This window comes from Poecile atricapillus, chromosome 5, assembly GCF_030490865.1.
Source record: "Poecile atricapillus isolate bPoeAtr1 chromosome 5, bPoeAtr1.hap1, whole genome shotgun sequence".
NCBI lineage: Eukaryota > Metazoa > Chordata > Aves > Passeriformes > Paridae > Poecile > Poecile atricapillus.
Window position 1 is genome coordinate 25,801,887 of NC_081253.1, and position 144,179 is coordinate 25,946,065.

The 144,179-nt window shown below is 37.9% G+C and overlaps 5 protein-coding genes across 19 annotated transcripts in view; 3 read left to right on the forward strand and 2 right to left on the reverse strand.

Moving 5' to 3' along the window:
- The first annotated feature begins 14,971 nt into the window (after positions 1–14,971).
- ADAM23 (ADAM metallopeptidase domain 23) lies at positions 14,972–93,961 on the forward strand. 13 transcript variants are annotated; one of them, XM_058839906.1, is made up of 27 exons: positions 14,972–15,380; positions 16,424–16,650; positions 25,627–25,703; positions 37,383–37,446; positions 39,588–39,670; positions 40,334–40,397; positions 42,659–42,731; positions 43,245–43,318; positions 44,175–44,240; positions 47,143–47,214; positions 49,386–49,552; positions 51,500–51,584; positions 52,357–52,447; positions 54,037–54,085; positions 55,590–55,689; positions 58,200–58,271; positions 59,031–59,117; positions 59,271–59,351; positions 60,844–60,894; positions 61,370–61,433; positions 62,681–62,786; positions 64,222–64,341; positions 65,312–65,480; positions 67,309–67,420; positions 75,510–75,600; positions 81,720–81,813; positions 92,024–93,960. In XM_058839906.1, exons 1-26 carry the CDS (start codon positions 15,227–15,229, stop codon positions 81,766–81,768), a joined length of 2,448 nt encoding a protein of 815 aa, XP_058695889.1. In that variant the 5' UTR covers positions 14,972–15,226; the 3' UTR covers positions 81,769–81,813; positions 92,024–93,960. The 13 variants fall into 13 exon arrangements, with proteins under 13 accessions (XP_058695889.1, XP_058695890.1, XP_058695888.1 ...); XM_058839907.1 differs by lacking the exon at positions 92,024–93,960 and adding an exon at positions 87,669–88,100; XM_058839905.1 differs by lacking the exon at positions 92,024–93,960 and adding an exon at positions 83,943–85,089.
- Positions 93,962–94,238: 277 nt separating this feature from the next.
- On the forward strand, positions 94,239–103,205 carry FAM237A (family with sequence similarity 237 member A). 2 transcript variants are annotated; one of them, XM_058839970.1, is made up of 3 exons: positions 94,239–94,530; positions 98,083–98,498; positions 102,631–103,205. In XM_058839970.1, exons 2-3 carry the CDS (start codon positions 98,090–98,092, stop codon positions 102,768–102,770), a joined length of 549 nt encoding a protein of 182 aa, XP_058695953.1. In that variant the 5' UTR covers positions 94,239–94,530; positions 98,083–98,089; the 3' UTR covers positions 102,771–103,205. The 2 variants fall into 2 exon arrangements, with proteins under 2 accessions (XP_058695953.1, XP_058695952.1); XM_058839969.1 differs by lacking the exon at positions 94,239–94,530 and adding an exon at positions 94,618–94,943.
- Positions 103,206–106,548: 3,343 nt separating this feature from the next.
- Positions 106,549–124,150, reverse strand: DYTN (dystrotelin). The gene is made up of 14 exons (XM_058840343.1): positions 124,132–124,150; positions 122,042–122,116; positions 120,888–121,089; positions 118,721–118,806; positions 118,068–118,156; positions 117,315–117,386; positions 116,810–116,973; positions 115,833–115,944; positions 113,549–113,694; positions 111,801–111,970; positions 110,499–110,565; positions 108,278–108,437; positions 107,188–107,659; positions 106,549–106,652 (listed from the first exon to the last, which is right to left on the reverse strand). Exons 1-14 carry the CDS (start codon positions 124,148–124,150, stop codon positions 106,549–106,551), a joined length of 1,938 nt encoding a protein of 645 aa, XP_058696326.1.
- Positions 124,151–129,954: 5,804 nt separating this feature from the next.
- On the reverse strand, positions 129,955–137,414 carry MDH1B (malate dehydrogenase 1B). The gene is made up of 9 exons (XM_058840186.1): positions 137,287–137,414; positions 136,741–136,853; positions 135,669–135,803; positions 135,377–135,519; positions 134,208–134,710; positions 133,128–133,269; positions 131,999–132,162; positions 130,750–130,889; positions 129,955–130,022 (listed from the first exon to the last, which is right to left on the reverse strand). The coding sequence occupies exons 1-9, from the start codon at positions 137,306–137,308 to the stop codon at positions 129,966–129,968; spliced, it is 1,419 nt and encodes a 472-aa protein (XP_058696169.1). The 5' UTR covers positions 137,309–137,414; the 3' UTR covers positions 129,955–129,965.
- Positions 137,415–137,420: 6 nt separating this feature from the next.
- FASTKD2 (FAST kinase domains 2) overlaps positions 137,421–144,179 on the forward strand; it is a 10,626-nt gene continuing 3,867 nt past the window's right edge. Inside the window, exons 1-7 of one of the 2 annotated variants that reach the window (XM_058840185.1) lie at positions 137,421–137,572; positions 138,077–138,842; positions 139,245–139,348; positions 140,736–140,844; positions 142,173–142,296; positions 143,430–143,569; positions 143,856–144,028. In XM_058840185.1, the coding sequence (XP_058696168.1) occupies positions 138,183–138,842; positions 139,245–139,348; positions 140,736–140,844; positions 142,173–142,296; positions 143,430–143,569; positions 143,856–144,028 (1,310 nt within the window). In that variant the 5' untranslated portion in view covers positions 137,421–137,572; positions 138,077–138,182. Of the gene's footprint in view, positions 137,725–138,076; positions 138,843–139,244; positions 139,349–140,735; positions 140,845–142,172; positions 142,297–143,429; positions 143,570–143,855; positions 144,029–144,179 lie in introns of both variants that reach the window. The other variant, XM_058840183.1, reaches the window with a different exon arrangement.

Below are 144,179 nucleotides of genomic sequence, written 5' to 3' on the forward strand. Positions count from 1 at the left end.
CATGTGATGTCAAGGTTTTATCTATTCATGTTTGTGCATGTACTGGGCTTATTTGTCAGCTAGGAAGAATCTCATTAAAAGATGGATTTGAAACAAATTATGTTGAAGTAACAGAGATTTCGGAAAGTTTGGATGTGGATCTTAATTTTGCAGTTTGAATATGTGAATTTAATAAATACAGAAGAAACTTTAGTGCTGCTGTTATCTGTTCCAGCTGAGGGAGGGCAATAGGACATTAATCCAGTAAGTTACAGCCCAGATCATCTAAGAGCTAACTTCTGTCATCAGCAAGCTCCTGTCAGTTCCAGGGGACCTACTTCTGATCTGTATCTGAAATCTGTAACATTTTGTGCTGATTCAGAGCCAAAGCACTGCAGGTAGAGCTGAATATTCATCCGTGTGGTTGAGCTGAAATCACCTGGTGTCAACGCAAAGACCTTCAGTGCCAGAAGGAGCCTGGTCAGGTACCAAGCATGATGTGCCATTCCCCGAGGTATTCAGTCCACTATTCCTATTCTAAGAATATTTGTTCATTTTACTTAAATATATGAATTCTTTTGATACACAGTTATCAGTAGAGGAAAAGATTTACAGCTACAGAACATAGCAATTTTGCCATGAGTCTGCCTGCCTAACCCAAGAAGTTGAGTTGCGTTACAGTTTCTTACCTGCTGCTTCCAATTAAGGACCTATTTAGCTTACTTTTCTTCAGTGGCTTACATGTTGAATGGAGTAGAATCAAAGAACACTTCCTATCTCTCTGCCTCAAGCCAAAATGCTAATTCTTCCTGTGTTCTTAACTGGTGCTTTGATAGCATGTATCACAACACAGGCGACTGCACAGCCGGGCTGCCAGCCTATGTTCTCCTCCCAGCTGTGCAGCTGCTCCAGGCAAGCTAACTATAGCTTTGTTTTTATGAGTGGCATGTCAAAGCCATCTATTTATAAACCAAATTAGAAAATGCCTTGGAACTGTAATTTTTGTTTCAGGCTTCAGTTCCAGCTATCCAGGAGCTCAGCATTCCATATACATAGATTTGCCTATAAAATTTGAATTTGTCTGAAAAAAAAAAAAAAGATAATATATTAAAAAAGCCAAAACAAAAAAACCCCAACCCTGTTAAATTATAACATTTTGGAATATAGATAACAGTCAAAAACCATTAAAAAATATTTTATACTTTACCTGTAAGATGAATCATGAAGGATGTGTGGAGGCACTAATAAAATAATTATTTTTTTTCCCAAATTCCATAATTTCCAATTAGTTGTTTGTCTTGAAAGTACTTCTTAGTAAGAAACTGGTATTATGCTTGTTTTAAAGGCTAGAAAAATGAGGTAAGATAAGATGCTTAAGAGAAGTATTTTAAATGTGCTCACTAGTTTTGACCACCTTCAGTTTCAATTCAAAATGCATACTGACTAATGCTAGAAGTTTGTAATGGTCTGGATGCTGGCCCAAGTGTTTGCTTGATTTTTATGAGGATCAGGCCCTAGGTAATGTGAAATGAATATCAATAAAAATTGTTGGCATTCAACATAAATTGAGATCCTTGATCATGTGGGGTTAAGCAACCTTCCCAAATCCACAAAAGAAACACAAACCCTCAAATCCTTTCTGATTTATGGATTAATATATCAGTATTGGAGAAACTCAACTTTTCTTACTACTTTCTAGAGGCCTGGGTAAAGTTGTGGAATTTAGATCTGGATTACATAGGCTGAACTACACTAAGGCCTGTGGATATTTCAGTTTGTAAGCATCCAGCCTTTTTCTCTGCAGAGCCATTCTCTGAATGTGAGAGTAAGACAGCATGAGGAGCCAGTAGAATATAGTTACCCATGGGTAGGTGATGTTGGGAGTCTATGCAAACGGTTTTGGAAGACTTTTCTGCATTAAATAATAGACTTTTCTCACATATTAATGTCCTATAACTAAGCATTTTCTTTTAAATATAAACGGCTCTGTGCCACTTTTAGAACACTTGGATCACTTTGTTAAATTATTAACCAGTTTTTATCATCGGTAGGGGAGTTTTTATAGAAATGAGAGCAGGATCTTACTCACTGGTTATTTTTAAAATGTGGCAGTGTGAAGGCTTGTACTTGTGACAAGGCTCATGAACAGAGCTGTTGTACAAACTTAGAAGAATTACAAAAATTAGAGATAGAAAACACTCTTTTTAGGCATAAAACTCCATCCAGGTTTGGTGCTTGCAGTGTATTTGATATTCTGCTTCTGAAACCAGTGAATGTTGAGGCTGTTTAGCAGCTCTTGGTAAGTTCTTATTATATTTCAGGATACTGCCAGTAGACCGTGAATATTAAAGCAAGGGGAAAACTGGTGTTTAGATCTTAATTTACTGATAAGTGTTTTCTGCCTTGACACAAGGCATGGGTTGGCAGTAGGCTGTATGTCATCTTTCTTTTCTGCTTTTTCTATCACTTGCAATAGGGGCTGCAGGTGGAGAAGCACTGAGATCTTGTTTTTCTTGAAGGCCTGACAAGAGAAAAGTCCAGCTGTAGGGGCATAGCTAAGTGGATTACTGTCAGCTAAATATTTGGAGGTCCTTACTCCCAAATTCTCCATGATTTACCTGGAGGATAGAAATGTACCTTATCCATAAATTCCAAATCCTGGGCTAGCGGAGTGTGGTCAGACATGAAGAAGTCTCTGTAATGATGTCTGCCAGATCCTGAGCAGCTCAGCTTCCAGACAGGAAAGACATGGGCTCTTCCAGAGCTGGAGCTCCATCCTCTTTGGTAGGGAACTGAAAACAAAACAAGTCTGTTTTGCTCCAAACTGTAATGAAACATAGCACAAGGATATATCAAAATCCACCAGAAAATGGAATTACCTTTCTGCGGAGTGCAACTTGTCTGTTGTAAGTGAAAATATTTTGGTGAAGGATGGTGTAAAAATTTAGAGTTGAGAGAACGTGGGTGCCTCTTCCTCCAAGGCCCTACAGCATTACTTTTTCCAAACAAGTTTAGAAGTCCCCGTTTTACATTTCACATACCTCTTCCAATTTTCCTATTCAGCAGGTTAATCATGAGAGTATGCTGAACAAGTATGGATGTCATGAAGGTGGTTTGTGAAATCTCTGAGAACTTGCATTACATTGCCATTTTTGACTAGTCTCAGTGTGCCCAAAATTAAAATTTAAGATTCAATAACATTACTTTCAGTGTCTTATTATGCTGTGTCGTATTTCCAATTTTCCTCTTTGCACTATGCAAAAGCAGATTTTATTTTCAATGGAAAATTACTAAATTTCAAAATTGGGTATGGATATATGCTGTTTATATAGCAAAATGCTCTTCTGACATTGGCAAGGCATATTCAGCAGATGGCTGGGGAGAGTCTAATCCTCTCCCTCCTGGCACAAGGAATGCTAATTACTATGTGCCTTGAGCAAAGAGCCTTCTAGATATTCAGCTGCCTTTCCTATTGGGGCAGAAATGTCTGCTGGAGAATGTAATGGAAAGATCTCCATGTAAATTCCTTGAGGACATCTTTACTGTAAAAATTTTTTTAAAAACCCAAAACAACGAAGTAAGAAATCTCTACTATCTCCAAATGTCAGTTGGAAAAGTAACAAGCCTTGCTGGCAGCCTAATGCAGATCATAGCAAGGATTCATGCTGGGTGGAGCTTGGGTCTGGCAGGATAAGTGGGAAGAGATTACAACTGCTTCCATCAAAACAGAATCAGTTTTCAGGAGAGGCAGCAAAGGATATCTCCGTCTCCTCCTGACACAGCCATCTGAGACCTGTGAAAGATGTGGTAGGAGGGTTACCAGATGAGCATTTTGTTCTTCTAGTCTCATTATTTGCAGTTTCATTGAATTGACAGTGAAGCATCGCAGCAAAGGAGCCACAAAGAGGTCAGAAAAATCTGCTTGCCCAACATGGGAAAATCACTCAATGAAACCTGAGACATCCCACCATGAAAGTAACCCAGAGAGCTCAGGTCCTTGCTGAGCTGTACAAATAGCGAAGGCACCCCTAGTGCTGATCCAAGATCCTTGTTCGCAGCTGCCTCATTTCCAGCAGCGACGTGACAGGAAGCCAAGGGATGAGAAACATGAAAGGAGACAGTGCTTGCCCTAGCACCTGCTGAGACCTGTCTTTCCTTGCCCAGCTCCTGCCTTTACTGAGCCCTTATCCGGCCCTGCCCCACCACTCCGCATGGCAGTGAGTGTGAAAGGTGATGTGGCCCCAGCAGTGGTTCTGCTGTGGGGCAGCTCCTGCCTGATCTGGCTGGGAGCAGGGAAATTCAGAGAAGTGCTGACTGCATCTTCACTGGTGGTGAGATTTCCTCTGAAGAAGAACTTGAAGATGGCCATGGGCCAGAGGAGCTCAGTGCCTGATGCATGTACCTACCTGAGTGTGTGGTGGGGAGCCTCCTGGGCTGGTGGGAGGGAACCAATCACCCAAGGGCCTCCTTTGTCTTTTTGTATTTCCAGCAAAGGCTTTCTGACCCAGACTCTGCAGGTCTTGGGTGTGATGTTTAGCACTTTTCCCTGTGCACCCTCAGAGTCTTTTACTCAGGAACTTACTCTGCCAAACTGATTCTCACCAAATAAGCCCCCCTGCCCAAGCCTGTCCCCAGAAGGTTGCTGGCACTTGTCAACCCAGCATCTGGAGCTCCTCTGTGGCAACAGGCCAGCTGGGAGAATCACCTTGCTCACAGTTTATGTGGGCAATACTGACACAGTGTGACTGGTATGGTGGCATCAGCCAAAAAAAACCCCAAAGGAAGATTATTATTTATCTAATATCTCTGCTTTTCAGAAGTTAAAGTTGTTACCGCCTGCTATTTACCATCTTAATACTCTAACATACCAGTTGTGAAAGTTTCTGTGCTGACTCTTTTCACTTGCCCCTCAAGATCTCCTTTCTGCTCACAGCAATGCCTGGGTAAGCTCTCGGGCTCAGGGTCATCTCTCCTGGCCTGTGTCACTGCTGCTGAGAGCCCTGCAAGGTCCAGTGCCAGAACTGTACTGGAAGCAGCTGAGAGGCAAATGGGGCAGTCCAAGCTGTGGTAACAGGCTGGCAAATATGCTATCTGCACACCCCTGCTATGTGAGCACGTTATTTCCTCAGTGACCTTGCTTTATGAATAAAAAATTCTTCCCTTTTCATAACTACAGTAGCAGAGAATTTTATTAATGTTTGCCACTATTAAGAAAAGGTTACTGTGTCTTAATTTTACTGGGTTGCTTTAAAACTGATAAGATTTGATGGAAGTTGGGAGCTTGTGATCAGCTGTCAGTTCTATGTGCACGCTTCTTCAAGAAATGAATCTGTAGGGATGACTCAGGCTTGGCAACAAAAGATGTTCCCTCTGTAAAACAGTTACCTCTGAAAATGTAAGGCTGTTTCTTCATTGCTCTCTTGGAGAAGGGAGAGGATGATAAGATTGCTAGGATGATGATGAATATTTTAAATTTGAGCTCCCAGTTCAGCTGCATGACAGCTCATATCAGCCAAATAACATTTTCTACCCTGACTGGTTAAGCATATTAGTGCTTCCAGTACAGATTCTAGTTTTGGCTCTACAACTGGTTGCCTTAACACATTTGTCTGTGACCAAAAAGGGTTCCACAAACCTGCATTTAAATGTCACTGGAAGACTATTTGTATCTTATCTAAGCCCAGACTGAGGGCTGTTACCATATGCCCATATCTGTAAGGGCTGTTCTGAAAATAGAAATAACTAAATTCACTTGAAAACTAGAGAGAGGGAGGTTTCAAGTGTGCTACCTTCTAGGAGGTAACCAGTGCTCTTTTACACTGGTCTCGGTGCTGGGCTGTAGATTGGGAAAGTCAGGTTTAAAGCAATTAGGCTCAAGAAAATAAGGTCATTCTTTAGCTAGAATTAAACAGGCTGATGTTTTGAATTGAGTTATTGAGAGGCTAGACTTCCTGAAGCAGAAATAGAATTGCATGGGTTTCTTGTGATTGCTACTTAGGAAATTAATGCAAAAGAAATACTATAATTCTGATCACATTGGTTTTGATCAAGGAATTATTTTTTATTACAGTGATGCTCCTTGTCCGCATCCATTCAGCTACTATTATTTCCCTCTTAGAGTTTGTAGGTGGTATAATGTTGTGACATACTGCTGTATTGCTTAAACAGAGCCTGAATCAATGGACAGTAAAGGCTGTTTAAAAGCAGTTTTCTCTTCTACAAGAAAAGTCAATTTATCTGTAAGCAGAATGAGCAAAAAGAGAAATTTCGCGCTCAGCAGGAGCTCTTTGGTAAATGGAGGTTTCATGGATTATGCAACTATGTTGGAGAGCACCATAAATTTTTGGATGGGGCTGAAATAATGTTAAAAACCCCCTAAAACAGGCAGGAAAACGCTGTCCAGTGAGAAGGGCCTTGAAATGCCTCTGGCCAGCAGAGGTCAGACTGTCCTTTAGACTGTGTAGCTAATCTGCTTTGTACCTTTGGGCAAGTTTCCCTGCTGTTTAATGCTCCAATCCAGCAAGCTCTGCCAGCTGAAGCATATTTGTTTATTTATTTAAGAAATTATTTTGCAATCCAAGCTCCACATGCAGTATCAGCACATGAGAACTGTCATAAAAATGAAGGATAATTCAAGTTTCAACTAAGTACTTTATTTTGCAGCCCTATGGTCCAAGTTTTGTATATGTATTTGATATGGGAATACTATTTGGTCTGAAATCCAATTTTGTTAGCAGTGAGATTTTAAAAAAATTTTGGTTCTTGTTTAGACACTTGATGCTTGCAATGCTTTGATTATCAGCAAACTCTTTCTTTTCAGCTACAAGTAGGAACAGCTAATTTTCTGGAGTTGCTTGCAGTAAGCAAACATTTTCTGCTGCAAATTAATGCATTCCTGTGGTTTTCTTAATATTTATCTGAAATTCTTTAACTGTGACATTGTAGATGGTGCATCTAAACCTGAATTAGAGGTATGGACTGCTTTTGGTGACATCTGTATTCAAGCAGCAGCTGGCACCTCTACCTGTGTGTACAGACAGCTGTGCTATATGTCCCTTGTGCATATCTGCACCAAGAAATTGCTCTGGCATCATTATACATTGAAGCCTTTGGTTTCTCAAGGCAACAACCTTGTGAAAAGAAGCAACCTCCTTCTTTATTTATGGGGCTTCTGGTGTCCACAAGTGAAAAATGGGATGAAGAGATGAGAAACTGAAAGGTGCTTAATGTTGGAGGATTTCTTAGTCATAAGACATGGATGGAATTTAAGAGAGAAAAGCAAATTAATTAATTCCTCATAAGAAGCAGTTTTATAAGTAATAATAGAAAAAGTTATTTTTGAACTATGGGTTTTCAATAATAAACCTGTTCTTGGTAGTGGGGGGTATAGGAAAAGTAGCACTTTTTCAATCATGTATGCTACAAAGATACTCCATGCAGGATAAAATAATGATGCTTTCATTTCCATGGATGTCTTAAAAAGCATGCTACATTTCCATAGTAACAACAAATAATAATGTGTGTTTAAACTTGTGGTTAACTAGTGGGATAAGCAATTCCAGAAAACCATGGGGAACATATGCTTATAGAGAAATAATAAGATCTTTGAAGGGTGACTAAGTGTGAGTTCATGTGGGTGAAAGGAAAAATGAAAGCAGCGGGGTAAAGGACATAATTTCACATCCCCCAGGTGTGGGTTCTTGACATGACAATCCACATGGGAGGGCTGTGTGTGAAAGAGGGTGGGTGTGAAAGAGGACTACCCTCTTTCATGGTTGTGACGACTTCAGGTTTTTTGTGCTCTAAAGGTTTATGGCTGAGATTTTTGTCCAGAAAATTAACATGAAGCCTGAGGGGTGCATACTCCATTGGGGAAAGACTTTTTGGATCTGATCTGCATTTTTACAAAGATGACAAAGCAGAGGAAGTATGCCCCTGAATTTTGTGCTGCATTATGGCACTGGCAGCTCAAGTCTGGTAAAGCAGTAAAATATTGTTGAATTGTGATCCTTTCTGTGTTTTGGAAGATTGAAAATTTACTCGAGCTTCCTTAGGAAGCAAGAGATTAATAGCAGAAATTATGCAAAACATTCACTGGGATCTGTGCATAACTGATGCAATGTTACAAAACAACTATGTTGATGCTCTCTTTGACAGATGGGTCATGAGAATGACCAAATCTGTGACTAACCTCTAAGATTTGGGAATCCATAGGTCCAGAATGACTGGCAGGGAGAAGATGAAAGAGGATTTTCTTTGGTTGTATATAAAACTTATAAGGAAATTAGTTTAGAAGATCTTTGGTGTGGGGATCATAACACACCAATCTGTGATCCATGTCCAGTATTGCAATATTTTTGTGATAAAAAATATATTGTAGTAACTAATATATGTTGGTGACACCCTAAGGCTTTAGTGCAACAATTTGATAATACTTTGCACTGATTTTTCTTGAAAATTCAGACCATCTCTCTAGAGATATGACGGTTAAATGTTTTAGGTTCTTTAGGGGAATCAGTGCCAAAGCCTAGATACAGCATCAAATAGGAATCTTTTAGGGTAGTGTGTTTCATGTCTGATTCATCCCTATGCCTAATTAGGGAAAGAGCAGGGAAACTGGTCCAAATTTTTCTATGAAGAAAAGGCAGGATGCCTAATTGGATATAACAGTTTCTGAGTTTTTTTCCGCCTGTTTCATAGAGCTGCATTTTTTGGAAACACCGGGATTTTCCTCATGTGATGAGCTTTGCCACTTCTCAGCATTTTAACCTACCTTTTATAGCATAGTATGACAGCAGTGATGACAGCAGCAGCAGCAGCACAGGTGTTTCTCTTGAATGCAAGACTGTGTACCTGAGCAGCACCTCAGCACCTGCCAGTTATTGAAGGATGAATATTTCTATTTTGGGGTGAACATTAGAAAAGCAGCTGTAACACCTTTAAATTCTGTTTGTCCACACCCAGTGAGCCATCTTCCAAGCAATAGTAGCTATAGATAGTAAGTTCCTTTTCCCAGTGAGGTTTAGTAGCTCAAGCATGTGTTGTACTGGCATGGCCATATTCCTTCTGCTTCTCAGGCTAATGCAGCCTTTACTCTTTGGGGCCTCTCTGTGCTAAAAGATATTTTCAACTTCAGTCTCATAAAATTTTCACCTATCACTTGGGCTTACATGCTGTAAGCATTGAGAGCCTGGTCCTTGCTACTAGTAGCGGGAATGAGCTATTAGTGCTAGTGTTGCCTCAGGAACGAAAGAGGGGCACAGGAACAAATGGGTTTCTCTTGGGCATGAATAAATTTTGTCTGGGAAGGAAGAGGATTGCTTACTGATTCTAACCATAAGCTTCTGAAACATCTTCCAGTGGCAGTAGAAGGACAAACTCCCCAGTTACTCTTGAAGGAAATGTATGGAATGAACTGTGCAGTGGAATAGCCAGGAGCTGGACTTGATGATTCCAGAAATCCCTTGCAGTCCCCTTCTCCCCTGTGCAAGAGTGTCAGGGAATGAGTGATGACATCATCCCTCCCCTTTCCAAAGCTGCGCTGGAATAGCTGCAATCTAGCTTTTTTAGAGCCTACCACTCGGAAATATTTGATCAGCTGTGGTAAGTGCTTGGGATGTAAATTCCATGTATTTATTTTGAAGGATATATAATTCAAAGTACATATCTAAGTAAGATTTCCCCTGCCACCTCATCTTACTTTCTTGACACTATTTTTACATTTTACCTCACAAGAGTGAAACAAGCTAGCAAGGAGCAGGCTGCTGTCACAGCCAGAGTTAGAAGTGCTTGCTTATTAGAAGGGCAGCCTTTTTTTTCCCTGCTGGTGGCATATGTTTTACTTGCTAAGTATATCTGTACCAGAACAGTTGACAAATGTGTCCTAGGTAGCTTCATTGACCAGCATGTTTCTGCTGCTGCTCTCGCTCTCATTAATAATTTGGACAATATGGTGAAAAATTGGAGTTTTTAGTATGAGAATATTTCCACTGATGGCATAAACTCTCACTGCAGTGTCTTGTGTACAATTTCTTACATGCAACTACTTAAATGCTGCTGAGGAATCCTACTAAACAGCTTGTAAAGTCCTTTGGCTATGAAAGCTTAGTTAATTATACAGGAGGACACAGTGGATTAATTCTGAAATTAGTCTGTCACGTTTATTCAAAGTAATTTTTCCTTCATCCAGAATTAAATGATTGATTTTAAGTTTCACCTGGATGCAATTTGAACTGCAGTTAATAAACCCTCTGACCCATTTGCTATTAGCAGCACAGCTGTGTTCCCTTTCCTTCTCTGCTGAACACTGGTAAGATACATTCTTTTACCATTTTACTGCTTCCACTTGACCTTAACATTAACATTCCACAGTGTTAAGGGGAGAGGGCTGGCAAGTATATCCTAATTACTGTGCATATTCTACCCTGGAGTGCTGGAACATACAGTACTCACAAAAGAGTTCATTTGTGCAGTATCACTGGTGAGCAGAGTGATTAATGAAGATGTGCACACAGATCTCAGTAAATGAGTGACAGTTCTGAGGGAAAAGTGACTTTTTTACTGCATTTTATTCTATAGTATTACTGTGTTTAAAATAGTGTTGTGTCCAATATTGAACATAGTTGCACTATTGTACATAGATGGAAAAACTGTTTTTAGGGCTCTGATGAACTGTGAAGTAGCAGAATAAAGCTCTTCCTCTAAAGTGTATGAGGTTGAAATAAAGACAGAAGAGTGAAGGGTAATGGAAACCCAGTTCTGTTAGAGCTCCAATTTGGAAAATGATGGCTGCTTCTGAACAATCTAGTCAGTGCTCTCTTTCCTGAATCTGTTTTATGTGTTTCTTAGATTACTGCATGACTTCATGATTTCCTATCCCCTCAGTTACTGAAAGTATTTACAGAGCTAAAATATACAGAATAAATGAAAAGTACTGATTTTTCTGACTAAATGCTATGTTGCTGCTGCATTGTTACGTGGTGGGGTGTGTAGCAAGAGATGGTCATATAATTACAAAAAATTCTAACAGCAATATTCTCTTTCACTCTACTTACTGAGGAGCTCTTTAAGAAAAGCTGAACATGGAGAATTGGTGAGTATTGAAACATGAATGATTAAAACCAGTTATGCTAATGCAATGTATTGTTCATTGCAATTACCAGGTTTCTTCTCAGTATAAATTATCCATACTTACACTGCATATGATACAAAGTAAGGAAATATGGGTGGCAAGAAGTTTCAGTACAGCTTTGTCTTCACTGTTAACCCCCTGTTGAGAAATTGAGAATGGCTACCACCCTCTTTTGCATGCAGATTACAGGTTGTGTGCATTAGTTTAGTGCCAGCTAATGAGGTTCTATTGTTAAAAGTCCCCTGTGTAATTACCACTTTTTAGACTTGCAGCATGCTTGGTACCCCTCCTAGAGCCATTCGATTTCTTCTGTTACTTACAGCATTGGCTCTGCTCTTTGCTATTGCAAATAAAAAGGAAATTTCTCTTACCAGGGATCTGTCACTTTGTCCTGTGTGTACAGCACAGTGCACAGCAGGACCCTAGCTGAGCCTGCTAGTGCTGCAGTAATGTGAGTAAATCAGAATCAGACTTGACTACTGCCCTTCTCTGGGAGCAGAGTTCAGCAATAGCTGCTTCTGCCGTGCTGTTTGTGCTGCCTGCACCCCGTGGCGTTTATACTTTTCACTGGCCAGGGTCAGTCTGGAGCTGCTCACCTGGAATTACCTGTTATTACCAAAGTGTCAGACTATGCTAGTGCTTTACTCCTCTGTAATGATTACTGTTGTAAATTTGATTTGTTCTTATGGCATCCCTGCAAAGACTTTTTGATAAATCAGTCACCCATGTTTGCATCTCCTGAACTTGTCTCCTTCATATTCCATCTGCAACAGAAATATTCCTCTTTTTGTTAAAATGAAAAATAGTTTTTCTCTGTGGGGAATATCCAGGAATACCCACTTGCTTATTTGTTGCAGGACTTGTTACATGGATTCTCAAAATAAATATTAGATAAGAGACTACTGTTGAAATCTAGAAATTATCTTTATTTTCTAGTAAGATACTGTCTTACTGTGCACACTCAGAAAGGTCAGTATTATTTATGCTTTGTAAGGAACAAGTTCTTTAAATCCATAATTTACATGGAGATTTTCTCAGAAGTGATATGGTGACATTTTTTCATCAGAAAAGGCATTTGATTTTGTTGGAAGTTTGTTATCTTTATGGCTGGGTTAATAGTCTGGACCAACATCTTCCACCTGAGTATCAATATGAACAACCAAGATTATAATCAGCAGTTTTGCATCTGAAGCCTTTGTTTTTTGAATTGTGACACTATGAAATTTCATCCCATGTGCTCACTGCCCCCCACCCTGAGAAGGGAGGAAGGAATTGAAAGCTCTGGGCAATCATCTGAAGTTGTGATGTAAAGTCTATTTAACACCCTGATCGAAAGTATGTGTATACCTTGCATGGTACACATTTGCTCCCCAGCCAGTCTTGAAGCTCCAGCTGTCAGCTGTTTCCTGTGTCCTTCTGATTTAGATGTTTCAATCTCTTTCACTGGATACAGATGCTACAATAACCCATGCTTCTGGTATTTTGTTTTCAGACATCTGCAGTACAATCCATCTGGGATTATTTCACAGTGTCATTCAAAGTTGAAAGCAAGTTCAAAAAAAAAAAAAGAAAAAGCAGCTGTCATTCATGGTAGGACACTTCATCTTGAGCTGATTATGCTCTGTGAACTGCAGGTTTCTAGCAGGTTTGTGAGGCACAGCTTGAGCCACATGCCCATCAGGGCTTTGGGGAGAGTAAGCATATCTGCTTTAGATGGTTCTTCAGGTGATTATTTCTGCCGGAGGCTTGGACATGAGTTTAAAGAACTTCAGAAAAATCTTTGCCCTAGACCATCTTTGTACAAAAAGGCAGTCATTATTTTCTACCCTCCCAACCTGGGCAGAAAATTCATGACCTAATAGCTTCAGAGAGCAGATGTTTCTGGCGTTCATCGTTGCTAGACTTTTTTCTTGTGTATGGTGAAATTGCATGGTCATTCTACTCTTTTTCTCTTTGCTCTAAAATATTTTTAAAAATTTTATTTATTTTAGACCTGAATGCAGTCACATAACTGGTCCTTTGTTCTGTTTATATGTTTATGGGAAGAAACACGAGCTGCTGTTGTTTGAAATATTATTGTGATGTCTAATGATGAGGAACAGCTGGGCTGGGTGGGCTGCATGGAAAATGCCTGGAAATGTGAGATTTAAGGGAGACCATTTTATGTAGAAAACTGGTATACCTTTCTCATTAGACCTAGACAACAGTGAAATCCTATGGCACATTTTATATTTTTTTTATCCCTGGCAATAGCATGGATCTGTCTTTTCAAAGTGTTTGTCTGCTGCTACATACCTAGATTTTCAAGTTCCACAAGTAGCACCTATTTAATCAGCATGAGAATTCAGAAATAATTTTTTCAAAAATTTATAACGCTACTGTTATAAAGTAGTCTGCATGGTTATGATCTGTAAAACTGCTTATGCTTTCTAAATTAACAATGATAATGAAATCAGGCTGGAATGTAGGGAAAATTATGTGGAACAGAGCACTAGCTATCTTTCTGGAAATATATGTGGTATGCAGACTCAGATTAGAAGGCATAAACTGACAAATAAAAAGCAATATCCAGACAAAAAAAAAAAAAAAAAAAAGAGAAACATCTTTATTTCCTCAGCAGCAAGACTTGCACCAAAATAAAATGTATCTGTTCTTGGATATTAGGATATTAGAAGTCTGCTGGGCAAAATGTTTGCTAAGAAATCCATATCTAGACTTGCCTCTAAACTCAGGTTTTCTGACTCTTGAAGTCACGGAATGAATAGAAAACAGAAGATTCATCTTCTCATATCTCTTTGAAGTTATTTTTATCTTTGCAAGTATTCTTCATGTTGGTGGTTCACCTCAGGCATGCTGGACTGGAAGTATGAGAGGTACTATTCACTGCACAGAAATGAACCAGTCCTTGTGTTTGTGGTCCAAACTGTCTGCTGCTGAACACAGGGTGGATTTACACCAGGTCAGAATCTAACCATGCACCTCCCTGCAGTCCTCCTCTTGGTTTACTGTACACACATCCATTTTCTTTGTAATGTATGCACACCTTTTTTTGGTAACATTTGGTTCTCACCCCCACCCCCGTTCATTGCAGGGGTTAGCTGCAGTCAGTAAGGATGAGCGGGTCCCAGGGAGCAAAGAGAACGCCGGGGGGATGGAAGGAGCAGAGCTGTTAGCTGGAGGCGTTGGGAGGGAGGAGAGGGGGAAGCCTGAAGCTCCGCAAAACTCTTGGAGCAGGGCCTGCTCATGCATCCCTCTGCAGTAGCTGGGGACTGCCAGCTCTGAAATGGCTCAACTTGCAGAGCTGCCCGGGGCGCGAAGACCGGCCCTGCTCTCAGGAGAACAAGCTGCCCCTGCTGCTGTTCAGTGGCTCCGGAGACTTCCGAACTTTGCTCAGGGCTGATGGATTTTAAAGTAATTTCACTCTGAGTGAAAGTTCTTCGAAATAATTCCTAAACCCAGCTGGTTGCAGCTGTGGTCACGTCAGGGGCGAGGTCTGCGCGCTAAGCCGCGGGCAGCCGCGCACCCGCTCCCAGCTGCCGCTTCAGCCCGTTCGGCCCCGCTCCACCGCAGCCGCGGGCCCCCGGCCCGGGGCAGCTCTAGGGACAGCTAGGGGCGATCACCCCGTCACGGGAGGCCGCCCCTCGCTCTCGGCTGCACAGCGGGCGGCGGTCCCCGGGACAGGCGGAGCGCGTCCGAGCGGCGCGGAGGAGCCGGCGGGGCCCGCGAGCAGCACATCGGACAGCGGCCGCGGCCCCGCCCGGCCCGGCCCGGCCCGAGCGCGCCTGCGCGGGCCCGCGGGGCCGGAGGCGGGCGCGGAAGGTGCGCGCGCGCCGCCGCCCGCCCCCGCGCTGAGGTGTCGAGGCGGGGCCGGTGTGTCCCTCACGGCGGCGGCGGCGGCAGCGGCAGGAGCCGCACGGGCGGTGCCGCTGCGGGGACCCGCCCGCCCCCGCGCTGAGGTGCCGCTGTGTCCCTCACGGCGGCGGCGGCGGCAGGAGCCGCACGGGCGGTGCCGCTGCGGGGACCCGCCCGCGCCGCTCCGCCCGCGCCCCCCGGGCACAGCCCGCCGGCCGTGAGGGCTGTGCCGCGCTGCCCCCCCGCCCCGGGGCGCTATGAGCCATGAAGCCGCCCGGCAGCAGCTCCCTGCGGCAGCCTGGCTGCGGCGGCCGCCGCCGCCCCGCGCTCCTGCCGCTCCTCGGCCACCTCGTCTCGCTGCTCCTGCTCCTCCATGGCTCCTCCTGCCCCCGGGCCCGCGCGGCCGCAGCGGCCGCCGGTGGGTATGGCGGGGGCGCGGGTGCGTGTGCCTGAGGTGTCTGCGGCCCCTCGGTCGCTGTCCCCCGCGATGGACCCCGGCAACATCCATTCCCCCTCAAACCATTCCTTCCTCCCTTCCCGCTCCCAGCTTTGTGTACGTGTCTGTGTCGGCGCGTGTAACCCCGGGGCTCAGTTAACATTTCCTTGGCTTGCTTGCTTGCACAAAAGAGAGGTACGTGCGGTGCCGGTGCTGCAGTGTGTTGAGTAGGGATGCTGTGCGTGGAAAGACGCCGGTGAGGGATGCGACGCAAAAAGCTTAGGTGGGCTTTGTATGTGTCACGATGCATGTGGACGGCGATCCGATAATTTGTCTGCTTGGGGTCGGATTTTCATGTGTGCTCTGTTTATTTGCTCGTGGTTGCCTTTAGGTGGAATGCTCTGAATGCAGTCTGTCTGTGCATAATGTTATTATTGTTAGTACATTGCCGTTACATTGTAATATTGTTATGTTGTTACATCGCGTTGATTGACTATCTTGAAATTTTAATGAGGAGCAATACAGGATTTCATTTCAAAAGCTGCTGCTGAAGAGGGGTCTTGTCAAAGTTAAAAGAAGTAGAAATCAATTCCCTTTACATAATAGGAAGTTTAGCATTCAGTGCACATGGACTCTGAATTCAGTGTATGTTAACAACACGGGGAGTATTCTTAGCTTTTTGTAGATTTTTTGGTGAAAAAATTTAGCTATCCAAGATGGGCTGGGGGTAACTGCATATGCATTAGGTTGTTTTTTTTTTTCTTCTTGAAGGTTGAGAGATATTAAAATATTTATAATCTATGAGTGCATAAGAAAATGTATATGCAATTAAATAAATAATGTTCTTTCTCAAACCATTTTATGTGTGAAAAATGAATCAAATCTAGCTCAATGAGTAAGCTATCTTTTTGTTTGCTTGAGTGATTAGTAAAATGTTAGAAAACTGCAAGCAAATATGTAGCATTTTCATGGAAATAAACACATTCTGCCATGGAATTTACGGCTGGCATATCTTTCTTCCCCAGGCCTGCACTGGAATGAAACAGCAAGCGGTATAGAGGAAGTACTGGCAGAGGAAGAGAATACATTTCAACAGAGTAACAGCAGTAACAGTAAAAATAACAGCTACAGCAATGCAATCCAGAAAGAAATCACACTGCCTTCAAGACTAATCTATTACATCAACAGAGACTCTGAGACTCCTTACCATATCCTGGATACCAGGGCAAGGCACCAGCAAAAACATGACAAGGTAGGGTAAAAAAAGGCTCATCTGCAGAATTCTCAAAACAGTGACACAAACAGTGACATGGAATGTGAAACTGTTTGTTTTAATCTGTAGATATTCAAGACTTAATGGTGGTCCCTACCACAATTTTTAGGAATTAAAGGAGTACATGTAATTAAACAAGAATGTAATTTCCCTTGTGTTAACTTAATTATTTTGAATTTCAGAATGGTTCAGAAACTGAACTGTAGATAAAACAAATGAGAATTAGATGGTGTTGACTTGACTAATCAGTGTAGATTCTGGTGTCTACACTTCTGGTACACTACCATCCACAAAATGTTTCTTCCAAAATAGCTCTAGACTGCAGAAGTATCTGCATAGGGAGCTTCTTTGGAATCCTAAACTTGCAGCATGAGTTACTGAGCTTTGAGTGTGCTGTGCAGCACCTGATACATGCAGCATTAATTTCCTGCCACTGTGTGGCCAGTGAAGACCACTGTAAAGTGTCACCATTTTTTGTCAAACAGTACCTGCATTCTTCATTTTTAGTGGCAAGATCTAATATTCCATTTTGTATGGATGCACAATGTTTGGATTTTTTTTTTTCTCTGAAATTGTATAGAATTGAAAAAACTTTGGTTTTGTGGAATAACTTTGTAAAGAAATAAACCTGTCTAAAGTATATCACTTATTACCCTTTAAATTTATTTCATCCTATTTTTGTAAGTATTTATTTAAAAAATTAATTTCTTCCTACAGGTAAAAGGTAAAGTGAAGGTAAAGATGGTTTGAATATAAAGAGATTGCCGTGGTAGGGAAGAGACAGCAAAGCAAATCAGTGTGTGTGATATAACTGAAGGACTTAGCTATAATGGAGTTCCTACCTACTGCATAGAATTTCTCTTGAAATTTTAGACAGTGACTTTAATATATATGTGCTTATGGTAATATTGATTATGGGCCATTTCAGATGTGGAATTAATAAGAAGGTACTGAATAATCTTTCAAAAAGAAAGTTGAGATAGCTGCGTAGTTTTTATGTTTTAATAGGAAGAAAGGTTGCTTCTTAGCTTATTGGACATGGATACTGGTGTGTGCCTTTGGATGCATCTCAATACACCAGTATGTTATGGCTGGCACAGAAAAACTTTTTGTTTGTTGGAAACTGGAGCTACTTAAGAGAACACTACATTCAGAACTTTTACTCTTTCAAGTGAGGCCGCTCTTTTAAATACATTTAAAACACTAAGGTCTTGCTGTGTTGCTCTTGGGAAGAAAGGGGTTTCCAAGTGCTTGCAGACTTGCCTTTAGGAATAATGCTTCCTCCATGTTGCTGTATATGGGGGTTTTTTTGAAATCCATAGAGGACAATGTCCACCAATATCTACACTTACCCAGCACTGCCCACAAGAACATTGCTCTTCCTTCCTGTGCCCTACCATCTGTCTACATGTTGGAGTAAAGCTCTGCAGAAATCAGTGCTGACAGAATTGGTATTGATTTCCTTGGGCATGCTTGCTGCTGACTATTGTGTAAAGTGGATCTTCTTTCTACTCATTGTGTCCCTTTTAAGCACAGGTAATGCTAATGCTGCAGTTTTTCCCAGAGAAGGGTTCCTTAATCCTGGGCCTTCATGGAGGGTGACATTATGTTGACTTCATTCTTCTGGCATGAAATTTCTATTGTTTTATAATTATTGTTTATATTTAATTGAAGGAAAGAGTAGATTACGTCCATTGTCTTGATGGATCTTTAAATGTCTTGCTTCCAGATTGTTGTATCTGACACCTTCACCCCACCTTGCATCTTGTGCCTTTCCTTGCATGAAGTAATTTCTTTGCCCTTTCATCTACTTTACAACAGCTAAAATATTTGTTATTTTATTATTTTCTTCTGTTTAATGTTTGCTATACTCTTCTATGTAGAGCAATGATTGAGGCCTGGGGGAAGTCTGGAAGGTATAAAAGGAAAACAACCCAAACAACCCATAAATAAAACAATGCAATTGACTGTGAAAGATACCCAGGGGGTGGTTTTGACTTATGGGGAGGATTCTTTTCAGTACTGGCTTTTATTCTTCCCCAGAATTAAAAGAAATGCTATGTTGTAATAAATCCTACTTGTGATATTTTGATGTGACTTTGGTAATAAAGAGAAGTAGCCAAAATACCTTTATAGTTAGGTAAAGAAAGGCATCTGTATTTAGGGTATGGGTGTTTTTTTTATTTTAATACCATGTGAAAAAAGTTAAGGCAGCCTTATATATGGATAGAGTGTAAAATGTTGAGGAAAAAAATGTTTTTGTTCTTTTACTGTTCTTGGGACTATACATTTTAACCTGTATTTTCTTGTCAACCTTAATATGCCATTTATAGGCATATAATATGGAAACAGTCCATAACTATTGATAATATTCAGTAGACTCCTTTCTGTGGAACTTCTCTATAGTGGTCATAATAGTGTAATATGGCCAGTTTGTGGGATTAGGCCTGAATGCCTCAGAAATGCTGAGTCACTCTAAGGAGTGGGCGAGACTAAAAGAAATGGTGTGCACGTGGGAAGAAAGAGGTAAAGTTGGAGAAATATAATTATGTAAAATTATTTAAAATATTTTTTAAAAGTCATGTCCCAAAAGTAAGGGTCTGTAACATTCTTCATGAAATGTTTGTAGAAATTAAACACTAGAGAGAAAACAGTGTACCAGAGAATAAAAAAACCTATAAATAATAAGTTACCTGATTAGCACTGATTCTCTCTATTCCTGTTTGGTGAAATGTCATCATAGTGAGAAGGTGTACGTGATCAAGACCCCCTCTCATTCCTTGTTCTTGGAAAAAGCTTTTTATCACCGTTAAAGAAATGTTCACCATTGTTTTGACAAAGTGATCTATCTCCAAGGGGGACAGGGTTCTAGTAAATATTTTATTTTAGCTTTGTGCTCTTATAAAAACAGATTTTAAATACTTGATGCTCGAAATCTCTAAATTCTGTGTACCTGTTTCCTCACAGTCAAATTAAGGCTATCTGGTTTTGAGTTCTTCTGAAGTTATTTTTAGTGCAAAATGCTCAAAAATGAACATCTATTTATAAAAACACACTGAAGAAGCTCGTAGGAATCCTTAAACTTGATGAAGAGGTCTGAGTCACCTGTGTTCTGTCTTTTTAAACTTCTGCAGGTGGAGGTAGTGTTTTGAAGGTAATCTCTTTATTGAACCAGATGACTGCTTTGGTTCATTTTCATAAGCTACATACACAAGATTTTTAGGAGCTAGCAGGAAGACTGCATGGGGCACAACTTGTCACAAAAGGTTAGTAGCAAGTCCTTACAATGTCCAGCAGAAGGAAAAATCCTGGAGTGCAAGATGTTTGAACATAATAGGATTGCTGGAGAAACACATCCCAAGGCAACCTTAGCAAATTTTGAGTTGAAAATAGCTTGAACTGGATGCATATGAAGGCAGACTGTACCTGCTGGACAGTTTCTGAATCATAAGTTTTCAGGAGCTCTAAAGAAGCCATCTCTTCATGCATAGTTATAAGCTGATAGTGTAATCTTGGGGAGGAGAGAGGTGTTAGGAAAACTGTTTTGTAGATCCTAAAGAGGAAAAAATAAGGAAGAGTACTTTTGACTATGAAGATATTTCACCTTCCCCCCCCAAAAAAATGATTTATTTTTAACTGTTTTTCATGGGGTGGAACTCCAGGTGTTTCTGATCAGGTCAGCTGCTTGCCATTTACATAAAGAAAATACTGTTGCCAGGTGAATGCAGTAATCTTTGCTATGTTGCCTTACTTCAAAGGTTGTGATACAGTACTGTCTTAGTCCTCTATGTAATTTTAGTATGTGGCATATGAAAGTTGAGCAGGAAAGCATCCTTAAGATGAAGGAAAACCTCACTTTTCCATTTAAAAGGAAGCAATATTGAAGAAAAAGCAGGTATTTTTTGCCAAAGACCAAAGGTCACAATTGGTAAACTCTTAAGACATAGCATCGTGTGAATTCTTACTAAAATCCAGATGAAAATCCTGTGCACTAGTTAGTCTTCCCTTTACATGCCTGTTTTAGGCTGTGTTTTCACTTTTAATCCCTGTGTAATGAAAAGTGGTCAAAATAATGAATGAAATCCATGTGACTTAGATGTATTTTAGATTGTTGAAAAATCTTTGTTGTATTTCAGCTGGCTTTGCCTTTTTTTTTCTTCTTTCCTGATCTTTCAGTGGTGCAGCTTCAGTTTGCACTACCTGTAAGTGGAAAATTGTGTGTACTTTGTATTTTTTTCTATTCTATACTGAATTTATGTTAATGCAAATGGCTTATCTTGACTCAGTGTCTTCAGTAGATACTAATGGGAAGATTGAAATTGGTCTTCCTGTCTTTGGTTTCTGGGAGTAGGAGATTTTCCTTATGCCAACTTTGACTAGATGTAGATCTTTGTTTCTTAGCTGAAATGCGGGTCATGTTATTTCTACAACTTCTTAAATTCTTTTTTTTTTTTTTTTTTTTTAAAAATCTGGGTATTTCTGGGTCCTTTCATGATCTTCACACAATAAGTTATAGAAGGTTTAATTTCCTAAGTGTTAGTGCAACACTTGTATTTGTTATGCCTTGTTCTGAAATAGAAATGAATTAAGTTTATAGGTTTTCTAGCGTTTGTGGGAAGCTGGGTACTGCAGGAAGGTGGCCCAAGATAGGTAATGCACTACTTTATGGAGTTGTACAAAACAATTCTCAAGAGGGATATGGCCAGTGTTTCTAGAGAAGGGTATCTAAGTATTGCCATGTTGGGAGAGAATGGTGAGTTCTGGCCCCTGGGGTTTAGATGCACAACAGTAGGATTGCTTCCAGAGGCAAATCTAGGTCTTTTTTCACATGCCCACAACCCTTCTTTCAAAGAGCAGCCTTCAAGGCTTGGGGTTCAAGTGCATCGAAGTAACTCCTCTATTGTTGAAGTCCAGAGACAAATCATTAACAGGAGGTTTTCTGAAATGCTGTATGTTTTAAACATCACTTTTCAAATATTGCTGGGATATTTAGGTATTCTGTTTGAATATGAAATGCTTTTTTTCCAGGGAGTAGTGGAAAGTTGTTTTGGTGGATGTAGAATGTAACCAAATGCTAGAAGAGGAAATGGTTTCTGTATGGGGTCTGAGGATGGGCCAACAAGCTAAAAGCAGGATTATGAGCTAATACATAGTCCCATTGACTTGTGACAAAACTTAGGCTATTATTAGAGTGAAGGTCTAGAGCAAAAAACTGTTTTGATGGTGTAAAATCCATCTAAATCTGACTTACATTTCTATTTCCATAATGAGAGTGATGAAACCCCTTGCTCAGCTTCTAAACTGAGATAGAGGTAGCTTTTGACCATTATTTTAGTCAGCAGAACAGCAAAAATAGATTTCTAAAAGCAATGAGCTTGTCCTTTGGAGATTGTATCTGTATGAATATAGCAAAAGACTCATAGCTACCATCAGTCAGTTAAATAATGCTGTTACTTGTGTTTAAAGACTTGTGACAGAACTTAGTATTTTTGAAGGGATAACACATGATTGCATTGGGCATAGTTTTACTGTGAAGAAAGTAAAATGAATATAGTAGTTTATTTTTGGTGATGATAATTGTAAATTTCCTGAAAGTCTGAAAAAAGTGAATTATCGATGCCCAAATGTGATAATGAAAACAATGAAAGGATTCAAGTTGTGACAGATCAGTAGAACTGAGATTCCTGTTACTGCCATTTTTATATTGAAACATACTCTAACCTCATGACTGATTTGAAAGAAACTGGAATTCATTATACATATGGATTTTTAGCTTGGAAAAATTTTGAGAGCTACTACTTTGCAGCTAAGCGACTTTGCAACTAAGCAGCTACAGCATTCTTAGAATGTCCCTAGTATGAAGAATCTCTTATTACAATGACTACACCAGTAATTTGAGCTTCCAGAACACAGGGGAAAAAAGACTTTTTTTTCTAAAATTTGGGTATGAGGACAGGAAGAATTTGAAAGACTCAGCCCTTTCTTCAAACCATATTTTTATGGTTTACTTACATCATCAGTAAGTCTTTGCTGAAGAAAAACTTCATGTAATTTTTTATTTTTTGGCTTTGCCATTGGAATAGGCTATAGCTGTCAAAGCAGGAATCTCTGCAGAGGTTTTTAAATGATAAGCAAACATGGACAAAGGAACTTGGTCACATCTTTATGTAAATAAAGAATAGTTATGCAGGTGTGAGCATTTGCATGTGTGCAAGCCGTACAAGAAGATGATGTTTAATACTTTACCTGAGAAAATACATATTCTTCAAACTACTTGCTGGTCTACATTACATTCTTGCTTGAATTTATTTTTGTATACCAATGAGAAGAACACTGTATTTCAGATTTTACTTCAGGTATTTGTATTATACAGTAGCTGATGAGAGAATACAGTGAAATTATAAGGTGGATAACAGAATTGCAGATACTTTCGTGAAATATTTCCTCCCATCATTGTGGTACATGATGGTTGTAATGCTTAAAACACCTGGTGATAATTCACTGGTAGCTTTCTATGATAACATTGCAGGAAAATAATCAGTTTCAGGAGTAGATATTTAGTCTCGTTACCTTCAGCTGGTTTCTGGTTTACGGCTTTTGGGGGTGGTTATCTATTGTTAAATTGGCTTAAGGGAATCTCTATTTGCTGTAGCAGCAGTGTATTGCATTCACCTGAATTCAAAACAGTGCTTTAGCTAAACTGCGGGGATTTAAAATCTTTTTGTAACCAATGGTTTCAGTTGAGTTTGGTGGAGAACATGCCCTGCTGCAGGTCATCAGTGTCTGCTGCTTTGCAGCAATTGCTTTTATGTGCAGGCTGCATCTGTTAGTGACTCACACTAATAGATTGCAAGTAGTGTTTTTATACGCAGAAGTAGTTGCTTGCAGAAGCAACGATGTTGCTATATGTAATTCTACAAGAGGAAGGGGTTTTATGATATTGCAGACCAAGAATAAAAATTACTTTTAATAATTTGAAACTGCAGAAAGATAAAGAATACATGGTTCTTGGCTTAGAAACTTGAAGGGTGATACACAGGTATCATTGAACAGGCTTGATCGGGCAATAGAAAAGCTATAGCAGATCAGACTAGTCGTCCATCTAGCTGTCACTAAAATCTGTAGCTGATGCCTAGGGAGAGATTTTTCATGTCTCAGAATTATCTTAATGAAATAGTTCATGCTCTTGTAAATTTTGCAGATAGTTAACACTGAAATCTTGTTTGCGGCATATATATGAAGACACATCATTTTAGGTAAATGTTACATGTGGAAGAGATTAAAAGCAGTAGCTTTGTAGCTCTTAAGTGGAATCTTTATGGCATAAAACTAATTGCATTCCTTTTCCTGTAACAAATTTTCATGCTTTAAAAAAAAATTAATATATGTGTATTTTGAAAACATAATAAAATTTTTGTCATGAACAGGTGCTTGGAAGGCTCTTTGTGATACTTGTTCCTTGATTTCACTTAAAAAAAAAAATGGATTTGGGCTGAAAAGCCTTTTCTACTAGGCATGTATTTAACCTGACATTCACTTTACTTATTTTTTTAAATGTATATGCTAGCAGAGTCTCTCTGATCATGCCACCTGTTTGTGTTTATATTTAAACCCTCCTGCTTTGCTGATTCAGAGCAGCTGTAAACTCAGTTCTGCCAGACCAGTGTTAGCAAATTGGTGAACTGGTGATACAGCAATATCCATTTTCCAAAATATAGAACAGAGAGAAAGTTTAGTACTGGTTTGCTTCTATATGATTTTAGATATCAGCTAGGAATAATATTTTTTTAATTCATGTTTAGAGTAATTGTATTTTTTTAATGAACAAAGACAGGCTTTAGCGAAGATTGTTTAATGGCATTAAAGGTATTTAAAATTTTTTGTAAGTACATTACTTTTATTTTTAAAAAAAGAAGCTTGATGATAAAGCTCTGTGACCCTGTTGAAAGGGAAATTATAATTCTGGCAGCAAAGAATGATAAAGTAATACAGGAAATGTCACAGCTGATTTTAGTCACAATAGCAACTTTAAAAAAAATTATATTGAAGAATTTTCTGAAAGATGATGAATAACTTTGCTGAGAAAAAAGATAAAATTGGTGCTGCTTTGTGTAGTGCGAGAATGGAAGAGAAACATAAAGACCTTATCCTTTGTGGAGAAATTCCCAAAGAAGAACAGAACTGTGGGCCATAAAAACTAACCTTCATAGTATTTGAGTTATGCTGTAAACTAACTGGAACTTGATATCTTTTTTTGTGACATACCTGAAGATTAATTGTGGTGTTTTATCAAAAATAGGGATTTTTTTGTCTTTTGACAGGCTTAGTCATAATATTCCAACTTTGTAATTATTAATACTGTATCAAATTAGTGTATAATAAGTAAGCATGATTTGATTAGAACATTATCAGGAAAGATACTGTGAAATTCAGATCTAATCTTTTCAACCCTGCTGGAACAGTGTCTTTAGAAAAGGAAATTCTTGGATCATGTCTTATCTCCCAATTTTTCTAGAAAACAGATAAGTGTGTTTTAAATGTCTTTCACTACAGTTATTACAGTGTAGAGAAAAATACGGAATACAATTTGCCTGACAAGTACTGAATATCCCGACAAGTGAGACAAGCTAATGTTGATTTGTTGTATGTTGACCAGCATCAATATGCTTTATACTGGTTTAGCTACAGTGCCAAGTACAAAGCCATTAATTGTGAAGGGATTATTTTGAAGGATTTTTTCATAATGTGTAATATGAGCCTTGTCATATTTGATTTTCTTATTTGAAAGTATTACAAATGCTTTCATTATTTCAGTCTTTTAAAGGGCTAAAGTTTTCATATGCCCATGAGATTCATGAAAATAAGCATGTTTTCCATAACTTTGTTTTTCACAGTCACATTTGCTGTATATAAAACTCAGTGAATGTTTTGACAACTGTGTGTTTCTGTTTACAGGCTGTACATCTGGCCCAGGCAAGTTTCCAGATTGAGGCCTTTGGCTCTAAATTTATCCTTGACCTCACATTGAATAAGTAAGTACATGACTTGAAGTTTCTTTTGCTCCTGCTCTTATTATCTTATGGTGCAAGGTCAGGGCATGTAATATTTCAAGATCTGTTGAAAAGAGATGCTGTTATCCAAGTTTATTAATACAAAACAACTTTTAACATTTTTCATGTAAGGTATCAGTAACCCTTGCTGACACCCATAAAGTAGATATCTAGCCTTAAAATTTTATTGTTCATGGTAAAATAAATTATGATAGATGGAGAAATTCCAGTACTGGTAGTGTTTTCACAAGTGGATTTTCTTGTGCTTTTTTTTTAACTAATTGTTGAATTATCATGAGATGTTTTAGTTGCTCAAGTCAGTGTGTAGGAATATTGTAAATACTTGTATGAATGGCTCATCTTTAATGATCTGGAAGTCATGCAATTGTCACTACAGTCATGAAGTTCCTAATGAGATGGGAACTGTAATGATGTGGCTGCTCTGAAAGCTGCAGCTAGAGTCTGTTTGACTGTCTGTTTGACAATATTACATAATAGTTTGGTCTAGAAGAACTGACTTGCAATACAGGGTAGTGGTGGTTTAGTTGTTTGTGTCACACATGCTTTCATATCACTGCTGAAGGTATGGAGCTATGATTTTCTAAAAATTAGAATGACTTTTTTCTGCCATTGAAAGTTTAAGAATAAGGTAGAAGTATAAAATTCATACTAAATACTGGACAGGTAAAATATAATGCTCAAAAGTGTATTTGCCTCTTCTATAGCCCTTGAGATTGAGCGTGTTTAAAAAAAGGAGAAACAAATTTACAGAAACAATTGCATACTGATTTTAAAAAGCATTCCTCTGATCTTGAGCTTCATATGAGGTCTTTCTTTGGTCTTAAACTGTCATATAAGGGAAGTTTTGTTAGGGATAAAGATGCAAACTTATTAAATCTAATAGCTTTTAAAAGCAGCAAGTTATGGCTTTATCAAATTTGCAGAATTTCTATTAGCGTGTTTTGCTTCTTGGCTGCTGTGAAGGTGAACTGGAAACATTTTCCTTCAACCACACAATTTTGAAGTTAGATTGCTCTTCCATCTTTCAAAATGTTATGTGAAGAGTGTCTGGCAAAAGATGAATTGGTGGGAAGGCTGGGAATGTCACACAGAAGGACAAAGAAAGCTTCAAGATAACTGGGTGTTCTCTAGGCTCTGGAAAAAATATAGTGTAGTGCAAGACTGTGTGGTTTTATGAAGGTTGGACCTGTGCATAGTAATTCCAGTGGATAATCATGGCATACCTGTGAAGGGAACCAATGTTTAGTGCCCTCTAAGCTACAGGGCATTCCTCGTCTTGGTCTGCTTTCCACTGCTCCTGTCTGCAAATCCAGCGAGTAGTGAGAGTGAGCACACATTCCCAAGATGGCACTGTATGTAGGGTATTGCTGGTCACACAGACAGTGACAAAGAAAAAGCATTGCCTTTACTGGCACCACATAAACATGCTGACAGCACTTTGGTGAATAGGAAGGAAACAGGCTCATGAAGCTGATGAGAATTGAAAGTTTGCTGGTGAAAGGTACACCAGCCCTCTCCTGATTCATGGGCAGGCCAGCATTCATTGATGCAAATATTAACAAAGGCTTAAAGTTCATTCAATATTGATGCCTAGGATTGAAATCTCTTATGTGGTCACTGTCTTAGGCCTTTTCTTAGTCTTTCCAGATACAGATCTCCCTATCGTTGTTGACTGACTCTTGAATTTCCTTGCAGATCACACCTATGCAGAGTAGAGAGCAAGGTCACAAAGTAGGATGTAGGACTTAGCAGTGATCAGGTGCAGGGCTGTGCCAAACAAGCCGACTGTCTTGCAGCTTACACTAGTGACTCCTTTTTAGGCCACGTCCTCTCCATTTTCCAACACGTTCTGTCCTGATTCACCTTCTCTACCCTTGGCACATTCCCTTGAATGCTCCATAAAAATGATTGCGCATATCCACAAGTCTGGGCAAACATCCTGAGATAAGTTTGTTCCTTCCCTGGAGACAAATTATGTTGTTTACTACTTCTTATCTGTTCTAAAGTTCTGGCTGAACCTCTTCAAGACCATGCCTGAGTGTCTGCTTCTATGGCCCATTGGTCAGTGGCCTAACAGCGACAATAATGAAGACCAGAACTCTTATCTCCTGTTCATTAGGATTTGGGTTTTGTTGCATTTCTTGTCAGAGTCTCATGGTGAATGGCTATTATCCAAGTAAAATCACAAACCTATTGACATTCCCCATATCCTTGCAGTGTTACCTCTTATCCCCCTGCTGTTTGTGCTTGCTTATTTTTAACAACAAATGGTTCATAAAGTAAATATATGGATTTTTTCTAATTATGGCTGCTTTCTCAGCAATCACGAAGTGCAGAGCCTATCACTTCAAAAAGAGAGAAGCAACTTACTTGCTGTGCACCTTAGCTGAAGAAGTTCTGCTCTTGTGATATCAGGAATGTTCTTACTGCCCATATATAAGCACAGGGTGTTCAGATGCCTTACTGATATCCCCACTGTTTGCCTCTTTATATGTTAGGTTTTCTCCTAGCTTCCTTAATGGTTTTTGACTCATAAACTGGTTTTGACTCTTTATCTGGTTCTGCTCCAGAAAATTACTTCAAAAACTTGTCCTGCTTTTTCACTGGACATAATACTCTGAAACTTGTCGTAAAACTTGTAACATAAATTGTAAATTCCCATAGACAGTGATTTGAAAAAGACCCATTCTTGTATTTCAGTTATGTTTATGTGTTCAGCAAAAAGCAGTGTTTTGCTACTGTGTTGGGTTTTAGTTGGCATACTGGTACTGCTAATGTCTAGTCAGAAGCAGAGGCAGAACAATTGGGAATACCCTTGTATATTTTTGTATCAGGTGCTCTAAGGTGAGTTAATGCCACTGACACTGTACATATCCTCTGCATTTTGGTTTTGTTCCTGTGGTTTTTTTGAATGCTCTACAAGTAATTAAAACTAAAATCAATGATGGTTGTTACATACAAACAGGTTCTAGTTTTTAGTTTTCCTTACCTCTGTTGGAAAATGTGCAATTGCCTACCTTCTATGTTGCAGATGCTGTTTATATCACAGCAAATATTATAACTTGACAATTAAGTGAAGAAAACTGGATGCTCGATTTCATTAACAACTGTTGAGATTTTGTAAGAAGAGGTGACAGTCTGAAGGTTTATGGAGCATGTTACTAGAAAATTTTACTTTGTTTTCCGTCTTGCCATGATGCAATGGCACAAACAGCTTCAAAGAAATATGAGCCCCTCCAGCGTTTGAATCCAGTGTGCAGAGACAATTCATATGTAAGCTTTGTGTGGAGCTTGAATGGGTATCCAACTTTGAAGTTGCACATGGTCTAAACCAGATTAAATATAATTTGTTATTCTAAAGGTGATTTTTAAAGGTAGCTTTTTTTGACAAGAAAACTCAGGGAGAAGGAACTCAGTTTTGAATTTCTTAGCAAGGAATTCAGTTTCCTTACTCTGAAATTTTGGAACATCTTGCCCCTTGCTACACTCAAATGTTTGACCAGTTGCAGGCTCTCAGTGTGATGCCAGTTATGATGATGCATAATAATTGCAGGCATGTTGATTGTGGAAATAACTTCATGCAAAAAGTAATAGTTTTTATAATCTGTAATGGATTAAATAATGTTTTTAGTTAATACTCTTAGTACAAAAATAGAAGATTGTAGGGCAGTAGTGGGGTAATAATCCCATTTGAAAAGTTAGACTTAAAATTCAGCTATGATTGTGTCCCCAAACTCAGTAAATTTCTTATGCAATGAGTAACATGTTGCATTGCCATAAAACACAATTTTATATAAAAAGCTTTTAAAAATGTTCTCTTATTTCAGTAAGTTCACTTTTGTCCTCAAACAACAGTGTTGTAACATTGTATTTGGGTAATCAATTATCCTAGTATATCTGAGCAGTTTCTTATTTTATATTGATGCATTACTTACACAAACAGATGTTTTGAAGGTGCTAGAAAATTAGTTTTTAATGATCTCATTTCCAGCAATACGTGAAAGGCTTTTAATTTGTTGTTGTTCTGCTGAAAGAAGAGTTTTTACAGGTAGCTCTTAATGCCCTGTTTAAAGGTAGCAGGCGTTATGTTCTGGTGTAGTACTAAAACACATTGAAGAGCAGCGCTACCAAAAACAGTGAATTAAAAATGTCTGCTTGTTGCTTTTTTAGTGAGGAGGGAAGTCAGCTGTATTTTCTGGCATTTTGCAGCCATGGTCTAGTACCAGCCTCTAAATAAAGAGGTCTCCACCAGCATAGGGGGCTGAGACTATTCTGGAACCTTCACCAACTGGAACCGTGGTGGCTGAGACACATCCAAGAATAGGAAATTAGTTAACTGATATGGACAGAAACAGAAGGTAAAACCCAAAGACAAAAATTTCTCTCTCTTCCTACTGATAACTTGCCTCAAAATGTAGGACTCTTGGGGAAGGGGAGGAAAACAAAAAATCATCAAAATATTTTTTAGCTTTTCCTTCTTTTCTCTGTAGAAGTCCATTTTTCCAGGAAACTCTGTTTCCAGGAAAATGGATTTCTTTTCAATGAAGATATCATGGAAAAAATATTTGGCATCTCTGACATGAACTGAAAAAACCCAACACCACTGCATTTGACCATAACATGACTTAACAATTTGAGACATTAAAATATGATGACTATGTTGGAAAGTCAGTTTCTTTTTTGAAGTGCAGTCAACATAATAGCAAATTTTGTCTAATAGTTTAAACTTTATAATTGATGTTTTTTCTTTGCAGTGTTTTTCTGTACTTGAGAATGGTCCCAGAGGAAGTTACAATGTTAACCTAATTTAAAAAACAATAGGGCAGTAAGTGAACTATTTGAGAAACTACTTGATTCTTGGGGTTTTTTTGTAATTATTTTTTAATGAAAATGAGAAAGTTAGTCACAGTTTTTCAGAAGGAAACTTTGAGTATTTATGACATTTTCTTAAAGAAACACTTAAACTTTTAGGGTATTAAATGGCTCCTATAAGAGACATAAGCTAAAGTAAATGTGATAATAATACTGTGAAAAGTTAAACTCTAGTTGGCTTTAAAGATTTTGTTACAGATGAAATGCAAGGAGCTCAGCGTTAGGATTTTTTAGCAATGTGTGTGCCCTCCTGTAAATGCAGTCTTGAACTTCTCAGCTGTAGATAATGAGCTTTACTCCCAGAGCTGGAGGCAACCTATTAAAAATTATCATTTGTTTCAGTGGGCATTTAATGTGCAAAGTCTTAGAGGCAGATGTGAAAACCCCTCATCACCCTCAGTAAAAAGGTGCTTCCTTATATCCAAATCTTGTATCCATTTTTCAGTTTAAAGCAATTCCCCCTTGTCCTATTGTCACATGTCCTTATATAAAGTACCACTTGACAAACCACTTGCTTGAGCAGTGAAAACTTCATTCTGTGCAGTCCTGTTCCCAGATTTAGTTGTGTGGATCTCTCATCCATCTGAACAGTTTTTTAAATACCTGTCAGCTGAGATGCAACCACAGCCATTGGTTTGGTGGATTGTTAGGGTCAACAAGACTTGGGAAAAACAAAGAGACATCTGTAGTGATATGACAATGCTGTAAAATTCTATGTGTCAGGATGAAGATGTTGCCTTCTCCCTCCCATGTAACAATTTCTGGTATCAAATGCAGAAGGAAGTTTGAAAGGAGGTGCTTCTCACAAAAATAGTTAAAAGGTAAATTTTGTTACAGGTTGCTGTACATGTTAAACTGTTTACAGGAACTAAAGAATTGGAAGAACTTACAGAAAATAAATCTACTGAGAGCCATTGTAAAGAATTACACTAACTCTGGTTTATGAAATCCTAGTGTCAACAGATCACTGGGTGCTGAGAAACTCCCTGGAAGATTGCTGCATGTGTAGAAATGTTTATTGTCAGACAAGGTACCAAGCAGCTGTCTGACTCGATGTATCCTTTCATAGGTTATGTTCTTATTCCCACATGTAACCACTGTGCCCTGACAATGGTGAGGAACTGTTTTCTTTCCACTTTAGTAGGTGTTTCAGTTGATTTCTGATACAATCCAGATTTGTCAATAGTGAGATCTTTGTTGAAGTGAATTACTGGCATCTCAGACTGCTTTGTAGGCAGGCTGAAATCTTTGCATTTGGAGCTAATATAAAGCCTATGTATGCCTGGCATGTGATTACGTTCATCAAACAAGTCCCTAGGAGCCTCTGTAACTGAATTTAACTTGATTCAGTGACTGAGCTAAAGTTGCACAGTATAGTTGAACATGGAAGCATGGATTAAAGGAACCGAAATAAACTTTGAGTTTGCTGAAATGTACCTCTGGCTCTGCTGTAAGTTGTTAATCTGATTTGAAGGTGCTCAAGTCAGCTGTCTATAAGTATAACTAATCTTATTCCAGTCTTTTTTTGGTATTAGAAATAAAATAATAGTGGAAAAAACCCTACATCTGGTTGGATTTTTGCTTCATGGAAAGAGTTGTTTTAAATAGGAGTGTTAGGATTAGACACAAAGTATCAGAACGTCTAGTACATTTAGTCAGATCCATAAGAGGAGAAGAAACAAGTTTCTCTTGTATCTAAAAAACCTTCCTTTAAATGAAAGAAACTCTAGCAAATACAGTTACCATTGGATGAGACCATTCTGGCAAAGACAGGTGGCAGCCCTCAATCTTACACTACAGGTTAATAAAATTCTTACTGATAAGTTTTCCGAGCTGGTGAGGAAAGAAAAGGGATCGATTGAAAGGCAATATTGAGTAAGTTTGAGCAGTTGTTTAAATGAAATATTTGTTGTTGATTGTTCTTCTAGGAAACTTCTGTCATGGCAAATTGCACTGAAGTGTTTTCCATGACATAGAACTCATGTTCTTTAATATTGTCTAGCTGTCTGTGTTCGTATCCTTGTGCATAGCACTTTTTAAAGTGATACCGTCTTCAGCATGATGGTAAACAAAAATATGGTGGAAAATGACCAATGTACTGTTAATATTCTGAAGAATTCTTCAAATGGCTGCCTTCAGAATGCTTGCTGAAGTAGCCAATAAAATACAGCATATTCCATTCCCAGAGAGAGAGGTTCAGGACATAGCTAGAGAAAGGATCATGAATTTGTTTCCTGAAGTATCTTGAACTGACTTGGGGTTTCTTGCCCTGTGAGAGACAGACTGATACAGAAAAAAATAAGCAGCATTTTCTGCACCATTCTATATGGGTGAACCATTCTATTCATGCTCTCCTGTCAGTCTTTTTTGGAGACATATTCCCCATATGAGGATCACTTAAGTAATTTCAGTTTGTAAATTTGTGGTTAGGTCATCTTTTTTTCCTACCTCAAAGAAAAATGAAGCAAAACCAAGAAACAATAGCAGGACCATGCAAGAAGTGGTTTTTAAGTAAGTGTGTTGTTTACTTTTACAGAATCATTATGCCATTAATAGCAGAAGTGAGTGAGGACTTCCTTTGATTCCACAGTTATGAAAAAGTTAACCTATACATTTGCATCATCAATTATTTCTGCTAATTACTTGTAAACACAATTTCTTGATCCACAGTATCTTGTTGTGATTTTTTTTAAGCTCCTTCAAGACAATATAAGAAGAAGTAGTAAAGCCTTGCTCTGTTTTAAAAAATAATGACTATTAGCAGTATATTTATTCCTTGGAGACACTCCTGCCAGAGCAGCTTTGAAGACAGCAGCCAAGTAGAGACTAAGGTAAATGTATGCTAGAAATTTAAGAAATTCCTTTAAGAACAGTGAGTTCAACAAAACTTGTGAATATAATTGAAACTGCTAATATAAACAAGGCTGTAGATGGGCATTGCATTAGATGACAGTGCCTTGTTCATCTTAAAAAAATACTGCATCAAGGTCTCTTTGTTTTTCCCATCTTTATGTGCTACTAAACTATATCTGTCAAATGGACAAAAACATCTGATGGGTGTTCTGTTAAATAATTAAACAAAACTAGGTTGCTCAGACACTGGTACTGAGCTTGAAACATTTCAGAATAGTTAATAAATTATTGTCTGGTTAGTATGAAGATAATTTAAGAAGTAAGCAAGAAAGGTAATTCTTGCTGTACTCTAATTTTCTGCAGTCTGTCTATCAGGTTGCTGGAAGCTAATTTGCTTACTTGTATGTGAGATATCTTTTAGTTGTTTCGTAGCCTTTTCCTACCCAAATCAATTCTCTTCATCAGGATAGTTAGATGACAGCTGAGGTAAGCCACTTTTTACTCTGCAGCTCTCCTGCTAATGAAAACATCAGCAGTGAAGTACGTGCCAGGGAAGTGGTGTGAGTTCTTCAGAAAGCATCTGCTCCTTGCTTTAACAGCTGGCCTATCCCTTCAAAGGCAGCAGCTACAGGGAATGGCATATCCCTTTGCTGCTTATTTTGCATTTATCAGTGTAACTCAGATGGAAGAGCCAAGGAGCAAGACAGCTTAATAAGAACAGTTATCCAAGATAAACAAAACAAGGTGGAAGGAGCTGTAGAAAAGGACACAGCAGACAAATTATTTTGTCGTGAGTTCATTCAATATGTTGCAACTTGATGTGTTCATTGTAAGGGATCATACCATTGTGTCACTACCAAAATAGACTTTTGTCTGATGTGATCATGACTGACATTTGTTTCAGTTAAAGCTTGCACTGTTTCTGGTGCTTGTCATGTTGAAAATCAAATTTGCTTTGCTGGGTGCATTTCTGCCCTAAGCAAAATGGATCAAAGGTGGCAAAACACAGTCCATTGTACGTGAGATGCAGATGTATTTTCTAAAACTCAGGTCTGTCTTTCAGAGGTAAATCTAGGCATTCTGTAAGTGAAAATGAAGGAAGAAGAGTTATTTTTTGCTCTGGAGACCCCTACTTTATGCATGAGTTCTGTGCCTCATTCCTCAGGCAGTTGCACTTCTACATGAGCTCTTAATAAGTGTATTCTAGGCCTTTCTTTTTGATGCCACTTATATAAAGAACCCCATCACACCTCCTGGTGAAATTACAGTGCTCTTCTGTGTATGTCTTTTGTGTAGGAAAAAATGTTTGAAAGATACTTTAGTTAAGCTTTTTTTTTTTTTCCTTTAGTACTTTCTTGTGTCTTTTGTCACATTTGTCAGCATTAATAACAGGTAAAAGTTTCGTTGGGGAAATTTGCAGTAGAAGTTTTATGTATAGTTTTACATCTGTTGTTATTCCTGGAGTTTCAGCAAAATGTAGAACAAACTTCCTTACACTTCCTGTCTTTCACAATGATTGCAAGCAGGGTATGCTTTTGGATGTTTTGCTAGTGTAGGCAGATGCTTAAAATAAGAAAAAGTGATATAAGGTACCTGACACAAATCAGGTACTTGCCAAGGTAGAGGCATACAGTTTAAGGAGCAGCTGACTGTTTTGGTGGGGTTTTTTTTTTCAATGGAGTGTTCAAAATTCTTGCTGTCCTGAGGGAAGTGTTAAGAGAAACATGCCCTTGCATGGCCTTGATGGTTCTATGTGGCAAGCTTGAAAACATAATAATGATCAGAAACTGGTGATAAACATTCCAGCCTCACATGAAAAACAATTTCATGAAATTCAAAAGTCTTATAAACGATTTTCTACTCCAACTTCTAGGTGGTGGATACTGTGTTACATTTGCTGAAAGGGTGCTTCACAAATTAAAGTTGCATTTTGTTTATAGCATGACATTTGGGAAGTATATCACCAACAGCAGGCCTTAATTTTCTTTGGAGGAGATTCCTTCAGCAAGGAGAATTTTACTGATGTGCCTTGTGTCCTGCAGATCCCAAAGGTCCATCTTGGAGCTGGCTGGTACCAGCTCTGTTGGATGTGGGGGAAGCACCTAATAGTTTCTCAGAGAGCCATTCCTATAGCCCCCCCGCCACTACCAAAACCTTGCCACACTGACCCCATACATGTTGGAAAGTCAGTGATGAGAGAAGTGTAGAGTCTACTGGAAAGCTGTCTGCATCCCTGCTTTGTACTTCTAATATTTCTGTATATACATATAGGAGTTTTCCATCATAAGTATTCCATATTAGATATCCTGTGTGACACAGTATTTGGACACTACCCAAACTGAGGATTCCTTAGCAGTTGGAAGTAATGAGAAGCTAAAGAATGGAAAAGGTTGGCAGATGAGGGAACCAACTGGGTTACAATAGAAGCTCAACCAAAATCCAAGAATACTACACTCTGGGAAGATTCACTATTTATACAGCATTTGTATTTTCTGCAGAAAGTTTATAGCTTACTATGACACAAATAGAGAAAATTAAAATTATTTCATGCCAGTGAATTTATTTTTAAATCTGCACTTCAAAAAATATATTTTTAATAATGCCTTCACAGTGATGTTTAAGGCAAATTATTAGACTTCAGCAATTATTCAGGGCTATTAGCATTGGTTTTGCAGGCCCAGAGTGCCTTGTGTCGGTTTCATGAGAGAGGACTTCTAAGAGAACCACTGGTAACTGACTTCTGCAGGATGCTGTCTAATGAGAGCAGTGCCTGATAAATATGGCATGAAGAATTGATTTGTTGAGCCAGGAGTCCCAGAGTTAGTGTTATCAGGATTGCTAATAGCCTAATCTTAGTTTGAAATACCCATTATCAAAGGTTGTTTTTAGTCACAAATTCCCATCAGAATTATTTTGCCACACCAGACTTCCATAAAGATGGTTTTTGTTTGTAGCCATGGTATTTTTGTTTTGATATATGTGCCGGTATCAGAACCTTTAATGATTTTTAAAATTTTTCTTTTTTTTTTTTTAGTTGGAAGTGTACATTAGAGGTTTCAAAATGCTGGGAATTCTGGATGACATTAAGTAAAATGCTTATCTTGCATGTTTGGTGGGGCAGGTTAACATCTTTAATTGCTTTGCTCTCCCTGGGCATTTTGCTGGAACCCTGATTGTAACAGGGTGAGATGTGAATGGGGCACTGAGGTTATTGCAGGATGTGTACAGGCTGGCTAAGCTTAGTTAAAAAAAAAAAAGAACTATAAATTACACATTATGGAAAATTTTTATGATGCTTCAGAAATTTTCTTGCCAGAATTAGGAAGAAAATAAGAATGAGAAAGGTATCTGAAATAAAAAGTGTAAGTAAGAAAAAGGGGAGTATGGAATGTGTTTTGGGTTCTGCATTGTGTGTTTTCTTTTAAGGCACATTACTGCTTTTGGAAAAAAACCTGACTATTTGCACTTTGTGAAAGTGATTATACACTTTTGTCTTCATAACAGTGGTGTATTTATTTGTTCAGCCTAACATACACTCTATTTACACTTTTAGATAAAATGTAAGACCTATTTGAAAATGGTGATGAACTAAAATACATTTACTGTCAGCAAGGAAAGTTTTAAAGCCAAGGGGCATCTTTTTTTTTTGCATATTTAGAAGGCTGGTAATCTAATTGTAAAACTAAAATACAGGGGATTGCAGAATGGAATTCCTCCTTCTGTACTGCACTCTGACTTCCAGTGTACCATCAAACAATTTACTGAACACAAACGGCTTGTTTTGGTTTTTTTTATACTAATGTGCAAGGAAAATAAAAATAATTTGAAAATGCTAACAAAACCCTCCAAACTTATCCATAGCAATAGAAAGAGTACTCAGATTTTTCTCATCTTTATTTATCCTTTCTTTGACAGTGACTTATTATCTTCCAATTATGTGGAGATTCACTATGAAGATGGAAGCCCAAAATTTTCTAAGGTATTGTGTTCTTAAATTGTCTTCTGGACGGAAAAATGCCAATAAAATGTTTAAAAAAAAAAGTTTTGTAAAACTTAAAAACTTTGGACATGTTTTTCCACATATAGAAGGTAACTGTGATCTCATCTTGTACGGATATCTCAGTAATACAAGAGGAATTGTACAAAAAAGGAAAGCTGTGTTTTGGGGTGAGGAGTAGGCATTTGTAGGTGGTAGTAGTGAAGATTATCCATTACTGCCAGGGTAATTACATCATGTGAAATATAGGAAAGTGGAGGGGTTGAAGTCACTGTCAGATTAGTCTTCATTAATTATTTATATGTCCTCAGCACAAAGTGCAAGGAGAAAGAATAATGGTAATGTAAGACATTTAAACAAACCCAGAAGTCTTGCAGTGACTTTTGTTTGCAAGAATTATACAGTCATGAAATAGAAAAAGAAAGATTTAACTGAAAATTTGACCTCTGGAGTTACCACAAAATCAGCATATTGTTAGACATCCAATTAATTTTGTTTGTTAGACTAGTTCCCAAATTGAATTCAGTGCCATAGGCTATTGATCCAAAGCCAGATTAAAGTTCTGCAAGGTAGTTCAGCTCTAAGGGAGCCAGATCAGTCTTTTCATTTGTTTGTAGTAACAAAATGAGAACTGGAAGGTTCCTAGGAAGGTTATAAACTACATTTGCAATGGTTTTTTTTTTTGTATTTGGTAGAAATGCCAAGTATTTCTTGCAAACTTATTATGTGTGGATTATGTCTGTATTTAGAGTGGAGGCAAGCAAGCATTCTGGTTGTATTCATGTCTTCAGAAGGTCTGGACTGTTGTTTGCCCAAGTATTAGATGTCTGGTTTATTATTTTGCCCTTTCTGTAGAGAGACTCAAAATAAGATATGGCAGATTAGGGCAGAATGAAACAATCCCATTGCAATGTAGCTACTGAAATATACTGTTTTGTTTTCTTCTGCTGAAGAAGAAAAATAGTTTTGTGTTACATACAAAGGAAGTTGTTCCATTAAGACACAATATTCTGCAGAATAGGCAAAAATGCTAAATGATGCAAGAAAACAATTCCCTCTGGCATTTAGACAAGCTCATGCAATTGTCAGCTGCAGCACTAGCATTGAGCACTGCGGTTGCTGAATCATGAATCTGACTGGAAAATTATATTAGAACTTCAGATTCAGCAAATAGGGTACCTTTGCATGCTGCAGTAACTTGATCCAAACTTCCTAGGGGATGTTTTCTGAATTGCTTTATTTAGAAGCACTAATAGAGCTCCTGAGGTCATGTTAATCTGTAAAAGGCTTCATTATAGATAATAAAAAGACCCCAAAACCCCACACAATTTGTGTAGGAGGTCAAATAAGGACTGTGTCCTGTCTTTTGAAGTGTCTTGTAGTACTTTTTAGGCCTAAGTAAAAGGTTGTTTTGTTTCCTGATATGGATCTAAAGAAGTGAGATCTCAATGAGAAGTACTGTATTTTCTAGAAAGAGGTACTTAATTACAAAAATGACTGAAGAACAAACAACAATTTCTTTACTCAGATGATCATCTTTAAAGAAAAAAAATCTCGAAAAACTTTGTGTGAGAAACATAATCAAATTCAGCTGTTAAAAAGCATGTTTTATGCATTCTTACTGATGGAAGGGTAAACACAATGATTACTTTCTGCGAAGTACTTTGATTTAATTATACACAATAACATGTAAGGAATTTAAATCAGAATCTGAATAACTCATTAAGTAAGATGCAAAATGGAAATAATACTGTCATAGACAAAGTGTTTGCATTCTTGTACCTTCTCAAGTTAAAATAATTGCGTAAAGAATGGGTTTAATATGCATGTTGGAGTTTGGATGACATGACACAAGAATTAAAAAATATTTTTATGATGAATAGCAGGTTTTTCAAACAATGGCTGAGAGACAACCACACTTCAGGATTTTTAATAAAAAATTTTGAGGATACTTTTTATTTTTAGTTTACCTAAGCTTATTGCTGATACACAGTAAAGACATGTACATAATGAGGTAAATGTGTATTGTAACTGTTAGATTTTTTTTTTTTGGCACTGATTTTAAGCAACAGACACTAAATCAAGATAATTTTGTGTGTGTGATTGTTTTTAAAAATTATTAGGGGGGAGAACATTGTTACTACCATGGAAATATCAGAGGTATGAAGGATTCCAAAGTTGCTCTTTCAACTTGTAATGGACTTCAGTAAGTGCATGTTCTCATTTTTTAAACAAGGCTATAATTAATTATTATTCTTATAGCTTAATATGGGAGGAACTGAAACACTACAGGCTCAAAAATTTTTTGATGTGTTGAACTTTTTATTAGTATCATTGGAATGAGTGTTTTGATGCTGTCTCATGAAACTTTTGAATACAGTAACTGCAGGTAAATATTTCCCCAGATGACTTACTATGGTAAAGGATAAACTGGAATTATATTTCAGTAGTTTGCATGCTCAGTATTCATGTAGGATTCTGTCATAGAAAAATGGATCTTTTTGTTAGATTGTACAAGGAAAAAATGCAAGAAATTAGCATTACTGCTAAGTGCAACTCAGCTGTTGATTGTATTTTGCATGCTCAGGGGTGTCATAGGACTTCCTTTTTCCAAGGTCAAATCTTTATCCCTTTTGGTACTTTATCACTGTATTGCCATTACATTTAGTGTTAGTCCATTAAAATGTGCCAGGTATCTTAAAAATCCCCCAATCTCGGCTTTAGCTACATGTGGTAGTAATGAATATATATTTAATACTGGTCAGTTTTTCAGCCCTAAGTTTGGTTTTGTCATATCAAAATTCATATCCTGGAGTCAAACCGATTGCTTTGTAATCCTAAATATCACTTTTTATTCTCCGTGTTCTAGTGGCATGTTTGAAGATAGTAGTTATTTGTACTTGATAGAACCGATGGATCTGACCCACACTGCAGTAAGTTTCTTTTTGTCTAATTTATTTGATTCAGGAGAGTGCTCAAGAAATAGCAAATCAAAGTATTAGAATAAATCAATGGGTGATATGTCTCATGCACTCATATGAAAATGAACAGTATTTTAAAACACTTGATTTGAATTTGTTTAAGGTGGCAGATATATAGTCTTATCTATGACTTTTCTCTGCTTTTCTTTAATCTTTTTTCCTGCTTGCTGTTGGTCATTTAGGTGCTGGTTACAGAGAAATAAAACTGTTTCCCATAGCACATGGTTATGGACTATCAAAAAGTGTTCATCAATTTGCTCTAGTACTTGAACTAAAGTGTTTATAAATTCATTGAAATGATCTCTGGAACTCATTTATTCATTCCTCTCTAAATAGTTGCATCAGATTGCTCTTGGCCTGCCATGATTACACAAAAAAAGCACAGTTAAGTAGATAATTACATCTAGGCATCTTAAATTTTGTATGTCTTAAGTCAGTGATCATTGTGTAGCTTAAATGATTATGATCCAGCATATTCAAAGATAAGATTATGCTGGGTCAACATATAGGACTGCTTTTATGCAAGTATTTTGCTATTATTATTTTTGTTTGTCATGTGTACAACAGTTTCTAAAACTTTAGCTGTTAATACAGCTGACATAATTTCACAGACAATAGTAAAACCAGGTATATTTCTAACTTCTGAATGATTCAAGTATTTGAGTGATTTTCAGTGAAATGGTTTTGCAACGTTGAGACAGAGAATTCTTAAGGTTTTTATCCTGCTTGGTCTGTAGGATATATTGCAGATGCTGTGCCACAGTTCTCAAGCTTGTCTCGCTCTAGTGTGTATATGTCGAGTATGTGACAAATAACTAAAGCTGCAGAACTGACATGTTTCAGTGACTGGAAAGCTGAAATTATAGTCTGATTAAAGGTCTGCAAAATCATTGGCTAATACTATCAAAAAACTGGATCAACATTCAGAGGACTCAGTATCATTTGGACAGTCAATTATTGGGCTATAAATGAAACTTAAGAGACGTGGGAAAATATTACTTGTAAAAGAATCAGTCTCCCCAGGAACAGCAGTACATGCTGTGTGTCTGTGATGTAGCACATGTTCATAAATGTTGCAATTCTAAAAACTGACAACACAGACGCAGTAAATTCATGGAGATTGTTTATATGAGGAAGAAGAAAATTTGACTAAACTTACTTTGTTGCTTGGGTGAACAAAGGAAACCGGGCTATTTCTCTGAGGGGTATTTCAGTAAAAATTGTGAGTGGACCAAAAATTTTGGTTACAAAACTGAGATACCATTTCCCAACTCAAGGTTTCAAGTTGAACTCTAAATAAGAAAACAGATGAGATGCATAATTTTCTCAAAACTACTGAAAATAGTACAGTTACAGAGAGCTTTCAGAGGCTCATTTCTAAATTGTAGTATGTGAGATAAATATCTTGAACACAGCCTTCAGCATGTACTTTATTCAGCTTGATTAATCTTAACTACAGTAGATATTATATAAAACGCCCTCTCCTTCCCCCCAAAATCTAACAAATATATGCAGTATTGTCCTTCAGTGTGCTCTGTATTTCTTAGGGAAGTTACAGAACAGTAGCAACCTACCCTTTGAGAAGAATCACTTGTTTTGGCAGGCTCTGCAGAGGAGGTATTACGGAAGAAAGGAGTTGTTTTCTAGAGTAGATACTCAAATGTGATGATTTGGGATGTCAGACTTCTAAAGGAAATACACATTAAAATTCTTGTCCCTTTAAACTGTGGAATACACCACTAAAACAGGTGAAAGGGTCCTCTTAAGGATAGTATATCGACTGGTTTCTTGCAATTTGCTACGATTAGATAGAATTTTTTTTCATAAATAGCATTAGTTGCTTTTCATCTATGGAAGGAAGATTTCAACCAGATACAGACATTCTAGTTTGATTTACTGGGGTAAGGGATATTTATTCTCTAATGCTAAGGCTTTTGAAGGACTTTTTAAGGTAATATCAAAGACATCTGTGACAGTTTGGTTTGGTTTTTTTTGTAGATTGGTCAATTTGCTGAAGCAGAGAGGATCTATGATTTGCTCAGGATTTCAGGATTGTAAATAGATTGCTTCAAATTAGTACTATCCCAAATTAGTACTATGGTTGTTTGCATTTTATAGAAAAAATAATAAAAATTATAAATACTGAAAGAAGTGCCACATCTTTCATTTGATGTTATTAATTATAAGAAAATTTCACATATTTTTATTTTTAGGAAAGTAAAAGTAGGCCACATATCATCCAAAGAACTTATGGAACACAAGCTTCCAAGCAGTTGCAGGACCTCGGTATGTTTTTGCTTATGTTATGAGTTATTTAAATATTTGAAATAATTGTACATATAAATTGGAAAATTTAAATATTAGGTTAGCAGTGTTTCTAAAATTGCTGATTATATAGAAAATCTTGAAAAATTGATATTTATTGGCCTTTTCTTCACAATTATTGCAATGGAATATAGATTTTTCAAAAGCCAGCTGTAAGATTTTCATCCACAGACCTGTATTTAGCTTTCCTCTGAAAATCACTGGATTTAATCAGTGATATTAATGTTACTGAGGCAATGAGGTGGAAGAAAACGTATATTCTTAGCTCAGGTTATAATTTTTTCTCCTCTCTTGCATGCTTTAAGATTTCTGAATTATTTGAGGTTTTTATATATTTTACATATTTTTAAAAATAAGCTTTTGAATAGCAAGGGTGGTTCTAATTTTGGTGATCTTGATCTACTTTTGGTTTGGACAGCGTGCATAAGTAGTTTAAAATAATGCCATGAAATTTTTAAATTGTAATTTTTTCAGAGACTGACTCTAGTTCTGAATGGCCCTTTCTATCTGAACTGCAGTGGCTGAGGAGAAGGAGAAGAAAGAGAGCAGTAAGTAGAAGTGTAACCCTAAGTTAAGACCATTTATAAACCCAAACTCAGTAATTTCTGTATTTTTTAATGTCAAGAGAACATAGGCTTTAGGAAGCAAGTATTTTTAGAAGCTTAATATTGTCACATAATACAATTACCAAATGAGAAAACAAGACACTTCTTCAAAAGTAGAAAATCTGGAAGCAAGTTGGTAAACTTTAAGTGACAGCAGTGTTATGCATCAATTAAATTGAAATTCAGTAGTGGAACTTACTTTAGAATTTTTTTTTGTCTGCTTGAGAATAAAGAATAATTTTGAATGAACTCTTGCTACTTTGTAGGTATCTGACTTTATTCTCTTGGCTTATTAAGTAGCATGATTAAATCAAAAATCCAAATGAGGACACCTAGAACTGCGTTACTGGGAGAACATAAATGGGCAGTCCTCATGATCTTCACTTGTGTATGTATCAGTTAGGGGAATAATTGAGTTAAAGGAGATTATTCTGTATTTCTTCACTGGGTTGCACAATTCACGCCATATTTTTGAAGGTGCTTATGTATTTAGCAATCTCCTTCCTCATTAAATCTGTGGTGAGTAGTTTTTAATGGAAGGAGGAGGGAAGCAGTGGTGGTATCTGCACTGAAGCAAAAAGAGTAGACCCTGAACTTTCTTAGTGATGTGGCTCAGATTCTCTGAGTTACTGGAGCTATGATTCTTTACCCTACTTGTATTTCTCACCCAGTTGTTTACTGGTTTACATGCCCTAAACAATAGATATTTAATATTTATATATAATAAAAATCAACTGCAGTTATTTTTGAAAATCACTACATCTTCATGATTTCTCAAAGTATTTCTTTGATTTGTCAGTTATCTCGAGGTGTCTTTGAAGAAATGAAATATCTGGAACTCATGATAGTCAATGACCATAAAATGGTAAGTATATCAATTCAGTGGTAATCTTCCTTTTGGTGACTGATTTGTCTTCCATTTGTAGGATAATGTACAGCACTGTGCTGCATCAACTGCTTTTGGGCCCAGGATTTTATTTATCAGCAGCTATTAATATTGTGCTGTAAAACACACTATAGGCCATAATACCTAATGAAGCTTAATATTACCTAAGATTTTCTGGGGCAATTATATATTCAAAGTGAATCTGGAGCAGTTCGGTATCATATGGATAAATTAATATGCCCATAACCAACAAAGTAAAACAACAAAACATTTTTGTCCAGAACAAACACACTAAATGTTCTAAAATTACATCTTTGAAGTTATATAGAAAGAGGTCAGAATTTGTTACTTTGAGTTTAGTTTTACTAATCTAAGTTTTAATGCAGCAAAGCATGTAGACAAAACTCTGATTGTTCCTCATGGTTATTCCATATTTATAAATGAGTGATAATGGAGTGCAAGGTAAGTTATTTGTTTGATTCAGAAAGTGTTTGTCATTAAAAAAAACACAAAATGCATGGGGGAGGAAAGCCCAACTTTTCCCCCTTTTTGTCTTGTGCAATGACTGGAAAAAATCAGACTGTGACATCTGTTGTTAGCAAGACTTCTTTTTTTAAAAATCAAATTCTGCTGATACATTAGTTTTCACTTACTTTGTTTGCAAGTAAAGAGCTTTTTATGTCTCTTACCCTGCTGCAAGTTTCCCAGTGCTTCGTGGAGCTGTGGGCTCTGTTGTCAACACTGAAGGATGATATTTAAGTGCAAGAAATAGAAGATATCAGAACAGGATGCAGTAATTCATACTTGTTCCAGTGCTGCATAGATAGATAATGTACCCTTCACTGTCTAATAAATCATAGAAGTAGTCTGGGAAAACATAAACTATGTTTTATCTGTGTTAATTTAGTACTGTGGAGGGAATTTGAATGGGTGGAAAGAGTAAAAGAGAAATTTCTTGAGCTGTTTTCGTTTGTAAAGCCACCTGGTAGGAAACTTCTCGAAGAGTGTTCGGATGTCGGTTATTTAGCAGTAGGGCACAGTAACTGAAGTTATGGCCATTTTGTTGGCTTGTTTGGTGTCTATGCTTGGTGTTACTTATGAAGAGAAAATATTCCTATGTCTCTTTCCCCTGGCCTCTTGTATTTGTATTATATTTCAAACATGCTTGAAGGTGTCCACTACACTTATTACAAACACTGTTTTCTCCTCTCACACTTTATTTGTTAGAACTTTAGACCACTAAATTTTTTGCTTCATAGTTATCAGTGACTTAGAAGCAAATAATAATTTTTTTCAAAGAATAAAATGGATAGACTTAGGGTAGTGTTCACAGTTAGGAGTCACAGCCTGCCAGTCTGGGAGATCACTAAATGTACTTTCAAGGTTTTCTGCTTACCAGGAGAGGGCAGGTTTCCCCTGCAGCAAAGATTTTCGTTGGATGAAGTATCTTAAACCTCCTTGATCATTGTGTTAAATGGTTAATGCTGTGTATTTTCACATTTCCTTTCCTCTAGCAATAAAGATATCACAATACATTTAATTAGGTTGTTGCATTTTTTACTGGTTTAGGTTAATTTCTTTTAGGATCTGTATTTAACCACATTATGTGGTATATTGCTATTGATTTTAGCATTTTAATTCTTTCATGAAAACCAAGAACATTTTTCAAAGCAAATTATTTTACTTTTCCACTTCTGGAAAGGTTTAGGATTGGCTCAGACAAAAAGCTAAAGCGACCCTTTCCCCCTTCCTCATTGTCATTGTTCTCTGGGGAGCATTCTGTGGTATAATGCTCCTCTCAGTGCACATCCTAGGCACCTACTAGCACCATACCTGAGAGCAGCTACTCAATTGCTCAGAGAAGAGTGTCTTCTTCCAAGGCCTCTCACTTAAAAAAGTACTGTGTTTCATAGAGAGAATAAGTGACACTTTCATGGAACACTGTGAGGCAATGAGACTTGTTGCTTTTAATAGGTAGTTGGAATTAGTAAGTTTTTTGATAAAGGTTTTTTCTCCTGTTCTAAGCAATTTCACATTCATTTTCTATGAAATTTTGAATACTTATTTTTCCTATCTGCAAATCATAGTGTGTAATGTAATATCAGTTTATAATTTTACAGTTTCTCAAAAGTTGTATGTGTTCATGTTTAGATACCATAGCTGCATCTTTAAAAAATTTGACTTGGAACAGAAGGGGGCAGGAAGAGGAAAGACATGAAACCCTTGTAATGACATGCATTATGAATATTAGATATTATGAAGCAGAACTTGTAATACAGCTCATCTAGGTCTATAAAAATAAAAAAATTGAAATTAGAATTTAAGATATTCAGCTTAACTCTTTTCATGTTCAAACACGTATTTACTTTTATCATGTGCTCCCTCTTCCATTTTGCCTTTTCCTATAACTGCTGCTACATGCCACAAAACTATTGTGCTATTGTAGAAAAGGAGGCCTTTGCACAGGATAAGTGGTAAATGCTTCATGTCTTATAATTAAAGTGATGGAATGTGGCTACTACAGTCTGATATGTAACTCATCAGGTTAAGCAGTTTTAATGGTAAAGCATGCGCTGAATTTTGAGCTCGTGTTTATGTACATATTTACCTGTAATTTTGTCCCAGTCATTTGAACTTTGATTCTAAACATGCTATTTCTTGTGGTTAAATGCTTCTTTTACAGTTGGGAAAGGCTGCATAACATACATGGCTTCCTTTATCTTCCAGGGATTCTTGAATATGAGATATAGGCTGTGATCTGAAAAGTTTTTGAGTTTTTCCCTTACTCTTTCTTAAAATATTAATTTTACTTTCATGCTGTAAAAATAAAGAATTAATAAATATTTAAGTTCTCACTGTGTTCTACTTTCTCTTCTTTTAGTTCAAAAGGCACCGTTCTTCAACTGCATACACAAACAATTTTGCAAAGTCTGTGGTAAACCTTGTAGATGCTGTAAGTATCAATGTTTCTTCTGAAAACTGATTCACTGACTTCTACTTCAGCGCTGTATTAAAAATGTTATTATTTTCAGATACCAAATTTCAATTCTGCGTTAAAGTGCACTTCTAGTTCCTCTGCAAAAGAATAGCCGGGGGTGAATGTATAAGAAACTTCCAGATTCTGTGGCATTTTTCTTAAAGTTTGCAACTGTCAGAGTTTGCCCTTGGCAGGGGTGATTTCAGTCTCTGTCACCAGTTAAGAATGAGATTTAATCAGATTTAGATTTGTGAAAGGAATCTAACTACAATGATTGAAACTGCAAATATAGCTCCTAAGGGATACATATATCTATTGGGAGGAAAAGTGAGTGTGAGTAAAAAAATCTGCTTTATAAATCTCTATTTATAGCTTAAAAACAAACAAAATGCCACTGTAGTACATTACACATGGGTGAACTGACAGAGATACCATACTTGTACCTCTGCTAAATTTAAAACAATTTTGCATACAGCATATAAAATAAAAGTAATATTTGTAGTAAAATTAATTTGGGGTTTATTTTCCTCTTTTTGATACACATATAATGATCACACATGTTTCAGAGTTCTGTCTGTAGTGAAAACAGGTAGATTTTCTAGTAGTTTTGTATGATTACAAAGGCTACCAAATGCTGACTCTGAGTCCCTTTTCCATGTGACATTATTGATACCAGTGGAACTGTGTGATATGATTCATTGCAAAACCTTGTCAATAGTTCGTTTGGCTCAGAAGAAACAATGCAGTATTTGCTCTTACCCATAAAGTATACTGGATATGTATTGAAAATTTAGGTGTATATATTTACAATACATGAAATACTAGAAGTGTTTTGGAATATTTTTCTGTAATGATCTGAAAATGCCAATTGCCTAAAGAAAAGTTACTAGGGAAGATAAAAATGTAAATAATTGTAATATTTCTGCAATTTATATTAGACAGACCCAAAGAAAAGGTGGCATCTTTATTTTTTCCTCATCTGATAATTATTTCTTTCTCTTTCTTCTGCATTTTAACAAAAGTTATTTCATCCATCTTTTCTTTCTCTATTATGTCTGTTTTTTCCATTTTTATCTGTGTGTATGCAGAAACATCAAGCTTCATTCTTGTGTAGAATTCAGTCCCTTCATAGAGATCTTACAAAATGACATCTTACAAAATGACATCTTAGTGTCTTTTTCTTTAAGTCAAGCATGAAAAAGAGCAGGATTTTCTGCTTTGTTATTCCCTTGTGTCCATAGGGTGTGGGCTGTATTTCTTAGGGATTTATTGTTGGGAAAAGGATATTGGCTTTCAGAGGCCTTCAGGTTCTCTGCTCCCTCTTCCATTCTTTTGTTGCTGTTTGCTTCAGGAAATAGAGGTTTTTCTCTCAGCAAACAGAAGTAAAATCTTTATTGATCCACCCCATGTCATTTCAGGCAGTTTAATTTCATTGTGTTTTCTCATGTTATAAACCATTTTCTGTGTATATTCTCAGCCTATCTCCTCGAGACCGAAGCATGCTAATACTCTTTTCCTTCAAAGGTCTTGGACAAAACTGAGTTTAGTTGGTCCCTATCTCATTTACATATATATATATATATGATTGTTGTTTCCTTGTCTATTGCTACAGAAAATTTATAGAAAAATCAATATTTATCCTTAATTCCACAAAAGCAATGTGAAAATTAAGTGATCATACTATATAAATGGTAATCAAGCATTAATTAAAATTTGGATTTATTGGAAAACTGAGAAATTATTTAATCTCAACTTTAAAATTGTCCTTGGCTACTCTTTGAGGTCACTTTTCTTTTTCTCTAAGATCACCCAGTGTACCTTTACATTTCTTCTTTTCTGATTTTTGCACAGGTTTTCTGCAGAACTCAGTGGCAAAGTTATTTGCCATGAGAATTTTAAAGAAAATGGAGTGGCTCAAAAAAAAAAAAAAAAAAGAGCAATAAGGGGTTTTTTTTTCCTTATAAAACATAAAATTTAAGTTGATCAGAATATCAGCTTTTGGGAAAAGCAAGGCATTACCAGCTAACTGTTTCCCCATGTTTTCCTCCTGCTTTATCCCTCTTGTCCTTCCGCTTTATTCTTACTGGCTAACTGTGCATGTTTGACCCAGTGTTCTACTCCTGTGCCTGTCCTGTCTCTGCCCTCAGATATACAAGGAACAGCTGAACACCAGGGTGGTTCTCGTTGCTGTGGAGACTTGGACAGACAGAGATCGCATTAATATTCACCCTGACCCTCTGCAGATGCTCCACGATTTCTCCAAGTACCGGCAGCACTACATCAAGCAGCACGCTGATGCTGTGCACCTGCTCTCGTATGTACCCTTGGCAGTGGCTTAGAGTGTTATTTCCTGACTACTGCTTTTCTCTACTTGTCTCTTCTTTCTTCCTTTTTTTTTGCTTGAGACTCTCTGTATCAATCAACATCTGCCTTCCTTAGGAAGCTTGATTGATATTTAGCACCCATTTTTAATAGGTGGAGTATATACCATGGTCATGTTGACATATACCTATAATGATATTTGAATGTCTTTGCAACCTGGAGACAGTGTCACATGTGAAGTGTCTTTTGATGAGTCCTTAAGGACACTTAGCTTTGCTAATCACGTGTGTAATGTGCTGTTTTTCCAGTTACGATCAGGAGAGGGCAGAGCTGACAGGATTATATGTTGTCACAACAGTGTTCCAGTTAGTAAATTTATTCACACATGTAGCTGCAGTGATGATTTGTTAATGGAAGGTTTTCTCCATTAGAGCTGAAATGAATTGTTCTGAGACACAATGCATATTGAGAGGAAATTCCACTTACATCACTAGGCATGATTTCAGCCTTGAGCAAGGATTATTTTACTTCATGGCATTGTAAGGAAAGAGGAGGAAATTTGTGTTCTGCTGTACAGCGTAAAGATCTTAAGCTGTCTCCCAGCAGCATGACATACTGTGAGGATGGAGTAACTAAAGTCTTCAATGGGATTGTCCTGTAGTTCATCTTCTGCAGAAGAAGATAAAAATAGTGGATGAAGAATTTCCTCCAGATTTCCTTAATACAGGCATTGCAATACAATGCTGATTTTGTTCTTCATAATACAGGCACAGTGCCACTGACATGCACTCTTAATGACTTCCATGCATGTTTTGTGTCACCTGCTGAAGAGTTTGCCAGCATCAGGCTCTTCTCATGGTGAAATGTACCATATCCAACCTGAAATACAAGAAATTCCATTTAAACATAGGGAAAAAAAACCTCTTTCACTGTGAAGGTGGTCAGGTGCTGGAACAGGCTGCACAGAGAGACTATGGAGTGCTCATGCTTGGAGATTTTCCAAAGCTAATGAAACATGGCATGCTCCAGCTGAGCCTCCTTGAAGCTGGGGGGAGATGAACTAGAACATTTCCAGAAGTACCTGTCAGGCTCAGCCCTTACTACAGTCCTGTCTGTTGTAAAGCCCCTGCCTATAAGTGTTTAGTTAAGGTGCAGTCTGAAAGTTCTAATGGTTGCTAGAATGTTCTGAAAAATAAATGCATGTCTGTATGGGGTACATACAGGTCATTCAAAAAAAACCCAAACCAATATTAATTTTCAGAGATTAGGTCATTCATACATCATACAGTGTCACTGTAGGTTGTTTGTAGGCCTGTTATGATGATGAAATTAAAATAGGTGTCATTCATAGTAATTTATAGGCATTGTATTGAATAATGTAGGTCTTCCAGATGACATTATTTAACTAAATTATTTGGGGCTTATTAACAATAAATGAAAGGAGACAAGATTAAAGAGCAGTATTAAATTACTTTCTCTTTAGGTATACTTCTCAGTCTTTTCATTTGGATTTGAAACTAGAGCATAAATTGGTTTGGATTAAGATAATAATTTAAAAAGTTCTCAGTACTGGTACATGTCAGAACAGAATTCCTTCCTGACAGATCATAAATTTGAATATATTGTTAACTTTTTAAAGAAATGTTATCACTGTATTTTCTTAGGGATCTGGCACTTAAGCTTTCTGTGCTTGGTTTGTTTGTGGGTTAAGACTGATTCTGACGCTTCAAGAGAAAAAATCATATTTTTGTGAAAGCTTATATAAACCACCTCTTTCAGTGTTGGTGTTCTGTTTGTAAACTTGCAGTTGCTTTTTATGCTAGAAACAGAAGAATGTACATGAAATCTATCATAGTAGTGTGAGAGTATGGTCTTTCAGTAAGCTCTTGGTGCTCAATGTCAATGTGTTATAGTTTCTTCGTTTTTATTTGTTTGTAAGGAATGTGACATTTCATTACAAAAGGAGCAGCTTAAGTTACTTTGGAGGTGTTTGCTCTGTGGCCAGAGGAGTAGGAGTGAATGAGGTAATTTTTTTTTTCATGACTAAAGTGAAATAAAGTAGAATCTCTACATTATAATCTCAAGAGTTTGTATGTTTCAGTATTCAGGGCTTTAAAGATAACTTGCTATTAAAAAGTTAGGATTCTCACAGACAGCCTTTTTTGATCATCATCAAACTACTGCTCAGAAAGAGTTTTCTTTTTAGAAAATATTTCTCCTGTCTGCATTATTCTTTTAAAAAGAACTTAAATTTGCTCTTACTATATTTGAGAGAAATTTAGACCCAAAAATCTCAGACAGGAGTATTTGAAACACAGCAGTGAATATCTTTGTCTTACCACTGTAAGACACTTGATCTTCTGAGGTACCAATGGCATATAATTCTTCCTGAAATTTTTAAACATTGAAATTAGAAAACAAATTGTCTCCGTGATTTTTCACTGTTGTTTTTTGGTTTTTTTTTCCCTCAGTGCAGTGTAAAATTGATAATGAAATTCTCCTGTTTTTATATGGGTTAAATCCTACTACTACAGAACTGTATTGCATATATATCAAATAGACTTCATTCTTTAGTTTAACCAGTGGGGAGAGATTGCCTGAAATTAGGAGAGGAATATTTTATGTTATGTACTTTATGGAGTTTATTTTCCTTATATACACATAGAATTGTGATTGACTGCACTGAGTTATTGAAGTAGTAGGTATATGGTAAGCCAGGATGCGCCAGTGTAGTGTTCATTGCAATAACTAATGGGTTTTTGTTTTTATTATAATTGTGCTCCTCTTGGAATGCAGTATGGCCTCCCTTTGCCCATGGCCCAGGAACTAGCACAGAGTCTTGCTCAGAATCTTGGAATACAATGGGAGCCAGCTGCCAGGAAACCGAGTATGTACATGGTGTCTTTTGTCTTCCTTAGCTAAATACATAAACACTTCCTTTATTGTGTTTGAAAGAAATGCCAAAATTTCTGTAACTGTAGAACAAGAATTGCTGCTTTTGAAAATATATGTAGTGAAATTTCAGCTTCACCAAAATAAGAGCTGCCAGGTTAGCGACATTTTGCATGTCCTCAGTGATGTCCTATGTCAAGAAGTTAGATTTATTACAAAAATTCAAAGGTATATTAGTAAAAACAGCATTAATTTAATTTAGAACTCCTTTTCTCTCATAATGAAATCTGTATGTCCAACAGAACAATCGCTGACTTCTTAAAATGCAACAATACATGATTTAAAATTGAAGAAATGGTATGGAGTTGTAACCTAGTCCAGTGTGACATTTACTCAACTTGTTACCTTGCTGGTTCATGGCCAGACCAGATTTGTGTAGCCTTAACACATATAGAGTGCTGGTACAAAAACTGCTGCAAAGCCCTTTTCAAGACTAAAGAAAATTGTTTGGTTTTTCACTTGCGTTTTGTAAGCAGCTTGGCTACCTTATCTCTTTGTTTCCTCTTTGAAAACCTGAATGATAATATTGACTTTATTGTGGAATCACTTCAAAAATCTGTGAGTTAGGAAACCATGGTTAGGAATATTGTTTTGTAAAGCATTGCTTTTGAATTGTGTAAGCTTGCAAATTGCTAAAATATTTTCTATATCATTTTTTTTTGGTTACAGGTAGAACTGAGTTCAAACAATTTGGAAATCAGAATATTTTTTAACTGAAAGATAGAGGTTTCTGATGTGACAGCTTAGTGCCCTTATTTGGATGCCCTTTATAGAGATAGACTAATGAGAGACCTGGGGAGTGTAGAAATAACCATATAAATAATCCCTGAATATTTTCCATAGAGAAACTCTGGATTTCCAGTAGAAACTACAGTACATCTTTCTTTGGTAGATCACTTTTATGAGTAGTTTGCAGCTTGTTTTACCAACTATATAAGGTGCTGATCTTTTGTTTTTATGTTATGAATTTGGTCACTGTTGACTTACATGCTATAGCTGTAAGTAAACTGTAAATCCATTTTCATTCAACTACTTTTTCAAATGAATGTTTGATTGGCTGATTCACATATTACTGTTAATAATTTTATGCCAAAGGGAAAAAGCCTGGCCTGTCCAGTAACAATCCTCTTTCAGGGTATTCTGCATTTTTAGGGATGAGAAAATGTGAATATTTAAAATCTTCAATATTATGTGTACTGAACACAGCCTTGTGCTGCCTGTTTTGAGAGCATATAGAGAAGAACCTTGCCAACTATTTTTAGTTTTGTGTAATGCCTGAAGTTTTGTGTTGAGTCTTAAGAACCTGCAGATATGGTAATCTGAAAGTACCATATTTATTTAATGCATTAGTACGTCTTCAAGTGGGCTTGTTTCCTTTTTAGGGCTAGAGTTGTACAGCCAAGCAACCATCAAATCTTTGTATAATTAGTCAAGCTCCATTTTTATAGTGAGTACTTTATATTTATTGTAAGCATATTTATAACTTCTCTCCTTCTCTGTTGTATTTTGGTCTTGTCTGAGAAGAGTGTGACTGCACTGAATCCTGGGGTGGTTGCATCATGGAGGAAACAGGGTATGTCATAAATATCAGTAATTGAGGACTCTGAAATGAGTTTGTAGTTTACATTATGACAGAAATATTTATGCATTGAGTTTTATCCATGTGTTTTAGTGTTAATAAACAACAAACTAGAAACAGTTGGAACTCAATCCTTAGGTAAATAAATGGTCAGTGAAGTCTGAAGTGGAAGCACATCTATATGGGAGGAATTTCATTGCCCTCCACCCTCACACACTGCCAAAGATTTGTTTCTCTATACTGTAAGCAATTGATTAGAAAAGGATAACTTCTGAAATACAGAGGTTTGAGTCTTATAAATCACTTTCTGTCAGTATCTTTCTCACTGTGGAAGCTTTATTGCAAAAGTCACAGAGAAAATTAGTTATAAATAAGACAGAAGGAGCTTAGTTTCTTTGTACGGTATTTGGAAATTGTCTCTTCAGTAGAGTTACTTTGTGGCTTCCCACTTGTAATTGTCAGCCACTGTATGAATGCAGCACAAAATCATTGCATAAATTTGCTTCTGGAATCCAAGGTAAGGCATTGATCAGAATAAATACTGGCTTCCTTCCTATGGTGAACTCATCAAAGTACTGGTCTTGGGTGGAAGTATCAGAAGAAGAGGCTGTGGAATAAGCCTGTTTTGTAGAAAAGGTTAACAGTAAACAAAAGCCAGGAGCAGAGGATGGTCATGTAGAAGCTGAAAAAGGACTGACTGATGAAATGAGTGAATAATTAGCTGCACGTTAAAGCCTTTTCACTTAACTCCATCAGTGTCAGGAGACAATTTTTCTATAGGGAATAATTCAGTGGGGAAATAGCTTAGCAGCAGTGAGCTATCAGGAAAGGAATGGAGAACCTCCTTTATGGCATGGTTACCCGAATCTTTATTAGTGTGAATAGATCTCATTCCCAGATCTCAAAACATGACTAATAAACATATCAGACAATTTCTGAGTGAGAAATTACTAATAAACTACATTTCAGTAGTTTGGGAAATGATTGAGTTGAAGAAATATGAGAGAAATCTGTAACATCATGAACAAATGATTACTCTTTCTTCCAGTATAAGAACTAGGGAGACATGCAATGAGATTAGCAAATATGACAGAACAAAATGGGATGAAATTGTTCTTCTACCAGTCTGTATTAAGCTGTGAAACTTCTTGCTGTAGCATTTTCAGACCTGAGAGGATACTGGATTATGCATGCAATAGAAAGGGTGAATAGCAGCTACTATGATGATGTGGGTTTACCTTATTAGGAAGTTTAAAAGCTACAGTTTTATACTGTACATTCATAAAGTAGAAATATAAAAAAAGCAGAATGTTTTAAAATTTTTCTTTTGTTTTGATTTTGTTGTTTGAGAATAGGACTGAGTTGTCATATTGTTGCACACAGTGGTTGTAAGAAACTGGGATTTACAGTATTTAAAAAATATTTTGGCCCCTTTTCCCCTTTCCAATAGGTGGTGGTATTTCAAGGTGTTTACTCACCTAATTCTTTGCCATTTTAGGGTATACCATTCCAGGAAATTCTCCAAATGCAGCATTGCAGAATACAAAGAATTTTTACTTCGTGGGGGAGGTGCCTGCCTTTTTAACAGGCCAACAAAGGTAATAAATAAGTTGGTAGTCAGGACATCTGCTACACATTGTAATGAAAATGTAATAATTTCACTGACATCATCTGTTCCCAAATTAATTCAGATATCTATGTGGGTATTTTCTTGAGGTTTTAATTAGCTGTAATGTTTTAAATAGCATTTAAAAATAATATTGAGATAAATGCAACTTGTTTTCCATAGTGCTTCATAATCAAATAATGATAAATATAACTTTCGGCATAAATGCATTACTTATTAAGCTGGAATAGTGCAAAATAAATCCAGAAGTGAGGTCATAGTGTATGCTCCACCTACACTCAGTTTTTGGACTTTGTGTCTGAGATTGTTTAAAAGGGATGCCAGTTACCACATTAGGAAATAGAAATCCATGGCTGATTTCATGTAGACAGCAGTAACTTTTGGTTATTCTCAGCGTTAGCTTCACTTCATTTCAAATGTACATCTAGCAAATTCTGTCTTTCATAGCTACATTTCCTAGTACATAGTACCACCTAGTACCTAGAAACCCTAGGTTTCCTTGTGCCATTGCCTTTTTGCCTAAAGACTTACCAAGGTCATAAATTTTCTAAGACAATGTTAGTCTGACATCCCTCTAAAGCTGAGCAGTATAAAAATATTCCATGTGGCTCTTTCTGCCAAGTAAGAGCAATCCAAAGCATTAATATTCTATTTAATCATAGTGTCAAACTGCTGTCCTTGTAGAATTTAATACCACACGAGGCTATTAGGCTGTTCTGTGCTATACCCTTTGGTGGACCATCGCCTTGCACAATTAACTAAAAAAAATTTTGTTTGCTCAAGTGGTTTTGAATCTTTTCCCATGGTAGCAATCTTTGCTTATAGAATAAGAATGCAAGAATTCTTACACAAAGGAATAATCAGGGAAATAGAAAAACACAACGTCAGTTTTTAGTGATAGTTGTCAATTTGAGTCAATTTGACAGAATATAAATCTGATTTCTTTTGGGGAAAAAGGCTCCTGAGGAAACGGTTGAATTATCTTTATCTATTATCTGTGCCAGTGCTTCACAGCTTTGAAATACTTTTGGGGGAAAAATAATCATACAATGTTTAGAATGCTGTTATTTGGAGGTCAGGAGGTAAGGTAGAAAACTGTGTTTAATTCTTAGGTAAGTACAACAGAGCTGTGAAGCACTCACCATGATACCATTTTTAAAATTATATCCTGAGTTATGCTCTGACATGTATATGAACATTAGATAGCTCCTGATTGCCATAGGAAATTTGTGTGTGCTTGTGTTCTGTAATTTTCTTGTTTGATAGAGAAATGAATTTCAGTTTCAGAGTAAGAGGTCTTGCTGTTTGCACCAAAGTGTAGTAGAAACAGGAGCTTACAGAGAGGGGGAAAAAAAAAAAGAAAAATTAAGTGTTTTTTGAATCTTGTCAACATTACTGGTGAAGAAGAGCACATATGGATATTTCTTCATTATTGTTTTGCTTTGGCATCCAAAATTGTAGGTGCTGTTGATTACCTATGTGGTTTATACAACAAAGATGAAATGTATTTCTTTTTTATTAGGCATTATGATTCCCCTCTGCCCCAACCAAAAATACCAAAGAATAATTCCATACAAGTTTACATATCATTTGTGTTGTATTACATGTTGTGTTTCATACCTTGATGATTCTCCACAGCTTTATTTCCACTAAGCCCATGCAGAAAGGTTTGCTCACATCTTTCACCCTTAGATATATCTGTTCACATTTTAACTTGTTAACTTCTATCATTAAATTGGAGATTCCTGATATTCTTATATGCTTTTTAAAGCAGAATTATACTGAAAACAGACGAGCTTCTTGCAAAATTATTTCTGTGTCAAGACTGAAAAGTATCTTTAATCAAAATTATGATGTGTGAAACCACTATAGAATCTGCATTACTCTGAACTGCAGAATTTATTTGCATTTTATGTATTTGGTTCTAGGATTAGCTGTTTAATACTGTATCTGTATGTGGTTGTGTATAACTTAGTAGTAAGGCACACAGGACTTCCTTTTTGGCAGTATTTCTTTCTATTTATTGTTTTCATGCACAAATATTGCACAGGAACAGAGAGTAGATCATTGCATAAAGCAAGTGTGGGTACTTGCGCAAATCCCAAGAATGATATTTTGGACTGGTTTCTTGAAGGAATTACCAGAAAACTGGGAGTCCATGGAGCAGGAATGAAGTTCTAATGTCATCCCCTTAAATATTATTGTAGTGTCTCTCTATTTATTATGGTTTTCTGAGATCAGTACACTCCTAAAGAGGGCCAGCATTCCTGTGATTTAGCTGTATGCTTTTCATGTCTGAAAAATTCTGATGAGCAGCACTTGAAAACCACATTGCTTTTCTGTCACCAAGGAATGGCACCTACATTGTCTGGGACAGCACATTTATATAATCTAGCATTGAAGAAATGGGTTGTGTGTGACAAAGAGGTTACTTGATGCTAGTTTTATTCTTACTTTGGGTTGGGGGCTTTTTTCTTTCAGCTCTTTGAAGTCACTGAGTGTGGAAATGGATATGTAGAAGCAGGAGAAGAATGTGATTGCGGTTTCCGAATGGTAAGTAGAGGTTATGTATTACACTACAAGTCTTTCTGACAAAATTTATTAAGATAAATTGATTGGTAAGAGATGGGGGAAAGGTTATGGAAATGAATTTGTTTTGCCTGTTGTTTGGGAACAATTTTGTTAAAGGCTTGTGTTAAAACATTTTTTCAAATGACAATGAGTGCAAAGACAGCTTCCTCTGAACAGTTCCTGTTACACCAATGACAAGATACAGCTGTTTCCCAGCAGTGTTTGAGTTGCACTGGAGAAGTGCTTACCCCTTTGCTTTTCCTGAGTAGCATATCTGGAGTGGGAGACTCCTTTCTGTTACTTTGGAGACCAGTGCCTGTGTTCAGACAGAACAAGTAAACTGTTGTTTTCTTCTCTATTGCAGAAATAATCCAATAATGTTTTTGCAAAAATCTGCCCTCTAGATTTGAGTCCTCATTTTCTAGTATTTAAATATAATTGCACCTGGAATTAGGTTGAGGGGGTTTTTTCTGCATTGAATATTATTGAACTAAGTAGCATAAATTTGGAACAGGCTTCAGAAGATGTGAATCCCTGTGTTGCTATAGCATTGTATGTCACTGTTTTCCCTTTAATATTTGAGTATTGCAAAGGCTTCTTCCAGCTATTAATTTCAAATCAACAGTGCTAAACTGAATCTTTTGTCTGCTGGCACATAATAGTTTGTTGTTGGAAAGATTGCGAAGAAAAAAATGTGCTTAAAATGGAAAACTAAACTTTTTGCTTAATTTTTTTTTTCAGGAATGCTATGCAGACTGCTGTAAAAAGTGCTCTCTTTCCAATGGGGCTCATTGTAGTGATGGACCCTGCTGTAATACATCGTGTCTTGTGAGTGTTGCTGCCACAAATCAATTGTTCTTTTCAGTTGTCCTTGGCAGTCATGTGCAGCCTGTTAAAAGTTCAAAGTGTGTTTTAGGTAGAAGGAAAAGGAGCAGCTTATGTAGATGTATTTCTAATGCTGAAATGTTTATTATTTTCTAGTTTTTCCCACGAGGTTATGACTGTCGATATGCAGTGAATGAGTGTGACATTGCAGAGTTCTGCACTGGGGATTCTGGACAGGTATGTGTGCAGATATGTTGTCTGCTTGCACTGCTAATATTTGTTTGAAGTCTTTTTTTTTGTATTCATTTAACAGGAAAATTTTTATTAACAAACTGTACAGTCATATGCCCAAAATGATGATGTAATCATGAAGTGTAAACTCATGAAACAATAATCTAAGTGGACTCAAAAGTTGCCTTCCCTAGGTTTATTTGTTTTTTATAACTCTTGTGTATATTTGTGTCAAGCGTCCTTCCTTACTCTTTGCCTTGTCTATAACTTAAATAATAAGAACAGCACAATTTCAGGCCATTTCCTCTCATCATTCATTTGTTACTTGAGCAGAAGAGGCTGACGTCTGTCTCTACAAGCTCCTTTCAGGGAGTTGTAGAGGGTGAGGCCCCCCCTGAACTTCCTCTTGTCCAGGCTAAACAATCCCAGATCCCTTAATTACTCCTTGTAAGTCTTGTATAATGTGTTATGTTTTCTAAGAGTGTGCACTTGTATGAGAACTTTAAAAGTTGTGGATCTTGCACATTTGTCCTGAAAACATTTGGTTAATATACTGAAAAATAGAGGAATAAACAGCAAACAAAATGTTGCATCAATTTGAGTTCTTATAAATAGTCAACATTCTGTACATTTTCCATTTTCACAGCAATTTTGATGCTTTAGGTGACATATACTCCTTTTCAATATACTTCCTTTTCAACATTTTCAGTATTGAATGCTTATATACTTATTCTCTTTATATATATATATATATAAATATATATATATAATGTCAGTTCTATAGACAAGTAGCTATTGCCAACATTTCATTATAAATCTTTTGCTCTGTAGATGTAGCATTCTCAAGGAGAGAGAGAAGATCTTCTTTCTCAAGCAGCTCTCAGAGTATTGGCTAACACAGCCCAGTGCAGCAGCATACTCTTTCCAAATTTTTACAGGTCCATTTGAGTTGAGGAAAAGCCTTAAGAATGGTTTAAAGTAAGTCCTTATCTTAGTTGTCTGAGGCTTCTGGATGGACCTAGTGACTTTTTTGTACCAAAGAATTTCCAGTGCCAAGGGAACATAACAATTTATATCATTAAACCCCCTGAAGCTCTGGAAGCAATAGATTGGTAGGCTGTGACCAGGTGCTCCCTCACTGTTGTAGTGGAACTGAAATGCATGTGGTGGTAGTGTTGCAAAAATGTCCCCAGCATCAACTACCAAATATCCTCTTCCTGAACATTGGCTTTCGTTTTGGCCCACCTCCTTCACTTCTTCTAGGAATATGAAGAAGGATTCTAGATTTTCAGAAGAAGTTATACTTGAACCTTGGATTTCATGGCTCAAGACATTAATTTTTTTCATTTCTCTTTGTAGCTATAAAGATTATTGCACTAATTATGTTTTCAACCTCTATATGTTGTACAATTTTCTTAAAAGCAGGAAAATTCCATATATGATAATCTGATGTATTATTGCAGTACGCATGACTAAGAAGATTCTTAATTTTTTTCAGTGTCCACCAAATCTTCATAAACAAGATGGGTATGCCTGTGATTCTAATCAGGTATGCAATGTTTTAAAACCCCTGCCCATCAGCAAACAGAAATCAACACATTCTTGTTTTGCTTTAGCATTGATTTTTTAAAATCTTGTATTCCATATTTCTTCATAAATTTTATCCTTTAAACATCAGTGTTGTTTGTGCTTTATGCACTCTATGTGCATAGTAATAATTTTTATTATGAGTGAAATCCACTTGGTATCTCTGCCTTTTTTACATGTAGATATTTTACTATGCTCCATGTTAATAAGTTCTTTACAACTATGTAAAAGTATAAAGCAACTGTTTAAATGTCAGTGTGTATTGGACACAAACTGGCTTTGTGACTCTGGGCCAAAATTTGTGCTTCATTTAGCTAGTTCATGGAATCTACATCCCAACATGTGTGTGAAGAATGAAAATTAGACATTTGTTGTGGGAGGGAAAGGAGATGAAGTTGTTTTCAGTTCTGATTCCTAACATGTTGTGTTTTGTTTAGGGTCGTTGCTATAATGGTGAATGCAAGACAAGAGATAATCAGTGCAAATATATCTGGGGATCTAGTAGGTTTACTTTAACTACCTTAAATGTATTTTATTTCTCGTTCATTCCTGCCTTTACTTTGGATTTGTCGTATTTTTGGTTTTTGTTCTTGTCACTCCAAGTTAAAGTTTTCTGATCAGTAGAGTGAGTAGACTGCAGTGAAAGAATGGCTTGATTGCCAAGTGGAATTCTGCATCTGGGAGTGGTGTCAGTGAGAGTGTTCTGACGTGATGTGGCTGCAGATCTGGGTAGGGCAGCAAATGCTACTGGGGGGAGGGGGTTGAAGATTTTTTTGGGTATAGTTCAAAAACAGATGTTTTGGGTTTTTTTTCAATGACAGTCACCAGTTCCATTATCCCATCAGTGGTTCATGCCAAAGCTGCTCCAGCTTGCCTCTCCTTCCTATACCATCCTCTAAGTCTGGAAAATTAGTACATTGGTGTAAACTTAAATATGCACAGTATGGATTTAAGTCCAGAGGTGTTGAGTTAAATAGAATTGCAATTGCAGTGGCCTTGGCTTGCAGCAGAGAGGGGCTGAATGTTCTATGTAATAACTTTGAGACAATTCAGCAGAGTAGAACTAGCAGGACATCCTGTGCTCTGGCATTTAGTGTGTTCTTGTGCATTTTGTCTAATCATAACTGCCACTGAGGCTACTCTGTCTTATTATTTTATCTTCCTCAATATAATTGTTGTGCTTTTCTATTTTTTTCTTTAGATTCATTTTTAGAAAAAACAAATGAGCTTGTCAGTAAATAATTATGGGTTTAAAACCTATTAGTTCAGAATTTTACTCCTAAAAATAAGTAAAAATTATGCTTTGTTCAAGCTTGGTTTCCTGTGAACATCTGAAAAATAGGAGAAAATCAACATTGAGTTGATGTTGGAACATATGCTTATCATAAATGTCCTATATAAAATCTGAAATGCAGATCAGGAAAAATTGCAGTGAAAAACAGCTAGATTAAATCTATGTGCAACTGTTGTGAGTAAAATCAGAACACAGATAAATTTCATATGCAGAATACAATACAGTGTGGAGGCTACTTTTAGAAGTCAGAGCATATTTTGAACCTATCAGTAGGTACTTCAGTTTAGCCTGTTCTCCCTTTTAGTCACTGGGAAATACCATCTTTGTGCATACATGTGTATTTAAATTGATGTTTCATATTTAAAAAATACAGAGAATGGCTGCAATAAATTATGCAGGTTTCAAAGCTGTTATGTTGCTAGTGGTGAGCATGTTTCTTTTTTTTCATCAACAGAGTCTTCAGGATCTGACAAATTTTGTTATGAAAAGCTTAATACAGAAGGCACAACAAAAGGAAACTGTGGGAAGGATGGAGACCGATGGATTCAGTGCAGCAAACAGTAAGTTTAGTTTGGTAGAGATTATTTGCAATTTAAATAGATTGATAATGGTTTAATATTGTCTACTACTTTTTCATGCATGTTTCAGCAGCTTGTTTTGCATTATTTTGAATCTTCTTTCCCTCATTAGGTTTGCATCTTGAAAAAGCTGCACTCTGACAAATCTATGAGTGACTCAGCAACTTTTAAAGGATTCTAGATTTTCAGATGAATATACTGTGACTTCAGTTATTTCAGAGTAGCTGAGGGACAAGACAACAAAAAGTCACAAGTTCATGACATTAGAACACCTCCTCCTTGCCAGGGATAAATTAGGCTGCAAATAACACACACTCTGTTCACTGCTCTGGGACTGACACCAGATTATTCAGGTTTGTTCCAGCCTTTATTTCGACCAGAGAGGACCATTAGACATTTGGCTTCTGCAGGGAAAAGGCCTAATTCATTTCCGTGTGATCATTACTAGATGAATATTTTATTAAATATACTTTTCAGGTTAATGATGGTTAGTAGATAGACTTAAATTTCTCCTGGTTTACTTATGTTTTGTAATTTTTAATTATGTACATACAAATTTCAGTTTTGGAATAGCATTTTCCTTCTCTGACTATTTGATGCTTGTATAGTGGCTTTTTTATTATTAGTTTTCAGATAGAATCATAAGGAGTTGTTTCATGGATTTTTTAATATTTAGATGAGGATAATGTGTTCTAATGTTAATGTGTGTATGTTAAACCACTAATTTCTATAAAAGCTTTTCTTTGTTGGTAGAGAGATGCAGGCCAATGATCTGTCTGAAGGGCTATTTATGTTTTTTTTCAGTTTTAACTGGATTTCCAGCATTCATCCAGCTGCTTCTGTGACTTAGGACCATCAGTATTAGCTGATAACCTTCTATTGAAGATATAAAATACATGTTGTATGTGTTATATAAATATCTATTTAAATATATGCAGATATAAAATGACATTAAAAAAAGTAGATTCTTTACCAAAACTTGGGCACACACAACTGCACACTAAAAATTGTTGTTATGGTTCTGTTGTCCTGCAAGGGAAGTAAAATGATATGAAAGATTCAAGCTTGACATTAATGTAGGGTGTGTAAGCTGCCAGAGAGAGGGAAAAGCAATTCAGCCTAACATGTCAAAGCTTTCTACAGTTTGGCTCCTCTTACTTGTACTGGATTGTTCTTGGAGCACAGATACATTCTGTGCTCATGTGAGCATTCACTGGTGCATTGGAATAAACGAAGACTTATTTCTGCCTCTCGTCATTTAAATAAAATTTTATTTCCAGGCTTGCACTCTGAAAGTCTATCATGTGGCTTATGGGAATATATTACTGTGATCAGCAGCACCATTGCCAGACTTGCTTTTTGTAACTTTAACTCATATTATTCCAGTAATATTTTGATTTATGTTTTCATTTTACAGTGATGTTTTCTGTGGCTTTTTGCTCTGTACTAATCTTACTAGAGTTCCACGAGTTGGTCAAGTTCAAGGAGAAATTATCCCAAATTCTTTTTATCATCAAGGACGCATAGTGGACTGCAGGTAAAAGATAATGCAGTATTCCAACATGATATATCTCTGTCAAAACCATTTGAATTAAGACAGACATAAATGTAAATTTCTGTGAATTTTAGGTAATTGCAGCAAAATCATTATTCTGGGTGGTATTTCTTTTGATTAAAAAAAAACCCCCTAAACTATGAAAAGTGTAATATTCCACATTTAAAGAGTGTAAAATACGGGTTATACACCTGAATCTTCTGCTTGATCCCTCTAATAGCAGAACTTCACAGTCAGAGCTTTATGCTCAGCATTATGTTCTTCCGGGGGATGGAGAAAGTCTGTGATTTGCAAAGACCCGTATTTTAAATATAATGATTTTGAGTATTAAATACTCAGAGAAACAGCTGTAGTGAAGTGAAGGCTGAGAGAAAGGAAACTGCAGAGTTGTGGCAAGATAAGATGTTCAGCTGCAGTTCAATTAAAGAATAGGTAAATGAGTTTCAGTCTGCTGCACTACTAGGTCTGCGCACAATACTGGGGCTTGTATTTGGAAGACATTGGCAGCATTGCTGTCACCTTAAGAATGCCCTCTTACGTAGTTGGGTCCTGAGTGAACAGTGATTCTTAATTCTTGCATTATTCCACTAGTGTTTTTATTTAAATCATATGGGAAGTTAGTTTTTTAGTATTTTGTCTAGCAATAGTATTTCACACCATTTGGGGAAAAAAAAAGAAAAAAACGTGGTGTGTCAGAGATTTCAAAAACTCCAAAGCCTAAGGTGCCTTTCTTGAGTATTTAAGTCCTAATTTAGATTTATTTTTATCTTGACAACTGGAACATTGTTGTCATTGCTGTGGACAGACAGAAAAACTAGGTTTGTTCAGTCTGTCCGAATGCTTAAATGACAGAAAGGTGTGAGGCTTCTAGTGTCTACACTGACATGCTTTTAATATTTTGAGAAGATTCCAGTCATCATACTAATACTATCTAAAAACTTATTTCTTCTAGTGGTGCTCATGTTCTCTTAGATGATGATACAGATTTAGGTTATGTGGAGGATGGAGCTCCATGTGGACCTCAGATGATGTGTCTGGACAAAAAGTGCCTGCCAATTCAGTCCTTGAACATAAGCAGCTGTCCCATTGGTTCCAATGGAAAAGTCTGTTCTGGTCATGGGGTGAGTCTGTAGTGGGAATCAGCAGCTCAGCTTCCCCAGATCTCTCTGTTCTACCTGATCCTAACACCTGAGAGTCTTCCTGAGACCTTTTGATCTGAAACCACAAATGCTGGATTCGGGGGAAGACTGCCATTTTGCGATGCGTAAAACAATTTTAGAAAGAAAAGTTCTCAAATTGGTTCTGCAATTAGATCCAAAGAGTTGGGTTTGTTAGTAGCAAGAAGGACCTTGGACATTAGTTATTGTAAGGACTCCTGTAATGTACTACCCATATTTCAAGCTACTTGCCATCTTCAATTAAACTTTTTCCTGCACACTAGCACCTTTATAAAAGTTGGTCTTGTGTTCATAGATTTATAGCCCATGGCTTAAATAATTAAAATTCCAAACTGTGGGTCCTCAGCAGAGAGGGAGTTCTTGAACAGCTCCAAACAGTTCTTGAACAGCTCCAAAGTGTATCATTTTACATTCAGGCATGTTAATGTTCTGTTATTCTACCCATAAAATCATTTGTCTAAGATGTTAGGTCTGTTTTGATGAACAGCTCACTGTTTTAAATACCAATAAAACCTTCCCACTGTGGGATTCAGTGAGACTAACACTTGCCTAAAGGGCTAGACTTTGTACGAGAAAGGTCTTATTTCTTCTTGTTGTCTATACTTGAATATGAAATTGGATGTTTCAAAGTAGAGGGTTAGGTTCAAAATCAAGAAGAAAAATTTTAAAATTGGAAAGTAAAGTATCTAGGAGATTAGAAATCATCTTGGTACTTTTTGCGAGTGACATGAAGGGTGAGTAAACTATCTTACCTGCTCTGTTTTGGACTATTACCATTCCTAATTTTAAAAGAGTATTTCAGTTGATAAAACCTGTCATAAAATGTGTTTATCTTCAACTCCTAAGGTAAGATTCTCCAGTGACTGCTTCTTAAAAGCAGAGCATGATAAAAGTTGAATTAAAAAATCACATGTGCTACTTAGAATCATTTGTGGGTAGGTTGTTTCCTGGGTTTTTTCACATTATGTTCCAGCATCCGAAAATTAGCTGTTTGTCTAATGATTAACTTAATTTTTAGTTCTATAATCAAAACTTCATTCTTTGTCTGTTTCTTGTGTCGTGCTTTTTTTCCACAGTAACCTCTTCTAGCAACACCATTCCATGCTCTTTTTCATATGGAAAGTTTATAGCTATTGACTCTTAGTATAGTTTTGATGGTTGAGGTTTTGTCCACTGGATAGGTTTTTTTGTATCTAATAAATATACTGCCAATTTTAAAGTGCTAAGTCCTTTTTTAGATGTCATTCAGCTAAATGTAAACTTGGGAAGAACTGTTCCCTCTCTTTTAGAAGCCAGACAAGCATTCCTTATTGCTGCTCAGGAAAAATGCTGACAAAACCCATGAAAATATATCGACTTTGTTTTACATGGGAGCAAGCTATATGTGAGAGGTTGGAAAATGTAACGAGGTCTTAAACCTTTGCAAAGGCAAATGTTTGTATCCCATCTGGGCAACCAGGCCCAGAGTCCAGGTATCTGGCTGGTGAAGATCTAACTAGTCTAGCTAAATTACTGTTATTTTGCACAGCCTGTGCAGGTGTGTAGTGCCAGTGATGATAGAACCAGTACTGCTTCTCCTAGTGTGTGAAAGTATTAGGAGGGTTAAGGCAAACTTCCAGGTGTGTTATGTAAGTGCTATTGTTGCAATATATAAATAGGTAAGTTTTATACCATTAATTAAATGTCTAATTGCATGTTAAATAAATGCAGTGTGACATGCTAATAAAATGGTAGTTAAAAACTAACGGCTGTCACTTATTTTTCTTCCCAGGTTTGTAGTAATGAAGCCACTTGCATTTGTAATTTCTCCTGGGCTGGGACAGACTGCAGCATTGATGATCCTGTCAGGGATACTGGTGGCAAGAAGGATGAAGGACCCAAGGGTTTGTGTTTTGTTTCAGTTTTTATGTTCTTTTAAGTATTTATGATGGTTTTTTCTGTTGACATATGGTAGCAGAATTAGTATATAAAAAACAAATACTTTTGTACAGCTGTGTTTAGACCCAGAGAGTAAAATTCTGCTTCATGTAGAGGAAGTAGGCTTTTCTACTTTGAGAATTGATAAAACTTTTATTTTTCTAATATAAATTTGGGGAAGATTTCAACAGCTAATGTTTCCTTTGTCCCTTATTCTCTATTTTTTAATGATAATTTTTGTTGTGATTGGAATCTGACTTAGTGTAGCTCTTATTTTTTTATGATAATTGAATATTTATATTTTACTAGAGATTTTCAGTTTTCTTAGTCAACTAATTCAGAGACCTGTGGCATAAAAAAGGGAAAAGTGGAATGTCCCTGGTAAAATCAGATTCCTTGAAATCATTTTGCAATAAAAGAAAAAAAGATTTTTGAGAACTTAAATTATTCTTACAATCAGTGTTGCTTGTTCTTATGTACTTGGTACATATTTCAAGTACATATGAAGTGCAAATACAAAGAAGAGGTGTTGAGAAAGTAATCCAAAAGTTTTTTCAAAGAGGAAGGAAAGTATTTGAGTTTCTCTTCGACTCCTCTGCCAAAGAATATCTGGATATCTTCAGACTTGTGCTGTCCAATTTTTAATGTCTTTCCTGTCATCAAGGCACTGTTCAACATCAGACTATATTCATCCAGTCTTATGCATTTACAGACAAAGTTCCCAGTTCCAGGTTCTTTGGCTCCATTTGCAAGGCAGATAGAGAAAAGACTTGTTCAAAAATGTAGTCCTGAGGACTCAGACTCTAATTGATGACACTAAAAGTACCAAGGTTTCAAGAAAGGACAGGATTTAAGTATGTCCCTCTGGAATTGCACCACGTCTGTCTTGTGTGCCTTTTTCTGTTACACTTTAGCAGAATGGTTCCAGTAGACCTTTGCCAACAACTGTTTTGAAGAGATCATCTTGAAACAAATTACTGTTGTGATGGAGGCTCCATAGACCAGTCCAGATTTGTATATGGAATCTGTGCAGGTGCTTTCTGGACTCCCAATCCCAACGCTGTTCAGTGTAGAGCTGCCTGGTTTGTACTCTGCCTTACAAACCACTTATCATTCTGTTTCCTCTAAAAACCTTCCTGACTGTCGAATGCTGCTTAAAGAGTATTAAAAAAGAATAAATTATGAAGACCAACACTACAGAGCTGTTCAGTTCTTTGTGTGTGTGGATGAGGAGAGCAGGATTTACAGCTGTGACAATGAGAGTGCATGAATTTTACTTTGTTCATTTCCAAATCTGGTAGGTAAGAAATGATTCCCTCCTCTGTGTAAAGGTCTGTAGGATGGGTAACACCAAAGGTACACTTATCTTTGATAAATTGCTGTAAGTCAGATTTACTCATCTAGTTCAGAATGGATGTACCTTTGTGAAAATTAATACATGAACATTGAAATATTCTGCAAAAATGCCTTAAATTAATAGTATGTGCATGGACTTCTGCCAGCAGGTACAGGCAAAGTTTAGACTGCATTTTCAGTGGAGTCCTCTGCAAAATGGCAGACTGTGCTTTTGTTCAAGGTGGCTCAATGATCTCAAAAGATGGATTATTTTTCTTATGGTGTTACAGTAATTTACTAATGTTCAATCACCTAGAAGTGAATTTAGGAGACTGAACACTATGTTCTCTTTCTGTGTGCTTGTAGGTGAATTCCTTTGTGAGAAGATTTCAGAAGAGTACAGTAGTACTTTTCTTTGTTGTAATGACCCAACATACTCAAGAATAGCTTCCATTAAGTTTTTATCCCATATTATTCCCTATGGCATAAGCCAGTTTACAAGTCTAAGACAGAAACCAAAATACTTGTTTTTCCTTAGCCATAAGGTTGGAGGAAGTGAAACACTCATGATGTGAAAATTCATCTAATAGGTTTAAGATTTTTCACACTAAAACTCCAAGCATTTTTCTTGTTACAATTAGAACATGTATAGTTAGGGACTGTTGCTATTTATTTATGCATTGTTATGATAATTGACAATTGACTGCTATTCTGCTGTACTTTTCAGACTTTTCCATCATCCATCAATTGATGTTTGGCTCCATTCTCTATTTCAGGATAAAAAAATTCGTGGCCCTGTATTATGTTGCTATTAATTAATACAAGACTCTTGAATTACTCTAAACTCAGCAACCTACTGTATCCTGTACTAGCAGATGTACACAGCATTTAGCAGTTTTGGGAAGACATAGAGTTCTTGCTGTTAGGTTTTGGTTACTGCAGAAACTTTGAATTACTTTTAGAGTGCGAATTAGCACTTTTGAAGTCAGTGGGACTCCATATACACATGAGATTATTCTTTGCAGTTTAATTTGCAGAATTAGGCCTTTATTTGACTAGTGGAGTAGTGTTTATTTTAATATAGAACTTATGTCTCAAGTGTGTGTGTGTGTTTGTGTGTGTGTGTATATTTATGAAACAGGAAAAAAATTCCCCAAGTATTTTAAAACAATTCACTCAGCATGGAGTCTATAAAATCTCTGTCCCTAGGTTCCCATTTGACAGGGAATTCAGCTCCTTGCTTGTGACTAGTGACTCAATGAATCTATCAAACTTTTAATTTCTAACATAGGAGATGTACAGAATTTTTCCCTCAAAAGAGTTCCCCTAAGGATTAAAAACAAGGCCTCAATGCCTTGAGAGACTATCCAAACATATCAAAAGTTCTAGGGTGTTACCTGAAGCATGTTTCTAGGGTAGGTTTTGCTTTTAAAAGGTGTTACCTGGTTTTAGGTCATATTGATAAATGCAGTAACAAAGCAAAATATTACTAATTAGTAAAGGAATTGATTTAAAAGTTGTTTTGTTTTTTTTTTCTTGAGGTGTAATTGTTTCCAAACAATGTTTTCATTTTCTTAATTATGCTGTGGATACAGTAAGTTTCTGGTGATCAAAAAGAAAGTTTTCTTATTGGCAATTTATTTACCTTTTGGCTGTTTTAAAAAAGCACTAGGTTGAGGATGTTCCCTTTTAGAGTAAATAATAGAATCACAAGCTGAAGGGAATTTATGGGAAAACTTTTCATTGAAATATTTGCAAGCATTCAAAGAAAACTGAATAGATCTTGTTTCACAGTTTTTAAAGCTACGTTATTTGGTAAACGAAGGTTTGTGAGGAGATTTGAATTGTTTATCCAACAGTGAATTATATAATAAAGTATTCCTTTGAGGAATTATTTCATGTTTTCATTTCAGACATATATGCGATGATTTCCTGAAAAATTCTTCCCTTTTCCCTCCACACAGTGAGCATGGCCGCTAACAGGCTAATAGGTGCAGTGGCAGGGACCATACTGGCCTTGGGGGTGATTTTTGGAGGCACAGGGTGGGGAATAGAGTAAGCACTTTTCTTAGTTTGAGTTCTCTGTCTGGTGCCTTAGTGTGTGAGGTAACCGTATGCACCTGAGCCCTCTGTGTTGCCCCTTAGCTTTGTCCTGTGGTGATCGTATTTGTCGTGTGATTTGACTGTGTCTGTGTCATGTGGTTTGCTCATGCAGTGTTGAACCTTCTCCTGTCTGGGATAATGTGGGGCATAAAACAAAAAGTTTGTGAATTTTTACATTGTCACCATAAAATGAAATGTCTGAATGTTTCCATTACACCAAATTACAAAAAGAACCCAAACAACAACAAAAAACAAAACAACCCCCCCCCCCCAAAAAAAAGGAAGAAAGGAAAAGGAGAAAAAATGGAATTTATTGATTATTTTTCTAAATGGACTGAGTAATGTGAACTGTTTCATTACGTGCAGGGCTTTCAGTCTAATGATCAAGCTAGGCAGATGAAAGCTGATGATAGTCATACAGACAGGTAGTTTTACAGTAAAGCTTCTGAAGGTTCTGTTGCTAGGATTCTGTTACCTCAAGATAGCACTGTGCAGGAGAGTAGTATTCATATATAAAGAATATGTATGATAAATATTTATTGTCTTTTCATAGTTCTAGGAAATGGTAATCCTAAGTGTTATCCCAAGACCTCAATTTTAACAATGGCTATGATTTATATAAATTTGTGTTTATGTATATATGCACATATAAAAAAGGCCCATATAAGAGCTGTCTTCATTCTGCATTCACTGTGCAAACTACAGATGCTATGACTGCTATTTTGCTGCTCTGAGATTTCCAACTTCTCTGTGTTTCTAGTACTATGTGTGACATCTGGCAAGTGACAGTGGCACCTCTCTCAAGGGGGACTCATTAGCAGGAGAGTCTGTGATTTCCAATCACAGCTGAGTGCAAAGGCATTCACACACAATTCTAGTCCTTTGTGTGTCTGAGTCTGCAGCCCTAGGAACCTGTCCTTACATGAAACTGATCCAAGATTCTCAGAAGAGACCTTTGTGTTCACAGAAAACATATAGAAGGAAGAAGGTAATAGGTCACTTCCTTGAGAAAGATCAGATCTGTGTTTTACTGGTAGCTTTTACAACTGCTTGCTAAAAACTGAAGACTGTGGAAGTTGTAGAGATTTGGGGGACAAATTCTGGAGCAGAAAATTTACCTACAAGTTGAGGACTACTTGCCTTTTGCTTACATTCTGCCTTGTTCCCTTCTGTTTGTCTCTTCCCTCACCTGCTGTCTCAAACCACTCAGCTCTGACCAGTGTCCCTGACCATTTGTTCTTGCTGCTGTATCCTTTTGTACCAATGCCAGCTTTTCTTCATCTCTCCTCTGCTTTTATTGCTCACTACCTGACTCATTCTTTTTGTTTGTCTTCATTCTTTTTTCCTACATCTCATCAATATTTCTCTGTCCTCTGGTTTCTTCTATAAATGTGCATTCAAGGCAAGCCACTGCTATGTTTTGTTGGTTATAGAAAGCACGTAGGGAATGCAAATTCCCTCTCTGTTCCCTGTGCCCTTCAGGCCCTACTGGCCTTTACTGTGTGTGGCTGCAGGGGTGGGTATGATCACCACAACCTGATGCCAGGACCTGTCTTTCCTCCTCCCTCGCCACTTCACTTGCAAATTGCAAATGCTTGTTCAAAGTGCTGAAATAACTTTAATTACTTAATGCTTTATGAACTTATTTCAGGAATCATGGGGGATAAAATAGTGCAGTAGGTCTTTTTCTAGGTTTCATACCAAAATGGATACTTAGCTTTGATAACTTAAACCAGAAGATGTGGCTGGCAAGAAAATACATCAGATCACCAGCATTGCTGCAGGACAGTCTGCAGTAAACTTGCCTTTTCTAATACTGGCAGAGTTTCAAATGGTGTGTATTAGTTCTTGTAGGATCTATTTGATGACAATGAAGATTTAGGGAATACTCTAAAATCTTCTGAAGTTACAGGTGTGTTCTGCTTTAACATGTTCAGTAGGATTTGTATCAGGGTCCTGTAAGATAGCCAGGGATGGTGGGATAGCCATGCCAGAGGCAGTGTCCTTGCAGGAAAAGGGGTGCCAGGCAGTTATCTGCAGCAGCTTCCTCCTGATAAATTTGTCTGCAGGTTATAGCAGTAGTGTGGCAGAAAGAACAAACGTACCAAAGTGTTGCCTCCTGTGATAGTCTGGATGGAGAATGATCCTGCAGTATGGTGGTTATTAAAACCTTCCTCTTACTTCTGGTTTGTCAAGCATCTGAGTGCAGTGACTAGAGAGGCTTATTGAGCTGAAACATAGGGATTTTTATTTTTCTTCAGAAATGCCCCTTTACTGGTAGCAAAATTCTGGTTTATTAATAATTTATTTGGTAATGCGTAGTAAAACATAAGGCAAGGATCCTTACAGTAAGGTATAACACATGAAAATAATCTCATTTTAAGTACTTTTAAGACAAACTGTGTCCATAAAATGACTTACCAGTGATCCTCTTAGATCTCTGTATTTTGAAACTGGGATTCAACAGTGGGAGTACTCCAGTCTCTTAAATAAGTGGTTGCTGTTTAGTCATATTACCTATTCTACAAGCTTGATTTTTTTATATATTTATCCTTTTCTATTACCTGACCATAATTGTTTTGTATATTATCTTCTTCTGTTTAAAATGATTTAATTATTTTATATTTATAGTAAATAAACCAATACTGATTTACTTTATTGAAAGAGTAAACTGCTGTTTGGTGATTAGATGTGCACCATTAAATCAATACACATCCCTGGGCACTTAACAACCATGGAACAGAATGAGAAGAGGGATGTAAAAGGTGGTGATTTGGCACATCTTTATCTAATTTATCTAATTTATGACTGTTACTATCAATTAATCATTGTACCTCTCTTGTGAGAAGACGGCATTCTATGGCTAGAAAGAAATTGGCTTAAGCCTTGAAAAATGCTAATGAAATTACAGATAAATCACTTGCTGTGTTTTGAGTCTTTTGTTCTGTGAGATCATTTGATGAAATCCAGAGTAAGCCATAGATCTCAGTCAGATATGGTAGCTCATTAGGCTGCTGTTGCTAGCAAGCCTTAATTGGAACCACAATGCCTGCAGGATGGCACTTACCCTCCACCATGCTCACTCCTGTTAATTTGAGCCAGGTGTGGCTTAAAGGTAAGTCCAAATAAGATACATTCTTCCAAATCGTGCAAAATTACCTTTTGATTTGTGTTGGTAAATTTGTGCACTGTGCATCTGTAAAGCTCACTATATATTTTTCTTCAGTCCACTCATATTCCACCATACTTTTTGTGTAGGAACTGCAGGAAGCAATTTTTAAAACTTTTTTAAAAAGTTTTTCTTTTGACTAATCAGAATCTCCAGAAGCACTGAGGTGACAAACATGTAGTGGAGGCAGTAAAGTTAAGTGGCCGCAGTGAATTTTAAACCTTAGGGTAAGTGCTTATTGCAGTGCGTGGGGCTGGGCAGGAGGTTTTGTGATACCGACCTAATAGCTTAAAACTATCAGTTGTTGCAGCTGCCCTTGCTCTTTCTTTGCTCTTCTCTGGCTGCTCCTCTCTCTTCCTCGTGTTAGCTGTGTGACAGTTTTCCAAACTCAGTTTCAGAATAATTAATTAGGAAATTTCAATTGCTTTGTTAAAATGTTGGTTTCGGGAGAGTGGGATAGGAGGTAAGAATTGTTTTTGAAGGCTATTCCTGAATATGTGAATGGTTAAATAAAAAATGTGTGAGATGCTGCAGAAGAATTGTTGAGTTGCTTTCATTTTGCCTTGAATTCAGATGCAATGTTTTACATCAAAGACTGCAAGAGGAAGTTTTTGTACAGAGCAAATGTTACTCAAGCCTATTGTCAGTTTTCCTCTGTCCTGTGTAAACAGAGCACTTAAGGGTCAATTATTAATATCTTATTTAGGTGTTCTCTTGCCCTTTTCAGAAAATTGCACGAACATATTTTGTGCTGCTTCTTTTTGTTGCTCTTTTTTTCTGCTCCACCCTTCCCCATTCTGTTGTTCGGTAGCTTCTTGAGGATTATGAAGAGATGCTTTGATGTTTGGAAAGCTCAGTGGAAATAGATTTTTATTTCAACTGTCATTCTCTATTATATAATCCTTTGCTTTTGTCAAGCAATTGTAAATTTAGCATTGATGTAACTGTAGGGAGTCTGGACTCTGATGAGTAAGTGGTGGTAGATACTCTCAGCTCAAATTAAAATATCTACACCTTTCAGGAGCTCCATGAAAAAAAGAGAGGGTTTTTTGATTTTTTTTATTTCTTTCTCATTTTCTGTGGCCTTAAAACATACAGCAGTCATACTTTTCCCTCTAAGATAAGGAATTATTCACAACTATCTTAGTGTCCGCAGCTGACTGTTCATGCAGCAGGTAATGGAGTAAGTTACAATGGAATTCACTGTCTAATACCAGGTTTTTATCTATGGTAGAAGTCAGCATAGCACAATGCAGAGACCAAGAGCTTTGTTTGTTCCTGTTGTTAAAGAAAAATAAGTTAAGTTGGCCTTGTTGAAACTGTCTAGAGGCATCACCTTGTGTGCTGTCTGTATGCCCTGAATTGTTTGACTACCCTTCAGATGCTTCACATGATGTGAATGAAGTCGTTGGTTCTTATGTCTGTCTTACCCTAATCCTTTATCACAGGTCCTAGTGCCACCAATCTTATAATAGGCTCCATCGCTGGTGCCATCCTGGTAGCAGCTATTGTCCTTGGGGGGACAGGATGGGGCTTTAAGTAAGCAATGCCGCATGTCTTCTCTTCGGTGGCTCTGGCATTTCTATTTCTTGCTTATATCACTGAATTTTGAGTTCCTGCTACAAGAGTTCCCCAGACTCTAACAAACGGCTTTAAACAAGAAAAGAAATTACACATGCAGTAAACAAGTGGAGGAAATGGATTTAAAAAGAGCAAATGTTATCAGGGTGCAAAGTTGAATAACAATAAAAGAATTAGGTGAATTCATGAAAATTAAATTAACACTTAAGGAACAAAGTCTTTTTTCACCTCCATTCAGTGGCGTTGTTCTCAGAAGCTGATTACATTAGTTAAAAAGCCCCCAAAAGATACATGTCTTATTTTAAATGTAGTAGTACTTTCAAACTGCTCAACTTTTTGACAAATGAGTAATGTTGTGTAAGTGATCAGGTGGAAGGAGCAGAGTAGTTTTTCAGGAACAACTGTGCTGACATAGTTGACTCAGGAATAGCAGACCTAACTTGTTTGTGGTTACTGTTTTAATTACTATTATTATCGATACACAATTAAAAAAACAAAACAAATTCAGGTTCAGAGAGACCATTTTGAAATCTTGAGCTTTCTCCTGAAAGATGAAAGCATTTCTCTCCCAATTCTAGTTTGATGTGTTTTGTAACTATGAACTAGCAGATTAGTCATTCCACTTGGGACTGTTAAAAGAAACAGAGTCTTGTACAAAGGTACTTAATTCCTACCCTTTTTGTAGTGTCCATTCTGCCCACTTGCATGGTCTGTATTTGGTAAAAAAAGATCTCCCTTTAGAATCAGTATTTATAACCTAACAGATCATGGAAGTAATTAAGTACAAGTGATTTCTCATGGCATTTAAAGTTGTTGTTTCTTTTCAATAACACAAATCAAGGTTAAGCCATGATACAACAATAAGCCATAATTCTTCAAGGAGAATAAGTAGTAGTAATAATAATAATAATTCAAAGAACATTTTCTATGGTCTCTACTCATATTTCATGTCAAAGTTTGTGAAGAAAAAATGATTAAGGCAGTTATCAAAGTAGAATCTAGTGATAAGGTCATATTTATCTTGTTATTCACTTTCAAAGGGCACCTGAAAATGTTTTACTTCTGGTTTATACTCCTATATTTTCAAAGTTTCAGCTGGCCTTAATTAAACATGCATGTAGAAGCAAAATATTTCAAAATCTTTTTCAGGCCTGCTGAAAGCTGCAAATCAGCCTTTTCCCTTTCTCCTGGACAAGGCAATTACTCCCTCTTGCACTGCCTGTCACTGTTGGGTGTTCTCAGAAAGACTCAGCACCTGCCACATTCATTTTTCTCTCAGTGCCTGTTGGGAGGGCACCCATGGGAATTAGCCAAGCTAGATTCTGTTGGGAAAAAGTCAGCTTACCCTTTTGGATGAGTTTTTTACCCTAAGAGACATTTATCCATTACTTAGCAATTCATAGACTTTGCAGAAACAGGGTGTGCATCCCTAGATGATAGGTTTGTACTGCACAAGGTAGTTTGCTGAAAACAAAATACATGTCATGAAAATATAAAATTGTCAGTTTTTCCTCTGAGTCTTTTCAAGCCGTCTTTTGCCCTGGTCACCTTTTGCCCTTTGCCATCAGCACTGCAGCCCCTGCCTCCAGCAGCCACAGAGCTTGAGACCTTACACAAAAGAGAGGAGTAGGACAATCCCTCCCTGTCTAAAACAATACAGGATTTAATTGATTATTTCTTCTTTGTGTTTCACAATTCTCAAACTGCTGTCACAAGTCAGCTTTGCACCCTGGGGTCATTTGTTTGCCCAAAGGGAGAAGTTCATTATCCCTACAGAGGATCTGCACTGGAAATGCCTCCTGAAGCTCTTACTCTCTCAAGAGCAAGATACAACTGTTTATTCTGTAGCAGAACCTCAAATACACTGGCCTGGCCTAGCTCACAGCTTGAAGTGCATGTTTCTTCTGGGGGCCAGAGGGGAACAGAAGAGGCTTTTCAGCTTGTACACAAAGAGGGCTAGCACATGTAGACCCCTGATACCTGGCTGCAGATAGAGAGGAGGATAATAAAGGGATTTTTTTATTTTCTTTTTTTTTAAGCAAGTGATATATTTAGTCTCTGCAACTATGAGAGAAGATAGCTAATGCTTTACAAACTGGGAGATGTGATTTCTGTTTCACAGGTTATCAGATGTTCATATGAACATACGGTACTGTGGTGTCAAGTCCATATCAAACGTAAGCTGCAACTAAGCAAACTTTGTTCATGAACCGAGGTGGGGGGTGGGGGTTGGAGGGGAAGTGTAAAAGAAGGCTTGATGCAAATTCAGAGAAACAAAGTAAAGACAGCTCAACAAACAACTTCCAGTTTCAAGAATGAATCCAAGGTTACTTGTCAATCAAGTTATTGTGGGCAGAATAGGAAAGAAAATGTTAACTGACACTTCTGCAGAATATAGAATCTCATGACACATTTCAGGTGGCTTAAAGGCTGTGGTTAAAAACGTTTTTAAGAAGTAGATTTTACTCAGTTGAGCCTTGCTTAGTACTTTTAAATGTGTTGGTATTTAGACAGCAGTAAGAACGTAACTTTGGTGCAGCAAGTCTGTGCAAGGTTTCAGTATACAGTGTTTAATATAGGAAGGACATTTTTACCATTAGAGAGTATCTCCAGGGCTGACACTTTTTTCCTAGCACATATTCTAGCACTCAGTTCTGCTAAGCTACTGCAGTAATACAAGGAAATTAATGCTTTTGTTACTGACTTTAACAGCAATTTTGGTAACAAAACACTGCTAAGAGGTAATATTAGTAAGAGTGATGTGCAAATGCACATGAAAAGCTGCTGCTTGTTATAGCAGAATACCAAAGTGGCAGAGAGAGAATTGATTGTAGTCACAATTCTATTTCCAGCAATTGTTCTTCACTAAAGAGCTGCAAGGTTTTCTGTTTCTTTAACAGAAGATTAATGGAGGAACCAAAGACTTACCCAGCTATAAGAGATGCTGAGGTTGAGCACTGGTCTGTGTGGTTGTGTTTAGACCCTAAAGGTTTTCACAAGTTAAAGCAGTGGAATGCTGGTGGCAATTTCATGAGGAAGGAGGTTGTGGTCCCTTACCAGCATTTCCATCAAGCATGAATTGTGGACCAAAATCCAGTCATCACTGCACAAACAGCAGCTAGAATCAAACATGAGGTATTTTCTCATTTTTTTGCCAAACCACCAGAATAAATGGGAGATCGGTGTCTTATTTTAAGTTGCTTTTTTTAATCCCTCATTTTGTTAATTTTAATCAGTTTTGTGGCAAAACTTTATTTAAGCTCTTCTTCAGCATTTGAACCATGCTTTAGGAATGCCTATGAAAACATTAGCTACTTGAAATTATTAAAATACTGGGTTTGCATAAAATCTGCAAATACTACAATAAAGCTTTGTACTTACATGCTCACACACAGGGGCACACATTTGCCTGTAATGTACTCTATGACCACATTCCTAGTTAGTTGCACAAAAGAATGCAGCAGATTGCAGCAAGGCATTTCTTGAATACATCCAGCCCTTTTTGAAACCAGTTTTTCTTTTCTCAAATATTGTTTCTTTGTAAACATGACCATGTCAGGCAGTGATGTGCTGTAGCATGGAGTGCTTTCTTGATTAAAAATAACCTATACTTTTCTTTTTGTTAGAGACTCTTTTTCTGGTTGGATTACAGACAGAAAGGCTGACCCTCATTATTAAAAGAGGCATTAAAACTTTAAATGCAAAGAAGTTGATGTTCTAAGATCTTCCACATAAACCAACAGAAGACTAGGAAGCAGCATCATTCTCCTGGGTGTCCTTCCATAGAGGACACTTCTGCTCCCTTACCATTTAACTGAAACATAGCAGAAGGAACCTTGTACTGCTATAACTTCTAGCTATAAATGGTGGAAATATCCAGAAACTGCTACTCAACTACTCTCCTTTATTGTAATTTTCTTGGGGAAGAGGGAGACTTGTTCTATTTGACAATTTAAATTAGGCTACTAATTGTCTTCATTTTAGTATTATAATGGTTGGTAATTCAGGATGAAGTTGTTAAAGCAGGTCAGGTAATCAGAACAGAATTTCAGTTCCTACAGGGTAACACCTCCCTGCCCACCTCTGAAGTGCTATGATGGCAGCTCTTGTTAAAGCTTTGCATGTGTGTACCATTTCCTTATTGACACTGTACCTCATAGTTCCGTATTTCAGGCTCTTATTTTAGTTCTTCATGTTTCTCTCTCATACAACATTGTTAGCAGAATATCCTAAGTGAAGAAAGGCAGTGGTTTGATCAGTGTCTTGTTCCTCAAAGGCTGTATTTCTGCTGAATAAAACTAGGAAATAAGTAAAGATATGGTTTGGGCAGATCACAGAATGTATTACGAGGCTTGTACTGGAACAGTACACTAGTGAAGATAGGGTTAGAAAAGAACTGATAGGATAAAAGTCAAAAGAGCTTTGTTAGATTGTACTGGAAAGCTAGCTTAACATCTATCCTCTGTACCATGTTCTAAGACTTTTTGAAGTCCATTTCTTTAATTAAAATAAGCTCAGGTAACAATGTAATTCAGTGTCTGTTTTAAGGACTTGTCCTCTTCAAGCAAACGGGAATTTGGTACTTCCCATATAGTAGAAGGACAAGTCATCTCACCTGGATTTTTCATCTCCATTGTTGATTCAAAAGGACTAATCAGTTGTTTATCAGTAATACTTGAATTCAGGATGCTAGACAGTATTTAAAAGGAGGAGGTGGGGGGAAGCAAAGCAGACATGTCCTTTTCCCGTTTAAATTGTCAGGACAAGCAGATGCACAGCAGCCTTTAACTCACATTTAACCAAGTTCTGTAATATTCAGACTACCTATCTGGCAGTTTTGGAAGTTGGCCTGAAAATTAATTTTCTCATCTCAAATTTACCTGTAGTTTAGAGGACGAGGAATTGAGATACTGAGGTCATGTCAGCCTCATTCCAAAGGAGCTTTAGTACAGTAATCCTGGAGGGGAAAAGACTGAAAGATGAATACAATAATCTTCTTTCAGAAACTAGCAATTCTTAAGCATTCATCTTGCACAAATCCAACCACAGGCATCCAAGGAAAAAGCCAAAATCAAGGATGCCCAAGAATTACCAGCCTCTGGAAGTCCTCTCAAAAAGATGTTGCCTTTGTATTAGTCTCAAACCACCAGTTAAACCTTATGTAGAGAATGAAAATTGTAGCAATGGTAGAGGTTAACAGGGCTGCAGAAGATTGAAAATCCACGGGTTGGTCTGTAGCTCTAGGGAATATATGAATTCCTGTTCTGTATTTTTTGCATGTTGGTTTGGTGGTGGTAGTGGTGTGTATGCCCAATGGTGAAACTAAATGCATGAGCCCCTTGCTTGATGCCCCACATAAAGCCAGATACTGGGGAGGTTGCACCCAACTTTTGTTGTTGCTTCCTAATGTCTTGCTGTTTGACATAGGACATCAACATCGCAGGAGATTGGATGTCACCAGCTTGCTGCCCACTGTTAACATTCAGTTCTAATCACACACCTGACAAAGCTGTCCAGTCTCCTTCGAATGCAATGTCTCAGCTGTCTTTTGCACCTTACTAAGATTCACAGCATTTATGGTCAATGGTGTGGTAAGAGCTCACAAAGGCACACACACTTTTGTCACACTGGGTTACAGAAACTTAATTGTGGTGTAGCCACAGCTGAGCACATGCTCTGAGAACTCAAGCCTCTGGGCTGAAATGCTGCCATTCCTGGCACTTGTGACTCATTGTCTTTAGGTAGATGCGTGCATTCTTGGCCTAGTGCACACATGTTAACAGGAGCTGGGAAGCTCTACAAATTTAGAGCACCACTTGAAGTACTACAGAAGTTATTGATTTCTGTATGCCAGCATGCTCTTTAAACTGCATAAGGAAGCCAGTACTTGATATCATGCTGAAGAAAGCATGCAACCAAATTCTTTAAACAGTTACCCCTTGAAAAAGTTACCGGTTAAACTGTGTCAGTGTGAGCCTTTTACTTTACTACGACCTTAGCAATGGCTTTGTTCCTGTTATATCTAACTAATGTCTTGCATTTTTCTCTTTCCATCTCCTTGTGATGCAACCTGGAAGAAATGTCAAAAAACGAAGGTTCGATCCAACTCAACAAGGCCCTATCTGAAGAAATGCCATTCAAAAAGCTGCTTCTTGCACTACTGGATTTTGGGTATGATGTCTTTGCTGTAGCTACACAGGAACTAAATCAGTACGGAAGAACATGAGAACAGTAACCACAAACACAAAGTTGGGATGTTGGGATTTGAGTTGGTAGAACATTGTCCTCTTTGGACACAAGTTGGAAATACTTCCTCTATTCACCTTCCTCCTGTTAACATTAACTGACAAGTGGTACAAGCAAACTGCTTCAAAAATCAGGTGTTTTTTTCCTTTTCTCAAATTACAAAGGAGACACACAGACCAAGTGCAATAAGAGAACTGTTCCAAAATAATGGAATTGCAAAAGATTCTTTCCCAGCCTGCTGGCACTCTAACTTCACTTGATTTCGCATGACTTCCTTTTTCTTATCAAACTCCAGTGGCATGAAGAGCTAATTTTGAAAGGGTAACCTGCATGGCTCACATACAAACAACCAAGTTAGCAAGCTGACCCCAAGCAGAATGTGCAGCCCGATAAATACAAACCACTGGGAAGCCATTGCCAGGCTTCAATAGCTTTTCCAGCCACGCAGTGCATTCTGCTGCTGGACTTGAGGGTTCCCTGCACCTTGAGCTCACTGTCTACCTTGGACAGGAGCCTGTTGGGTATGGAAGCTAGTAAATGATGGATGGAATTCTTCCAAGAAGGAAAAAGTGTAAATATGGAAATAAGATTTTGATGCATCATTTTCACAGATTATATATAAATATATATATATATGAGAGAAAAGAATTTCCATATAAAAAGGTTCTATTCTTTATGTAAATCTATTTTTGATGTTGGGTTTGGTTTTGGGTTTTTTTTCCTCCCCATTTTTTCTGCAGCATGTTGTACAGCAGATGTTCTGGGCTTGCTCAAAAAAGGCAGATAACAGCATGCAGATGCAGGGAGTTCTGACACCAAACAGATGTGATCTAAAGTTTGTATGCTTGAAACCAAAAACAATTAAAATGTATAAATGCATATCTATGTATTGACTATAAGTCTGAATTACTTTTTTTGGCTGTTATACAGACTTTTCCATTATATAAGTATCACACTCTCAAGCAAATCACAGAAGTGCCAAGCTCTTTTTTTTTTCTTTTGAGAAAAGCTACTTTTTTTTCCTGCCTAGATTCTGTAAAATAAAAACTTAAATAAGCCTTAAAGTACTCAAAAGAAGTTAAAGCTTGGAATGAGTTATTCTTGCCTTGCCTTCTACCCATCCATTTGAAGCAGCTTGCAAAGGTGATTGACTGACCTTTTTTAACTCACTCCCTGAATCTCTTTGATGCATGTCACTTTCCAAAGTTTAATGCAAGATTAATACTTTGACCCTTGGCTACTGGTAGCCAGTTACCATCACAACATGTGCAAAATCCCGGGTAATTTCAGGTGTGTTGTCGTTACTTTTAGAGACACCTTCTGTACAAACACAGATTTTTAGACAGCAGTCCTGGGCAGCAGTCCTGTGTCCCTAGGAACCAGGCTCACCTGGCTGCAGCTGCCTTGAGAAAGGTTTGTGAAGAGATCTAGTTTATGGCTCCCTTAAAGTACAGAGCTGAACAGTCTGGCTCATCCTTTTAATCTTGACTTAAAATTTAAATAATTTGGTAAGTGAAATAACTGAAAATTTAATTGCTGTGTCTGCTGATAATTAATCAGAATTAAAGACTTTTGTAATTTTGCATCTAATTTAAAAGTTGTAGCTTAGTAACAACAGAAGCCCAGTTACACTACTTCTGGCATCTTTGTTCAGAGGACATCCATTTCCCAAGTTAGCTTTAAGAGCCGAAACATTAAAAAATGCTGCAGACATTTTCCTGTGAGTTATAAAACCTGGTTTCAGTTATTTTTCTTATTATGATAATGTTCAGTTCAGTAGTCTCAATGTATTGGTTTTGATTCATAGTTATTAAATATTTTCAATCAGCTTTAACATAATCACATTTACACTTACTACATTATAAGTTAAAGGTGCTGCACACAGGTAGTTGACATTAATAGAAATTATAAACCTTATTCTAAACGTTTTCTGCTTGGCTTTAATCAGAATCAAATAGTGACATTTCTCTATTGACAAACCAAAAATACTTGCAGCTCTATTATGGTTCTCTAAAAACGCTTTGATTGGGAACACAATGTCTAACTTTTTTCAGGTTCTGCTTCCAAAGCAAGCATAACCCACAACAGAAACACCAGTGGTATAAAAAATTACAATAAGTCAACTGGATATACATGAATTACCTGTGTAATAAACCTTGGAGAAGCATTTCACAAACAACATTGTTAGTGTGTGATGTGATGTTTTAAATCAGACCACAGTGGTCCCCAGCTACTATGTATATATGTTCAGTGCTGGAGTAACGTTTTTATTTACACCAGCAGTTTCATAGCAATTAGGATTTCTTGACTGATTTAATGCTCCAGTCCTCAGCCACTGTGTGTATGGGAAGAACACACTTTCTGCCCTGTGTGTACATGACACAAGTGACAACACAGCCCAGAGCAGGCACAGGCTGAGGTGCTGGTAGACAGTTAAAAGACTGGATTTGTGATAGGTGTTAATTTTGTACATCCCCATCACTGTGCTTTGGGAAGTGCATATCCATTTAGCGGTAACTTGTTCATAGCAAAGCATCACCAAAAGAAGACCAGGTTGATTCTGCCTCCATTTCATCCACTCTACTTTTGCTCCATTATTTACCTATTCAGCTGGACAAGAAACTGTGGTAACTGTGTAGCTCATTCCAGTCTGCTGCATGATCTCACTGATTTGAGCTGATACTCCTAAAAGAGAAGTCTGCAAGGCAAATTTACAGCTGTATAGGTGCATGTTCAGAAACAGATCACTTAAGGCTGGAGTCTAACCAATTTTTCTTTACTATGCAAAGATGGGTATTGCACAAACAGATGAGACAAATGTCTAAGGAAATGCCATAGAATACTTGAAGTTATGTTTTAAGCCTGATCAGTCATGTTTTATATTCATTACTGCTTCCACTGTTACTCTTCCTTTTAAAAATGATTTGTAATTATTTTTTAAAGTGCACAACTTGATGTTGTTATAAATCAAGTTTTTGTTTGAAGTTAATACTCATTCATATCCTGTTGGCTGCTAATGAATGGAAATTCAATAGTTCTTGTTCTGCATCTTAGCAAGATGAGTATTAAAAATGTCATGAACATGGAATGGAGTAGTTTTTAATTTTCAATTTTTTTGCTTATTTATTCTCTCAGTTTAATTTAATTTCTGTGTTCAAGGAATCATCACATTTGTAGTAGTGGAAATTGAATGGAGTTTTCTTTTATGAAAGATCTCAAACTGTGTCAAGTCTCACAGTGAGGCTCTGTCTGTGGGAGGACATTGCACGCAGCCTTTCCGCCGTGCATGGAACCAGCGCCTCGGTACCCAGGATGGGCCCAGCCTGCTTCAAGTCCCAGCTGCTGGCTACACTGAGTTCAGTGAGACCTGGAGGCTTTTCTTAGTTGAGGGTAGCCTTTTCCAGCTCAAAAATCTGAATCATATAATTACAAGAAGTCCCAATATAAGGCCCTTGAAGTATTCTTTAAATAATAACATGATAACAATCAGATACTATGGCCATCACTTTAATGGAATACTGAATGAAACTCCATTTCCCTTTTATTTTTTTGCCAGAATAACTCTAGTGAAGCCAGCCTGGGAAAATTAAATGCATGCATGTCACAGTTACCAGATAACAACTGATATTGTTTTGCTTTCTCCAGCTCCAGTCAGGGAAACAAAATACATTTTTGTGTGTCTCCCAAGGTTCTGTATGAAAGCATGTTTCTCATTTAGAACAATAGAGTGAGGGAACACTCTCAATAATGGATCCACTATTATCCACTTCTATTTCCTGTCATTTGAATATAGGATTTTATCTATAACCTCAATATAAACATGCAACATTTTGGCTATAATTAGAATAGACAGTCATTCCTTAGAATAGAAGTTAAGGCTTTTGCAGCATATGAATAGAAAAGCAATATAGAGACAGATGCATACCTGCTTTTGATTTTACAAGAAAAAATTCTTAGAACTGTTTTCAAAAACAGTTCAATTCCAGCACAAAACACTGAAGAGCGATCTTGCTGGGGCACTTACTATTGTGAACAAAACCAACACAGCGCCAAGCCACGTTGTACAAACCCAAAACTGCCTCTTTGGTTCTAAATGCACTTCCTATAGATTCCTACCTACAGGAGCTGAAAAGTTAACTTAACATGAATCATCCATCAGTAATATCATAGAGACTGTTTAAGGGCCCACAAAAAGCTTAAATTAAAAAAAAAGTGACTAAGAATTTTAGTAGTAGAGATGCTCAAACCAGTACAATTGAAAGCAAAAGGTGACAAAAGCCTTTTAACTTAAAATGACACACACTATAATTGAGTTCTGTGATTTATTGTTCGCAACTCAGCAAGCACATTGTTGTAGGTTTGTGGAATAAGTTATTTAGTGGAAACAGGTAACACAAGAGGGGACACAACCCCTAGACACAAGGGGTCCACATCAGACCAGCATCAGCAGCCACTTAATGTGTTTTTTCTGAACAACCACATACTACCAAGAGCAGCATAATTATGAATGCTCTAAGTTGTAGAAAACCCATAATCAAATGTCAGTTAACTTTTTCATATTAAAATTTTCTTCTAAAAAAGCTTGGGATAAGTCTTGGGATAGCCCTCATCTTTAGCACTAACACTGTAACTAGCACACTTTAGTGTGGCACTTTCTGAGCCAGTATAAGAATTTCCCCTATGAAAGCTGGAAGCTCAAAGCATGGAAGAACTTAACACACATTTTACATGGTCCAAGTCCAGTTGTCAGACTTGATAAGCACAACACTCCACCGCTGTATATCATATGTTATAAATACGACATACATTACATCATACATTCACAGATTTCCTCAGCCATCAGTCCAGCTACTGAAGGCTTTGAATTTGCTTTGGAGTATGAAGCAATGTTTGCATCTGCACTACGCAGAGAAGTTGAGAGGAAGACTGGTTATTGCAGCTGTATTTTAACTGGTGACAAAGGCATGAGCATAACACACACTTTACACACCAGTAACATGCTGTTATAACATCAGTTTTGCCTCTTGTGCAGAAAAAAAGTTCCCCCACTCATAACATGTGCTCCTTCACTGCAGTCTAACCTGGATACTGTGCAGCCAAAAAAACAGCACAGGCAAACTAATTTTGATTTGTGTCCTATCTCCAGCTGAGATGGTGGTCAGTTTATTCTCATGAATGAAACATGTTTAAATATCTCAAACCTAGTACTATTTTCATAAGCCTTAAGAAAAAATTTAAATGATAACTTCATGACAGCTGTGCTAAACCTAATTCCATATGAATTGCAAGAAGCATATGCTAACAACTGACAGCTCCCAGTTTGCCCACTTGACTTCTTTGAATGTGTTTTGTGCATAATGGAAATAAGAATCAATATCCTTATGCATGTTGCCCCCACTTTACATCCAAGATACAAATTTACAACTTGCCTTGAAATAGAATAAGCACGGACCTTATAAATTCAGTACAATTTTTCATAGATTGGGTCTTTGGACTGTTGAGGTTTTAACTATCTACCCACTCTTAAGAGGGGATTCCTCAACACCCATCACTCAGGGTGCTGTGGATTCACAGCACAGTGGAACATTCCTAATCAGTATATAAAAGCTTTACTGTTTCAAGAAAGAAGTATTTAGTATTGCAGAAAACTGAACAGATCTATCCCTAGCGTCTAATCCAGGTGATAGGACTTCAGCACAACAACAAACAAAGAAAAGCACAGTACTTTTAACAGCAGAGTTATTTGCTTAGAGAAACAGCCCCTCCTTCTCCCCTCCCAGCTGGCTACTGACCTGGAGACCAGCCAAGTTAGAAGTTTCTACACCTGAGGGTTAAAGAAGAAAGTGGCACCACCAGCACCAACTGATATTCCTGTGAGCCTGCAGGTTTGACAAGGTCCTAAGGACCTTTGGTGGGAGTTGTGCTGAATGGCACCTTATGCTGTCAAGCTGAAGGCAGTGCCCAGACCCTACAGGCACAACACACTGCTATTTTCCACTGGTCAGTGGTCCAAGCTGTGTGGCCACAGTGTTGGGGACACCTAAAGCTCCACCTGTCTATAGCAAAGCTTGACTTGGTGTGACTGCACTAAGATGCTTCCACTCTTCTCATCAGCTTATGTAAACAGAGATGTTTATCTCCCTAACAAGGGCCTCTTCCCAAAACATGATTTATAGCAGTCTGGTTTGCTCCAAAACACACCAATAACTGTATAATTAGAGAATAAACATACAGAATTTGCAGTAGCAATGCTCATGGTTTTGTTAAACAGTCTCAATCTGTTCTTTCAAAGGGAAGGCTCAAGTTACTTTTAAGTACAAGCACCATAGTCTAAACGTCTATACTCCATTCATATATTTATGTTGGGATTTGACATATTCTGACTGTCCATTTCCTCCCGAGACCTTTTCCCTTGTCAACGTGCCTCGTTCTGAGGGTGGCACAACAATGAAATCAGATGGAGGCAAAGTGCACAAGCAAGCCTATTTCCTTTGCAGTCAGTCACTTCTCCCCTATTTCCTTTCAGGCATATCTGAACTCTGTATTGCTATTTCAAGACTTGCTCCATTATGAAGTTACTCTTACAGATACTGTTAACAATAACATAGTTTACAGACAATAAATGCTTGACCAGGATTTCTGTGCAATGAGAAAGCAGTTCCAAGAAACGCAACCATTTTAGTGCCCTCCAGCATTCACTGAAAAGCTTCCGGAAATTAAAAATTTAAAATTCTGCTTTGTGTAATGAGGAGATCTTGAACACAAGACTGAAAATTGCCTAATTTGCAGAAAGAAAGAAAGAAACAATTCCATTACATTAGAGACTCCTGTGTGCTGTTGGATCACAGGGCTAGGCAAGTAGGTAAAAGATTCAGGTCCATTACATTTTTGCTTCAGTTTTCCTTCCTCTGATTTGGCTGGGCATTTTTCACTTCAAACACAAGATCTCTAGGACAGGACCTCAAAGGTGACCTTTAGCACCTAGGCCAGGGATCCCTGGGTTTAGGCAGAGCTAGTTGGCTGATAAGTTTTAGACAACCCCCCTCCCCAGGTATTCAAAAGAACTATAATCTTCATTAAATATGCTTTTTTTTTTTTAGCTGTGCCTAATCAGTAAAATGATAGGAAAGAAAGGACCTTGTTGAATCAAACTATAGTCTTTTCAGAAATTCCAAATTAAACTGACTACATAGAAATCCACTCTAGTAAGCCCTTTGTCACATCCCCTTTGAGAATAGGTTTCAAAGGGTACATTTGTGAAATAAAAATGGGAGTTTCAAAGGCTGAGTGGTCTGACCTGATAAAAATAAATAAAATATATATTCAACTTTTTAAGAATACCCCAATGTTCTATCTGCCTCTATCATATGGTTCCTTACTGATAATGTATGTGTTTTGTCTCATCCAAGTATTCTAAATGACAGAACTTGTACTACTTCACTCAGAAAAATCATTCAAGAAGGTAGATTTCTCAGCCAATAAATTATTCATGACAGATCTGGCATATTAAAAAAAAACCCAACTTTCTCCTCTGACAACAGCAGTAGTGTACTTATAAGGCTTCACATCTGTGTTTTGAAGAGTTGCAAGTACTTTATAAGTGCCAAAGAACCCAGCAGGAACTAGTAGCAGAACACAGAGCAAAGCAGATGGTCCAGCAAACAGTCTGAGAATGAGCAGGCAAGCAAGGAGAGACAAAGATCCCACAATTCCCTTTCACACAAAACAGTATCTATCCTCATTACAGAATCTCATGTTACCTATTTCTTGGCCCTAAATAATTTGCTATCCCACTCCAATTTCTTCTTGAAGACTATTTTCCCAATCAGCTTTGAGTGGGAATGTGCAGGCTCCCAGCATGGGGGCATGGCTGCCAGAGGAGTGTCTGTGCTGTAGGGTGAGTGTGACACTGGTAGGGCTGACACCCCTCCTTGGCAGCCAACTGACTGCCCTGAGGAAAGTGTGCTCAAACACCTTTTTGTCCCAAGAGCTGCAGGAAAGAAACAGCCTCAGAGCAAGAAAAGGTAGGAGACTCCACACTGCAACCTTGATCAGCTTCAGGAAAGAATGTGCTGTCAAAGTGCTTTTCTTTCCGAGAAGATTTGGCTGTAACTCAGAAACTGATCCCCTTGCTTTCTTAGACTTTAGTGGCAGTTTTATGAAAACATGTGTCACTGAACTGCTCATCTAACTGGGACATCCCCAGAGTGACTCCCATCTGCCTGGAGTGCTGAAGGTGAGAAGGGTTTCTCCATTGTCTGTGGGAACGTGAGGAAGCAGGAGGGCTGAGTCAAGAAGAACCAATGACTGTTCTGGAACGTGCTGATATCAGTCCAGCACCCAAATGGAAACAAATCCCTTAATTCAAAAACCAATAGTTATCTGGCTATAAATATCCAGAATACCATTAAAATGAACCCAAAAAAGCTCTCTAACTGAATGGCTAATGTGAGAGACCTTGCCCAAAAGATACGAACAATTAACCTTTAATGTATTATACTATCAGTTTGGGGTTCTTTCTTATTTTCTTGGAATGTTTTAGTCTAGAGAGAAATGTGGTGACATCCTTTACAGAGGTCATTTGCATTTATAGCGTCACATATCACCAGATTATGTTTTCAAAAATATATGTTAATTTTTTAACCAACATTGCTTAGCTTGTAAAAATAGCTGCTTCACACATCTTTTCAAAGGCTGTGTTAAATACATTTCCCAGGAGAAGTGTTACCTCTTCCACAAATTAATTTAAATAAGTGGCTTCAACGATGAAGCCAGTCACACTTCTGACACGTCACCTAAATTTGCTCTTGGGGAAATACTCCAAATACAGCCCTGGAGACAGAACTGCTCACATACAACAGCTGGTAAGCATAGAGAGAGAGAGACACACACATTATTAAAGAAAACCAAATCTATTCTAATGGGAAGCTGCAGTTCCTCAAAGCTTCTAGCAGAAGGCCACTTCTCAACATGGGCCAGAGACATGCCACAGTGTCCACAGGACTCCAACTCCTGGCACAGAAATACCCTGGTCTCCTGCCTGTCCCATGTCTTGTCTGCCAGTTCCATGGAAATGTTTCAGGTCATCAGCAATAGTGTACAGCACCAAAGAATTGTATGTTTAAGCAACTACATCTTTCCACTGCTTGGAACTGCTTAAGTGTTGCATCACGCCTAGTGACTTTCCTGCTGGCCATTTCAACAGAGAATAGACCTAGAGGGTTGTGTGGGGTCATCAAACATTTCAGGAATAGAGATTCAATCCACCAAATTAAAAAAAACAAAAACAAAACAACACCTCAAAAGTTTAAAAGAACAGGTTTAGATACTCCAAGCTCTCTACATATAATTTTAAAAATGAGTAAAATAGAGCTGCAGACTTTAGATCAAGTATTTAATTTCATTTCCAAGAAGCTCTTAGGTATGTTTGTCAGGGAGCCAATTTTAATGACACTTTCCTCTTCTGCTTAAAAAGAGAATTGGAAAAGTTAAAAATAGGAGTAAGATTCCACACTCTGCTTTTATGGATTTTGAAGAAAAATCATTCCTCTGCCAGGTACCGTGAATTTAAAGCTAACAGATCTCTGGGTTTCCCCCACTCTGAGAATCACAAGTTTTGCCTTTGCTGTCACTTAGCCAAGTTTCACACAAGGCTGGAATAATTTGGAACCCAAATCAGCAAAACACAAACTTTCAGCTAAGAATATGTCTGTAAAGCATTTTTTTCCAGTAAGCCTAAAACAGGTGTCTTTCATCATGTGAGACATTTTGAAAAGCTTAATACTGCATTCAGGTGTGGCTGCTTATGGAAGTAACAGCCAAGCTGTGCATCCCTTCACACATTGCTGTCTCTCAGTCTCAGTGCTGAATCCCTTTTTTTTTGGTGTTTGTAAATTCTTACTTAGCTCAAGCAACCATAAGCCACTGCCTATTAACTTATATGTTAATTTTAAACAACATCAGAAGGTTTGCTGGGAGCAAACACAGGAAGGAAGCAACTCTGTATATAGTTATTTACATCTTTGCTCTATTCAAAATGCAAATATCAGTGAAATGACTTCCTACTTTTCTTACTTATCCCTTACTCCTTTATCCTGATCATTTAACCTTTTATTTTATTTTTATATTTTTTCAGGTAGAAATAGCATCTTTTCTGTAGTGTTACATGACCTGAAACCTCTGTCTCATCTATGAGTAAACAATCAACTTTTCTTGATAAAAATATCCTCCTGCAAATGGCTCTGGGTAAGGCCTGCAGCTCACGTGTATTAAATTCATAAGAGATGGAGACCCATAGAAGATATGAACACTGGCTTCCAGGGGAATATATCATGTGCTGCAAAGAAAGAAAGATTATTGATAGCTTAAGAAGGGCACAGAAAGCTTTACTGAGGGAGTGTATGGAACTGAATCCAGTCCTGGTACATTTCTTCTCCGCTAGGAGGCTCTAGGATCAATCTAATTATATTCTATTTCTTGGAAAAAGGTTTTTGATAAGTGGAAATATCAGAGGAAGCAGAGTGTAGTAGGCTCAGGAAGTATTTGTGGAGCCAACTATTTTATCTGTAGCAGTATTTCCCTTGAGCAGCAACTCTCATGTCTGTGAGAGCCCCTAGTTCAATACCCTTGGGTCTGCCAGGATTATAAGTGGAATGAAACCAATGTTGTTCTTGATTAGAAACCAGATAAAGCGCGCCCCAGAAGGAGACTCAAACTCACTTCTTAACAATGAATCCACAAAGGTTGCAGGTTGACAGAAATTTATCAACTCACAAGAAACATTTTATCATCTCCTTTCCATCTGGCTCTACACTCAGCAGCATGGGGCACAGTCCTTACAGCTCCACACCACAGACACAGAAACAGCAGCAAAAAACACTTCTGTGGCATTTTAGTCTTGCTCTGCTCTGGCCCCCGCAGCCAGGCCAGCCACAATCACAAGCAGCCCCAGAGCCTCCAGGTTCCATCACAACACCCAAGTCTTACCTGCACACTTCCCTTCTCTCCTTTGCCTGGTTCAACCCCCAAATGCAGAGGCAAGGAGAAGCACACTGGCTACTCACTTGCCAAGGGGGCTGCAGATTGCACATGGGTCCAGAATCGGGTACAGAGCAGACTTTAAAAAGAAACAAATAAAACCAAAAGCTGATCCTTAAGGATTATAACAGCCCAGGAGAAGGAAGACTACTGGAATAGCCTGTATTCAATAGCGCAGAGAAGAAATATTGGGGATCCTACATATGAGAGGTTCCCCCCCAACATTGCAAGGGCCCCTTGCAAGGTATTACACTCTTTAGTTCATCCTGAAGTCCGTTTCAGCAGTTAATGACCACTATTCCTGCCATTCCTAAACTCATACTTCTAGCCAAATAAATGGAACATTTGCAAGTTGGCCAAACTCCTACAGTATAGCTATTTGCAAGGGTTCTTGTCAGTGTTCTCTCATCCCCAGAAAGTTCCTTGTGCTTTTGTTAAGTGGTAGCCTACACAAAATACACTTTCACAGGGATTGCTTATTGAGGAGAAAAAGCATCAGAAGAAAAGCAGTGCTTATTGTCATAAGCACATTGCAAGTCAAGGATTTGGAAAGGAATTTCTTCTCCATTTACATGGACTGGATGCACAGAAAGAATGCAAACTATAAAGGTATTGATGAACATCAGAGAAACCTGTATCTCAAGCCAACTTTCCAGCTGATGAGAACCACTGTGGCCCCACTGACTTCAACTAAGATAAGCCCTATGCTACTGTTGCTTTCTGGGGAAGGGATTATGATTTCATTTGAAGATATAAAAGGGAGCTGCCAGTGAAAGCCTTGGAAAAACAAGTAGTTTGCTGCCCAGCTGGTATGGACTTGTACATCTGCACTGGCTTCAGACAGGCATCAAGGTGCTACATGATTTGGCCTATAAACTACAAGAGTGAGGAAAAAAGAATGGTCTCACCTGCCTATTGTTTCAAATAGCTGGTGTTAAGCAAGTTCTGCCCAACAGTGCTTATCAGCATGGTCACAGAGCCCCAGCACTTTTAGTAGTATGTTTTCTGTACACAAGGGGATCACAGCAGGCACGGTGAGCGCAGGCAGAGCTGCCAATTACAAAGTTGTGCTCAGGCTTTTCTGTCCATGCTGGATGTAACAGGAGATAGCCTTTTCATCAATGCTTCCCTTTCACTTTCCTACTAGCTTAACTCATTTCTCCAATACATAGAGGTTTGTCAGCTGCTACACAGAAGTCACAATCCAGCTGAGAACCTCACAGAAAAGAAATGCAACAACAGTAGACCACTTTATTGTTCTTGGGAGGAAAAACATAACCAGACCAAACCCTCCCTTGGAGAATGTACAGACCTCCGAGACAGCTCTTTAGGTAAAGTTATGTAAATTGAGCTGCAGTGAGCAGCTCAGCCTAACTACTTCAACTAATGCCTTTAAGTGGAGCCCATCTGTGGCTCTTCTCTGGGTCTCTGCTTCAACTTCCAGGAGAGCCTGACCTGCAGCATGTGGGCTGAGCACCAGCCAGCAAATAGCTCTAGTCGTGCCACACAGAATCCTGCTCTGGGGTGGAGGGATCTGCAACAGCCAAGCACAAAAAGCAAGACGCCTGAGGTCTGAACCAGCTCTGGACAACATGAGTTCCAAGGGTAGGCTTGCTTTCTACTCTTCCCCTCCTGCCCCCACCCCCGGTGCAGCGTTAATAAGAGAGGGGACAGGGGGAGGACCGCAGCTTTTCCAGCTCTGTTACTCTTCCACTCCGCTGCACGCCCCTTCCCCTCGGCGAGAGCCAGCACGGCCACCAGGCTGCCCCGGGAGAGCCGGGGTCCGCAAGCAGAGGAGGACAGGCGGGGGGGAGAAGCGGAGCCGACTTGCAGCAAGGACAGCTCCGCACAGAGAAAGAGGGAGCTCCGGGTGCCAGGGAGCAGCGGCCGGGCCCAGGGGGTGGGGGCTGCTCCCGAGCCCTGACGCAAAAACTAAGCGGGGCTGCCCGCTCCGGCTTCTTAAGGAGCGCGGCGGCGGCAGCGGGCTCGGAGAGTCCTGCCCTGGCGGGAGCGCCGAGGTAAGCGCCGAGAGCCGCGGGGGGAGCGGGACGGGAGCGGAGCGGGGGGCGGGAGCGGCGGCGGAGCCGGGAGCTGCCCGGAGCCTCGGGAGCCACGCGGGACTGCCCGGGGATGCTGTGCCGGAGCCGGCACCGGCTGCCCCAGCCGCACGGCTGACGGACTATCCGTGAGAGCTCCAAGTTACACGATAATAACAAATTACCTGATTAACTTTTAAATTATTATTGTAAGGCATTATCCATGACGGGGAGTGGAGCAGGATACTAAACTGCAAGGAGAAGCAGGGGGGAGGGTGGGAAAAGTCAGCAAGGAAACGTAAATAGCACTCACGCACAAACTTCAGTGTATGTACAGAAAGACCTAAAGATTGGAGGGTGTAGGGGAGAAATTGCATGGAAGCATTCACCACATGCACAGGTAAGAAGTGTGTCATTTCCTGGGCATGCCCTCCAGCTCTCAACTATCTAAACAAATACAATCTTAAACCTTGTGGAAGACTAACATCACAGTACTGCCTGAGTTTGACCAGACCATAAGGACTAGCAGCCTTCGCTCCTGGCCCTTACTAATGCCATGCACATCGTACTTTCAAGGGCACCATTTCTCATATAAATGCTCAACCAACTCCCTGCCCAGGGCTGTCCCTTTGTTTCGACAAATCCAGAACCCTTGTCTTTAGCCAGTTTTGAAACTTATAAAGTTTAGAATAGGTGCTGGGAAGCAGAAAATGCAAGGCAACCAGTTCAGTTTTTAACCTGTACAAATTAGATGGGCTCTGTCAGTCACAGAACCATCACTTGAAGGATTTTAGTATTATTTAGTATTATTACCCTCTTTTAGTATTATTCCTTTGTTTGAACAATGTTACTGTTGGGGCTCCCCACCCACTGTCCTGTGTCTGTCTTCTCACCCTCGTGGTCATATCTGAAACTGCTAAATTGCTTTGAAAACCAGAAACTTGATAAAGTTAACTTGAAAACATCTCAGTAAACAGATATATGTGCATACTGCATGGCATGTATACATAGGTGTCTGTGCACAGTGAAAGGGCTCTGATGCACAAACAAGAATCAAGTAGTGACTCACAGGATGTTTTTGGCTTGCTTCTGAGAAAGAAATCAAAGCCTGCCTTGTGGAGTAGGGTACAGAAGAATGAGGTTTCTTGGGAATCTTGGGAGCAGCAGGAGGACATATTACTACTGCCACTGTCGTAAGTGACATCTACTAGGCAGAGCAGTGTGGGAAGAGCAAGCTGTCCCTCTTTTGTTCCTCAAATGCAATGCTCAGGTCCAGTGCTGTCAAGCCAGCCCTTCTAACAACACCCAAACTCAGACTAAAAAGTGACTGCAAGCAGATGGGGATTAAAGTCTGAATACCTCAAAAATGTTCCCAGAACCTGACCAGGTAGCCAGACAGGGGCCTAGGTAAGTATAACATTGCTAGGACTGAAATCTCTGAAGAGTCCTTTAACTCTACAATGAAATATACTCCACAAAGCAGACTGCTCTTCCCTAGTCTCACACACAGGCTGTGGCTGGACTACTTTTCATGTACAGTCCCTCTGCACATCAATATCCTGTTCTTGGCATTTTTCTTCACATAGTGAAGGAACACTTCTTCAGGATCAGTCATGGAAGAGACTTTCTGCACAAAAAAACCAGTTGCTTATCTAGCTCATTAAGAAGTAGCTTCCCCACCCCCATCAACCAAACTGAAAATGTAGAAAACCATGAATACTCAGCAGATCAGCACATACATTAAACAGAATTTTGTTCTAAATGCTGATCTCCACAAATGGGAAGTTTTCCATATGTCATGAGCTACACTAAAAACAACCCTCAAACTCATTCAGTATCAAAAATGCTAGAAGCATGTTAGAAAATGCAACAGAATTATGTACTAGAAATGAAATCTGATGTAGTCAACTGGGCCTTTCTGTCCACAAAAGGTTATCATTCTCAGAAATTCTACCCATTCATTATAGATACTACTTAGTAAATGTTACAGTTTTAACAGTCATTTCTTAGTGATCTGCAATACACATCTGCACTTTTTTTATATACATAAATATATCTCAGCACAGGAAACACATGGGCCTGTTAGAACAAGTCCAGAGAAGGGCTAAGAAAATGATGAGGAGGTGAAGCAGCTCTCCTGACAAGACAGGCTGAGAAAGTTGGAGCTGTTCTACCTGGAGGAGAACAGGTTCCAGGAGACCTTGTTGCAGCCTTCCAGTAGTTAAAGAAGGCCTATAAGAAAGATGGGGACACGCTTTTTGCAGGGCCTGTTGCAAGAGGTGAAGGGTGATGGTTTCAAACTGAAGGAGGATCAATTTAGATTAGATATAAAGAAAAAAATCTTTTACAGTGAGGGTGGTAAGACACTGGAACGGGCTGTTCAGATAGGTGGAAGATGTCCTATCCCTGAAAACAGTCAAGGTCATGTTGGGCAGGACTTTGGGCAGCCTGATGTGGTTGAAGATGTCCCTGCCAATGGCAGAAGGGTTGGACTAGAGATCTTTAAAGGTCTCTTGCAACCTGAACTTTTCTATCATTCTATATGCATGGGTACATGTTGTACAAAGCAGCTGCTATGTGATAGCTTTGCTATAACCTCTTTTCAGAACTGTTCTGCCTTTTAGCACCTAAACCACTCCTAGTCAATGGATGAAACTGAAACTTGCAATAATTAGAACCATTAAAACACATTTTCAACAAAATTTTTCCACCTGCTGTCCACTGATCCTTGTGATTCTAAGACTATTTTAAAGGGCTCATAAAATTTTGAGAAAAGCAAGACACCTAAAAGCTTAAATTATGCAAAAATGAATGGATTTTTATTGAAAAAGATTAGGCATCTGTAGAGCAAAAATGGCAAAAATCTTTCAATATTATGAACTTCCAGATGAGACAGTTCAACATTCAGATCTGAGGATGATTAAAAATTTTTACACGTTTCTGCTGCACAGAGCATTGCAACTTCTCTAGTATTTATATACATGTAAAAAGCATACACAAATCTTTAAGGAGCAGAGAAACAATATGTGAGTGCCTTGTATATCACGTAAAGTAACAGGACGTTATTCCTGCATCTAAGAGTGAGACTTTTCCAGCTTCTCTTGGTTTTCTTATATTTCAGTGACACAATGCATCTTGGAAGCAGAGGAAGAATCCACTTCCCCATGAGACTCACCTGCTCTCTCCTACTCATGGCAGTGTTCTGTGTAACACCTTTCCTCTGCCACAGTCAAATGGATCCACTGGCTCTGGGGCGGGCAGACCCCCAGTGCTGGGAATCCTCCTCTGCTGTTTTACTAGAGATGAGGAAGCCTCGCATTTCTGACTCTGTCAGTGGCTTTTGGGACTTCATGATATTTCTGAAATCCTCAGAGAACCTGAAACATGGGGCTTTGTTCTGGGACCTAGCACAGCTCTTCTGGGATATCTATGTGGACTGTGTGCTCTCCAGAACCCATGGCCTGGGGAGAAGGCAGCTGGCAGAAGCTGAGCAGAAGACAGCTACAATACATTCTCAGTTCACAGGGAGAAACCAAGGTCACTACTCCTTTAATATGCATCTAATTGGCAATAATTAGAGTCTAGTGGGAAAGGAAAGAGATTGAGGCCTATTGTGCTATGTGGTAATAATACAGAAACAGAGGACAGTGCTGTGCAAAAACACCCTACTCTTCCCTGTGAAGCATAGAGCTGTGCTTATGTTCAATGTGATCTCAGTAAAATTTGACATCCAAACAACCTGAACTCTAACAGCAGCTTTTAAGTTTCTTATTGATAGGGCAGGAAAAGCAGCAGAAAGTGTAATACAGGAGGGTTCAAAAAAAAGAAGGCAGCTCAGCAGCTGAATCACAGAATCACTATGTTGGAAGAGACCTTCAAGACCAAGTCCAACCCAGCCCTAGCACCTCAACTGGGCCATGGCACCAAGTGGCACCTCCAGTCTTTTTTTAGACACATCCAGAGATGGTGACTCCACCATCTCCTCAGGCAAACCACTCCAATACTTCATCACCCTTTCTGTAAAAAACTTTTTCCTAATATCCAACAATATATACCAATATATTCTTCCACACCAGCATTTTTACCACAGTTTTGCTATGAACAGGCTAGTTCTGAACCCCACATTCTGAAAGGAATGAATTGCACTGTGCTCTTGGGGAGAGTGACAGCCTTTTGGCAGAAGGCTAAGGGTATGCCTACTTGCTATCCAGCAGTCAGCCACTAGCTGTCTTCCATTTCCATACTGGTAACTTTACACAACATACTATGGAAGCAGACCTAGGACTTAGATGCATGCAGGCTTTCAGACACAACTACAGCTCCAGGAACAACACCACTACCTGTGATACTAAATGCTGCAATTCCTGGTCTCCAGGTTCCCAAATCCCTCCATATGCATGTCAATTACCATCCTCATTCTCAAAAGGAAGATAACAGTGTAGCTTTTCCTAAATCTCATTCCCAAAGCTTCAGTTCTGATTCTACTACCAACAGATATATCCTTGCCTGGAGAATATCCACTTTCAGGTGCTATAGTATGATGGAGAGGTAGAAGTGCTGTTGCCATCACAACAGTGTAGAGCACGGGCCCACAGTGAGAAGGCAGAACTGCCTTTACACTGCAATGGATTGAGACTCTTATCTCCACTTCCTTCAGCAGTGTGTCAGTTTTTAAGATGATGGGGGAATGTTCACAGAATAGTGAAGAGTCCTTCTGAGCAAGTACTCATTAGAGCGTGCCTAAAAAACAGATTTGAACTCTGGACTCTCACACCCCAAGGACAATATATCACTGGACCATCCCACTCTTGCCCACAAACCTAAAACATTTTTGAGTATTGAAAGCTAGAATCTAGGATAGGAAGGACTGAGAGGTCCTTACCCTATTACCTACAGGCGATATCCTGAACTTTGAGGTAGGAGTTGAGTTTGAATCAATCCCCTCAGACTGAAAAACTCATACACACATGGGGTAAATTTCTAAACCACGAGTCAAACAACCACTACCTGCATTTTAAAAGCAAGGACAGGATCCTATCCTGCTCTGCAAAGAATTTGAGTTCTGACAGGATCTTTACTGTGTTGGCATGCAGCACAGAACCCATTTCTGGTTTCCAAGTGGTCTTAGGCATCACACAGACAACAAGTTGCTCAATCCTTACCAGACTGACACACTTCTGGGTGCAAACAGAAAGCAGCTTTAAACACACAAGGCAGTACTATTGTCTAAAACTGAGATAACCCACGAGGTTAAAGCACCAGATTAATTTTTGTTTGGGATCGCAGCTTTAAATATCACTGTCTAAACTCCCAGTTAGCCTTTTGTTTACACCTGGCTCTACATATCTATATCACACTGTGATTTTCCTAAACAAAGAGCTTTTGTTCCAGTCAAGATTAAAGAGTCTGATGTATTCTGAAGTATCAAATTAAGGGGCTTATGATAAATTCTGACTACTCTTTACTCTTATACAAAGACATTTTAAGTACTAAGTTGTCACATCCTCTTTGTGATTTGTAATCAGTTAATCTGGTTTCTCTGTACAACTGATAAGCAACAGTCTGTAGCTGGCACCTTATAGCAGTGACAGCCTAATTTATTTTTTTTTTAAGAACTATCTAACTTCTCATCCAAGTCTCACAGTTTCTTAAAAAAGCCAGTTATTTTAATCTTTGTAACCTATGATCCTACTGCCTTATTTCACCAGAGAAAGTAGAAATCAATGGGTAATAGTTGCAGATAGGAATCATATAGCAAATGATGAGGAATAGAATTTCCACTTCTTATTAATAAAGAGAGGTACAAGCATGTTTTCTAAGCCCCACAAGCAGCACTAATAGCACTTAAATTACCTTGTATACTTCACATCTACATGGGCGGGTGTAAACAGCTTTCAGGATGCTTGTTCCAGAAATCCAAACACAGAGCAAATATTTTTTTGCTTTGTGCTGTTACTTTTGCAACAGTTGATAAGTTTGTTGCTTCATACTCGAATTTTTAATCTTATTCCTCTTAAATTGTTAAAATTTCAATGTTTGGGGTTTGTCTTGTTTTTTTTAACTGCAAACAGGATCATAAAGCAGGAATGAGGAGTAATCTGTAACCTGCATTCACTGTAGTTCCTTAAACATATCACTGAATTGGAAAAAGCAAGTCAGAAATCTGAATTTGGCACAGAAATACTGATAATAAGGTGTTATTATTAGAATTTAATTTCAGAACTAACAGATAACTCCTACCTGTGAAGACTGAGAATCAGGAACTTTTCTAAGGAGAAGAAAAAAAAAAAAAATCCTCCAAGCAAAAAAATCCCCAAACAAAACTACTTTGTCACATCTTAGAGGCACTTCCACATTTACCCATACTTGCTCCTCCTGGGAAACAATTCTCCCCAAGTGTGCATGAAGAAGTGGGAGAAGTAGCCCAGTTCTAGACTTACAGATTCAAACACTGTTTTCTGGACCAGTCAAGTCCCTCCAGGTTTTTGACTGCATTCACATTCTGAAGATACTCAAACTCTACACAATCCATGACAAAGACTACAAAATCAGGACAGCTGAACATGAGTAATCTAACAAACTGTCCCAATCTACCTAAAACCCTGCTTAACCCGGCAGCAATTCAACTTCCCTAGATATTCTGCAGAGAAGCATTAATCAGCTTTAAGTAGAGACAAGCATGAAGAGCTTTTCAGTTACCTGGCCAAGCTATCTTTAGTAACTCATCCCTTTCCCCTAACAAAATCAAAACAGTATGAAAAAGCAGGTTTCATAAATGCATTTCCAATCTATGACAACACTGTAGTTACATTACCATTATAATAACTCTTAACCAAAATAAGACTTTAGAACCACAAGGAAAACACAGATTTTGTACTCACAGCAATCTTTCTGAAGAGCAGCTGTACAAGAGTCTCCTCAAGAAGCCACATAGCGCATCCTCCCTAGAAACATCTGAAGACTACAAAGACAAACCTTCTGCCTCTTTTCTCCTTGCCCAGAAGTTCCTCTGCCCATTACCACTCAGTGGCCTCAGCTGTGCACACCTCCCTCACAGCTGCAGGTGGTTTGGCTCAAGACCAGCCCTTGCACCTGGCTCAGGAGAGACATAATTTGCTGTCCCAGCTCTGCAGGATGCTAGGGCGGGTAGTGGGCCAAAGGCTAGTCTACAATTGAGGTCTGGTAAATAAGCAGGTATTGTGTTAATCAGTTACTTTTTCAGAAGACAAATATGTTTAAAAGAAAGAAAATCAACCTGCTGCCTTCTAGAGATTATTGCAAAGAAAATGCCATATAGTTCCTCAAGGAAATAATAAATGTGCTTCTAGACAGTGTGAGAGATCTCACCTGCTGAGAGGTTGATAACATGCCAGTGAGTTAGCAGGATTCTGAGCAGACTTAAGCATTTTGATTCTGCTAATTACAAGTAGAAGAGTTTTATAGGAAGACTAAAAGAAAAGGTCCATACTGGGAAAAGATCAAAGTGACTTGACACTGGAAGGCAACATGCAAATGGAGGGATATGGCTACCAGAGAAAGAGGCTTGGGGGCAATGCTGATAAGCAGCAGCTAAAGGCAGAGGAAACATTAATGTGGGAAACTGAGTATTCAGCTGCTCTTTGCTGTTTGGAAACTATTTACTTATATGCATTTTCATGTCACTTTTCAGGGACATTTTCTCATATTCAGAGGTCACCAGTTCTGAAGAAGAAAGATTCATTTGAAGATTTAATAAGTATCCACATACATAAGAGTAGATCTGTATTACTTGGAAGAACCACTGGAGAGCTAGGAAAAAAGAGGAAATGACACATTTAGTCTAAGCTTTTGATTTGCAGATAATTTTAAACTATTTTTCTTTATGTTTTGCATTTTAATCCCCATTGATGTCAATTTATGTGGTGGAAGAAGGCATGTAACCTCAAGCACTAACATCTCTGATTGACTTGGACTTACGGGTTTTCTTAGTTACCTATTAATTTAGTCTCCTTACTAAAGTGCATGATTTATAAGCAGTTGCCTAATTCAATCTGTGTGTATATCAGGCTTTTTGTAATACATGTGATCTGTTCAAACTATTGTCTTTTGGGTGCTGAAACAGGAAATAACTGATCCTTCAATAAAATATAGACAAGCAGAGAAGGAAGTTGTCAAAAACCTCCCCTGGGTCCAAGACAGGACTACAGAAGAGATGGTGATGTTTGATTGTATGCAGAGCTCTACACTTGTACAGAGCAACTCCTGCTCCGAAACATCATCCTACTAAAGAAAAATAGTACATACTTCTACATGAAACATACCTTCCAAGAAAGTTTTCAGTTTTCCAGTAAAAGGGTTACCAGGTTTTACCAGCTCCTCTGCTTTCACACTTAAAACGTTTAATCACAAAAATTCTCACACATAACTTGCATTTGCTTGTTTTTTAGCTTACAAGTTCTTTGTAGAAAAATCAATCTCTTCTGACTCTTATTGATAACCCTAATAGGCAATTTGATATTAAACTAATGCAAAACAACTTATAGCAGGTAACATACGATTGCTTTTATGATAGAAATTATTTCCGTTGCCACACTGGCGGGATGAAACTATGAATTTCATCTTTACTAGGCTATTACATTTAGTTGTTCAATGAAAGTGTCTTTCCTTGAGCATGTATCAATATTTGGTGGGGTTTCTTTCTTTTTCCAAATGCCCACAGAAAAACTGGCTTCCAGGTTGTTCATCAACTTGCAGAAATAGGTTCAAGTAACAAAACGTGTAAAGAAATCTTGAAATGGTTACAGGCCTGAACAAAATAAGGCTTAATCACAGTCCCATATAGGGAAATCCTGACTTAAGGAAGCAAACAAAAAACTGTAAGAGCAAACCATTTAAATGTTCAAGAGACGAGAGAACACTAAAGCAGGATAAACACAGGACCACACAGTTTACTGAAGTCAGCAACAGACCCCCAGTTGCAGCCACAGTGTATGAGAATGCTTTGCTACTACAGCATTGTTACATTGTTACATTGTTACAACAATGCAGCAGGCGCATTGTTACAACAGATCTGCTCTCTCCTCTACTGATGTTGTTAATTAATGACATTGTTATAATATTTCTAAAAGCCTCATTGCAATTTTGTATCAATATTAGATATTATATATCTTCACTCACAGTCCCTAAGGCTACCACAACCAGCACCTGACAGATGCCTCTGGAGTAGAGCAGATGTTACCTGTTCCCATATGCTCCCAAACTCTAGAAAATGTGAGATTACATAGATTATCTGAACAGGTCCTGTTTATTGAGACACTTTCCACAGGGCTCTTTGGGCAGATACCAGTGCTTCCACTTTACATAGGTCCTACCTGCAACAAAAGGATCCCTCAGGAAACGGCTCATGGCAACTTTCTTCCTTCAGACAGAAATAGCATTATGGGCCAAGATGATATTTAATTGAATAATTTTTAACATTTAAATGAATTTTGCAATACTTTTCTGCTTCAGTAAGCTTCTTAATTAATAGGCTGTAGCAAAATTCAGCCTCTGACGCAAAGGGCAGGAAAGGATATAGAGGCAAGACTGACAAAACAGATGAATCTCTAGGACAGATCACACTATGGAGAACATTTGGAAACTGCTGATGTAAAGAGACAATCTGTGTTATTAATTGTTTTGAAATAAAAAAGGGGATGCAACTAACTACATTTAAACCTACAAGTGACAGAGTGAAAGTGATAAAAGTGTCTATATTAAAAAAAAGCAAGGGCTCTCAGTATGAGATGAAAGTAGATCTGCTATACAGGAACATTTAAAAATGTCATTGTGTTTAAAGGCAGGATATTGCCTTCTACCACTGTTCCTTATAAACTTCATGGCAGATCTTTGAGTGAGCTAGGATTGTTTTCGCAGATACTGTTCCTGGCTTACTCTTTCTCAGTCAGTGTGTCAGAAAGGATGGCATGAACATGTCTGACTGAAGTTCCTTCACTGTCAGCGGAACTGAATAACAACAAAATAAAGACCTTGTGATTTTGTCCCTTTCATCTTACAGGGATCTGTGAGCTAAACAACTGCTTCTTTGCATGGAAAACAATCCTTTAAATATTTACATACTGACAGGAAAGAAGGATTCATGGTAGTCCAGGAATATCTCTTTGTAAGATTAGAACAGGTCTGTTCAACATTGCTTCAGACATTTGTCAGTTACTACTGTGTCCAACCAAGTTTAATTCAGATGAAGTTTAAAGTTTCCAAGTTTAATTCAGAGGAACATACTAGAAGGAGATTTAAAGCCTCATCAGAAGCTGATGATCAACAATTAGGTTCCTTGGTTGTTGTGTGCATCTCTTGGTACTGGCATATTGCCAAAGCTACTAAGCTTCTATCTCACAGTATATTTATGTTATGATATGGGTATATCCACTTTTCAATTACCTCATCACTATTTGTTCTCCGGGGTCCTCCCTCCTCCCTCAATAAGTTTATTTTCTTTAATTTTCACCCTCTTTACACTTTGTTTGCTAGAGACAAATCACTTATTAGCTTCCAGTAGCATATGATTATTTCTTGCTGGAAAATTCTCAAGTGTTTGCAGGATGTGTCATTCAGACCTCCTTTGACCAAAACTAGCAGAAAGAATGAGGAATGTTCATTAATATTACTACCACAGTGTAAGGTCTTTCAAGAAGATGGCTGAGGTACTACCAACAGAAAATAAGATTTCTAGCCTCTTTAATGAATCAGGCAGTCCCTTTATCTTGATGATTATAACTCATTCTGAAAAACACAACACAAGGAAAATCTATATGGAAAATCAATGTGGAGTTCTGTGCTAAGCAGCTTTTCTTAAGCCCTATGCTTTTCATTAGCCTTTTCAAATCACATTAACCTAAACACTATTTGATTATATATGAAACAAAGCTTCAGAATATAAAATTTACCTAACTTTTCTCCCAGAACTTCCAAAAATGTTTTGTTCTCACCTGAACGAAATTGATTTTCTTTGTAATCACAGAAAAAGTTCTGTAGAAACTAGGACTGTCTTCTTTCTTGGAAAGCTGGTATCATTTCAGTGACATAACTAAAATCCTAAAAATATGAAAATTTTCTCAAACCATAACTGGTTTTGAGCATAATAACTTACTTTTTTACTATTTTTATACACTTCCTGCCAAAGAGTGATAGTAAATAACTGACTGTATATTTTTTTCTCTCTGAAGTGGTACTGAATAATTTCAATTTCTCAGGTCTTTAAAGTCATTCTTTAAGGAAAAAAAAGTTCTCATTGTTGCTGGCATCAATGAATTCAGCACCATTCCAAGGAAGTAACTTGACCAGGGGATATCAACAGCTAAAGAGAGAGAAATGGGCAATCGTCTGCACTGCTGAGGAAGTCACAGCACAGGATCTGGAGATCACCAACAGAAAAGGAACATAGCTCTCCAAAATGTTCCAGGTAAAGTCAGTAAATGCAGAAATCTGTCATGCTGTGTCATTACAGGCAACATCTAAGATACATACTTTAAACAGAGTATCTTTTAGAGACACAGCATCAATTACCATAAGTAGTTCACTGAAGTTGTAAGGTGAATGGTAGTTTCCATCATTTACAAGCTGGTGAAATTACTTGGTTGATGAGGTCAGAAAAGGACCTGCAAACATGCTCAGCTGTAGAGAAGAACTCCTGGTGCAAAGCACTTTGCTGGGCTGAAAAATAAAACAGATTTTAAGTCTTTCCAAGCTTTTGGATGCTGTTAGAGCACTAGAAAACTCTTTATAAATCTCTAAGACCAGCTTTTTCTGTCATATTCCTTATTACATACTCATTATCAAAAGTGAGGCATCCTGAGTGTTGAACAAAGCTCGGCTGTGTAACATCATTGCTTACAGAGGGGTTGTGTACTGATGGAAGTCTCCTAGGACTAGAGTTATAGTTACAGTGTAACAGAAGTGGCAAGAGCAAAAACCTCTCATGCCCTCACCAGTTTAAGTTTGGTGTGATTGACTTAATTGACTGCCAAGGGTGATTATGTCTCGGGAGTTTTGATTCATCAAGTTCCAAATCAGTCCAACATTAGAGGCTATGTTTGGAATATGCTTTACCTTACAATATAGAATAATACTACAAAGGTTAAAGCAAAATTCTGAGTTTCCTCTGAGGGTTACATGATTATGAACAATATTATGGAGTAAACAGGATGAAGGTAAGAAAACAGTGTCAAGATGACTGAAGAACTTATACCTGGTTGGATTTGGAGAGACAACGTATCCTTCAGTTTGATCATTAGCAGTTCCAATTCCTCTCTGACTTCCCTCTCATCAGGTGGTATCTGCGTTGCAGTGGGAATAAGAACTGCACTCCCCATTCCACCAAGAGAGTTTTCTGTCAGTTTAGGCAGACATGTTTGTTTCTCTTTTGCTTTGTTATGCTGTCCCATAAAAGGTTTGTCACTCTGCAGGGACGCTGACTCCAGTGGGTCATCTGAGAACATAAATTCCACTGCAGTGGGAACCTCAGGTGTCTGTAAAAGTTGCATTCTATTTACAGAGTTTGGGGGATTCAAACATTTCCATTCTGCACATGTTCTGGTAGTAGGCCTTATTTGGGCAGGATTTAATTCACCCTGCATTCTCCCTTCCAGCAGAACATGTGGATTTCTTGGCATTGTATTATGACACTGTGCAAAAGGATGCTCTGATGACTGCAACATGGTCTACAATAGACAAAACACAGAAAATATGTTGTTAAAATAATTGATATTTCAGTTTGTCAGTAGTACTAAAACAGCATTGCAGAAAATGCTACAAATATGCTGTAGGGGGGAAATATGTAAGCATTTTCTTTGAAATAAGGGTCTTTTAAGAATCTCAGAAATAATTGTAATGATAAGAATCAATACAATTGAAAACAAATAAAATATTTTCTATAAGATGATTGTATTACATCCCAGAAAAAGACAGCAACTAGGAACGACATTTTATTTCTTCAATACCAGCACTTTGACTCTTCTCTGAAGAACAGACTGCAATGAAGTATCTAACACTTCTGTTGGAAACACTTATTGGAATATTCATTACTTTCATTGCAGTAGTATTTAAATGTGCTAACATGGATATCTGTGCTAGATGCCAGATGTACACAGAGGGACAAGAAAATCCCCACTGCAAAGACCTTATCTGCTTTCCCTGAAGAGAAGAACCTAAGATGAATGAAAATACAAGCGGAAGGTACACAAAATGGTATTAAGAGTGCTGGTCTACAGGAAAAGCAGTCGTTAGTGTTCAGTAATGGCTCATAACTGTGAAAATTCTTGATATATTTATCACTATACCTTTACTTCTTCTTTCATGTGATGCAGTGTCATTTGCAGGTTTTCATGGCTTACTCTCAGTCTTTGGAGTTTTGCCTCTATTTTGCAGGTTTTTTCTTCCTGGCAGTTGTGAAGAAATTGCATTTTGTCCTTCCATTTGTTGAACTGCTTCTTCATGTACCTAGCAGAGATATAGGAGGGCGGGATTTTTGCTAGACTAGACATACATAAATATATGCAGTCACAGAAACGAGCAAACACTTCAGCACAAACTTTATCCCCTTTACTTGTTCAGGAAATCTTTGTCAGCTTTGGGATTAGGGGCCAATATTTCAAGAGCTGGACTGTATCCATGGAATTAGCAAGAGCATTAATATTCCAGATGAGGAAATATGAGAGCTGAGTAGAACTGTGGCCAGGATTGAACCTTGCATCTTGGTAAAGGTTTTACCTTTCCCAGAAAGGTGGCTGCAACAGGAGAGACAATAGCAATCCCTCTGTATAGAAGCAAACTACTTATAGCAACTCCCTGACCTGCAAAAGACTCCCATTACATGCCTGGGCAACAATAAAGTAAAAGCAGCTTCTACCCCTTTGATAGAGTTTTGTCTTGCTCATGGTATTCTCTGCAGTTTCCTCAATGAAGCCAATAGCTTCTGCACAGGCCACTTGTCCTTGAAAAAGGATCAGAAGTGCCACTGTCCCATGCACATCAGAGATTCAGAAATTACCTACTCAGAGCACAGTATGACAGAAACACTACTCATAATTCTGTTCTAGTTGTGATTTCTCTAAGAAGTCAGGGTAGAAATGGTTTTGCTTTCCTCACAGCTGAGATGCAGACAGCAATGTGTTTTGTCACTACATTCATAAACAATTGCTTCATATCACAGATCTGAAATAGTTATCTGCCTTGCTTAGTTACATTCAGAAGTTCACCTGATTCACTTTCTTTTGGTTATGCTTCAGCTTAGAGACAACAGCTCCATCAGTTTCACTTGAATTATGCAAGATCTGTCTGAATGGGGCAGCAAGTCAGACCATTTAAAATTATAATTAATATTACAGTGGTCCCTTATAATAACATTTGAGGGTTCTTCACTATAAAATGCTGTCCTCCTAAAACTAACTCAGAGCCCAGTTCTGTGAACAGGTGAATGCTGGAAGTTGGTCCACAAACAAGAATAAAGAGCTTCCCATGAGTAATATGATTCATTCACCCAGTTCTGTGATAAGCTCTGGGTCAAAGCAGCATTATAGGAGCAGGTGTCCCAAATATCCTCTCAACAATTGCTAATCTAAAAGAAAGCTGAAGATCTTTGCCATATCTCTTTATTTTCCCAAGTGAGAACAGACTTACAGTGAAATTGCAATTGTTTAACTCTAATCTTGGTGTGCCCTTCTGTGAACTTGGAACAGCAATTGTACTTGGAATGAAAGGGAACAGGAACAGAGGGGACTGAACATACCGAAGGAAATAAAGAGAGCAGATTCAGGATCTAATTCTACACTTTACTGTAATTCCATCACTTTCAATGGTCATAGGCATGGTTCTAAAGAGAGCACATTTATATACAACTACAAAAATGAAGGAGGGGAAGGTAAAAATGAAAGTAAAAGGCAAGCATTCTTGATCATACACCAACTTCCCCCCTGCCATGTCACCCAAGCAAACAAGCCTCCAACAAGATTTTTAATTTAGGAATTATTATTTTACAGTTTCAAAGATTTGACTATCAGAAGGAACTTCTGTGATAAGCTATAAACTTATAAGCTATATAAGCTGTGATATACCAATAGTTATTGTATTTATCCTATTAATCTCTATTTGATGTAGAGCATACTTTTTAGAAAGAAATTCTACTTTGATTTAAAAGCTTCATGCAAATTATGAAATCTGTTTTGATTCATTCAGAGAAAAAAATTGAAAAAGTATGATATTCTGGCATTTTTATGTGGAGGAGCATCTTTATGCCTAAAAATTACTTTTAGAAAAGTAAATTAGCAATTGTAGAAATGCTGATGAAAGCAAACCAAAATGTTTTGCTTTGCCATTGTTTTTCCAGTGATCTTAATCTAAAATTTTTGTTGCAGAGTTTTCATTATTCATACTCATTTGATAAGAGTTTTTTTTAATCTCAAAATCTCCAAAGTATGGAAAAAAATCATCTGTCTTCTAGCCCTCCAGCTGAAGCAGCACTGCCCACCAATCTTCAGGCAGTGTACAACTGCATTTACCTACCTGCTGTCACTGTGAATGCTTTTAATGGACTCACTCATTTTTAACACATCTGCTTCAAAAGAGGCTACTGCCTAAAAAAAAAAGAAGTATCTGTTCATAACTTTATCAGCAATAGCATTTCATTTTTGTATGCAAGCTTTATTCTAGAAGTGCATGGCAAATTTTGGATTTGGTCTGTTTAACAGATTTACTAGTTAACCTTTTTCATTTAGTGTATTACAATCAACTAATGCATTGAGGTATTTCTAATGGCTGGGAAAATTATTCTATAGAACAAGTTCTTTGTTCTATGACAAATTTAAGTGAATGAGAATTTGCTTGAAATTAGAACAAAATCCATACTCCCAAGAATTTCTGCAAAATGGAGTATTGTGATTTGGGAACAATCTCTCCCAAATCCCACAACTGCTTTGAGACAAGGAGAAAGAGACTGTATGTAGAAGAGAAAATAGAAACACCTGCTCTTTAGATGGAAGTAGCATTCTCTGGACCATGCAGAGAACAGTAGCCCAGAAGACAGGTCTTCCAAAGGGCAGCACAGGAGTAGCAACCAAAGGAATGACCTGACACACAGAGGCTAGCTCTGTGTTACTGCATCCCTTGGCTCCTGGGAAGAACAAGATGAGTTGATGACACAATCTGGTTAGAACACAACCCAGTGTTCCCTGTATTCTGAACCAACATCTCAGAAAACATAGAAACAAAAAATTGTTGTGTACTTATTTTTAGCTATTCTGTCCTACCCATTCTTTCAGCATTGTTTCTTTGGAGAGAAGCTGGGAATGGTTTAATGGAGACCTTCTGTGCATCAGCTATTTTAGTTGGAGTGGACACTGCTCTGGGTTTATCCTAAGAGGGCCCATTCTGTCCTCTTGCTATTTCCATGGTAACAAAAGTGGCCTGAGTCTAATAGGAATTCAGGCATTCTTCTTTGACATTTGCTTGCAGTAGGAAGACATGATGGCCTTTTTTACTGTCAGAATAGCGAGAGGACTCCAGACTCATCTAGACTTTAGTGTGCTACTCTATGACAGTTCAAAAAACCCCAAAGTAAATATTCCTACAAGTGCTTCTGAAGGTCATGGAAGTTGAGGAGCTAGTGACTAATATTGGGAAATCTTGGGAAGATAACAAATTCAAACCTCACTAAGTTTTCAGATGCCACATTTTTCACCATAAGCGAAGAATTAACAGAAAGGTGAAGTTGTCCATTAAATTTTCATTGGAATTAGAAGGCAATAAGATAATTAACTTGCTAGGTCTTCTTCCCAGCTTTAGTACTATTACGGCTTCATGTTTTACTCACCTGAGCTATTGTCTTGCCTTGCTCTGGTGTCTTCTTGTTATTCTCACTCTTCTGCATTACAGTCCTCTCAGGTATGAACCTGGCTGACTCTGGGACACAATTGTTCACTGGGAAAGACACATTTTCAGGACTTGCTAGTGATGAAGCACTGAATTCCACAGGAGGACTGTATACCAACAGGGAGGTAATGAGTAGGGAAAGGATCAGGACTCACATGCTTTTGCTACCCAGGATGACCCAAATGTAGAAAACTAATGCAGTGTAAATAGACAGACTGATGAGCTATTGATTAAGCAAAAGAAAAGTTTAGCTAGGCCTGCTGGCATATTCTGGTTGAAATAATGAAATTCCTGAAAACAAATTCCACTCTCCCAACAGAATCTCAGCAACAAGCTCTTGTTTCCACCCACTTTATTCTCAGTGCAATTTGCTGCTTCTTTTTTTTGCTTCCTTTAGCCAAGAGTTAAATATATTAGGAAATTCAGCTACAAAAAATAGCAAAGTATCCTGCTGTTCAGTCCATCATATGCTAGGAAAAGCCTAGATGTTTATTAGCCCCACAGTGACACCTGTAACAGCAACCCCAAATTCTTCTTTGTCTCATTGCTACCCAAGCAGTAGGTAAACAAACCCCCACAGAATTAGAGAAATCTCAATTGCTTCCAGAAAGATTAAAGTACATTCAAAATGATTAAATACTGTTTTGTTGCTGAATACAAGAGAGGAAATATTAACAACAAAAGATGTTTTGCATTTCACCACATTCTAAAAAACAAACACTGAAATAATATTCTCCATGAGGATCACTGTAAATATCATCCATTGGTCTTACATAAAATATTGTTTTCTAACTGAAAACCTACCAGAGTAGAACAATCCAGTTTTATAAACAGATTTTTCTCCTCCTTCACATAAAGATGAAATTAATTATTTTAGAGAGGACTGACCATTTTTTCCCTGTTTCAGCTTCACTGAAGCCTCATTTGGAGAACACATGTGAGATGCAAGACAGTTGCTAGATCTTTATACAAACAGGAAGGAATCTCACCCTTTGTATGTTGGTAGTACTAATCTCCCTTCAGTTTCTACACTTAAGTATCAACCAAAATCTCATAGCAAGGAAGGAGAAACTACTGAGAAAATTCTCAGCCTAACCTCCAATGTTCACTATTAGCCACTATGATCAGTGGAAATACAGTAATTACTTTAAATATTAACCAAAGCAAAAGACACAACTGGTCTGAAATAAGAGGAATGGTGAGATCATCTACTGGCTATTGCAGTTCCACAGGCCTGCAATTTAGTGGGACTTGAGTACAATTCTTGCCAGTGAATGCACTGTGGGTCATATGTGGTAAGAATTCAGTTAATTTCCAATGAATTTGTCACAGAGGAAGTGCTTAAAAACCCATGCAGTTGTAAAGGCAGCAAACATTTGCAATGTTTGATGCTAGACTGAATGTAAGAAACAGAGCAGAGTGAAAGAGACAACATAAGGAAGGAGGGAAGCAAGACACAAGCCTGTTATATTTTATAAGACAACTGATCATTAGGTTGTCAGCATGGTAACCATGGTTAAGCTACAGAACAACGTGCAGCAACTTCTCTTTTTAATAAAAAAATCATGACATGGTATCTCTCATAAAAAATCCCTTGCTCAAAGGACATAATCAAGCAATATTCCACAGGCTCAAGTTATCATTATTATAACTCAGAAATTATAAATTCTGAAACTGAAACTCACAAAGTCTTTTTGTGAGCAGGGAAGTGCCTCTCCTCCACTGACTCCAGAGCTGTCCTTCTCTGAGCCTCCTTCCTTCTGCAGCGCTCTTGAAACAGGTTGTTCCTGATAGTGCGGAGAAAATGCTTTGCATTGGCCTTTGCTGACATCTATTGGAATGAGGGATAATAAAGAAGGAAGTGACTTTCCAAACAGATACTGCCCAGAAACAGACATATTCCAAAGCAAAGGGCCACCTGTTCACCATCTGATGAGGCTTATGGCTACTATCTGAGCCCTAGAAGGGAAGCTGAAGTGGGTAATGCTGCAAGACCACAGTCAAGAACAGTTCCAATTCTTTTAGGCGAAATACTGCCTGGATCAAAGTCAGGCAACCTGGAAATGCCTAACACAGGATTTTGGTAGTTACAATGATTAAGCTCACAGTCTCAGTAATAATTCTGCTAACTAGTATCTAAGGACGAAATACTTTTATATTTGTATAAAGCATTTGTAGATATAGCCTTCCATGGCTCACATCCTCCTCTCACAGAATACAGTAAAATACACATTCATTTATCACGGGAATGGCAGGCTCATGTACAACAACTAAGCCCAGTAGCTGTAGTATTGGAGGATACAAACCAGTTCTGCCCCAGGTGACTGCTGTAGAACATGGGGTGAGCCCTGACGGACTGAACAGGAAAACAAAGAAAACACACCACATGCCTCCTAGTGCTTCTTAACGTGGTAGTAACATTACCACAAGGTGTCAGCAGGGTAAGGAAAAACTCTGGTGATATTTCAAACCACCACTCAGCAGCTCAATCCCTGATAAAGAATATAAAAATTTACCCAGATAAGGACAGCATCTGCTAAGAGTGGAAAGTATGGGGATAGCAACTTACTGCTGATTATTTTATGTCCCACAAAACAGATACAAAAATGGTATCTGTCATAGTGAGTAGCTTATCTTTTAAATTTTGGTATAGATTTTGGCCTGCATTGTAATACTTGGCCTATAAAGTAATATGTACAGGGTTTGTGTTAGAGTAGGGCTTAATAAAGGAAACAGAATTTCAGTGATTAAATTGCAATTCTGCAGCAACAATGTGGCTGCAATTGAGGTTGCAACATCTCCTGTCTTGCTTTATCTCTCTTGCCCTCCCTTTTGGTGCTTCCACAAACACACACTCCCATTCACTCTCCATTCACACTAATTTTAATGTCTCTACTTTGAAATCTCTTCATGAGGAGGTCAGTTAACATTTGATTTTCCTACTTTCTCACAGATGGAGTATGAGGAAGAATATTTGGAGGACTGAACTGTTATTTTTAATGCAGATATTGAGCATCCAGATATTATTTCTCACAACGTTAGCAACAGGGTTTTGTTTTCAAGAAGAGAGCAATGAATTGGCAAGAGTATAATGCTAACCCAGACAATGGGTGACTACAAGAGCAGTCTAACAGTCTTTAGTTTTAGTGCAACCAATGGCTGCTCAGGTATCTTTCACATTAATTGCAGAGGATTGGGAAGGAGACCAGGAGATACAGATTTCTAGGGAAACTTTCTTAAGTGCTTTCCAACTCATTTACTGGAACAGAAAGATGCTGTGATACAGATCCACAAAAAGCCCATCTGCTGCTGTGTGCTGCTGCTGCTGTGTGCAAGATCTGGAATCTCCTGCTCAAAGCAGAATCTGGTCTTCCAAACACAAATTCCCAGTGTTGTGCTTTGCCATTAATATGATGATAGCATAAGTTGTAACAGAATCCAGGTATGTGGTCTTAGTTGGGCACATGCTGCCTCTTTGTGCTGTATCTCTAACTTAGAGAAACAAATGAATCAGAAAGGTTTACAATAAAGTGGAAAAAACTGAAGACATTCAGAAAAGAGATAAAAAGAAAGACATTTTATGCAGGAGTTTGTATAACTTTAGGATTAATTAATTTCTGGATGAGTCTGCATTGGGATTGGGATGAAGGAATATTGGGACATTGAGGGGACTTTTATAGGTTTATCTGCTAACAAAAAGCTTGCCATAAAATTCCTGAAGGAGAAGATTTGCACTGGGATATTTCATAGCCTATTCAGTTACTTCAAAACAAAACAGTCATTCTAAAGATAGAAGCCTGCTTTTGTCTTTTTCCTGTCTCCCTGTTCCCAGACTAATAATGCTAATATGTCATGGCTGTTATGGCTAATACACACATAATTTTATAATGCATGTAGTTCAAGAATCTACTGCCTACTTGCCTACATGAAGAACCTCAAGAGGGAAATGAACCAATACAATAGGACTACCTGCACACAGTGTTCCACAACAGGATGTGATCTCTTGTGTGGTTTGCAGAGACGGCCAGTGAAATAGCAGGCTTGGCAAAGGTCAAAATTGAGACACTTTAAACAGCGATACCTGTGAGGGAAAACAAAGGGATTTATTTACCTCCCCACAAGTAAGAACTTGATGTAAGTAAACGTGATTACTGGAAACCCAGATCCCTGGGCCTAAAATGCAAAGTAACATCTTTGTTAGAATAATGACTTTCCTCAGTGTTCTCTGAATTCAAGTTGTTTTGTCCAAATGATTGTGGACTTTTCTCCTAAACCACCAATGGTTTTGATCTTATTTATTTGCTGCATTGAAATGCAGCCCATAGAAGAAACCATTGTTCTAGCACCATTTCCCATTTTTCAGAATGAAGTTACAAGTTCATATGCTTCTTATGCACCAGCTCACCTCTATTTGCTGCTCCCATGGAACTATAATAATGATAGGATAGAATTAATAAACAAAAACCTAAAAATGCAAGAAACTAAACCTGCAAGCTCACTATTAGTGAGAATATAGTATCAGTAAAATGCTTTTCTGAGCATTCTGGTCAGAAGGTAACGGATAGTGTCCTTTTTATACCACTATGCCATTTTACACCATTACTTAGATGACAAGATGCTGAGACGGAAAACTTAACCAGCTAGTTAATACAATTTCTTACAAAAAAAGAAAAAACTAAAAAATGAGATACACAGGTTTAATTTGCTTTACCTTTGGACTGCCAATTTACCTTTGACAAGATTTCATAGTCATGTCTGTGCTAGTGAGCTAAAGAGAAGTAGGAAGAAGGCTTGAGCATTAGACTGCAGTGTTTCTCTCTATCCCTCTTTTCTGGTTAAATTAGATTATGTCCAAAGTTTGTTACTTAGTAGTTCAGTTACAGCCTATAAGGTATGTAAACAATGGCAAGGACTAATTATGTGGATGCCAAAGACCACTGACACACCTGATGCCTGTAATGGGGAAAACATTGCAGACTCTGCATTTAGCTTGGTGAGAAACCATTTCTGTGGCTGATAATCTGTAACATGTAGGGAGCCACAGGAGAACAGCAGGCTCTGATCTCAGCCAAGACAGGAATTTTTCTTCAACAATAGCAGCATTCAAAACCTAGAAAAAATACATGTCTCAAGACCATACATTGAAAAAAACTGGTGTTTCATCTATAATCTCTAATAAAAGCTCTGATATTGGATTTTGCTGGCATAAATTTTCTATTCATGTAAAATATTACTGGGTTCCAAAGGTTTTGAAATAAATGCAAGAGTCCTCAGTAGTATCTTACTGAGATTTTTTTTCTATAGATACAAATCCTCCCATAGTGTAAGACTGATGATCAGCCCTGCGTCTTAAAAGTAGATACTTGGAGATGTTACGTGGTGATACACTTGAAGTTTTAATCAATCAACAACATTCCAAATAATTTCCCAGGACATCAGAATTTCACTCACCCCACGGAAACAGTCATGAATCGCAATTTCTACACAAGACAGAGTGCAACCTTCTCCCACAATGGCTGGGATCTACATCAAGAAGAAAGGCTCAGAATCACCTCAATAAAAAACAGATGTTCCCATCATGCTCTGCTGTGATAGTGACAGCACACAGATGGTGAAGTATCTATAGCAATGTCATTTCACACACTGTTCTGAAGAAAACCCGTTCACATTCATACCATCAGTATGCAGTTTCACAGTTCAGGGTGTGTCAGAATGATTTGTTTCCAACTCACTTACTGTAATGGATAAACATACTATGTTTCCACACTATAATACTGAAGGACACTGAGTTTAAATCTCAGAGGTCATTTTCAGATCCCATTTTCAGCACCAGTTCAGCTGGAAATACCTGTATGTTGAGGCAACTTGCTGCAACTACAAGCTATTCTAGTGGGTACAGATATCTGAATTTTGGAGTTGCTTTAGGAACAGTTGTATCCAGCTGTTTCCAGGACCTGTAAGCTCAGGCAACAATGAATGCAAAGAGGCAATCTCTAATGCAAGTGGTTATTTTGAGAAAAGGAACTGAATTTTATTCTTTTACCTACTTTGCATGATAGTTCCCTATGTCCACAGTGTCCTATTAACTTCCATCCCTGATAAGATAATCAAATGTAAAAAGTATCAATCATGAGGGTTTTCTTTTCTCCTAGGTTAGTACACTCCTACAAAATCTGTTATGTAACAGCACTGCAGCGACAATACCTGATTTAAGTCTGTTAGCAGGCTTCTCAGGGCACTGCGGGTAATGAAGGTCTCCTTCCCATCAGGGACAGCATAAAACTGGAAGAAAGCTGAAAACAAGGAAAAAAACCCTGGAATCCTGACAGAGCAACAATTCTCTTCAAGCTATCTTCAAACTGCTATGGTAATTGCAGACTAACAAATAAACCCCTCAAGAAAGTTGCACTTTATTATGTACCTAACAGGCTATCAGTGACTGCTGTGACCATACTTCTCCCTATAGTGAGGGAAAGAAAATAAAAGCAAGGAAGAAAGCAACAAACTCATTCTTACAACATTAGGAAAAATATTTAAATATGTTTATACAAGAAGTGCTCTATTTAAATTGTGAATTGCTAATTAAAACTATGGGTTTCTGTTCTTTTCTGCTAGGTAAATAGAAGCTCTACTTAAACTTTACTATGACCTCTTCAGAGGCTCTTTATTGCAAAGATGGCTACAGATATTGATTGAAAAGCATTATTCTGCATCAGCCTTTCTCTATAACTAAGCAGTCAACATGATTTACTTTTTTCATGGCAGAGCTGAATTTTCTTTCAAAATAAAAAATTACAATGGAAATTTTCCTCTGTGTTCAGTATTTCAGGCAGTGTATAAAATCATACATTTCCCACCTCTGTATTTAGCCAGTAGAGTGTCTCCTGAAAGAGAAATTAAGGCAGCTGCAGCAGATCTAGTTTTGATATACCCTGTTCCAGATCTAGGAAAATGAAATAAGTTACACTACATTCACTGAGAATAAAAAGACTGAAACTTCTAAAGAATAGAATACTACTATGTAGGAGAAGCATCCTTTACATATATATAAATATATAAAAATATTTATATATGTATAAATATATAAATATATATTTATATATAAATGTATCCAAAGTAACATTTCAATGATATTTTATGTCTAGAACCCTTTATCACTGGACATAACTTCTGAGTTAACTGTTCCAAGATATCATGCAATCATAAAACAAAAAGACAATATCTCCTTCAAGGATTTCACATTCCAAGTAAAATGTAATTTAACATTTATGTTCTATTTTTGTTTGCTTGTTTGTTTGTTTTTGGAAAGCCTTCCCAAATACAGTAGTGAATTAAGGAATTAAGGATCTGAGTTTTACGTATCTTATCAGGCAGCCCCACTATGGCCCCAGTAGTCTGCACTGAGCTTCTCTTGGGCTGATTACACTTAATTTCACTGAAACTCAGTTTAATCAAAAGGATATATAGAGGAGCAGGACATTTAGTTTTGACCATTGTATAATAAATAATGTAAATTTAGAACCAAATTTTGTGACATAGGCACCAAATGAAAACACTATATTTTTTTGTGACGCTAATGCAGATATTAATCAGAAACCACAAATCAGGAAATCCTGGAAATCTATATTTAAGATATTACTTTTGTAAAGCTTAAAAATATCGTTACATAAAACTGTTTTCAAAAGTCTTAGATAAACCCACATTGTGTAAAGCTGCAATATAGTCTCTAAAGTATGAACTGCATGGAAAAACGTTATTTTTCCAGAAATTTCAAAGGAAAAACACCAAGACTAAAGCTAAAGTACACAATCAAATTCCCTTAAGATATTTATGCAAGCTTATTAAGTAAACTACCACACAAACATGGAAAATTCCTATGTGCTCCTCCTATGAAATACTTTCCAGTGTTTATACTGGAGAACAGCAATCTACAGAGAAAACATGATTAGCAAATTATAAGAAGCTTTTTCTATCTTATATACACTTCAAGAAATTTGTGAAATTATTTTTTAAAAAAGAAATAGCAGCAAAAAGAAAATGACATAGTCCTAAGAAAACAGACTAAAAGACCAAGATAGACCTGTTAAGAAGATTCTTCTAAATAATTTTCCTACAGTGCACACAAATTACAAAATTCTCTTGATGTTTCTGGCTTTGTCTCTTAATACACTGTTTATTCTTAGCCTTAATTGATTATTTTATGAAAAGAATTGATAAAATGGGACCTTAAGCAGTAGTGATCATATGAGTAACGAATAATACTTCAAGAAAAATCCTGCAGAACACTTACATCTCATTTACTTTCAGTAAAAAACTTTGCTGATGTGGATGGGAAAAATTTCACCATTCATTGTACAATGTACAATGAACTTTGTCTTTTAAATCTGATAGAATCACAAACCAATCCTGCCTTTAGTGAATTAACTCATAATTCACAAATAATACATTAAAAAAATACACTCTCAGAGCTCTTTCCTTATTATTTTCAGAAACTTTGCTATTCACTAATCTGCTCATCTTAGCTATGAGACATCAATTCTGTTTCATAATTGGTAGATTAACTTTTTAAGGTTGAGAAAAATGAATAATGAAAAGTGACTGGCAAATTCCTGACCTGTGCATGGGTACTGTTCTCCAGAGGCAAATATGGATTCTTTTTTAGGAGTATACCAAATTATCTTGGAAGTCAGAAGAAGAACTACTCTGTAAAGGTTTTCAGAGAAAAAGTCAGCATGAACTGGCAAAAGTCTGGATTTCCAGGTAGTTTTGGGAACATTTGACTACTGTTTTTCTGATGCAGTTTTGTGACCCATATTTCTACAGCTGAACTACCCCTAGTATTCATACAACGCAAAACCGATCAAAATGGGAGTGTTTCACACAGAAATTGTGTGAGAGTGGTAGCAACAGACTTTATCTAGCAATACTTGGGGTTGGAGCAATATGATCTTTAAGGTCCCATCCAAAAAAACATTCTTTGCTTCTATGGTACTTCAATGGATCTACATTTATTCTTCTTCTCACCTGTCATACATGGCAACCAGCAAGCTAAATGTGAATTCAGCAGCTCTTGGATCTACCTGGCCTGGTTTTTCTAATCTTGTCCTTTGGAACAGTTTCATCAGCATTCTAGAGATTTCCTGCGTGTTCAGAGAAATCCTCTCTTCCTTCTGGCTTTGTTCACTTGATAGGATGTGCTGAATCAGAGAAACATCAATCAAATCCACTGTGGGAAAATTAAGGAAGAAATGAATGAGGGTCCATGCCTTTTCATGAATAGAAGCATGACTATTTTTTTATCAGAAATGCCTTGCTAAAACAAGTCTGTAAAATGAAGCCTAAAACAGTACACCATATACAAAGAAAACCAGTACCAGTATGAATTGGTACTTCCACATTGACACAGAGCATCAAGCAGATAAACCATATTAGGGCTGAGACCAGACTAAAAATATTCATAAGAGAGCATCCCCAAATGAAAGAAATATGCGCAAGGCAAACAAACTAGTCAGCTTCTCTGTGATACCCTGAAGACCTCACTTGCAATATTGTGCATTTTCAGCAACACACTGTTTCAAATGGAAAATTCAGGATTTCCATGAAATTTATCTCAATATGGAATTTACATTCAGTAATTTCAAAGTGAGCTAGGTGACCAGGACTTTGTTGCACAACTCTGCTTGCACTGAATTCTCCCTCACTTCAAAGACAGGGAGAATGGATACTAACCAGGAGTTTTCTGGTCTATCATATTCTATTTTGCTTTCATTAATTCTTATAGTCCAGTCAATGCATTTTCAATAAGCCACGGTTACTTCCAATAAATCAGCTCCTAAGAAACACATTAGAATTTGACTTTTCATGACCATAATAATACACAGATAAAGATTAATAATTGTCCTTGATGTCTACATAGCAGGGTTGAAGATTGTAAAAATACTTTGATTCTCTCATAATTTTAGAATTTCACTAATGTATTTCCATTGACATTCAAAAGGAAAAAAAAATCAATTTGTATATGAAGCACTACCTAGATCTTAAGTGTTCATAATCCGTTCTAAAACTCTAAGGTGGAAAAGGAGAGAGCAAAGTAGCATAATAACTCATGGTGACCACAACACAAATTTTATGCAGATTCTCCTCCCTGTAAACACACAAGATTCTCTTTGACTACTAACACTGGCAAAGACTTTGTACTGAGCGTAGTTTTAGGGCTGTTCTGTATACGGAGCTCTGTACACCATTGAAGGCCTCTGTGAAAGAAAACAAACACACATTACAATAGAGTGGTTCATTCAAAACTAACTAAAACTCAAAACAACCAAATTTGGAGTTTCAAGTTGATCAGCACTCTGAAGGAATATTTGGAGGAAAAAAGAAAACAAAAATAAAGCATTTTCTATTTTTTTCAAATAACTTTGTGGGGTGAACAGTCTTCTTGTAAACAGATTTTAACATAGAGATCATATCTGCTTCTTTGAGAATCAAGTTTATTCATAGATCAGAACAAGGCCTGTGAGGGTTATGCACTGCACATACTTTTAACCAAGATCATAATGAAATACTATTTCTTCAGGCAAATAGGTTTTTTGATCAGAGATGCTCTTCTGCAAGGAAGTTTGTCAGTTGCACAGCAGGGTTATTGTTTTGGATGCATATTGTTTCAAGCACTAAGCAAATCTTCTGTCAAGATCAAGATGTGGGATTCTTGCAGAAGAAGAAAAGACATTTACTAGAGTAAATTACTTTTGACATCTCTGTTTAGAAAACCCACTCAATCCCATACCCTTATCCCATAACCAAATCCCATACCCTTATATGATTTCAGCTTATTTCTTTCACATCACTAAAGGTTGTTTTTCTGAGTGGAAAATAAGACATGCCGACCATGACCTATGCCTGATACTTTGCACACATAACTTGAACTTCAAGACAAAAAAACAAGGCTTGTTCACTAAACTTCAGAAACTAGAAAGGGATTTATCTGTTATCCTTCTGTCCTCAGAGAGCCTTTCTCCCTGTACTTCAGAGAGAAAAAATTACACACAGTTGGTTAAGGTTAAAGATAAGCAATAAATACGTATAAATGAAAATACTTCACCTGCTCAGTCTGGAAAGGAGCCAATCTGTGTGCAATGGTTTCCAAGAAATACACCAGATTAATATTAATTGTCAGCAAATTATGAGCTCTGCTGGTTCCCAGATGCTGTGTAAGCTATAGAAAGATGCCAATAACTGCTATACCATCTGTTTAGTCCTGCTCTTGTCATACTATGTTTTGTGATATTATTTGGAGATGTAGTGTAGCATGTCATACAATGTGAAAAATGAGTTTTGACTTCCACGCATCATCAGTTCTCTTTCCTCAATAAACTGATCCAAAGCCCTTTTGAAAGCAACAGAACAGCTCCCACAGTTTTCAGTAGGGTATGGATTAAGTTCCAAATGCTTATTTTCAAATACAAATGCTAGAAATATACATCTGATTCAACTCAAACACCTTCCATCCACAAGATTTCCAAAGAGAAGGGAATCTGTTTTAGTAACCATCTGCTACTTAATTCAAGTCCACCCTTAGAGACAAAATGTGGCCCCAAAGTGGGGCATTCTGTGCCTGTCAAGCACAGTTCCAGAATTAACTTGTGAGGACACATAAGTAAAATAGCAAAGCATTTTAGAATTATTATTGATGAGAGGCTATTTAGGGACATTATAATCCTTCATTTCTCATAAGAAGGGAGCTTCCCCTCTGGACAGAAAACCAGGATGTAATCATTCTGCTGTGGGTCAAATTTCACCTCAAGAAGTATAAATGCCCTTTGCTGAGTAGCAGACAAAGGAGTTCCTAAACACACAGAAGTCTGATGATTCCTGACATCTTCTTGATACCTGCTATTCTGAATTTTGAGCTATTTGCTCTGTGGCAGATGAGGTACCTGCTGAGATTTTGCATTGAAAAAGGGAGCGTATGGCCATCCTTCATGCCTATTCCAAAGTACAGAAAAAAACTTAGCATTTATTATAAATTAGGGATCATGGGCCTGTGTGCCTGACCATTCCATAAACCGATGTGATAATGGCAAGGAAGGTGCCAGGACAGATCTAACAATAAAAGTAGGACATTACACCTGTGTAATCTGTCATTTAAGTGCTACAGCACAGAGATTCTCAAGGTGGCATGATTTCATTAAAATTCAGTAGTTTCTGTTCAAAAAGACACAGAAATTCCTTTTGAGAAAAGTTGGGAAAAAATAAGAAAAATCCTTACCCCTCAAGTCTGGATCCATTTGAAATTAACAGATGGCATTAGGCATTCTATAACAAAATAAACCAAAGTGTAAAACCACATATTCTAGGCAGAGACATATCGAACCATTCAAATTAAACCTTTTAATCTGAACAATTCACTGGATGCAATTCAGAAATTAAATTAAACAGATTTACATTAAACAAAATCATTTTGGTGCCACGTGCAGAGAAATTCCAGCAAATTGCAAGCTCTCTGCTTAGCATAAAATAGGAGTAATTCAAGTAACAGCAAAATTGTAGCAGGGCAAAACCAATCCTCAAAACTGTTTTAAGTACAGGAGCTGACATCTTTCACTATTAAGAGCCCAAATTTTACATGCAGGGTTACTACACAGTTCATAGTGTACAATTTCAGGTCACAGAGGTCATATCTACACCAGACTCTTTCCAAGATTCATTGATTGCAATTACTCAAAAGTATTTTCTAAAATTTTCAAGCAGAATTAAAGTTTTAGGCTGAGCTGGCATTATTTCTTTTTGAGCTGATACAGAAGGGGAAAAGGAAGCTTAACCATGAACATACTTATTTAAACAACTGTGAAAGCAGAATTAGTTATGTCCCTGTAACAATGGAAACTGAATGTCTCCCCTCAGGATTTATTTCACTAATGCTTTAAAGTACATCATATTTCCAATCACAGAAATATAAACATTAATTAACTGCAGCAACTACCTTTCAGCTAACACTGCGGTTTCAAAGCACTATGTATAATGGATCTAAGTCACACAAGATTCCAAATGCCCTCTATGTGGCTTATTGTGCAAAACAAAGGGAAAGTTTACTCAAATAAATAAAAATTAGGTAGCTGGAAATTATCCAAAACTTAAGTAAAAAAACTGTTGTTAAAACTGAACTTAAACATATGTTCACTTCTTACATTTGATGTAATCATTGATGATTTGTCATAAACATGACAGAATACTGGCCAATTATGAAGCGTAAGTATTCAATGATATAAAATTATTGAGTCTACCATAAATATGCTTCTCACCATTTTAATTGGTGAAAGCTGCAACTTTGTGTTTCTGTCCCTAAATTTCAGTCATAACCTAAATTTAGATACTTAAAATACTGAGATACAGATTTTTTTTTTAATAGTCTTTTTCATTCAAGACTATAATGCCACAATTTTTACTGTAGTCCTTTGAAAGAAATACCACTATGTTTCTTTTCCACTATTCTATTTTCTTTCTTACTAAGGCTTCTGCAGAACTACAGCTCTGACCAGCATTTATACAGGCACATAAGTTTGCCTATAGATATATATTCATATGCAATATATATGAAAACATGATACAGCTGTTCCTAAAATAGCTGCAGTAGTAGGAGCCTCTGCCATAGCTTGACAGAAAAGTTCATGTACAGAAATCAATGAAATCAGAAGACACAGAGCAATGAATTAAACATAGGTGTTGGTGAAAGCTACATGTAGCAATCTAGAAGGTTGACTTAGACACACAGCTTGCCTTCTTTATTTTCTATATACCAGAGGTACATAAAATAAAGAAACTGGATGGGATGAATATAAAAATATCCAGATTAAACTCACTTAAATTAGAAGTCATTAGAATTTGCTCACTCAGATAAGAACAGATCTACTGACTTACTGAGTTATACAGCATGCATAATCTATGAGTGCTTGATACTTACTGTAAGATGACCAGATCTCTATCCAGTACAGCACAAGGTCTAACATTTAAATTACCCACATGGAAAACCACTCTATAGTCTTGTCCTAGGTTATTCATGGTCTCAAAGTTAACCATGTGTTTATGTGTTTTACCAAACTGGCCATCATTGTACAGCATCATATCTTTGAATCCTCCCTTCAAAAAGTTATGGAAGACATTATTAATGTACGTACAGTCTACATTTTCATATACAAAACTCTGCAGACAGTCCAGATCTCTACTGCTGTAGGAGTGTCTGGGTGAAATGAAGAGAATCTACTTCAGTATTAGCACATGAATACAAAATGAAAGCAGAAGCAGTATAGGCTGCCCATGAAATCTGAAGTAACTTTGCCCATTGACAGAGTATTTCAGCTAATTTGTTATATTTCAGTTACTTGTGTGCTTTAATAGTGAAAATCACTTTAGAAAACGAAAAAAAAAAAAATTATGTGCAAATGTTCAGGAAATAAACTGTTACAGTTAACAATCCTGGTCCCATTAACATGAATACTCTTATGTGCACAACAAAGAGAGCCATTTTCTTGACCCTTAGTGGAAAGAAAATTACTTATATGTACTTTGGCTTACAGGTTCTCAGAATATGTACTTTAGCAAATAAAATGTATTTTGAAGCATGCTACATAATTAAATTAAAGCACAGAGAAAGACAAGCCACATGAAGTAAGGCAGAAACCTCCCAGCAGATCAATTGACTTGATCAGAGACTTTTCTTCTTTTGAAATCAGACAACATGTGATCAACATCTTAAATATGCACAAAAGAACCTACAATTACTTTTGTTTCCTGTGAAGGGTGAAAACATTCTATGTTTTGTTCAAAGGCCAAAATTATTGTCTCCCCTTAAATACAGTAGCTGTGCTTACCTTCCTTTCATTACTTTCTAAAGGTCCAGAAATCAGATGACATCGCCAGAGAAGTCCAGTTTTACAGCACTTAAAAGTTGACTTCAAGACACAGTTCTAAAGGTTTTGCTTTTAAATTAAAGCTGCTCACAACAAATGCCTAGCAAAGGCCCAGATCAAAGTATCAGGTAATTGTCTAAGCAGTCAAAACAGAGAACACTAATTAATTAGTAATAAATATCCTGAATAATTAAAGATAAAACTTCTTTGATCTTTGTTTCAAAGTGCCTCTTTTTTATGGTTGGAGTGCAATATTTCTAAATTGAGAGGCCTTTACTAAGCATCTCCTGGTTGCTGAGAAACTGTTGCTATAGAGATTGAAAATGAGGTAGAAGCTGACACAGTAATGCATAAAGCACAATGTGTTGTAACAAAGAGTTGGGGCAGCTATACAAAGAAGAAAAATAGTAAGCCCTAGTGGTAATGTCCAAGAGCAAGAATTGCTCAGGCCAACCACAAGGCTCTTCAGTACACCCAAATGCTAAGGTTTATGAGCAATCTATACATAACATTTGTAAGACACATACAACTTAAAGCCCTTTTTCATAAATTTTTCAACAGTTACCATAACACCCAGATAGTAGGAATCCTCAATATCATGAATATCCTGAATACACAACATTACTTAGAGACTTGTGAAAAAACATGTTCCAGAAATTGTTTATTACTTATAGAAAACCCAAACTTACTGATGACTAAGTCAATTGCTGTTTTACAACTGTAACCAGTTTTGAATACGTTACCATATTTTAGCTTTCCTATTTTTTTCTTTCTTTTTCTCCTAAACAAAAGCTAAGAAAAAAAGCTTTTCCATTCACTTTTGCTTCCATGAGGAAAGACCTGAATTTCCATGCAGACCACTAAACAAATCCAGTTAGCATAATTTAGGATATATGAGACATCCCAAGCAGCTTTTTCTTTCTGCTCCCAGCCTCTGAGAAGAGAGGTTTTCAGCTGGTGATTCAGAAGTCAGATAAGCCTACTTATATATTGCAGGAAGAGTTATTTTCCCTCTCATTAACAGCTGTGCAGTGTTGGTGCTTGAACTGCAGTTTGTTTGAACTATCTCGACAGGCAGAATAAAAAAATTCAAAGAGTAATTTTGCTAAAGTCTATTCATACAGAAAAAGCCCAAACGTAAATACACATTAGAGAAGCTAACTTTTCTATCTTGGAGAAGGAATTATAGAAAAATCAGGTAGTTTGTAGAGACTACTAGTAGCATCCCTCCCTGCTATTTTCTCCTGTGACATTTGCCTCCAGATGCTCCTCAGAAACTCAGCCAATCTCCTGTGCGTACACTACTGGAAACTAATTCCCTGGAGATCACTTATCCATTAAATGAATGGTTCCTAACCCTTGTCTTCAAGACTTTTTACAACACCTACCTCTACAATTTCCATGTGAACTCTCATGAAGATACTTAGAATAACATCTCAGTCCCTCTAAATGTTGCTTCTCCCATATACACTTTACACAGAACCCCACATTCTCCCAGATCACTTGTGATACCCCAGGTTTCTGAGCTCCTCTTCCAAAGACCAATGAGACATCCCTCCTAGTCCTGTCCTACTCAGCCAGTAAGTTCTCTTGGTTTCCTCATATAAGAGGTCTTCCCCTATTCAGAGCTTGAAACTCCATTTGAACAGAAATAATTAATTAATTGCAACTCTATGTAACTGATTCAAAGAACAGGAAGGTTTCTATTTTGTTTTAAACATATATGATAAAAAATGAGCAAGTACGGTAACCTTTCATTAACACACTCTCCATCATTTAAGACACCAAAGTTGCAAGTAAAAGTGGATCCACAACAATTCTGTTTAAACAAGAATTTAATTATTTTGACTTAAAACACACGAGTATTCTCTTGAAACTCATGAAATAAATAAGAAAAACATGGAAATAGAGATGAACTTGTCACTTTGGAGATGTATAAACATATTTCTATGTTAAAAACAATTTTGCCCAAGAAGATACTTTATTACAAAAAATACTGTGTTTCAGTACCTCTGAAAAAAAAAATTTGGAATTATAGAACTTCTACTCTGTATGTGACAGTCCTGCTCAAGATTTTCATATTAATATTTTAGGCATTAAACTATATTTTAACAATAGTTTATTGGTCTGAAGAAATAAGTGGTTGGATGCAAATGAAATCCTAGACTCATTAAAATCAGTAGGAACTTTACTTTGGTCTACAGGTTAAAAATGTTACATTCACACTGGGTTTGAAATATTTTTCCACCTAGAGATTTCCTGGGGTTTTTAATGAGGAAAATACTGCAAAAGCTACAGCAATGTTTAGACTTCCTTTCTAGTTTGCTCTTTTGAGCAATGGAAACAATATTTTAATAAGGGAACTTCCGGAATTTTCTCGTCCAGACAACTCTAGCTACTCTAGCTAAACTGACCCAGTAGGCAAGGTTTCCATTCCTGTAACAAAAAGGAAAAACTTGAGCTATTTTTTGCTAGCCTCCTAAAATATTTCTGCATGCAAGAAGATAAAGCAGGGCACTTTGGGAATACTTGAACACCTGATACTGATGTCACAAGAGAAGGCCACAACTGAGCACATTGCTGCTAGCAGTGGGAAGGCCCCTGCTTAGCATTTAATGTGCAAGAGGAACAGGACAGCTCTCCAGAACAGCAGTACCATAAAAGTAGAGAGCAGACAAGGAAGGACACTCTTATCTAATAGGGAATTCCCTGTCTGGGTTAAACAAGGTCATGATTAGCCAAATAATTAAATTCTGCATTCATCAAGGATATCTTATTGTGTCTGTAGTCCTTTCCCAAGAAACAAGCATTGATGACCAAAAGGCTTTATGCTTCAGTAGAGGTTCTGGGCATCTAACTCTGAATAGTTTCCCCATTCTTCAGCCTGTCCTTAATGGAGAACAGCTCATAGTATAGAAAGGGCTGATATAAAACTACTGGAAAGAATCTGAAGGGAGGGAGAAAGAAAATAAACTAGGGAAAAAGTCTGTAGGAATGAAAATGAGAAAGAAATGGTGAGAACATTGGAAAAGTGCAGGAATTTCACAACCTGAAAATAGAGAAAAAGTGAAAAAATAAAACTAAAACATACTTTAGTGTCCATCTGTTCTTATTTTGATGAATGAGGACAGAGAACTTTAAAAGCAAATTAAATAGGAAAAGCAACAGAGAAACACTTGGAGAAGGTGCGGAGTTTTTATTCTGCTTCATATGGATGCATTTCGCTTATTTCCTTTAGTGCAACGAGCTTTTCCTAAATGGAAGAAAAAGCACTTTTAATACCACCCATTCTTTTAATCTGCTCTAATTTCTAGCACAAACTTAAAATATGTTAAAACAATAGTTCTTACATATTACTAGTATAGATGACAAAATTACTAGAAGATGACAAAATCTGATTAAAGCTAGAATGTAGAGTTTAGGATCAGTCTTTTTAAAAGTTTCAATAGTACAAATGAATTATTTTTGTCTCACTAAGTGACAAGAAGTTCATGATGAAAATAATGCTCAATTATGTTTTATTTTCTGAAAAATCCCTAATTCTAGTAAGGTCTGGCATTCATCTATGAGGAGTCACGGCCATAAAAATGCCAAAAGATATGTCTTCTAGCATAGAAATACTCTGAATACCACATAAGCAAAATCAACGTAGAATGTGGAAACATTTAACGAAGGGCAATATTTCTGTTTTGCAAAAAGCCTGCAGAACTTTGGAGTGCAAACTCTACGCTTACATAGTAGTGTAAACTAAAAATAAGTAAACTTATTTTATCATCTCTTTTTTGGGCAGAAGAACAGTTGTCTGTTCATTTCAATACACATATACTACCTTACACTTACAAATACCCTGTTTTTACCGTGCATAAGTGCACGTGTGCTGTTTGTACATCTAACACTTAATGGTTTCAGTGTCCCAAGTTGTATCACAACGTTCCCATAGGTGGCAGAATGGGCATACACGAGACTCAAGAAACCCTTACCTGAACCAGCTCATGGGATAAGCGTCCCAGAACTTTTTGGGTTGTTTCATTAATTTCTAATTCTGTCATGACTTCCCAGTTACCATTCTGGAACCTCACTGGCATAGAGAAGATAATTCCTTCAGGAATGCAAAACTGACCTGAAGAAGAGGGGGGAAAAAATAACAAAACACATTATTTCTGATTACATCACCAGTAACAACACTAACTCCTACAGACTTGCAAAAGTCTACAACTGTAAGATCTCATTGCAAATGGAGTCTGCCTTTCTCAATCTACCGCTTGAAAAAGATTGTCCCTTTTACTGTAACTTTGTACTTTAGTTAGATGTGCATGAATCACAGCATCAGATGGGTTTGGGCTGCGATTGCAGCAAGGGGCCTTTAAAGGTCTCTAGTTCTACCCTCCTGCCATGGGCAGAGACATCTTCAAATGTGTCTGAGCCCCATCCAACTTGACTTTGAATGTTTCTAGGGTTGAGGCGTCTCTTACCTCTCTGGGCAGGCTGTTCCAGCATCTTGTCACATTCATTGTGAAAAAATGAATTATATCTAATCAAAATTGACCCTCCTTCACTTTAAATCCATTAACCCTTGTCCTATTGCAACAGCTCCTGCTAAAACGTTTACCCCCATCTTTCTTGTAAGAACTTTTAAGCACTGGACGGTGCTATAAGAGCCTCTTCTTCTCTAGGCTGAACAACCTCAACTCTCAGCCTGTTTTCATAAGAGGGGCATTCATCCCTGTGATCATTTTTTTGTGGCCCTCCTCTGGACCATCTCCAATATGTGTCTTTCCTGTGTTGTAATGAAACAATTGCTGTACATCTTAAAAAAGGGGAAAAGTAATTTATTTCATAAGGGTTAAATGCCTGCTGTGAAATATTCCATTTATTGGTTTACATAACTACACAAGAAGAACACACTTTCATAGCCTAGGCTCTAAGAACTATAAAGAGCTCTTGCACAAAACACATAAATCAGAAAAACATTTAAACTAAAAGACTAAGAGATAATCTGCAAAAAGACAATATTAACCTCAGAGATGCCTGTAAAAAGTGAGCATTATCACAAGCTCTATTAGGTTTGAAAATTCTTATGATGAAACAAACTCTTAGCCTCACATAATTTGTTTTACAAGTTTCTATTAAATTAAAAACATTGATTAAAAAATAACATTATAGATAGGGGAAAGCTACTATATGCACGGCAAAGCTACAAGAGAACATGTGAAGCAAAAATAGCTTTACCTTCACTAAATACTCCCACAGAAACAATCTCCTCAGAAGGAGAGCCATGGTACCAATATCGCAGTACTGTGGCTACCGCATGAGCAGGTAATATTCCTGTACAATGGGACATCCGGGAACTCAGTGTACTCTGTGCAGACAGAAATTCTGAATGGATCCATTCACTACCAACAAAAAAATGGAGAAAAAAGGGATAAAAAAGTAAGATGACTGCAAGAAGAGTAGCTTCCTAGAGAAAAAAAGAACTAAACCTGAGGGAAGAAAATAGTCAAAACTTACTCAAACTTCACTGCTGAAAGCAAGGCATTTTTACAGAGAGAAAAAAAAAGGTCTAATAAAACGTAGCTAAAAAAGTAACCAGTCCTACTTTCCTATGAAACTTAGGTCATTTACTCAAGTCATAACCTCTCCTATTTTATATGTAATTTAATATGTCATATGTAATTTATATATTATTGTCTTATGTAAAAACCCAGCCATGAATCAGTCTGCCTGTGTGAGACTCAGCACAAGCCCAGAACACAGAAATGTCTGCTCTCCAGTAAATTCTAAGTCTAGACCAGAGTGGGAGATCCAGATAGCCAGGCCTGGGTGTATGTCACATCTGCTGCCTCTCACTGCACCCACCCCTTCTCTGCTGCTGCTCTTTCCACAGGAAGTTATCTAGCTGCCAGGTATCCTTTTTGCATATATTAACAAATCATCTGATTTGGGAAACTGACAACATTAGTATGCTCAGGCCTATTCCAGGTAATTCAGGAACAAATATCTGTTTAATACTATTTCAAAGTTCCTTCATGCAAACTAGACCTCTAAGTCACGACCTGGACTTCCATTACTTCCTATAAACGGCTCATAATATAAGAGAAATCCACTTAAAATGTAGGAAAAATATAGTTATAAACAGAGTTGGCAGGAGTGTCAAAACTAGGAACAGTACTAGGAACTACCCAACTTCTTTTGCAGATGGAACACCTCAATTTCTGTTTTCCTTTATGTACAGTGCCAATCAGTAAAGACAAATCTTAAAAACAAAAACCTTTATTGATGTTTAATTACACAATTCAGATAAACTTGGATTAAAAGCAGTTATTTAACTTTACTTGAAAGAAATAAATCTGTACTGTACCTATCATAAATCATATTCAACAAAGGACGTGGAAAATTAGGAGGTCCCCGAATAGCACAGTCATAGCCATAAAGTTTTGCATGTGACAAATCAATGTAGTTAGACCCAGTAATATTGCCCCAAACAATCACATCTTTAACTCCTGCAACAAAGGAAAGTGAAGAGACAAATACTTTAAGAAAATGAGCTTCAGAAATCCTCTTCAAAATGAATTATTCAAATCTGTGCCCTGCCTTGCTAGCAGAAATTATTTGATCTGATAAATGCAACCAAGTTCTCCATAACATATTGAACTTCATCATAAGCTGAAAAGGAGCTTTAATTTATATCATGTTACTGTAAATAATACTCAAAATTTAACTCTTAAAACAGTAACAAATCATATTGCAAACATACAGCAACCTTCCTTATAAAATCCTGTAAAAGCAAATATATAAACCATAAAAGCAATAATTAAAAAAATAAAAACTACCTGTTTTGGTGCAAAAGGATTTTCTCAAAAAACCTGCTGATAGGCTATTCAGCCTATTAACTTGCTTTTCCATTTCATTAGGCTCCAAAATATCTACACTTGTCATCAATGACCAGTTCTAGCTATGCAACACTTAGAGAATCCTGATGCTGAGCAGACTGTCAGAGCACACCTTTGCTACGCAGTGCAGAACTGTGCAAATATAACAAAGGTATAACAATTGACCTGCAAATGAAAGTTAATTAACCTCAAAATAATATTACAACACAGTTCTACTTTACTGTCATTATCTGCACAGCAGTACGTTGTCATGTTTATTCACAGCTCCAAAATAACAATGCACTACAGAGTGCAAATGCAATCTTGAAGTCCTAGTTCCCAATCTACAAAACAATTGTCGTCCCTAGCACATTTCCAGCATGAAATATACACCGGAGTGGCAGGGCTGCATCTCAGAGCAAGCAAAAGACACTCTGGCATTCTGTTCAGCCAAGAAATTCAGTGAGCGCACCGCTGTGCATTTCTGCATGCACATCAACTGTGTTCTGGAATGGAATATGTACTCCCGAAGGTTTACTGAATTTCCCAAATGCTACATAAACATTCACCTGCTGTGTTCACATTCAGCTTCCTGGCCAGCATGGCTTTAGCTGCACTTTCCCAGGATGTCGCAATGGCGATGATATTTTCAGGCTTAATGGATGGGCCATATGTCCTTAACATTGTTGCCTTAAGGTTTGCAAAGGTTTTTCCTGATGAAATTACTTTGACCTCACTCTTGGCATTCTTCTCAATCAAGGGAGCATACACTTGGCAGATCTCACTCACTTCTCTGATGTAGTTCTCACGGGATTGGACTTCAAGGTTTAAGGGGACATCATCAAGAACAATGATAATATCAGCATCAATAAAAGCCTGGTCTATTTTTGTGTGCTCTGAAATACTGTGGAGAAGTGGGAATGCCATGTCTTCAGCTTCCATTACAATACCACGAAGAATTTCCTTAAACTGGTCAGTGTCAAGCAAATGGATGCTGATTTCTGTGGTCATCCCAAACACTTCTCCATTTGCCAACAGAGGGATCAGATGATAACAGATTGGAACTGATGCGCTGGTAAGAGAGGATGTAAAAAAGTTGCAGATAACAATGAACCACTGCTTGTTTGGAAGTATTACATAAACACAAAAGTGTTAATTTTTAACTTAATTACATTTAAAGACACAACTAGCTTGCATCCTTTACTGCTCTTTTTGTCATTTTAACAGGTTAAGAATTAAAACAGTTGGGTTCTCATTTCATTTGAAGGCTTCTCCATCCTGTGCATCTCAGTTGATGCCGTCACTTAAAAATTGATGTCTTTATAGAACTACAATATTTTAATGTGCTCTCATAGGACTACTAGAAATACAGGAATTTCTTAAAGCTGCAAGACACTTTACCTACTCTGATATTTCCAACAACACTTAATGCAAGACAGTTGCACTATAAAATTTCTAGCTTATTTTGTAAATACTTGTTTTTCCCTAAACTGATGTGAGGTCTAAATTATGCCTGTTCATACCCCTCATTTGAACTGGTGTAAAACGTAACAAAACAATAAATTATTTCTAAGTTATATACTAATTGGTCATAGTGAGGGCTACAGAACCCAAGTCAAATCATCAAATTACAGGGATCTGTGCTTAGTTTCAGATAGTTACACCAGTTATATGCGATAAGAAAAAGTGCATTCCTCTGAACAGAGTAGAAGTTCACAGGTACTTTCTTCACTCTCACCTGGTAATCCAGATCTGCATAGGCTTGATAAGACTTTTAATCTCTTCATCCTCTTTTACAATTTCAAGATGTGCCTGCAGGTTCTCCTCAGCAATGTCTAACATTTCCTCCATCAGCATCATGGAAGTGATGCCATAATATCTCTACAAACAAAAGGGATGATCTCTAATCAAATGATAGCCCAAACCCATCAAGGTAATTCTAACAATAGCTTTATTTTACACTTGAAAGAGGTAAAAGGAAAAACAATGTTGTAAAACATGGTCGTACAGTATTAAAGGCAGCTTATTACCTGAGCATATTCCAGAAAATCATTAAGTCCTCCCAGAAGCTGACCCTTTCCTCCACGGTCCAACAGCTCTCTCCAAATGATAGGAGACTGTCTGTGTTCCCATCCATTTGTTTCACAAATGTCATGAAGCCACTGCTGATGTAAACATCCCCACCAGATGTTTTAATACATCGTATTTGATAACATTTAAATATTACAGCTACAAGCATTCTTACTATTTCCTCTCAATATATAATTACAAGGTGCCTCAGAACTTATGTACCAGTGGGTACAAAATGGGGGAATAACACAAAGCAAGGTATGGTGATACACTGGGATAGCTCACCTCAAGGTCTTGATTTCACTTAGTTGTCTTAGGGGCGCAGAAGAGAGCAGTGCTGTGCAGCAGCAAGTAATCTGAGGATTCTTACTCAACCACAGAAGGTAAGTAAGGTGAAGAGGTTAATTGCTTTTCACTGAACTGTTCAAATTACTTGGTGGAGGTGTCAAGCAAAATACACAAGGTAATAAATACCATAATGCTGTCTATGTCATGGAATAAGACTGCAGCTTTTTCAGAGCCTTATAGGCAGTATGTCTACAGCATAAGTACTCAGAAAGGCCCATCCACACTTCAAACAAATATGTGATATTTGTTTTTTACTTCCACTGTAATTCAAAGCTCTTAAATGCCCCAAAGGCTCTTGACAAGAAACATCTAGGAAGGTATATGTAATCCCAGTGGGCAAAAGATTTACAGATTGAACAGCCATTTATACTTAAAAAAAAAAAAAAAAAAGAAAACCAAGCAAGCAAGCAAGCAATCAAAACCACCTTGAACTTTTTCTTGACATAATACAGCTTTAGGCTAGTCCACACTTTGTGCCCATCGTCTGTGGTAAAACTCAGAGACGTCAGTTGCTCAAAACATTGTAACCTTCCCTCTGGCTGGCTCTCTTAGCCAAAGCTGCTTCTGCAGCACCTCTATCCACATAGCAAACCACTAATAGAAGAAACATACTACAGATAAGCACATTTCTTGGTTTGTAGAGCACTGGGGCACCTATCGGCGACCTGATTTACAATTCCTTACCTCCCACTTGTCAGGCTGCTGAGTAATCTTGTGAAACCTGAAGTTGGGCAAGTTAGTCTGGAGATAGTCAGCCAGGAGTTCAGCTTTGGCATAGTATGGGCAGTCTGCCTTGCCTGTGAACATAGCAATAGCAGCACTATTGGATGATTTTGTCATTCACCGATAAGAGCTTAAAAGACTAAACGTTGTTTAATGTGAGCCAGCTAAGGAAGGGTAATTCTGCAGGTGAAACAGACTCCCGAGCCAGCGTTCAAGGGGCCGAGGAGCCCACTCCTGGAGGGACAGCTGACGCCTCACCGACAGCATGAGGGAGAATGCTGACCCGGGACCGGCTGAGGCTGCGCGCCGTGCGGACACGGCTCCCGGAGAGCCCCGGGCACGGGGGTGAGCCCGCAGAGAGGGGCAACTGCTGCAAACACGGCGAGCTGCCCCGCCCGGGTCCCGGTACAAGGTGCTGCCGCCGGGGCTGCCCCGCCCGGGTCCCGGGTCCCGGTACAAGGTGCTGCCGCCGGGGCTGCCCCGCCCGGGTCCCGGGTCCCCCCTCACCCGCCACCACGAATTTGGCCATGCGCGCGCCTCCCACCAACGGCCGCTTCGGCGTTGCTGAGCAACGCGCCGCGCGCCGGGGCAGTTTGTCCCTCGGCACGCGCCGTCCGTCTCGCGCGGCGCGCCGGGAGCTCGCGGCTCAGCGGGCCCGTGTTACGGCCGTGCCGCGTGCGAGGTAACAGCGGCCGCCGGCAGCCCCGGCCCGGCCCTGCCCTGCCCGGCCGGCGCCGTCCCCGCCCCCGCCGTTCCTCCCGAGTGCTCCGAGGTGCTGCGGAGCCGCCGAAAGGTCTCTGTCCCCGTGTACTGTCCCGGCCTGCTGGGCAGCGCTACCAGGGTCAGCGGGAAGTGATCCCGGAAGCCAGCGGCTTCCCCCCGGCACCGGGAGAGCGAGCGCCCGCGGGTGTGCAGTGAAGGCGGCTTTCCCTTATGGCATGGCAGGCAAGCTGGGACAGGCTGGCGGGAGGGATCCCGTTACCCGCTGCTGGTGGTCTGTAGGGACCCTTCTGTCGAGAGACGCCTGTGCATGGGGAAAGGTCCTCTAGGAAAAGGCTCTGCTTCCCGGAGCAGGGAGAGCAGCAAGGAGGAAGCAAGAGTTGATGCCCGGGCTGTCCTTGCGCTGAGATGTTTGACCGAAATGTAGGAGACCAAATAAAAGCTTCTATGTAAACCAGTTTCCGGGGATCTTTTACCAAATCTTCTCCCTTTTTGTAAGAATGCACAGATTTGGCAACTGAAACGGTGGGAATTGAAAGTCTGGTAACTAATCCATAATTTTCAATTGTTTTTACAGATGAGTGATCTTGTGCAGTTTCTCCAGAACTGTTTCTACTGGTAGAGTCATTGGATCCCTTACTTTGAGTTGGCATTTCAAATCTATTAATGAGGCATTAGTAGAAATGAATAATAAAATAAGTTATTTGTTAAATACTGTTAGATGTGTGCATAGGTACAGTTCTGTGCTCATTCCCAAATCTTCAGCCACAGCAAGAAAACACATTTTCTGGATTGGGAGATACAGAGATCCCTTAGGAAATGTGAACTTCAGGAAACTACTTTTAAATATTTTGCCTTCTCTGCATGGGTCGTCTCTTCGATTTCTATCTCAAAAGGCAGATGTTTATAGCACAGGTGCAGAGGCTTTGGTGAGTGAGAAGGCTTCCCAGAGCTCCTTGGAAGTTGAAAAGTTGGATGATGCTGGGAGCTTCAAACCGAAGCATGTAGTGGATCACAGTGACCCATTCTTTACCAGTCTCCGGAAATGCACCTGTCCTTCCGATGCGCTGGACTTGGCTTCGGAGGCAGCTGTTTCCATTAAGCACTACACAAACTGTTTAACCATGGCCTGGAGGCTCTTCAAGAACCTGTCAGAAGAGCAGCAGCGCTATGAGAAGCAGTTGATCTTTGAGCACCCGGCTTTCAGGAAGCTGTGCCAGCAGCTGCTGCGCGACGCGCGCAGGATGACGCGTGGGGACCTGGTGTTCAGCCTGCACGCCCTGGTGAACCTCGGCGTGCCACAGAACACGCTCCTAGTCCAGACCTTGGTGAGGGTGTGCCAAGTAAGTATGAAAATCCTTCTCCTAAATTTGGGCTGAATTACCAGTGGATCATTCTGGGAAGCTATGCAGCATCAGAGAGAGTTGGATTACATCCCTGGTTTAGTCTGATGTTCCATGGAAACAGTTCCCATATTGATTTGTGTGTCCTTCTAATTTCCTTAACTTTTGAAACCACTGCCTGATTTCAGATTTAAAAGAGAGAATTTTCAAAAATAATTTTCACTTCCAAATCAACTATTTTTGACTGATGTGAGACCTTGTGGGCTCTGCAAAATTAAAGCTTGTAAATTGACTTTTGAGGGGAAAAAGAAAAGGGCAGGTGCAGATTAAGAGTGGTCAGTTTTTCTTTTCTGAAACTTTTACTGGTTTGAAGTAATCCGACATTGTCAAAACTTTTAACAGGAGAAGCTCAATCACCTGGATAACCGATGTATCTCAGTTTTGGCAACTACGTTAGCAGGGATGGATAAAGACAAGAATGTGAGCGCTCTTCAAGCTGGATTACAGTGAGAAAAATACATCTTTTGTGTCCTTTGTATTTAAATGTTTGAATGCATGTCTGTTAGAAATCATCAAGGGTATGTCTACACATATAATACGGTCTGTGTTTTTAGGATTTAAATGATCACATGAGGTAAGAGCTGTGTTAGAGAGAGTGAATTTTGGCACTGTCTTTGCAGTTTCAAGGAGGAGGACTTCCATTGATAAAGAATGCTGGAATGCAGGGTCTGCAGGGGATTGTGTTCTGACTGCAGCTCCACCAGTGTAGTTTTCTTGTGATGTTGATCAAGCCCCTTCACATATCTATCCCTTTTTCATCTGTGTGCAGACAGGAGGTAATAAGCCTATCTTGCTTAGGGACCTGTCTGATTTTTCATGATGAAAAACATTGTTTAACAGCCTGGGAATATTTTCTTACAGTTTAGTAAGTGAAAATTCAGGTGAAGACTATTTGTGTCCAGCAAGTCCCTCTGTGTAGTGATTTATCAGAATAACTTCTTTGTTTTTGTTCTGAGCCCGTGTGATTTACATGTGTAACCAATCTGCTCACTCCCATGAGATTGATTTTACTGAGGCTATCACAAAACTTGCCATGGATTAGTACTTTTGACCCTGTATCACGTCCTACTTTGAGAAAGTGGATGTGATACCCAAAAACCAGGTTTTCCTGGAAGCGCAGGTACACAGTTCTTAAAAGTTGGTAGAAAGCAGGAGTCCCATCTACAGTTTTATATCCTGATGTCTAGAGCTCTGGCTCATTTGCAGAGATTAATTTCACTGCCTTAGAAGGTGACACTTCATATTTTTGTAGGTGTGTTTACCTGTGCAGGTATACTTAAGGGTGGTTCAGACATAACGATTACAATACCACCCACTGAGCCAGAAAAGGAGGTGCTAGGAGCGCACATTCATCTCTGTGTTTTCTCCTTCTGTTGAGCCCACAGCACTCTGGTTTTATTCCTCACTTGCATCCAGTTGTTATCTGGGTCCATTCCTGAGTTTCCTGTCTGTTTCAGAACTTGTCTGCACATCGATGTGCAAGATAAAATGTTAAGATTTTTAAAGATAAAAATGTGCAATTTTCTTTCTCTGCAGAAGGTTGTTAATTCCTTGGGGCTTAACAGCACTCCTATTTGCACCGTCACATGTGCTGTCTGGTCAGGTCCCCCTGCTGTTAAGTGTATCAGCAGCAGCATTCATCTATTAGATTAACATTAAGAAAGCATTTATAATTGTCTCCATGTGTAAAGTATCTGTGCTAAAGCCATGTCATGCAGAGTTATGTTAGCATTTCAAAAAAAGGAAGATGGGAGAGGAGCAGTGAAGAACAATGGAGGTACTTACCTGTTTCTGCTGAAATGAGGAGAGCTCTTGTGTGTGTTTCCTCATCAGGTTACTAGTGGAGCAGCGCATTTCAAGTATCAGAGACATCTTTATTCTGCAAAACCTGATGAAATGCCTGGGGAAGGATGCTCCAGTTTTTCTGAAAAAGAAAATAGAGGTAAAGTTAGTTGGAGGCTCTTTTTTACTCCCACAAAGCCAGTGTTCTTCCATCATTTATAAATTGTGTATAGTTCTTTTCAGACACTGAAAGAGAAAATGTAATAGAAGGGTAACTGTATTTGCCTAGCTATAGCTGTAGGAAGAACTTAGATTTGGAGGCTGGTAGCAAAAAGCATTGAGGCAGTAAACCAGCAGTGCCCTCCCCTCTTTGGGTTGGCCACATGGTGTTTCATAGAAACACTTACAGGTTCCCAGCCTGTAAGTGAAGATGAGGTGACAGAAGGCTGGTCTGTGATGGGGCTGTGTCCAGTAACTGTACAGGGCAGGAGGACTGGTGGGAGCAAGATGCCAGAACTCCCCAAGCTCATGGTCTTGTTTTTCTGTGTACCTGATAGGTCCCCATGGAAATACAATGGCTGGGAGCAAGCTGTAGGTTTTATGGCAGGGTGTATTGGGTTTTGTCCCCTGATGTGAAAACCCTTTTGGAAACCTTCTCTTAAACAGGGCCTGCTAGTGTTTTCATCACATAACTGAAGGGCTGTGACATCAGAGGTTTTAATAGCATTCATGAAATATCATAAAACTGAGAGGAAAGTAACATTTGCACTTGTTAACTAAAGGGAGCACTTAATTCTCTGAGCCCACAGGGTGCTATTTTTTTTACAGGGCAATTTCTTATGATAGGTGCATTTTGTATTTAACCTCTGATATGTATTTAAATATAAAATACTGTATTTTAACAGCCAGTATAATTTGTAGTTTCATTTTTACTATCACTTATATCAATCAAGTGATGGCTTTGATAAGTGAAATATCCTTTCTGGCATCAGAGCTGACCTTCTCTGCCTCAGTCCACATTAGTAGCTGGTTGGTTGTATGAAATACAGGCCACTCACATACTGTTGAAACACTTTGGAGGCTTACAGCTTCCATGCATGTGCAAAACCATAATTGGACTACTATGAACTTTTAAGTTAACTGTGTCCGTTTTATTTCTGCTACTTTCTTAAGAGTTGGTAGAAGATGTGTATTCACAGTATTTGGAAATGACATTTACTGAGACTTTTTTCTTTTAAAATAACCATATAAAGGCAAATTGCTGGAAACTTGTGTAGTGACACATTTCTAGAGCACTTGACCTGCTATAATTGTGTATTAAGTAATTGACAGTAGTTATTATATGCTTTTACTGTTTTTTGCTTCTTTTTCTTTCATATAATTCTGAACTAAGGACTTTGGGAAAGTTTTGGTGATAATGTCTTCACCAGAAAGCAATGATAATATACCTGAAGAATGAAGGATTTAACAAACTCTGGTTCACTTTAGATGGCAGTTGTGAGAGAAATAGATGGTTTGACTTTTCCGAATGCTCTGCGTATGTTTTTCGCTCTTGCTGCAATGAGTTATTGTTCCCTTCCAATCCTGAATCCCTGCAGTAAAAAGATCCAGGGTAAGAAAAGAATATGTTAATTAAATTTCCCTTCCTTATACCAAATTCTTCCTAATTATTGTCTCATCTCACTTTTCTGATTTCCTTTAAAACTCAGGAAACATCTTTGTTTTACAGGATATTATAGTTATGTGGAGCCATTTGACAAGCAGCAGGACAGAAAATTACTGATCAATAATAAAAGCAAATAGCTCTTGTCATCTCTGCCCTTCTTAACGTTTATCTGAATTACATATTTTTCTTTACATTTTTCTGTACACAAGATCTATAAAAAAGAATTTAATTTTAGCAAGGAAAAGAGATTTCAAATAAAATTTTATAACAAATCTGAATTGGAAATTGACAGCTTACAGGATAGATTGGTGACTTAGTGTGATTAGTTGGTAAACTAAAGGGAGAATAGCATTTCCTTGATTACTGGATTTAATTATTGAGTACTGCTTAAGACTTAACCGCATGCTGTAGCCCATAAAAATATTAAATGAAAGATAATGCTTTTATCTCTTCTCTATACCTTTCCAATACATTGCTTAAGTATATGTGGTCAGTATGTGTTGAGTCATATTTAAAATACATAAGAATTCGTATCTCAAAAAGCATGAAGGTAGCAAAATAGAATTTGTAATATAAATTACTCAGAAGCATTAAGGCTGCTTACACAGTCTTTATTTGTCCTGGTTGCTCATATATGATAGGACACAATGTTTAATTGCACATCCTGGTTTCTCCCATAGGACTTTCACCACACTCAGCACATAGGCCAGGTGGCATACACTGAGGGAGGAGTGACTTTCTTCAGTGTTTTTTTCAGTACATGCTGAAAATCAAAAATCCCAGAAGAGATTACATGCTGGGAACACAATCTTCTTACTTATTTTGTTAATTTGTTCCCTTTTACTTATTAATGTATTGTAGCTTGATTCTGGTTCAGTTGGGTTTCTTCTGTCTCTGTTTCTTAATATGTTTTAGGTCCGTTGAGCTTTGCCTGGCTAGTCACAGTCTTCCACAGTTTCTTATCGTATTTTTCCCCTCCTTCATCACTTAACCAAACTGTTCTCACGATGTCTCAATGTCTTCAACCTACAGCTTCCATTGCTTTTTATCATCTGTCCTTCTTTGATTTTTTGTTACAGAAAATGTCCATGATGTTCCATTTCGGCAGTTAATTCTCATTCTGGAAGCTTGTCACACTCTCCAGTACCGTAATGTAAACCTGTTTTCAGCATTAGCAGACTATGTTCATTCTACTGCCTACCTTTGGGACAAAAGACAGGTAAATTTTTTGAGACCAAACAATCTGTAGCAGTACTAATAGAGTATTTGATGCTTCCATGTTACCTTTCTTCGTATTTGTGCTTGATCTTTGGAGAACAAATGTTTGTGGATACCAGTCTGATGAAGCTGATAGTTACATTTTTAAAATGCTGTTCTATTTATTGATAAGTAAAGAAACAAAAGTTTTGGAAATTTTGCTTTCATTAAAAATGTCTTCTATGAAGTCAACAGGTAGGATCAACTTCACTGGTTTTCTTGACTTGTAAAACTATCTTTTCTTTTAGATAATCCTTTTTCTTTCTGCCTGTGAGACACTTGGCTTTCAGCCTACTGAATTGCTGGATATTTTTGCTGAGAAGGTGACAGAAGACCCTGATTTCCTTAACTTGAAAAACCTTTTGATTGTTCTTCGAGTGTATTCTCGACTCAACCATGTTCCCAGAGTCCAAAAGCACCTGTAGGTTTTCATTTAGAGTGCCTGACAATATGTTACATAGTCATGACAGAATAATGTATTGCAACTAGTATTTAATTTTATTTGTGAAAGAGCTCAATCCTGTTTCATTCATCTGTAAGGTAAATTGCTGTCTTTTCATGTTTTTTCTAAA

Excerpts from the sequence above, each read along its gene's own strand:
- ADAM23 (XM_058839915.1), top strand. The coding sequence starts at position 15,227 with ATGAAGCCGCCCGGCAGCAGCTCCCTGCGGCAGCCTGGCTGCGGCGGC. Across the intron at positions 25,704-37,382 it reads CTTGACCTCACATTGAATAA|TGACTTATTATCTTCCAATT; the intron begins GTAAGTACATGA and ends TTTCTTTGACAG. Across the intron at positions 60,895-61,369 it reads ATGCCTGTGATTCTAATCAG|GGTCGTTGCTATAATGGTGA; the intron begins GTATGCAATGTT and ends TGTTTTGTTTAG.
- FAM237A (XM_058839970.1), top strand. The coding sequence starts at position 98,090 with ATGCATCTTGGAAGCAGAGGAAGAATCCACTTCCCCATGAGACTCACC. Across the intron at positions 98,499-102,630 it reads GTTCACAGGGAGAAACCAAG|GGACATTTTCTCATATTCAG; the intron begins GTCACTACTCCT and ends GTCACTTTTCAG.
- MDH1B (XM_058840186.1), bottom strand. The coding sequence starts at position 137,308 with ATGGCCAAATTCGTGGTGGCGG. Across the intron at positions 136,854-137,286 it reads GGCCAAATTCGTGGTGGCGG|GCAAGGCAGACTGCCCATAC; the intron begins GTGAGGGGGGAC and ends CTATGTTCACAG. Across the intron at positions 134,711-135,376 it reads ATGCAGATCTGGATTACCAG|CGCATCAGTTCCAATCTGTT; the intron begins GTGAGAGTGAAG and ends CTCTCTTACCAG.
- DYTN (XM_058840343.1), bottom strand. Across the intron at positions 117,387-118,067 it reads TGCTAACAGACTTAAATCAG|ATCCCAGCCATTGTGGGAGA; the intron begins GTATTGTCGCTG and ends TTCTTGATGTAG. Across the intron at positions 113,695-115,832 it reads TTGTGGAACACTGTGTGCAG|ATGTCAGCAAAGGCCAATGC; the intron begins GTAGTCCTATTG and ends TCATTCCAATAG.